Source organism: Ptychodera flava, chromosome 5 (assembly GCF_041260155.1).
Source record: "Ptychodera flava strain L36383 chromosome 5, AS_Pfla_20210202, whole genome shotgun sequence".
NCBI classification, from domain to species: Eukaryota; Metazoa; Hemichordata; class Enteropneusta; family Ptychoderidae; genus Ptychodera; species Ptychodera flava.
In genome coordinates, this window is record NC_091932.1 from 44,922,030 (window position 1) to 45,066,208 (window position 144,179).

Consider the following 144,179-nt stretch of genomic DNA (forward strand, 5'->3'; position numbering starts at 1 on the left):
CAGGAAAACATGCATTGAACATGGGACAAAGCGTGTCGTTGAACCCATCCACCTTGATCATAAAACTATCCCAGACCTTCGCCGTGAGAGCAGTTGCCGCGCATGACCACGGATGATGTCAACAAGATGTCACAATTCTAAGCCGTTTTCCTTCCGTGGAATTGTATATTATTAGCAAGATCTACTTCTATCACCCAGGACGTTTTTATTTAATCAGAATATACATAGTGATCGATCATTAAGTGTCGAGTAGAATTATTTCAATAACTGATAATACAAAGGTTACAAATTCAGCCAAATTTCGCTATCTCAGGATGTTATATGTAAATTTTTGATAAGTGGAGAGAAACGAACACACGCTGTTAACCCGCAGATATGACAGCAGGACCTGTATGATTAGTATGGGTAAAAATTGTGTTTCATATTTCCAAGTTACGGGCAAAGAGGACAAATGTATGGTGTTTCCTCTCTTCCGAGCGATGTTAAAGATGGAGTTACAAAAAGTATAAGGAGATAATGTAACACACATTTTATGGTTGATGTGGGGATGTCGATGGTTGATAGAGTCAATGGCTGACAGTAAATAGGTTAACCACTCCATCCTCAGATAATCGCGCAATAAATGATTAACTACAGAGCTAGACAGACAGAAAAGTAATGGAAATACGATAATAGAAAGCTTTCAATCGATTTTCAGGCTCAGGGGTTAATTCACAGGTATAAAACTAAGTTCCTAAAAACACTCAAACCACACACACACACACACACACACACACACACACACACACACACACACAAACACAAACAAACAAACAAATAATCACAAAGATATTGAATACATACACGCAATAGTATATGAGCGTATTTCCTTTCTATGTGAAATTAAGTGCCTTTATATGTGCACATATATATCATGAAATATGTGCACATATATGCACGTAAATATACATCAATACATGAATGCATATCTATAAACGTTCGTATTTAGTGTACATACGTATGTCCATAAGTATCTAATACATGTAATACAAGTACGCAAAGTTAAAGGACCAGTAGCTGAAACTTTTGATAATTTTACTTGTGTTGCACTATATTAATTTATATGACAATTGCAAGTTCTTGTGTGGAGCAAAGCGTGTTAAACACCAACTATAGTTACCTTGTCAACACAGTATCCATAGCTGGAAAACGCGCTGTACTTTATTGTTTACATTTGAATTCTAGTCCGGACCATAATTCATTTGTCAACAAAGTGGAAGTCTACATGTGTACGGACTGAGTTGACAAGCTCAACACTGTGTATCCCTGCATGCTTTGGAGAGTAGAACAAGAAATGTAGTGAAAAATCATCAAAAGTTAAGTTGGCATAAAAGCCGACTCGATGTACAATATTTTAGAACAAATAATATTACCAAAATAAAATCACATGGAACTCGTTAAATGAAATGGAATTATACATTATTCAGTGAAAAATTAAACTATGATAGTGAGTAAAAAGGTTTACAACCTATCTGACTTTGGACTTTGATGAAATTACCGAATATGTATCAATATTTTATTGCGTAAAGTCGAATTGTAAAACATGGAAGTCATATCATCGTATCAATTAAAAAATGTACACGTTTTCCAACCAGCTGAATTAATTATGTGTGACTAGAATTGAATGCCAGTCCGTCCAGACACTATATTTGTACAGAGCAAATAATCAAGTCACGAATTACCGCCATCATCTAACCTTACAATATTGATTTATTATCAGGCGACACTCATGTCAGAACAAAAATATCGTTTTCATTCATGCATCGGCTTATTTCTGTGTTTTCATTACTCATATCACAGCCACGTCATAGCCATCCGGCGCGTGACGTCATTCGGGGGGGGGGGGGGGGGGTTGAAAGCTTGCACATACTATTCGTGTCACTAAGTATGACTGATTCATTTTGAATTAGTGGATGAAACTGTACATTAATCACCACCATATCGTGGTATGATCTTCTGACATCTTACAAATGATGTAAACTGTTGTCAAAATATTTCCCGACATGAAATTGTTGTAATACATCACTACCCTCTACCACTAAAATAGGAGAAAACATCACACTCTTACACAGTGTTTTATTTAAATGCCATCCATTTTGAATGCTATCAAACAATTTTTATTGCCTGATATTATCAATAGTAGACGTAGTTGTGATGCATGAGGATCTAATCCCCGCTATTAATGGGAGCAAAACACTTGATTATGCTTTAATTTCTTACTTGTCGTTTAACAATTCATCCCCCAAACTGTTATACTGTCTAGCCATCCATTGTCTTGTCGTGCGTATTCTAAGATAAAAAAAAAATTGTTGGTCCCGCCACGTCGCGTCGTTATCTGAAATTCGATATTTTAAATGCGAATATGATACCATTTGTAATTATCAGGGACAGAGAGCTACATGTGACATATTTCCCATGCATAATCAGACAGTTAAAGCGATTGCTAAGAATCATTGTTGACTAGTATCAATTACACCGGTAGCCAAAGTTCGACTCTGGGCCAAGCTTGGACAAATCGACATAACAGATCAGACCGGATGTGAAACGCCGGCTGTGTTCCTCTCGATCAAAAATAACTCCGCATAAATATAGTGAAAAAGTGGTACCAGTACCTGCACATACGCTCAACACAAGCGGGCGCTCATGACTCAACGGCGCGTTGGCAGGTTGCCAACCAAACAGGTGCCGAAATGTCGAACAAAGGAAAATAGAGATTTTTGTGGGCGATCGAAGGCGGAAATGCGGCAACGTAATGGTTCACCCATCAAAGAAATAGACTTGTTGAAATTTTAAATTCTTTTAATGGCAGTTAATGAGCTTAAATGGTTAACAGGGCTGACGATAAAACCGTGGTGAAGTGCAAAGGATAATCTGCCAGTGCTTGTTAAACGAAAAATATACAGGCAGTAACTTCAGTTCTGTAAAATAGTACTGAATGCATGTCAAGTACGATATTATGATTGTTTTTAATCATGAATTAAACAAACACAAATATATTACACTCTCAAATAAGAACCTGGTGCCAAACGCTTCTATAAATTGAAAACAAAATACGTGGGAGGAACATTTTTATGAGATGAATTCAATGAAGTATGGGACATAAGTTAAGTATTTACTGCTGGGAAAGATGTACTGGATGATTGAGTAGATGGAGATATATACTTGTATTTTTTGGTGAATTTTGATCTTTAGAACAAAAAGATTGAACATGTATGCGAGTTTTTCCAGTTAAATGCGATTGTTGATAATGTTTGACAGTGTCATAGTGCTCAGAGACCCTAAATACATGACACCAGTGTAGACACACCTCTATTGCCTTTCTGTATATAATACGTTCCATTGTGAACAGTGGCATCAGTCAAATTTTATAAATAATTTTGAGAATGTACCGGTGGATTTTGAATCATTAAACAGTGACGCTGAATTTTTTTCGACAGTAGACAAATATAGTTTCTATAATCCAGACACAGCACGTTTGTGTGTGCCAGACAAATCTACTTCTGGTCTGAAATACCATGGCAACGGACGCCATGATGAGTCAACTTGAATAATGAATGCTTGTTACTGTCTTGGCACTGAGCCAAGGTTGTATTGTTCACTTCAGAAACCGCGGCAAAACCTTTAACAAAAACACTACGGCAGGTGGGTTGTAGACAACAACGTACTGCTAAGAGGTTTTAAATAGATCAAAGATTCCCTGCCATGTTAACATATACATAAAATCAAATCTGGGGTTAAAGTTCCCAAGGTTTTTGACCAGTGAGCAAAGAACCAGCTGTTCGTCTAACGCAACATTAACATCTCCATTTGGCGCGCGTTTGCCACGCGCGCCGCTATTCATATGGAGATTAGCGTTACTCCTTATGTAATCAAAGTACCTTGACTGGGTTCAGCGTGAAAGGACAATTCGCAATCGAACACATCCAATGTAAAGTCTAAATAGGACAGAACATGCGATCGAACGTCAAACTTTAAATGCGCTAAAGAAAAGACAGAGAGAGTTCGACGAAATAACGGGGGGGGGGATAGAGGGCTGGGTGTTTAGGTTTTGGTGTAGGAGGAGGAGGAGGTTTGATGAAGAGTCTACACGCAACATACACTGGTTTTTTTATTGAAATTCTAGTACATTGACACAAGATGACGCCTCCGCATTGAAATTCAACACGTAACTGTCACGCATTGAATATAACTGACGCTGAAATTTCAAAGATTGTAAGCCTGTTTCAGGCATTGTTGCTATACAATGTCATTGTTTAGTCTATTAACGTTCGAGCCTAAGTCCCTCATTAAAATACCGGCCAAAGCCATAAAGCCTGTTACATTTTTCATGAAGCGAAATCACAAGGGTCCGAACTAGCAGAGAGAGAGAGAGAGAGAGAGAGAGAGAGAGAGAGAGAGAGAGAGAGAGAGAGAGAGAGAGAGAGAGAGAGAGAGAGAGAGAGATGGTCCCACTCAAGCGCTAGCGGTCTAATATATGATATACATCTGTGACAGTGTTCAACACCGTTTTCAAGTGACCTTATTTAGTTTGTCCATAAGAACTTGAATAATTACATACCTTTGATTTTGAGAGACGAAGACTAAGATCATGACGCCGACAACACCAACATTAGAAAAGAACAGATAATAATAATAACAATAATAACAAGGCAGTATTGCTGAAGGCAATGAGTACTTGGGCCGTGATAGAGTAATTTTGAGGACAATATATACTACTATTCAAATATGGTCTTGAATTTCCTCCTGTCAATGAGGCATTTGATTAACTGGTTATTAAACGAAGCAATGGCATGACAACGGCAAAATATGTCTAGCAACTTTTGTGGAGTTTGAGGCAGGGGTTCTTTATTTATAGCGGGAATTGCTTAAACTCCTTAAATATTCAAATTACAGCAAATTTCTTGTGTTCTCGATGGTAGATGTCTAATATTTAGATGGGCATATTTAGATTTCTACCCTATAGTTTCCCTATATACCAAAAATCGGACATCCAGCTCTATTGGCTTGCTCAGAATTAGATATGCGCATAATTAATGAGGTACAATATGTGGTGTCATAAGGTGTCCCATCATACCATTTATGAAGGGTGTAGCACTTGTGGTTACTGAGTTGTGGACAAATATATATATTTGAGGTCAAAGGTCATCGAGGTCACGTGACATTTGTCAAAATAATTGTATTGCTAAGTTATTCCTATATACCAAAAATCAGACCTCTAGCTCTATTGGCGCGCTCAAAATTATATATGCGCATAATTAATGAGGTACAATATGTGGTGTCATAAGGTGTCTTATCATACCAAATATGAAGGATGTAGCACTTGTGGTTACTGAGTTGTGGACAAATATATATATTTGAGGTCAAAGGTCATTGAGGCACGTCACATTTTGTCATAATAATTGTATTGCTAAGTTATTCCTATATACCAAAAATCAGACCTCTAGCTCTATTGGCTCGCTCAAAATAAGATATGCACATAATTAATGAGGTACAATATATGGTGTCATAAGGTGTCCTTTCATACCAAATATGAAGGGTGTAGCACTTGTGGTTACTGAGTTGTGGACAAATATGTATATTTGAGGTCAAAGGTCATTGAGGTCACGTGAAGTTTTGTCAAACAAATTATATTGTTAACTTATCCCTATATACCAGAAATCAGACCTCTTGCTCTATTGGCTCGCTGATAATTAGATATGCACATAATTAATGGAGTACAATATGTGGCGTCATAAGGTGTCCCATCATACCAAATATGAAAGGTTTAGCACTTGTGGTTACTGAGTTATGGACAATAATGTCTATTTGAGGTTAAAGGTCACCAAGGTCACATGATATTTTGTCAAAATGTCTTTGATATCTGCGTGAACCGATGGACTGACTGATGGACTCACGGACGGATATGAGCCAATCTATAAGCCCCCTGGACTTTATCCGTGGGGACAAAAAAAACTGTGTCACTGCATCCTTTAGGCAATATGAATACGATGAGAAACTAAATTTTTATTTTTCTTGGCATCATACATGCGAATCTATGGAGAACTGCCTTATACATGGGAGTCTATGGAGGTGTAAACTAAAAAGTCCTCTAACACGGCCAAATTTGAAAGCATTGTGAAACAAATCGACGTGCATCTGTATGGGGTTGGGTACTAGGCGTGAACGGACGCACGGACATGACCAAACCTATAAGTCCCCTCGGACTTCGTCCGTGGTGATTAAAAACAACGCAACAGTTATTACAGCTACACCGGCAGTAGGTTCATATCCAGAGCCCCGTACGGTCTGCCGCCGTCGCTTGAAAACAATCTCATGCACCCGGCCATATGGGCAGCTGGCCGGATGCTGACTTCCCGGAGAAGGCGAGCTGTCACGTTCAAGCTCAGGATTATTTGTCGATCAAATTTCAGTAAAGTTACCTTACCTAGATGAAATTTTGTCTATAGGCTGAAATTTCGCCGAAGTTTGACAAAATTACATCGATTTTTCAGGTTCATATGCGACATTTTTGAGTTTTGAGTGCAGACAGAAATAAGTTTTGAGGCAACATGGCTGCGACCCCATGTTGACCCCTAGCCCTGCGTACGATGCTATGTGCTACATCTAACACACAGCATCGTACGCAGGGCCAGCGAGAGAGTTGCCGACATCGACGGTTATTTACGAGAAGTGATAAAAGACTGTCATTTTTGGAAGCGATCGAGTAGCTGAGGTAGGCTGGGATACGACTTGGGCCCAAGAACGCTGAATTTCGGCAGTAATTTGGCTTTTTACGTCAAGTCCCAAAATGGATTTGAAGTCACCGACCCAACGTACGGGTCTTTGCAGGGCTGTGGTGAGCGGGGCGGTTAGCTGTAGCGGAACACACAGCATCGTACGCAGGGCTAGTTGACCCCCAAGTGAAAATGTGTTCGCGATCAAATCTTCCTATATTTTTTTCAGATTTTCAACAAAATCATTGCTTCTTACATCTTTTGTAAAATATAAAATACTAAAATAAAACTGCGATGTGCCATGTCTCCAGATTTCTAAAATATCGTTCGTTGACCGTTCGACGCAAACTTGTGACGCAGTTGAAATTCAATACTGACCGCCAAATAATCTTAATGAGACGAGATCAGTCTAGACATCCTCCAAATTATCCAACCATTCGCATTGGAGTTCAGCTCGCTTAGAGTATCATAACATTTTTCGGCCTTCTTTTAGATCGACCCTAATATCTCCCATTTAGGAAATAAATACACAAGCTACCTCGACAAAACTTCGTGCACCATCCAAGACCAAACGCACTACAAATCTGTCTTGACGTCATCATCTCCTTACATGGTAATCGGCATACCGTATTTTTTAGCAAAGGGGACACAGAATACGTCGGAGTATTCAGTTTCAAAACGTATTACATTGTGTGATGTTGTCAAAAAAAAGTCATGTTACTGCAGTGGTATAAATTACAAAACACAAAAGTTCAAATCAGTTTATTTTGGACTGGCTTTACCCAACATTTCATATTGTTTCTTATGCCAGATTTGACCACGTGCTTACTGGCGACCCCTTTTCATGCAAATTTTGTGTCAAATGATGTGTTCCCCTGGAAAAACAAACGTACGATTTCTAAATGAAGGAGGCGAAATTTGCCCTCAAGACGCGAAAACACCCCTTTGGGGTATACCTAGCTATTTTTAACGAGCTTCTCGAATCTGCAGCTCTATTTCGAAATGATGGTCTGGTTTTCTCAGCTCAAGGATAAGTGTTCTCCATCGCTGTGGGCATTACTATTCTAAACCGGGGGTACAGTTTCCAGTCGTAATGTTTTTCATTGTGTCCGGGATGTAAAACCTTTCCTTTTCAAACTTTCTCTTTGATTAACACTAATCCACATCTTGTCAGTGATTAAACATGTTTCAAGTTTAAATGTTAAATTCTGGTCTCGAGCCCTCCTGTTCGACCAAACGGAAATTACCCCTCCCACTTTGGCTCGTCCAGTGGGTGTAGCAAGGGTCGTGCCATCGCCTAGGAAACGGAGGGTGCATTAATTGTTGCATTTCGATGCACATTTTGATTATATTCAGAAGATTTTGTGGCCAAAACTCAGATAGAGAAGCATTTATATTCACATCTCACTTATTCAAGACTGGCTGAGAGTAGCACTTCCATTCAGTTAACATCATTACGCCATTTATTATGCCAAGAAAGATGAAGCCAATACATTTTGCCCTCCCTGGTCTCAGCGAGAAATGGTTATACCTTACAGTTTTTTTCCCACGGAATGAAAACAAATGTACTTGGGCTGAGGCCCAAGTACAATAATAATAATAATAAGATTTGTTCTTCATCATACTTTAGTTGCTGTATTTTTCAGTTTATTTCTCCATTTGGTAACTCTTTAATGGGTCGTGGTTTGTATTTTGATCTCCTCTTCACGACTGAAACGGTTGTGATTAGTGATTTAGTTAGTTAGTCATTAGTTTAATTAACTGTTTCTACTAAAAGTTAACTGTGGCCGATATAAGTTCTGGCAAAAAGAAGCTACACTTGTAAATGCATAAAACATTAAAATATGTTCGTAAAATTTATTTCTAAAACGATGTTCAAGATTTAATCAAACACACGTTCGAATAATTCATCTTATTTACAGTGGTACAATAAAGATTTCCCGTCTCTCGTTATAATTTTTTCGATTCCCGCAAACTTTTTTTTTCGCCCGTTTCCTAAATATATCACCATAGTCTATTTCTACTGTGATCTCCATTGATATGCAAATCATGTGCACGCGTAGATGTTGGTTGGCGCACGTCTGTTGTACGTGGGTCGTTTTACGCCGTTGTTAGAGACGTACGTGCCAGTAATTTGTGAGTACTGGTTTTCAACTGGCTTGTCTGTTAATGAAATGCTATTAACAGTCGCTGAGCGCCCGATAGCACCTCTGTGACCTTTTGAATATGCTATTATGGTAACCCATTGAGATTTTACTACTATCAAAGAGAGGCAAAACACGGTTTAAAAAATAGTAGCTTTAAAAACTAGAGAATTATTGTTGCCACAGAAATTCATCAGTCGAAATTTTCAGAGCGATGTAGTTTCTGATGTCACGTATCGAAACAAAGAACATACAAGCAAGAAACAAGACCAAGTTAATGAAAATCTAGCACTGGTTTTAAAGTCCAGTCCAGAACAACTCGGTTTTAGTTTTTTTCGATGTTAATTTTCAGAAAGGAAAGTTAATTTAAATTATAATCTTGTTGAATTGTCTTGCGATGAAGTGTTTTTTACTTGTGCCATCACAGTTCACCTTAAAATATTCACGCTAATGTTTGGAATGGCCTTCGAGTTGTATCTGATTAGTCTCCCTAGGTCAGACACAAGATATATGACTGTAATAAAACAGTAGTCAAACCGCTCTGCTGGAAGGTCGTATCGGCAATTTGGTATGTGAAACATGTACAAGCGGCAACCACTAGGACGACGGAACACAGGAACACGGAACACCCGTGTTGTAAGTCCATCTCTGCACTTGTATGGTTTCTGAGAGCTTTCATGAAAACAGCCTTGAAGTAAATGATCTCACACTGTAATCAAACACAGCCTCACACACATGGCGCTATAATTCATTCCTACCAAGCCTACAACACAGCAGCGTTGTGGGTCTTCCACGATCCAGCTCACGTAAAAGTCAGAAAAGTACGTTGATTTCACTGTTAGTTCGGAGAAAACGCAGTTGAGAAATCGTACGAGTGTGTGATGCCATTCCGAGGAAATATCCTAAATGGTGTCAAGCAGTGCATGACGGGAACGCTCGAGATGTTCAACAGAGAAAGCCGAGCAGCAGTAGTTGTATTCAGTTTCAAAGGAACATATATTAGACTTGGTCCTGCGTACACGAATTTAAGACAAAATGTACGCATGATTACAAGGCGAGTGATAAGAACACGATAGGATTAATATTGGGGCACACAACGGCAATGTACCGATCAGTAGTAGCCAGTAGAAGCACTTTGCTGTTTGTTGCAGTTGCTATGTGTATTTTCTATATTGCCTTGTAAAGAGTGATGTCCAATAAAATAACTCTGGGGTTAAATGAGTTTGACAGCGTTTATTAGTTTGTGTTCCGCTGTGTATCATGGAGGGCTGTACTCGTGAGTTCAATGGTTGTGCTAAGTTGTTGTCGCTTATAATTGTTAGCATCCCTGGTAACAGAAGATCAGTGTCAAAAAGGCAAAGTTCCCGCGTAAAGAAGATAACGATACGGCTGAGAAACAAAGTTATGGTGACCCATGGTTAGAGGCCTTGCAATGCTGCTGCCGACGTTCACATCAAGAGATGCCAGTTTAACGGCCAACACTGACAGGGTGCAACTGTTTCTTTTTAAAGGAAATCAATCAGGGATGCTTTCGAACATTTTGACATATACTTTTGTCACATGACTGGAGCTCCCGTCACGTTCGTATGACGTCATTCATGAGAGTCACCGTGGACCATAACGTGTCAAAGTTATGTTGCAGGAGCATGGAGTCTAGCAACTTTAATGTGTTCTTTAATGTGTACGTAAGAAGAATATATATATATATATATATATATATATATATATATATATATATATACAAAATGTATACAATGTGCCCTATATATATATATATATATATATATTATATTATATTATATATGTGTATATATATATTATATTATATATGTATGTTTTATATATATATGTATGTGTGTGAGTGTTTGTGATTGTTTGTATGTGTGCGTGTCTGTGTTTGTCTTTGTTTAAAAAAGCTCTATTTATATACATATATACACTCATATACTTATATTTACTGTATTCTTTCAGTACTTGTATTGTTCACAACAAATATTACAATAGTTCTGCATATTTTTATCTCATTTTATGCTTTGATGTGACGAGGAAAGCGAGATACAGGCTGAATTTGGCAGGAAATGTATACGTGCCGTTCATTTTTTATTAATCACAGAAACGTAATATTTGGTGCGCTGGGTGAAATTGACCGAAACAAAGACATAACGGAGCAAGGGAAGCTTACGTTGTTGATCTAAATGATTTAGATGCGAGCTCAAGTTCACGCTACCTATTAAGTAGTCTCGCGAGACTGCAGATCAGACTCGTCTAATGGGCATCAAGTTTTTGACGGATGGTTTCCGAATACTAAGTCTATTATGATTGGACTTTGTAGAGAGTAAATTACCAAGATAATTGATTATATGGAAATTTCTCCAGAGATGTAACAATTACTTTACCATCAATACGATCTCAAAGATGCCGGACACAATATCCGTGCAATCTCTCTCTCGATCAAGCGTTTCGCTTACTTAAATTTACCATTTTTCGATTCAAGAAGGAAAAAAATCGCCATCAAGTGGCATTGATGTCAATATTTTTATCTTTAGTCTGTCATGTTGATGGAGATTTTGAGATATTTCCTAAAGCGTTGTGATACTGAATTATTATGGAGTTTCGCGGATTTCTGGCTATCGAAACAAGAAAGAGTTAAAACTTACATCGACTTCAATATCATGAAAATATTCTTGGGCGGTTATATGTGTCATCGGAGATTGCCGCACCTTCTAAAGTTGAGATAACTACTCAAGGAATAATCAGCAAAACTGAAAAAATTCGCTTATTAGTACTTTTCTCTGTGTCTTTCCATTTGCTGAGATTCCATTGCAAAATGTGGTGAAGATTAAGAATATCTAACTTATTTCGGACTCATAGGACGGTGGTATGACTTGTTCAAACATTTTTTATCACTTTTTAAAAGTGTAAGTGCCAAGTACTTGAAGCAGACGAAATCTGTTGAAATGACTATATCAGTCAAGTTCATGAAACTTTTGTGAGACTAGGATCAATTTTTGACGATAGGCTTCGCGAAAGTAAATACTGCAGGTCTTTTTAACTCATAAGGTCCGAAATTCTAGAGCGTATCTGTTTGCATATGCCTTCTCGCACTTTGCATTCAAAACAGCATTTTAAACCTAATATATCAAGGGTCAATGTTCATTCTTCAGCATTTTTACAAAGAACTGTGAAAAATTTGAATATTATTTTAAACAATGAGAATTTAATATTTTTCATTGTAACTATGGGCAATTTCGCAGATTTTTATTCAATAATGTTTATTCTTTTTAGTTCTGTTTTTTTTTACCAATGATTATTCTTTTTAACTGTGTTATTACTGTCTTTGTTTCTTTGTTGTGCTTTTTGTTAGTTCTTTATGTCTTTTGCTGGAACTGTAATTGCCCGTTTTCCCAGCCAGTAAATAAATAAATAAGATCGAGTGTTGGGCATCTCCAGTGTGAATGAAGTCTTTCAATAAAAACGTATAAAAGCAAAACCTGGGAAACTAAAGCGGTGGATAATGGATAAGCAATATCTCGTAAAATGACATGCAATATCATCAAACACCACCGTAACTACCAATTCAATTACTTTGGCAAACCACAGAAGCTGTATGAAGCTGGTTAAACCCTCTATCAAGTTGATAACGTTTTCGTCTTTTCATTTAGTATTCCAATTGTGTAATGTCATCGATGGACTATCCAAGGATGAGCAGAACACGTGACCGGAGGGCACAGACATTATTGTGATAGAAGTTAAGTGTTGTTTACTGAGATGGCGCGTACACTGCTTGACTTCTCATTGAAATTGAAAAGCTTCGTCTACAGCATCATTAATTATCCCTTCATATTGTTTTTTTAATTACATCTATTCATGAACACAAGCACACTTAAAGCCGTACTCAAAGACATTTTTCATCTAACAATTTAGCTGCTGCTGTCATTAAGGAGAAAAACTATATTGTTTCCCTGGCCCAATGCCGCGAGACCTCTGAATTTTGACAAGAAATCGATCATTATTTTCATAACATTCCTGAAATCGTAACTATGTTTCATCCTGTCTCCGCTTCTACCAAAAGGACTTACCGTTGACCTCGCATTCTCTTAGATTCACCGACACAAATGGACAAATGCGCATACAAATGAACCTGACATCCAGGGTGTTTTGTAAACGTTTTGAAATTTATTGTAAATCAGACAATCGATCTTTTCCTCTCTCTCTCTCTCTCTCTCTCTCTCTCTCTCTCTCTCTCTCTCTCTCTCTCTCTCTCTCTCTCTCTCTCTCTCTCCACCATCCATCCTGTTTGGTTTTGTTGCTGACACTGTTAGTTGTCAGTAATCCAGTATTACAGCCAACAATCCGCGTCAGAGATAATCCCCCTTTTCCTCAGTTGAAAAGTGAAAAGACGGGACTGTGGCGTCGTGCGGTTAAATTGAGATGAGCAAATCCGAAGACAATCGATGCGGGTACACTGCTATCTTTTCCTGACTTTTGTTTCCAAGTGGGTCATCGAACAGCGAGTCCGTTGTTGTTTGAATGGGAGCCAATGGGAAGTCCTACCCTGACATTTTCAATATAATGACTTTACCAGTACAAAGTTCAAGGCTAGTTGACATGGAAACGTGATGGTATCTTTTTGTCAAATCGCTGATTAAAGCTAGATGAACGCAACAAATATAGTCGATAGGTTTGATTTGGTGATGTTACTAGCAATGTCTGGTTCCCTTGCGACTCTGTGAGTGTGTGTGTGGAGAGAGAGAGAGAGAGAGAGAGAGAGAGAGAGAGAGAGAGAGATTTTGTATCATCTGCTCTATGCATAGCCTGTCCGTCTGATAAGTCTACCAGCTCCGTCTGCACATTGTTAAACTGACACAAAACACGACGCTAACACTTTTGAGAAGTACCAGCGCTGGAAGACACTGCAGTCCATGACGAAATCTAAAAACGTGACGTTTAATGCAAATGTCACTATCATCAGCGGTGAGTACGTTGGTTTTGTCGACCGGAAACATCAGCTATGGCTCATCGCAGACCAGTTTGCATCCTTCAACCATGCTCAGTGGACCATGATACCATGATGCGAAAAAAGCCGGGCAATAAATAGCAGGCAAACTGCTTTTTTGTCATTTCATTGCAATTCGAAATTAAGGCCCATTGTTCCTGAGAGTGACGATATTCAGATTTGGACCATTTCCCACACAGTCACATTTTCTTTGATAATGTTTACAAACAGCAAAATGTGTTCTTTGTCCCTTTAAATTCATTTTTCAACAGCCCTTGTTTTTGTGTACTTCGCAATGAAAACAACGATCGCCATGGAAACGAGACGAAGCGCGGACACAATGGAGGGAGACAGAAGGTGTCAGACGATTGCGCGACCCGTAGACACAGATCAATTCCATAAATGTCAAAGAACTTGAGGATTTCCTCCAAAAGTTTTTACTTTTTCTGACAGATGGCTGGCAGTTGGGTCGAGGTGATCGAACCGGATATTGAGTTTATTGTGCCTACACTAAATCAATGCGTGAAGGAGATCAAATGAGTTGGGCTTGTCAGTGAACAAAGCCGCGCCGGGTATTTTAGACCAAACGATACAACCGCTATATAGATCGTAGAAAAGGCGCTCCCAAGCCACTTAATTGTTGTGGTGTTTTTTTGCAAGGCAAGGAGATCAATAAAGCTGATTAACATACAGGTGCAACGCGGCCAGATAAGCCTTTGTTGTTGTTGTTTCCGAATGAGTAGTTTCGTCGCGTGTGGAGTATCGGGGGGACACGCGAACGAGCGCACTCGCGACGTTCAGGTCCGCGGAATTTGGAGATTATCGATAAAATCAGGGCTTGGCGGAAGAAATTGAGCGAACCGTCAGAGAAAACGTATCAGTGCTCAAAGAATCCATTTATAACATAGCTGTCAATTTGCTAGCCGAATTTCCGCTCTTCTTAGAATTCAAAAGACCTTTAGACCTCACAAAGCGCCCATTGTCTCATTGATCGGTTGCAAAGTTCAGACCAGTTAGCGGTATTGCAAAGTTAGGCAAACTTTCATTCAGAAGCCATGAGATGGCGCCATCACGCAACCCCACTTCTAACCACTTTATGCTCAATATTTGCCTAACTTTCATTTCAGTTACGGACATCAACCTCGGATTATTATTTACGATATAAGACGACGATTGTACCATGCCATTGATGGTTAAAAGGGAGGGGGTCGTCGCAGCTGCGCGTGTGCGACTTTCCTGTTTACAAACAATGTATATCATGCATGATATCTAGCTGCATCACATCAACATAGCTGCAACATTTAAATTTTATAATATTCATTGTTGACAAACATATTTTAACTTTCATCAACCGCTCACATACCCCTATTATACAGTGTTTACATCGGTCGAAGGGGTCCCTGACAACCTGTGACCAGAGTTCCGACGACCTTCTCCGTTGAAAGGGGCCAAACATTCAAATTGGTGGACTCAATCAGCAATCTCCTTTGAAGTCCAAAACACCAATTTTAGGATATCATATTCAGCATGTACTTTATTTTTGTAAATCATGATCAACTATTTTGTGGTTTGGGAAATTCAACGGCTTATCAGTTTTCTGGACTTTCTTTCATTTTCAAGCACTTTCTCAGGACGCTTTAAAGTTCACGGACTTTCAATGAGCATACAGCTCTGTGTACGGCCAGTAGCTCAAACCATTGATGACTTTTCCACTATTTTTATTTAAAATAATGTCAACTACAGTTTTTTGTTCTGTTCTGCAAAGCATGTTGAGATACAAATGATTTAGCTTTGTTAACTCAGCCTGTACATGTGTAAATTGTATCAATATTGTTGACATGGAATTCTTGTCTTGACTAGAATTCAAATGTCAAACTTGTGTTTTTAGGTCACCCAAGGGACCAAGGAAATTCTGACCACTATATGGAGGTGAACTTTCTACAGGGTTGGTATATTACTTTCAGTGTAGGCAGTGTGCTGAGTGGTGAATTTAGGAACAGTAACAGTAGTAAATAGAGTTCAATATCATATATCTCATGAAAATCATGATACATGCATGTTATTTCTGAAAGAATAATTTTGCAGCCATAGAATCAGTTTAAATTGACCCATTTCGTGCTTCCCATTCAAAGCATTTTTGGCAGAGGTCACTCAAAGTCAGATATGCTGACCATTAATACATGTACACAGATTTTGTTCCAAATTGGAGCAATTCCATGTGGCCAATGACCACATAAGAGAGGTGGCTGTTCTGTAGAGGATAAAATGTCATAGGAATGCTGCAAGGTGACCATTATAGAGATAAGAATGATTGCTTTGTAAGGGAGACAACTAAGACAGGTCTGACTGTGTGTAGATGCTGCACTAACAAGCTTAATAGTAGATATTGCAACATGCTTTTGGCAGAATCATCCAAAAGTTACAGCCACTGACCCTGTATGGGAAGGTAGAAGGAGCCTAGAGTGCAAAGGTCATCAGTCATCACTAGCCTGCATTGCAAAGGTCATAGGTCGTCACCAGCCCATCTACTTGTATCAGTGTGTTTCAAACAATTTAGAACATAATAATTTAGTGCTTTCTATTCACAATCCATGTTACCAGGTTACAGAAAGTTTTGACTCTTCTCAAAATAATAGTTTCTCTGATTACAATTGATTGGAATGTCTGACATATTCACACTATAACAAAACAGCTTGTATTGGAAGGCAAGGAAGATATGAATGTACATGTATGACAGTCTCCCACTGTAATGTTGTCTGTAATTTCACAAAATGTGAAACTATTTGCAAAAGTTGGCCTTATCAGATGATGAAATTGTGTACTGCATTGTGAATGTACAGGAAAACACCAAGTGCCACATTTATCGACTCTAGTGTCAACTTTAGGATTTACTAAAAGTGATAATAATGAAAGGTTTTGCTAAACTCAAATGATGACCACACACTGACTACAAACTGAGGGACTAGACGTCATGTATTCTTCAGACATACCTAACTAACAGTCATCAAATAAAACTGCTTAAATTCAAGTAGTCGTTGACGTTCATGCGTATTTATTTTCAACTTCAGTTAAAAGCATTTCAAAAAAGTCTCTAAGTAGAGTGAGAGTCATACCTACATTTAGTTTTCAAGTAGTGACCATTCCTGAACATTGAGGGCACTTCACAAGATGTCCTAACCCCGTTTACACATACAACATTGTCTAAAAAACTACACAAGGGAAGCAATATCTGCCTCCTTTCAGCACTTGATGCAAACTAAATCAATGCCAGTACTGAGCAAGACAGATTCTGATTGGCTATTCTATATGTGGATATCATAATTTCTGGTTAGCCAACCAACCTCAGTCTTGCTTTAGTCTGATGATCGGTATTTGCAGGTTTGTTACATGCTTTCTGATTGGCTAGGAAACGCATCCTGCTCACAATGATTCAACACTACATATCAAGTTGTTTGGTTTTTTTACACTAAAAACAAAACAACAACAATTTATGTCAAAATATCCATAGGCACTAACTCAGTGGAAGTCCTAGACACAAGTTTTCATGAAGTTTGAAAGAAAAGCAGAAATATTCATTGAAGTAAGCTATTTACATATCAATTGAAAGTAAGCATAATTTTCAAAATTCACATCGTATTGAGAAAGGAAACTTTACAATGCTGCATCAAAATTTTTCAAGATTAAAAAAAAAGCCTGTCTGCAAAACGTGTAGTGAAGTAACAGTAGTTATTTGAAATTTTACGATACAATTTTTTTGTTTTCAGTTTCCATAAAAACAGCTACAAAATCATTTATCAAAATCAAATACAACGGGCTGTACAGCAAAGTCACCTGATCAGTTGCAATTTAAAGGTCAAAGATCCGATGACCTTTGACCCCCTTTATTTTGGCAAGGTGCAAAGGATAAGCAAGTTTACATGTTGTAATTGTCTAAAAAAACAAAAGGTCAAAAAAACCCTAAAATATTCTTCCACAAGGTCAGGTTTAGCGATCTGCTCAGATTCACAATAAAAAATTACAACAAAATTACTATCAAAGTGCTGTTTGATATTGCAAGATTTTGAATATCTGATTGGTTTATGTCAATAATTAATTTACATAAAACCACCAAAGATCAAAGGTCACATTCAGAGACTGTGGAAAACTTCTTTTTCCCACTTCAGAATTTTATTTTTCAATCTAATCTTAGAGTTACCATTATTGAAAAGGCGAAACATGATTATTTCCCTGGAATATTTCTGTCTACATGTATCCTTCAGATGTATGAGAGCCTCAGATGAGAATACATTTCAATAGTATCCTTTTAATTTTCTAATGCCAAAAATTAATTGACATTTTCACTTTTCCTACGCCTACTGCAGATATCTGTCATTTGACCACAATTGACCAGTCTGCACGGCACCTGGTGAATTTGAATCAAATGCACACATTCACAGAGATAAAAGACACAAGCATTGGCATGATAAAGACAAAAAAAAAACTGGCAATTTCTGTTTATGGATCCAAAGTAATATATTGAAGTCATGCTGTCTCTGTCTGATGATGATAGATTAGTTGAAGGAAGAACAGAATTTGGAAGAACAGATACTTTGGCATTACTCTCTGAATCTGAATCTGAAGCTGTTCCTGTCAAATGCAGTGATCATGTCTCCCTCACACACCCAACTTTCAAGGGTACAGACCACAAAATACCTTGAACACCAAAGTTGGATTGTGATGAGGTTCACAGAAGTAATTTAAGTCAGAAACACAATCAGAGCCCCTTTTACTGCACTCTGTTGGATAAACCAAATTGTTTTAATAGTTTTCAGGGCCCAGACTATCAAGAAATGGGGAGCATAGATTGACGTACGACAAGAAGCAAACAAGACATGGTATTTTCCCATTCCCAGGCATTAAAGACTGTAAGAGACACTGCATATATCTGTACATTGTTGTGTACCTTTGATACTGTGAGCTCAACTCAGATAGTTGTAGTCTTACAGCAAACATAACAATTTCACCAACTAAAGATTCTTATTCGGTTTGCTTAGATTTGACAGTGAGAAGATTTTAAAACTGAAAAAACTGTAAAAAAAATTGTACACATTCAAATTATTCAATTGTGAGAATAAAGTCACTGAAACAAGTTACTTCTTGAATATTTATATGTTGATGAACGTTGTAAGAACATTTCCTATTAAAAACAAAAAAACTCTTCCAAACCAGAAAAAAATGTTATTATAACTTTGGTTTATGTACACAACACACGGAACTGAGTGACCAGGAATTGAGTACAACATCTGTCACTGAGAAGTGGTGAAGAAGTTGTACGACTGGATTTTCAGACAAAACAGATTGCATAAATCCACAATATACTGTTTGTAACACTTGAACATAATCTAGAAAGTATGAAGGCTACATTATTAAGATTGTGTAATTTTACTGAAATATGGAGAAACATCGACTGCAAAAGAAAAAATTCTCCTTATGTGCATTTTTGAGTTCAAGAGTTCACCGACCTAACACCTGAGCATGTCAACCTGAAAAACTTTGAGGGTGAGCCTGTGAACTTGTCCTGCTATGTACAAACAGTGTACAAACAGTGTACAAACAGTGTACAACTGTGTCCATCATACAGAGGTTATCTCCTTACACTACACCAGGGACTTCTATCCAGTATCCAACAATGCATCAATGATTTTGGAAGGGGGAGGGAGTGAGGTAAGGGGGGGGGGGGGAAGTAATTGTGGGTACTGAGAGAGCATTCTGATATCATATTGCAATACAGTGCTGTACTGATCAATGCTTTCTGATTCTGTGTTTCATGTATCAGTGAGTGTGTAGGAGAAAATCAGATGAACTGTCTACTTTCTCAAACTGTTTCCAAGCACTGCTCACTAGCATTTGACATGTTGTAGAGACTGTTGGCAGTCAGGTGTTGAAAGCTTAAACCCCTGCCTGCATTCATGGAAAGTTCACCTCTATAGATGAACACCATGGGGTTGTACCAAAATCTGGACTTACAAGGGTAAAGATGGGCAATGTCATGAGGGGCAATATGATGGTAAAGAGGGCAATACCATTGTGAAGTTCAATATCATAGTAAAGAGGGACAATGTCATGGTAAAGAGGAACAATATCATGGTAATGAGGGACAATAGTATGGTCATTGAAGAGGGACAATGCCATGATAAAGAGGAGCAATATCATGGTACAGAAGGGCAATACTATGGGATATCATGGTAAAGAAGGGCAATACTATGGTATATTATTTTGTTTGTTGTTGATGCTGTAATAAAAAAACTAGCTAAATAAAACTGCTGCTTGACTGGGGTAGTTAGTCTGTAGTAACTTGTGCATCACATTTCAGAGGCAATCCATTATATGGACAGATAAAAACTGTACAAATCTATTTAATAATGTATAGCTTCTTTGCTCTAAACCAATGCCATAGACAGTCATCTAATATTCAATTCACATCTTTTACATCAATTGAAATCACATTATTACAACTTACAATCAGATCCCAAGCCACACTGAGATTTTGTACCGATTGCAATCGGAAACTTTTCAAACAGAAATGACTGTATAATCCTTGCTGTATATATTGACATAGTGTTACATACAACATTCACAAAATTTCAACTTTACTCTGAAACTTAAACAGATTTACAGTCAACACTACTTTCCTTAGTGATGGATAATCATATCTTGAAAGGGGAGTGGTCAGCAGCACGTGCAAACTGTTTTCAAATTCCAGAATTTTGGCATGCTTCTTTTCCCGGAATTGGCATAGCATGGAAGCATTTTCTCTAAAAACACCACACTTTACTTCGTCAATTAACAGTCATGTGGATTTTTATCACAGAACAAACAAGGCTACATGAATAATTTTTCTGCAATTTCGGCTTAGCAGATGTTTGTCAATATTTGACCCCTCCTTCACAAGACATGACGGCTCTCTACAAGATTTCACATCTGAATCACTGGATGAAACAACAGTAATGTATATACAGCATGCACACCTTTCTCCTATTCAAAAAAACACCACATTATGGAACACAATCATTCATGGTTTTAAAAAATTCCGGCCCTGTAAGTTGTTCACACCTAACCTATATAATGGTTTCTCTTACCATTGATATGTGATGGGGTCATTTTGAAACAGACTATAAACACTGACAGCATGATTTTACATTTGTTTTCTCATTATAAAGACTGATCATTTCATCTAATTTTATTTCTCATGATTCATGTTTGGCACATTATTGTTACTTCATTAATTTCCTCTGTGAAAAAAGGAATACTATGATTATCAATTGGTAGACTCTCTTTCAAGACTTTGTACAAAAATACCACAGAATCAGTACAGATACAAAACAATTTAAAGTGCTGGTGTAATGGATAATGCATAGAAAAACAAAAGATAATATTATCAACTGTATGAGGGCGCTAAGCAATGACTGCGACATCACCCATGGAATTATCGTTCAATCACGCTGCAATGAACAGAGACAATCTTGACAATCCTGCCCTCTAAAATCTTTCTTGCAGATGTCAGCGTCACAACTTGATCAATTATTTCACACACTTTGAATCTCTCAAGCATTTGCATGAATCAATTTAGTTTTACCATCTTGCATTGGAAACAAACTTGCAGGTGATCATTGACTAGATATCTAATCATGAAGTGATGCACTGTATCACAGCAAATTACAGGGTTTCCACAATGTCTATGATATCTACAATGATTAGACCACTACTGGATTCTAATCATACCAACATGCTGTTCAGTACTCGCAAGATAATCACGACAGGTAACCTTTCATAATAACAAAATAACCAAGACAAAAATATCAAAATTAAAGCAACCGTTCCTCTGATTACCAGGTTTGTCTGGACATACTGCTTCTCACTGATGCCAATACATGCTTTCATTACTACATGTATCTCATAAGACTACTGTCGGAGTGAAAAATATACAAATGTTCACAACATTTGGTTTGAATAGCATGCTTTCAAATGTGTAAGAAGTTGAAAATGATGACAAAGACATTTAACAAAATTCAGATGATTTTGTCTATCTGTAGACTTCAAAACGGTTTCTTGATTCTGTTGCTATGTGTTGGATTGACCTTGACAGAATCTAGGATCACAAAATTTGATAAAAACTGTGTCTTAGAAAGAAACATGTTAACATCTCTGATTAAATATATATCTAGATGGTAACGGATCTGAAATGACCTTTTGAATGGTCTTTAAACATGTTAGGAATGAAATATTTTGAAAATAGGAAACACAGCAAAAAATTCCAAAATACCAAGACTGGTCTAGTCTGGCCAAGTATTCTTTGCACACAAAATATTCACAGCTAAAAAGTGAACTTGACATTGAAAATGTTTCCTTTTGTTGCCTAACACCTTTCCATTGAAGCAAAAAGGATGAAGTACAAAACAAAAGAAATTTTGTGAACTCTGTTTTATCACATGTCGTTCCTTGCAGCAATGAACTCTGGGAGTTCCCTGATTGAATAAGCCTTCTGGCGTAATAATAACTCTGTGCTTGACCCATGTCATCACCTATAGTCATGTTATAGTCCTTACTAGGTCATTCAATTGGCCATGAAATGACACGTGCACAGTAAAGATCATGCAAAATAAAAAGTGACAATAATTTTGCCCAAATAGCATTACCATCCACCCATCCCATATTGAACATTTCTACAGGTATAAGTTCTCTAATTCTTTAAATGGTTTCCATAGCAATATTAAAACACATTGATAGCCCCCCAAAATTGTTACTATTTACATTAAAATCTATCTCTCCTACTTTGGTACTCTGAAATTTGTCACCATAGTAACACCTCTGGTTTATCTTCAGAATACGTTTCTATGACAACATGGCTTTTATAGCTTTGGGTGTACCCTCATCGTTGAAATGTTTGGATGTGTATCTGAGTGCGTTCAGTAGTCCTTCCACTTTTGTTGGAGGCTGGTCCTTCAACACTTTTATACAACCTTTTATCTGTGAAAATAAAAAATGCAAAATTCAAAATCTTATAAACTTGCAAATATGAATTACTTCAAATGTGACAATACTATAGGCATGACATACATTAAAGGCATACTATCACCTTTTGCCACAGTTAGGGACTGGTCAGTTTCTTCCACTTGGGGGGGGGGGGGGGGGGCGGTGGATTATTTTTTGCCGACGTCAAAAAGTGGCTGACCCCCCCTATTCCAAATTTTGAAAACAGGGTGACCCCCCTATTCCAAAGTTTGAAAACAGGGTGACCCCCCCCCCCCCTGCACGCGACAACTGTAATATGTAATATGTTAAATATACAGGTAATACTGTAATACATATATATATATATATATATATATATATATATATATATATATATATATATATATATATATATATATATATATATATATATATATATATATATATATATATATTTTTACATACATTTATATTTTAACAGTCATTAAGCATTTTAATGAAATTGTTGGCATGTCAGTTGTAAGATAGGAATTTCAAATTGTCAATCTTAAAGTTTGAATACAGTACATTTTGAATGAGCTGTGAATGTATTTCACACTTTCTATGCTTAACCAGATGTCCTGAACTGTTGTACTGAAATGGATGTCAATCATTAATATCAAACAGGAAAAAGCTGTAAATCAAAAATTTTGATGGGTGTTAAGACTTGCCAGCCATCCAATTAAATCTCCTGAGGAGCCATAGACAGGCATTTTAGCCAAACCTGATGTGTGCAGTGTCTGAGATGACCTTTTCTTGTAACATTGATACTTGTGCATGTTACTTTCTCATACTGAATTCTCATAGAGAGAACAGAAAAGTATCAGGAATTTGTCATGCTTTTCATATGAAATGCAGATTTCATAATAGTACACTTTCACTTAACAAACATCAAGATATCTCTGGTATATAGCTCTGATATATTAAAGTATGGCGCCCGAAGGGCGCGGAGAAAAATATGAAACATCCTGATATCTCTGATATAGATGTCTTGTACATTAAAGTAATGCACAGGAAGGGTGTGCTGAAAAATGTCTGATATTATATTAAAGTAATGTGCTCGAGAAGCACGCTGAAAAATATTGAACATACATATACCTCTGATATATGTATGCCTGATATGTTAAAGTTGGGCGTGCTGAAAAATATGTCTTATTATTAAAGTTACGCGCCCGAAGGGCGCGCCGAAAAATGCAACTGGATGAAATTTGTGGCTGACACGATGCAATTTAGGCAATGATTAGTCTGTGTCGAAATTCAAAAACACACTGACCCCCCCTATTGGGCATTTCAAAAACATGGTGACCCCCCCTATCACCAAAGTCAAAAACAGGGTGACCCCCCCATGAATCCACCGCCCCCCCCAGGCCGAAGAAACTGACCAGTCCCTTACCATGGAAAGAGAAAATCTAACCAATCACAGATTTCAAGCGGGTGGCCACTTTTTAAAAGCAGCGCCCTCACATGGGCAGTTTGAATACCAAGGAATGCCCCTTTGACCATATATGGGCATATTAAGATTACAGGTGACTGTATACCTTTAACAATAATACTAAAAATATAATCCAGATACAAAAATGTATGCAAATTTTTTAAAGAAATGCAAATTATAAATATGCAAATAATTCACCAAGAAAATACAGAGTAGTGTATGCAACAGTGATATTTTGAAAAATATGTCATCAGATATGGTACTACACAGTGTGCCATTTTGCAGCTAAGTTAACAGGCTACCTACTCAAAGTTTTTCCTGATGTAGGACAATTTTACACGGTACATGTTGTAGTGAATGGCTGATGTGTAGAGATGTTCAAATATTCTACAATTGATGCACACAGTTTGTGAGTTTGAGGGCACCATGGTTCTATATCTCACTTGTCTCTTGTTTCAATGTTCTCAACAGCTTGGCAAAATCCATGGAGCTGTCAGTTTACATCAGTTTGCACAACAATTAATTGTGACAATTGTATTCTGCTGAATGGTTATCAATGTGTGAATAGATTGCGTGAAAAAATGGAGGGGTGGCCCACCCCTAAAAATTCCCTTGATGAGAACACTATATTTCATTAAAATACATTTCACAACATAATATCTGTAGGAGTAATCTTACATTATGGTCTCAACGCATCAGTGCAAAACATTTCATTAGATTGCAGTAACACTTTAAAAATATCAGAGAAATTTTGAAGAGTGATACTTACATCTATTGAGGATTTTTTATCGAATGCGCCGACAGGATGGACATGGTCGTAGAGAATGATGACGCCCACCATTACTCGAAGGCAGAAAAGAACTGTGTCCTCATTTTCAAATCTTGAATAGTGAACTCTAGAATGAAACACATTCATCAGAAAATCTTTGTGTGTCTCCTGACTTCCAATCTCATTGTGAAAATCTTTGTGTGTCTCCTTGACTTCCAATCTCATTGTGATAATCTTTGTGTGTCTCTTGGCTTCCAATCTCATTGTGATAATTCTTGTGTGTCTCCTTGGCTTCCAATCTCATTGTGATAATTCTTGTTTAATTTACCTTGAAATATTGGCTATGTCATTATGTAGGATCTTGCCTATAATCAGATTTTTCAACAAATCTGTGCAGCACTGTTATTCATATCAATGTATGAGACATGCAGAAAGTAAAATGCATATCATTGGTTTAAAGACAATATTTCAACCAATGAGAGTTCTTGTTACAAATACACACGTCCAAAATGGTGGTAGATGTGTTTACAGTGTATGATTGTAAGACTGTAATAAAAATGTATTTCAAATTTTCCGTTATTTTTCAACATTATATGTTTGATTATCCTAAGAGACATTTGTTGTGGTGACATATAAGACCTCTGGACACTAGGTGTGTGCCTTGCATATGTATGCTGATTAATCATTTCATCCTTTCACCCCTATATCCCTGTATTGAGGTCCTCCCATCCATTAACAACAATGGGAATATTCCAAAGTTTGACAGTGGAAGGGTTAGAAGGGAGACTCAATCCCCGGGATAACATACATTCAAAGCCAATGAACAACTTGTTTCCAACTGTCTAACAACATGAAAGAAGCTCAAATAAACTCCTGGTGTGTATTTGTTTGCACTAACTGATACTGACAACATTTTACATTCACCAGCTGTTATGAGAAGCCATAATTTACACAACATTGTACAAGATAGAGAATTCAATTTGAATTCATGTGGGGTCATCACAGGTTGGCAACAATTCAATATTGCATAAGATAATGAATACATTTTGCTGAGAAAGTCATGTTATATTCAATATTCACTGTGACAAATATTAAATTGTGCTGACTTCTAATATTCTGAAAGAATGGATCAATTTCACAGGAGCTCCACCGTTGATTTTGCTGTTGATGAAGCACATTTCCCTTTAACTTTATTAATGTTTGTTTGATTTCACCATAGCCATCAGAGTGGAAGATCACAATGCTAACATCAGAGATTAGTCACATGTTATTTGAAATTAAAGACACACATTTCATAAAGTACTATAATCTCATCGGTCAGTATGAAATTTTTAATCTTAGTGACACTCTCAAACAAAGACTGGATGTAGAAAGCTGAAAGATATCAGGTACCTCTACCTGAAATATCCAAATATGGTGTGTGACTGTGAACTTGAGAGACTGACTAACACAAATGTGTACATTATAGTGGCTGCATTGCAGACATACACTTTGGTTCAGCAAAAATATAATAAAAAAGACTACTTACTCATGTTCTAACATAGTTTTGCAGACAGCTGCCATGGTACTTAACAGATCCGTTGTGTTCTCTATTGGAAGGTTCTTATTCTGAAATGCCAATAATGAAAAAAATCAGTACTTTTATAAAGAAACAAAGACTATGGTAATAATTTGAGAGTTGGAATATCTGTACTCAAGGTGCATTCCACCTTAATCAAGGTTAGAAATTGAAAGTTTCTTTTTTTTTTTCCCAATGTAAAGTTACTGGTTTGTAGTCTCTTTGCAAAACATATTTATGTTTTGAATGAATTACAGTTCAACTTGAGTTGGTGACAGCTAAAAATGATCGTTCAATAGCAAATTGCCATTAACCACTGTCTATCCGGTTTTTAATAATTCTTATATACTGGTATATGGAGAATTGTATTGAGCTTCATATGTAAATCATATCTGGCCTTAGAGGGCGCTGTTTACTTACCTCTGCAACAAACCGTGTTGTGGCATCACTGAGCATTTTCAACATGGGTGTTGCCTGAGCATAAAACAGTGACATACGATTGGCTACTTCATTGTTGACATCAAAGGGATCCCCGCCAGCATTGTCCTATTGTGAAAAAAAACCCAGTATCAATGGGATTAGTTTTGTCATCATGTAAGTTTCCAATATTTGCAATATGGAATGACATGAAGAATTTGAAATAAAGTTATTTTTCAAAGAGCCACTCAAGATCATAGAGAATTCTGTCAGAGGATTAATGATAGCACATGTAACAACAGGAATCAGGAAAAATATGGAAATAATTTGAATGATAGAGATAACAGAAAGAATTGTGAATTTGAATTGCTTAACAGGCCTGGAATGTTTCCACTATAAAATCAGAAAATTATGTTTAATCTATTTAAGAGATCAGCACAGTGGCATCAGAATCTCTGCAGATTAACATACACAGAGAATCAAACAATCTTATTGTAGAGTGTATTTTTCCCACTTTCTGGAAAGCCACCAAATTTTCTTTTTAGTGAATTTGAAAAATTCCCATGGTTGAGATATTTTGCAGCAAATCGCCATTAAGGTTGGAACAGGAAGTGAGAGTGTAAAGCGCCCTCACCCTAGGCTACAAACGCAATTGATATACACTTTGTGGTTTTCTCTATGCTAGACTAATCCAACTATAGTGAAACTGGGGGGGTCAAAGGTACAAATTTTGCTTGCAAAGTAGTTTCAGCAGAATTGGCAAAGCTGACAACCTTTCAAAGCCAATATGACATTGTTATTGACACACAGTGTACCCTCTAGACTATATTGAAATGTCACTGAATCGTTTAGTTTTCATGACAAAATAAAAGTTGACATATAGTATGTACTGTGCAGGGTTGATTCAAAGAAATTGTCAGATATTTCTAAATTGACTTAAAGAGTTCACAAATGTCATGAGTTAAAACGCATACTTTTGATGCCCTGGATGTATCTTTCATATACAGGAAACTTCCAGTGTATATTTCACAGGTATGGAAAACACTGACATGAGAAATGACCAGATGGCCATATATTGACACAGTCAGTTGAGTAGATCATATCAGTGGTACAGGCCAGAGAAATATTACAACTTTTGGAAATACCGCTATTCACTGAGGTAAATGTTTATTTAAAACCACAGCTTAAAATGCCACAGCTTACCTGATTGGTCATTTTCATTGAGGTAAATGCTACAGCTTACCCAATTTTCATCGAGATAAATGTTACAGTATCTGATTGGCCATTTTCATCAAGATAAATATTACAGCTTACCTGATTGGTCATTCTGATCAAGATAAATGTTACAGCTTACCTGATTGGCCATTTTCATCCTGCTGAGTGTTCTCCTGTAGTAACTGAAATCATTCTGTATTGCAGGGTTGATCATCTATGCAAAAACAAATAAACAAATATACAGATAAACAAACAAGTAAATAGGTAAAAACAAACGGAAAAGCACTCATGTGACACTCTTACACACTACAAATACAAATACAAAGGATGTATGACATGTTTAGATAAACTACAAGCTAAAAATGATATACCGGTATCCTGGGTAATGGTCTATGAAGTCATTCTTAAAGTAGATATGTTCTTATAGTGCAAATACCTCTCTGTTACAAGACTTGACTATTTTGTTATTTCACAAGATATTTACTTCTTTACATTTAATCCTATTTATAAATTATACATTAGCATCTACATTTTATTAATTTTCCAATTTCAAAATGATTCTCTCCATTAGAATCCAATATTGGCAAAGAATGCTCACGAGTTTCAATCTTTACTGAAGCAGCAACTTTTATCAAATTTTGTAGATTTTCACAGCACACCTGTAAAAATTTTACTGTTTTTAATCAAAGTAACATGTGTTGCTTTAAGTTCAGAACATTATGTTTGATGGTTTGTGAAGTAGCACATCAGAATCAAACACAGCATTTGTTAGAACATTTTCATTTGACTGCATGGCTTTCACATAAATGTGTGTACTGCTTAATTTTGAAAATACTCCTTACCAGAAAGTGAAATGTATTTTCCATTTGAAAATAAACAAGTAGTATTTAGTTGAGAGTATACTGTCTTTGTTAAATCTGCCAACTGATTGCACATTGTGAATTGAGTTGAAATGCAGGCATGAACAGTAAGGTGGGTATGTTTCATTTTTGGACTATAGAGGGCGCTCCAAAGATGGCCGCTTTGCTGGCTGCTGTCCTGATTGAGTTGTACGATACATGCAGCACTCACTGAATGGAGTTCAGTATTAAAGGTCATCAAAAAAAAATCTTTGGCTGAGGCAAAATCAAACACCTAAAAGAAAAAGAAATGCTAATAAAGTGGCCAAGAAATCATCGTCTTTGTGATTACTGTTTATGATGATCAGTAAAAAACTTTAAAGATAGACTTTATATGACTTATTACATCTTGGTTACATTTGTACACTTATCTTCATCTAATTTCAAAAAAGAAGAAAATAACAGAGAATTTGTTCATCTTTTCTTACCTTTAGTTCATCAAATTTCAATGTGAAGTGTAGGATTTCTGCAAACTGTTTGGCCAAAGCTTGCTGTGTTTCCAAGTGTTGTGTTGGTGTTAACGGTGGAGCACATAACGCATGAAGTAGCTGTGGTACAACCGCATCTGATCAACAATTGAAAAAAAACAGAATTATCAATCATAAATATGGAATATTTCTTAATTTTTATCATAAAATTCATCATTTGATAGGCGTTCCTTACCACACTAACATGTCCTGTACATATTGATACCTACTTCTGCTGAAAATCTCTTGAAGTTATTTGGTCACGGCAACTTTACTAATTTCCTATACAAGGCATACCAGCTATGCTACACTATACTATACACTATACCCATTTCAGTATGACAGTTTTTTCGTGTGCCCCCTCCCCCCACCCCCATCCCCCCTGTGAAACTTGATGATTAGTTGATATGAAAACCGGTGACCCAATGCCTTCAACTTACATCATTAATCTTTGAGCACTGCAATTTTTCCAACCAAAACTATAGTGTGCAACATTTTACCAATTTTTTGAATTTTTCTGTAATTTTTTTGACAATTTTGGACCAAATGAACATCACATTCTATTGGCTTCAGATTTTTATCAAAATTTTAGCAAAAATTAGAAAAAAATTGACGGGTGTATATTTGATATAGGCGACAAAAATTGACAAAATGGTACTCACAGGGTTAAGAAACCACTGCTGGTAGAATTCTTGTATTGACCAAAAAATTACAATGTACTGAGTATAGTCTTTTCAGAACAGACTCTTTTGCTGTGTATCATTTATTGCAGTGTTAGTCAAAATCCTTAGCTCTCTCTCTCTATTTAAAATTCTACAACACGTCTCCATTGTTTGGAGAGGTCAAGAGGTCAGCAGGTAAAATCTCACAGCAACAGTGACCTCTTAACCTCCGAAACGTTACTGAAAGACGGTGGAAAATTCAATTTTCTCAGAAAATGTACAATGGACTTATGAGAATCCTGAGAGGTAGTTACAAGCAAGTCTGCATCCAAACATGATTTGTATACCTCTGACATCATGCTTGGATGTCTAGTAAAATTACTCACCTAAACTTGAAGAATAATCATAATATTTTTTAAGTCTGGAAACCAGTGGCCCCACCGCATTCCATGCTACTTTTTGTAGTTCACCGTCACTGGGATGTGATATTGCCTGAAATGAAATCATGAGTTGTAAATACGTAAATTGTTTTGAGTGATCTATTAGATAATGATTTTCAATACCTTGAACTGATGCTGGTTGACAGGTTTAATAATTTAAAATTAGACAATTCATTTTATCTCACACTGATGGAAAGTGTTTTTGTTTATCTAGTAATGTTGAAAAAAAAAAGGATTTGTCACGCATACAGGCCTATTTGCTTTTTTACAAATCCAGACTAGTCCCTTTCACAGCGAATTGTTTGTTTTTCAGTCAAACCGAAATGATGAAGTGATTTTCTTCACAAATTAGTGACATTTCAAATTCACTTTCCAAACACTAAGGTAAAGTTTCACAGACAAATTCAAATGATACATACGTGTCTTATTTCCTCACCAGCTCCATGATAACGTTGTAAATCTTCTAGAATTCTGTCTGAGTAGACCAAGACACTGTTTACAACTTGCCAAACATCAAACTCCGGATGTGTTGGCTGTGCATCTGTTCAAAACAAAGTCAAAGAAAACAAATTTTCATTTCATGTGCATGGAATAAGGCCTGGGGCAAAAATAGTTGAAATAGTTGAAATTTTTGTCAGTGTAATTTTGGCAACATCATCTAACATCATCGCAGTTCATAAACAATAGTAACATGTATGCAAATACACAGCCCTGTGTGAACGTGAATGACAATGCTATACCCATCAGAAGATGGTCCCTGCCATATCTCGTGATGAAAGCGTAATGCCTGGTGCTTTTTTCCCATGATTCAAAATACATTCAGTTGATGAAGCCCATTCCTGCAACTTCTGCAACTTTTTATCCGTTTTTGTAAAAAAATTGCATGAGTTACAAATGGCGAAAATGGCTTTTCCGGAAGAAGTGACACCAATGCTAGTACAAACATAAACATCAGTCTTGGTGAACTTCCCGTTTAAGTCTGTCTGCCTTTCAGTTTCACAGCATACCAATAATCATTAAAAGACATTGTCCCTTCCCATCACTACGGAAGACATAATTTTTGTAATAATTACAGATTTTAACCCTTTGAATGCTGTAATTTTTCCCACCAAAATTTAAATGCAACATTTTGCCAATATTTATGAAATTTTGTGAAATTGTTTTGATAATTTTGGACCAAATGAACATCACATTTCATTGGCTATATTTTTGTATCAAAATTTTGGCAAAAACTTGAAAAAATTTGACTAGGGTGTATTTTATAAAGGTGACCAAAAATTGACTTTGGCGTTCACAGGGTTAACAAAGATTCTCTTTATGTGTGTATGTGAATTTGTGTTCAAGATTGACTTCCTGCGGTTTAAAAACAATCTTAGAAAGCAGAACATAAAAGATTATGTATGAATTTATTCATACACCATGCATAGATTACTTTCTGTAACAAAGGTTATGATCAATATTGTATCATGGAATACCAGAAATATTCCATTCTTGCAGTGGACTTCAACATAGTTGAACAAGTAATACTGGTAGCTGTCAGTTGAGATCAAGACATTCATTCAATTGGACATTATGATAGTCAATTCTATGTATTTGAAAAGTCAATAATATTTTTTGGCATCTGGTTTACCCTGAAAGCCTGGCTAACACTGTATTCTGTCATACCAACTTATAGATAACAGAGGTAATGGATATAGTGTAAAGTTTGAAGCGTCCACTGTTTGTACTGTGACGGCTAAGCAGTTGCTTTACTATGCTGCAAGTCTTGGCATTCAATACAGTGAGATTGTATTTGACATTCATTCAATCTAGCATTGACATTTATTTGAGAGGCTGATTATAGTGTTTCACCTTTTTCTATGATGAGGAAAGCTGGCAAGACCAGTTTCTTACTTAGGTGGAAATTACGTGCTATGATGAGAAAACCTGAACATGGAACCACTTGTAACTTAGGGCAGATTTAACCTTTGACCTCAGTGACAGAAACAAGTTGATTGACTTTCAAAAGGTGGAATTTTATAGGGCTGTAAATTTCCCACTTGGTTTGACCTCAACTGACCTCTGTCACAATTCTGCCATTACTTTATCAATAAAGTTACCAACCTTGAAGCAAGTTGGTTGTTTTTTCCCCAGCATTACTGACTCACAAATTAGCTTTTCAGGTCTTGGAAACTAAATTCTGATGCAATTACAAGGACTGGTCATAAGTCTGGTTTCAAAATCAACCATTGTGTTACAGTATCTGTGCAAATTGTTGAGAACTGTTTATTACAGCTACTCAGCACAAAGTTTGTTGATATTGGCCAGTAACTTCCTCAAATATGACTTTATTGGTCCTTATATCACACATAACTACGCTTTCCAGTATTTGCTCAAGAAAGATGGAGCTTTCCTGAATTCAGATAGCTAAGCTATCGAAACTCAATGCTATTGAGGTTTTGAGTTGCAGGTTTTATGCTACAGTGTTTGAATTTATTTGTAGAATTACATTTTCTCAATGCATCTTGATGTAAGATTTTCAGCAGGGATATAGGTTCGCTCGGTAGATTGCATGACTATAAAAAGTTGGTGGTTGAATTGAAGAGCAAGCCACATACTGGAATGGAAAGGATGGGAGCAAGGGTTCTGTTTTGAGAAGAAGAAGTGAGTTGGGAAGGCAAAATAGCCACTTGTTTTCGCTGGGTACAGCTCTTACCTACACTACCTGATAAATGATGTGTTATACATGTAGTATAGTGTATGTGCTTGAATGTCAAGTCACATGTAGTCTGAAAATGTGCCTGACTACATTGAAATTGTACCTGATTTCACTAATAGATGTCTAATACAGCAGAAATTGAAAATTTCAGTGAGCAGGTACAGTTATGGTCACAAAACCTCAATTAACGTACACGACAAATGTGTTGTCCTACATTTCTTCCAATATTATAGATTTGTTGTTCTGATTTTTCAGATTTTCTGATGTAACTTCACTAAACAATCAAATACAAACACGAGAGTACACCCTTCATCTTCAGCCTTTTAAGATTTCCTCACTGTGTCAATTTTGTAAACTTCTTCGAATTTCCTTACTTAATCTTTTGAGCGCCAAAGTCAACTTTTGTTGCCTTATCAGAATATACCTCAGTCAAATTTTTTCAGACTTTTGCCAAAATTTTGAAAAAGAACAGCGGCCAAGGATATGTGATTTCCGTTTGATTAAAATTACAGAAAAATTCACAAAATTTGGTAAAATGTTGCACTAAAGTTTTGGTGGGAAAAATTACAGCACTCAAACTTAAAGTCAACCAAATACCAACATTTCTTGAATCAAAGAGAACACTCTAGAGTCTGTTGCACTTGACATTGGCTTTGTGAAGGTATAATGTTATACCGTACAGAGGGTGTGTTTTTGCTACAGATATGGGAAAATTGGGAAATTTCGGTTCTCGGTACCATTTCTGCTGTCACCTTAACATTACTATGTTGACAATGCATACATGTAGATATACTATCTGGTGATATGACTGGGAAATCAAGGCAGAATTTGTCTATATACTATCTGGTGATATGACTGGGAAATCAAGGCAGAATTTGTCTATATACTATCTGGTGATGTGACTGGGAAATCAAACAGAATTTGTCTATATACTATCTGGTGATGTGACTGGGAAATCAAGGCAGAATTTGTCTATATACTATCTGGTGATATGACTGGGAAATCAAGGCAGAATTTGTCTTTGTACTATCTGGTGATATGACTGTGAAATCAAGGCAGAATTTGTCTATATACTATCTGGTGATGTGACTGGGAAATCAAGGCAGAATTTGTCTATATACTATCTGGTGATGTGACTGGGAAATCAAGGCAGAATTTGTCTATGTACTATCTGGTGATGTGACTGGGAAATCAAGGCAGAATTTGTCTTTGTACTATCTGGTGATGTGACTGGGAAATCAAGGCAGAATTTGTCTATATACTATCTGGTGATATGACTGGGAAATCAAGGCAGAATTTGTCTACATACTATCTGGTGATATGACTGGGAAATCAAGGCAGAATTTGTCTATATACTATCTGGTGATGTGACTGGGAAATCAAGGCAGAATTTGTCTATATACTATCTGGTGATGTGACTGGGAAATCAAGGCAGAATTTGTCTACATACTATCTGGTGATATGACTGGGAAATCAAGGCAGAATTTGTCTAATATACTATCTGGTGATGTGACTGGGAAATCAAGGCAGAATTTGTCTTTCTACTATCTGGTGATGTGACTGTGAAATCAAGGCAGAATTTGTCTATATACTATCTGGTGATGTGACTGGGAAATCAAGGCAGAATTTGTCTATATACTATCTGGTGATGTGACTGGGAAATCAAGGCAGAATTTGTCTTTGTACTATCTGGTGATGTGACTGGGAAATCAAGGCAGAATTTGTCTATATACTATCTGGTGATGTGACTGGGAAATCAAGGCAGAATTTGTCTATATACTATCTGGTGATATGACTGGGAAATCAAGGCAGAATTTGTCTATATACTATCTGGTGATGTGACTGGGAAATCAAGGCAGAATTTGTCTTTGTACTATCTGGTGATGTGACTGTGAAATCAAGGCAGAATTTGTCTATATACTATCTGGTGATGTGACTGGGAAATCAAGGCAGAATTTGTCTATATACTATCTGGTGATGTGACTGGGAAATCAAGGCAGAATTTGTCTATATACTATCTGGTGATGTGACTGGGAAATCAAGGCAGAATTTGTCTATATACTATCTGGTGATATGGCTGGGAAATCAAGGCAGAATTTGTCTATATACTATCTGGTGATGTGACTGGGAAATCAAGGCAGAATTTGTCTATATACTATCTGGTGATGTGACTGGGAAATCAAGGCAGAATTTGTCTATATACTATCTGGTGATGTGACTGGGAAATCAAGGCAGAATTTGTCTATATACTATCTGGTGATGTGACTGGGAAATCAAGGCAGAATTTGTCTAATATACTATCTGGTGATATGGCTGGGAAATCAAGGCAGAATTTGTCTATATACTATCTGGTGATGTGACTGGGAAATCAAGGCAGAATTTGTCTATATACTATCTGGTGATATGGCTGGGAAATCAAGGCAGAAGTTGTCTATATACTATCTGGTGATGTGACTGGGAAATCAAGGCAGAATTCGCTATGTACTTGTCCATGACAAAATACACTGACAGAAGGTTATATTCTAGCACAGAGGTGGTACAGCAGGGAGAAATACGCCTGTGGTATTCCATTCAATCTTGATAGCAGTGTCTTAATGAAACTGTCAATACAGCCAACCCAGTGAGGGCAATATGTCAAGCTGTCTGTTGATATCCTTTCCTTCTTAAATAAATAAACCCCTCTCTCAATCCAGACTGTATAACAAATATCTGACCTTTCCAGTAACTTATTCTGTAAAAAGTAACACTGAACTCTGTTTATAGTTTCATCTACCAGGTTATTCTCTCAATACAGTATTTTATCGATTGTTATTTACCAATATTTTACCTACCCGGTATATTATTCCAATGAAGTAAATCCAATTAGTGCATGTGTTTTGATGTCATATATCATAATATATGCTATAATTTAGAGAACTGAAGTATACATTTAGATATCTTTATGACTGTGAACAAAATGTTATGATTAAAAAAATTTTTGATGGATGAAATAATGATTTTTGAACATTTCAGACATTCATGTACATATAGGGATCCACATTAATTTGAAATTTTTATATTTATTTTCACTACTCATACTTTATACAAATCTCTGAGTGGTTTGCTCATCAAATATATGAAAATCTTGCCAATATCTTGTTTCAAAAAGCTGAGAAATTTGATAGTATGATGTAGCCTGCATTAACAAAACACTTTTCCTACTTGGTACAATCCTGGATTTAAATTTCAAGAACTGTTGACAGTTAGGTTGAAGGACTCATCATATGATAGCATATTTTCATAAAAGTTGTATCTTCCCATCAGCAATGGCTATTTTCCACTCACTGTGTCTTCCCATCAGCAATGGCTATTTTCCACTCATTGTGTCTTCACATCAGCAATGGCTATTTTCCACTCACTGTGTCTTCCCATCAGCAATAGCTATTTTCCACTCACTCTGTCTTCCCATCAGCAATGGCTATTTTCCACTCACTGTGTCTTCCCATCAGCAATGGCTATTTTCCACTCATTGTGTCTTCACATCAGCAATGGCTATTTTCCACTCACTGTGTCTTCCCATCAGCAATGGCTATTTTCCACTCACTGTGTCTTCCCATCAGCAATGGCTATTTTCCACTCATTGTGTCTTCCCATCAGCAATGGCTATTTTCCACTCATTGTGTCTTCCCATCAGCAATGGCTATTTTCCACTCACTGTGTCTTCCCATCAGCAATGGCTATTTTCCACTCATTGTGTCTTCACATCAGCAATGGCTATTTTCCACTCACTGTGTCTTCCCATCAGCAATGGCTATTTTCCACTCACTGTGTCTTCCCATCAGCAATGGCTATTTTCCACTCACTGTGTCTTCCCATCAGCAATGGCTATTTTCCACTCATTGTGTCTTCACATCAGCAATGGCTATTTTCCACTCACTGTGTCTTCCCATCAGCAATGGCTATTTTCCACTCACTCTGTCTTCCCATCAGCAATGACTATTTTCCACTCATTGTGTCTTCCCATCAGCAATGGCTATTTTCCACTCACTGTGTCTTCCCATCAGCAATGGCTATTTTCCACTCACTGTGTCTTCACATCAGCAATGGCTATTTTCCATTCACTGTGTCTTCCCATCAGCAATGGCTATTTTCCACTCATTGTGTCTTCACATCAGCAATGGCTATTTTCCACTCACTGTGTCTTCCCATCAGCAATGGCTATTTTCCACTCACTGTGTCTTCCCATCAGCAATGGCTATTTTCCATTCACTGTGTCTTCCCATCAGCAATGGCTATTTTCCACTCACTGTGTCTTCCCATCAGCAATGGCTATTTTCCACTCATTGTGTCTTCCCATCAGCAATGGCTATTTTCCACTCACTGTGTCTTCACATCAGCAATGGCTATTTTCCACTCACTGTGTCTTCCCATCAGCAATGGCTATTTTCCATTCACTGTGTCTTCCCATCAGCAATGGCTATTTTCCACTCATTGTGTCTTCCCATCAGCAATGACTATTTTCCACTCATTGTGTCTTCCCATCAGCAATGGCTATTTTCCACTCATTGTGTCTTCCCATCAGCAATGGCTATTTTCCACTCACTCTGTCTTCCCATCAGCAATGGCTATATTCCACTCACTGTATCTTCCTATCAGCAATGGCTATTTTCCACTCATTGTGTCTTCCCATCAGCAATGACTATTTTCCACTCATTGTGTCTTCCCATCAGCAATGGCTATTTTCCACTCATTGTGTCTTCCCATCAGCAATGGCTATTTTCCACTCACTCTGTCTTCCGATCAGCAATGGCTTTTTTCCATTCACTGTGTCTTCCCATCAGCAATGGCTATTTTCCACTCATTGTGTCTTCACATCAGCAATGGCTATTTTCCACTCACTGTGTCTTCCCATCAGCAATGGCTATTTTCCACTCACTCTGTCTTCCCATCAGCAATGGCTATTTTCCACTCACTGTGTCTTCCCATCAGCAATGGCTATTTTCCACTCACTGTGTCTTCCCATCAGCAATGGCTATTTTCCACCCACTGTGTCTTCCCATCAGCAATGGCTATTTTCCACTCATTGTGTCTTCACATCAGCAATGGCTATATTCCACTCATTGTGTCTTCCCATCAGCAAATGGCTATTTTCCACTCATCGTGTCTTCCCATCAGCAATGGCTATTTTCCACTCACTCTGTCTTCCCATCAGCAATGGCTATATTCCACTCACTGTGTCTTCCCATCAGCAATGGCTATATTCCACTCACTGTGTCTTCCCATCAGCAATGGCTATTTTCCACCCACTGTGTCTTCCCATCAGCAATGGCTATTTTCCACTCACTCTGTCTTTCCATCAGCAATGGCTATTTTCCACTCACTGTGTCTTCACATCAGCAATGGCTATTTTCCACTCACTGTGTCTTCCCATCAGCAATGGCTATTTTCCAGTCACTGTGTCTTTCCATCAGCAATGGCTATTTTCCACTCACTGTGTCTTCCCATCAGCAATGGCTATTTTCCGCTCATTGTGTCTTTCCATCAGCAATGGCTATTTTCCACTCACTGTGTCTTCACATCAGCAATGGCTATTTTCCACTCACTCTGTCTTCCCATCAGCAATGGCTATTTTCCAGTCACTGTGTCTTTCCATCAGCAATGGCTATTTTCCACTCACTGTGTCTTCCCATCAGCAATGGCTATTTTCCGCTCATTGTGTCTTCCCATCAGCAATGGCTATTTTCCACTCACTGCGTCTTCCCATCAGCAATGGCTATTTTCCACTCATTGTGTCTTCCTTTCAGCAATGGCTATTTTCCACTCACTTTAATCCCATCAGCAATGGCTATTTTCCACTCACTGTGTCTTCCCATCAGCAATGGCTATTTTCCATTCACTGTGTCTTCCCATCAGCAATGGATATTTTCCACTCACTGTGTCTTCCCATCAGCAATGGCTATTTTCCACTCATTGTGTCTTCACATCAGCAATGGCTATATTCCACTCACTGTGTCTTCCCATCAGCAATGGCTATTTTCCACTCACTGTGTCTTCCCATCAGCAATGGCTATATTCCACTCACTGTGTCTTCCCATCAGCAATGGCTATATTCCACTCACTGTGTCTTCCCATCAGCAATGGCTATTTTCCACTCACTCTGTCTTCCCATCAGCAATGGCTATTTTCCACTCACTGTGTCTTCCCATCAGCAATGGCTATTTTCCACTCACTGTGTCTTCCCATCAGCAATGGCTATTTTCCACTCACTGTGTCTTCCCATCAGCAATGGCTATTTTCCACTCATTGTGTCTTCACATCAGCAATGGCTATATTCCACTCACTGTGTCTTCCCATCAGCAATGGCTATTTTCCACTCACTCTGTCTTCCCATCAGCGATGGCTATTTTCCACTCATTGTGTCTTCACATCAGCAATGGCTATTTTCCACTCACTGTGTCTTCACATCAGCAATGGCTATTTTCCACTCACTCTGACTTCCCATCAGCAATGGCTATTTTCCACCCACTGTGTCTTCCCATCAGCAATGGCTATTTTCCACCCACTGTGTCTTCCCATCAGCAATGGCTATTTTCCACTCACTGTGTCTTCCCATCAACAATGGCTATTTTCCACTTTTGAGGGTAACTTTTTTAATTAATAATTAATGGAGTGCAAGCATTGAAGTTTGCAGCAATAATTTACTTTACTTTTAGTATCTTTGTCGTTTATCAAATGCTTTTTTTTAGTGACTTGACTCTTTACTTGTGTAATCTATTTGTTTTGCAAGAGATTCACGGAAAATTTCCCAGTTTATATGATATACTATAGACGATAAATTTTTCTTGATAATTGTTCTCAATTTCTGTATGTTACTATTGGCATGACTGTTACAAATGACAGTTGTCTGAAAGCATTTTTTCATCACATTTGATGAAACTTGATAACAAGTACAAATGTATAACAGGAATGGATACCATGAATGAAATCCTAAAACACTCTTTTGATGTAATGCCATGTCTGTATTTTGGAGAAGGGACACCACATTACTTGAAAGATGTCACAGCTGACAGATTGACTCTGAATAGAAAGATATATTTCATGACTCAAGAAGAAATAACCAGATTACAGACAATGTAATGGGAACTGAGATGCGGTGACTCAAAATGCTACATACGTTGTGTACCTTCAATTTGATTCATGTGTCATTGGATATCAGTGTCTATATTGGACCTGAGTGAAAACATGCAATGTGACACCTGGATGTCAATATGCAAATAGTTACTGATAATGTCCATGTAACCTAATACTATTCCTTCAACATGACTTGTTTCAAGTCAATTTTACTCACAAATTTCTGCCCTCACAATGACCTTAAAATCTTGTTACCTGAATTGCTAATGCAAGAGGTCTGTCTATGTCACATACATGTGCCAGAGAGGACCAAAGTCTTTGATAAGCTGTCATGATACATGCAAGTCTCTGATTGGTCAAGGGAATATTCTTGATTAACCTATTGGTTAAAATTAATTACCCAAACCTCTCCATGTATCCTGATGTATCCACTATGCCATACAGTCTATGCAAGTGCAAATGTTATGACATACACGGTTTTGTGAACATCAGAAACATTAGATGCATAATTTGGGAACCCTGGGAACATTGATGTGATTGGCTTGATACACCAGGTGCAACAAGACTACAGTGATAATGGAACAGCAGTAAAATTTCCTGCTGATGTGCAGCAGCTCAGAAGGTCATATCTGATTGGTAGATCATCATTATTTACATGAACTGTTGTGTAACTGATTGGCTGCTTGGAAATAATTCAATAGAATAGTGATGGTGAGTTGCAGCCAACCAATTGGCAAAAAGCTTACAAGATGCTGCACATTAGCCCTAAAATCTACCAGCTTTACTTTCCATATAAAAAACACTGTACATAGAGTACATGGTAAACTGGACAATCTGTTACTCATGGTTGTTCTTTGTACTAGGGAGTGCTGTTGAGCTACAGACCTTCCAGTAAACATGTATGGAAAACCAAAATGTTACTTACTTTCAAAATCTAAAAATATGTCAATTTTGGAAGCACTGTCATCCTTGGAAAGAATCTTCAAGAGGTTGCCCATGGCAACAGGCTAGTCTGCAAATAAAAATATAGAAAATATTAGATCACTATTTTTAAGAGGGACAATCTTGTGTTATTTAGAATCATAAAATTGTTAATAGCATACTAACAATGGACTTAATTTACGTTAATTATGAGCATTACCAAGTCACTGTATACCATTTATTGACATTGTGATTGGTAATAGAGGCTTCTTGCCTTATATTGTATCTTGACAAGTTTATACATGTACATGTATGTCACCGTCAGGTCAAGTTGGTTAAATCCAGTGAGACATGACATGTCCCTGTGTGTTTTAGTGCCCTAAAAACATAAATAATATTAACATTATTTTTACAGACCAAACCTGTTATGGTATGCCAAGCAGATAAAAATACACGTTGGTGTTGGCTCAATACTACATTTGACTGACTCTACACATGGGAAAGTGACACTCCTGGCTTGACAAGGGTTATAGCAAATTTCTAAGTAGAATTCAAACAGTTCATGTTGTATTGCCAGACATCAGTGACTGTACCTTTCTGCAGAATTTTAAATGATATGAATATTCATAATTTTACCCTATGCTGTGTAAAACATTTATCAAGTGCATAGATTAAAATACAAATAAAGCTGATATAATTCAAGGACATGTATAGATAAGACGCAACTGTACGACATGTTGCATCTACGTTGCAAGGTGACTCCCTGATCGTATGTGCAAATTTTTAATGAAATGGCTTCAAACATAATGGAGCAGTTTTACTCTGTTTCTGACTAGTTTCTGACTAGATTGACTAGATTCTGACCAGTGTCAGTATGTTGTCAAACGATTTCATAGCAAAATTGACAATTACTGGGACACAGAGACAAATTACGTACTCCATTTACAAAGTTGACATATGGTTAGTGACGCACCTCCTTCTGTATATATTTATCAGATTTCAATGAAAATTTCAGTGGCTGCAAAACTGCTGCAAAGTAACTTTTTATGTAATCTCACTAAAGTTGTTCATTTTATTCTGTGGATATATTACACATCAGGACAAAACCTATGATTTGCTTCCTGCCAAGACTATATTCCTACAGACTGAGTATTGATTGAGTTGTTGTTATTTGATGATGATGCAGCATGAAGTTTGTGTATTAAAGCATTGATATTATGACTATCTGGGTATTACATGTATGTATATGTGTAAGTATATGTGTATGTGTAAGTGTATATGTGTATATGTGTAAGTATATATGTGTATGTGTGAGTACATGTATGTGTATATGTGTGAGTACATGTTTAAATGTGTGAGTAAATGTGTGTATGTCAGTATGTGTGCATACACCTTTACAGTGAAATTGTTAGACAGCTGATAATGATTTGACACAGGTCAAGAGAAGTAGAGTAATTTTGAATTGTAAACTGCGACATGCTAAATAGTGCTTCCTTGTTCCTCAAAACAGGACTGGATCATGGCTGAATCCAGCTCTTCATGGCAGGGCTGTGTGTTCCCAGCGTTATACGGCCTCCACCAGGAACACACCACCCTGCAATGCCTGTTCCAAGTATCACATTAGCCAGGTTTAAATCCTGCATCTATCTATCTTGCCAAACCATACTTATTTTGTGTACATGTTTATCTCTGAAACTTATCTGCACTCCTGGGTCTGCACTCAAAGACAGAGTGTAAATCTGACAGTTCATCCCATTCAACATTGCTCTTCTGTACATGTATTACCAGTAAGATAATTGCAGACATTAAAATTTGACGATTTAATGCAGTATTTACATCATTTCATGCAGTACATGTATTATAACATAACATGTTTACCACAGAATATACAGTTGCAGCTGTTATGAAATTTCTTCCAGGAAAAACCTGCATCAAATCAAGCAATATTGATTATGAGAATGAGAATGAGAATTACAAATAAATTCTTGTTGTATTGACTTCTGCGGAGAATGCATTTTGTTTGAACGAGCATTGGTAATGTGTTTTTATTGCTTCTTTTCCATCAGCATAGATGCAAATATATTTTGATGATCTTTCCTTAGTTTATGTGACAGCGATAGATGTCTCAAATACCACAAAACAGGCCAAAATAATACCTACAGGCAATAAATTTATCCCTCCAATGTCACCATACCAGTATGTATAGTGAAGGTTTTACAACTTGTACAAAGACATTCTGAACTGCATGCAATACACACAATCCCAAGCTACCGGTATACCATAGTCTACAAATTCACTGCAAACATAACAGTCTACAACAGTGCACAGTATTAGAATTTGGATTTATTATTCAAAACACATTAAGTATTTCACGGCATATGACAGAAACTTTACATACAAACAATCCTGGTGAACCTAATCAAATACACATGCCACAGCTTAGGAAAGTTCATTGCGTCTTAACTCATGCAGCGATTAAAAATTAAACAAAATGTCACAACAGAGCGTACCAATTCATATCCAGTCACCTGGTTGTCTAAGAAGGGTGCTATGAGACTGCAGGAAATGGATGAATGTCAAATCAAATTTCAAAACAGATGTAAGTAGTTGTTACGGTACCTGGAAAACTATCAATCCAATGTTTTAGTATTACATGTATAACAACACCAAAGCCTTTCTAAACCAACCATCAGTGCCTCACAATGAACACCTACGTCCTTTACACATCACAGATGTGTTGTTTTGAAAGCAGAAGTAATGACGTCACTCTTCAGATGACAACATAATGACCACGATACTCTGGTCATGTTCATGTTTTCCATGACTGACTCATACCATCAAAAGATCCATGGACAAGGAATGGTGGGTAATTTTTTCAAGGATTTCTTGGAAGGAAAACCCCTGTGCTTATCCATTTAGACTGAGTCAGACGTGTAAATAGAATCATGTATAAACCACTTCACTTTTCTTAATATCGGTTTGTCCTGTTTCAAGATAAAACTTTTTTTAGCTTTGACAGATTACAAATGACAATAAATATTAATAAACAATTGGTGAATTTTCTCCATTGAACTCATAAAGGATCATTTATAACTTATGCATGTTATTTATTTAATATTTATAATTGAGACACAGCAACAAAAGTTTGTAAAGTTTTAATAATACCAGACATTTTCCATGCCACTAACAATATTGACTTAGAGAATACAACTAGCAACTTGTACATTACTTCAGAGCACAACTGGTGTCTTTCAGCTGTTCTTCAAAAATACACATATAGGCAGATGATTTAGGAAGTACAGAAGTGTCCTTCATGTCAGAGTGCCGTAATACAGTAGTGTTGATCTAGTATGGAGAATCCTAGCGAAATGAATTGGAAATTCCCAGTAACATTCACCATAACAAACCCCATGCTATGTACATACGGTATGCATGTATGATATAGCCAAGCAAAGCTACCCCGGTACATACACAGTTAATTAAAGAGGCACTTCCACTTGGTAACATTTTTAAAACACATTTTTAGCTCCGCTGTCAGCGACGCGGAGCTTATCAAATAGGTTGATTTTCCGTCGTCGTCCGTCGTCGTCCGTCGTCGTCGTCGTCCGTCGTCGTCGTCGTCGTCCGTCGTCGTCCGTCAACAATTGCCTTCTCCCCTGAAACCGCAAGTCCGATTGCTTTGAAATTTTATATGCAGCTCACTTGGGGTGACCTCACTTAAGTTTGTTCAAATCGTAGTGAAATTTGCATATTTGTATTTTTGGGGCATTTTTTGGTGTTTTTGGTAAAAAAATCTTCTTCTCTGAAACCGCTTGTCTGATTGCTTTGAAATTTGATATGCAGTTTACTTAGGGTGACTTCAGACAGATTTGTTCAAATTGTGGTGAAATTTGCATATTGTATTTTTAAGGCAATTTTTGTCATTTTTGGTAAAAAAATCTTTAAAAATCTTCTCCTTCAAAACTACCAGTCAGATAGCTTTGATATTTGGTACATAGGTCCCTAGGGATGATCTATTTCAGATTTGTTCAAATTGTGCAGAAATATGCAAATTTGCACTTTTAAGGCAATTTTTGCGATTTTTGGTCAAAAAATGTATTTCTCAAAAAGTGCTGGTCTGATAGTTTTGAAATTTTGCATACAGGTTTCTATAGATGAACTAAGTAATATATATTGAATTTCTGATGAAATCTGTAATTTTGTATTTTTGGGGCAATTTTTGCCATTTTGGTCAAAAAATGTGTATTTCCAAAAGTACTCATCTGATAGCTTTGAAACTTGGTATACAGGTTCCTACAGATGAACTAAATGATATTTATTGAAATTATGATGAATCTGCAATTTTGTATTTTTGGGCAATTTTTGCCATTTTGGTCAAAAAATGTGTATTTCCAAAACTACTCATCTGATAGCTTTGCAATTTGGTATACAGGTTCCTACAGATCACCTTAATGATATTTATTGAAATTATGATGAAATCTGCAATTTTGTAATTTTGGGGCAATTTTTGCCATTTTTGGTCAAAAATGTGTTTCTCAAAAAGTACTGGTCTGATAGCTTTGAAATTTGGTATACAGGTTTCTACAGATGAGCTAAGTAATATATATTGAATTTCTGATGAAATCTGTAATTTTGTATTTTTGGGGCAATTTTTGCCAATTTTGGTCAAAATGTGTATTTCCAAAACTACTCATCTGATAGCTTTGAAATTTGGTATAGAGGTTTCTATAGATGAACTAAATTAGATTTATTGAAATAATGATGAAATCTGCAATTTTGAATTTTTGGGTCAATTTTTTCCATTTTTGGTTAAAAAATGTGTTTCTCAAAAAGTACTGTTCAATAGCTTTGAAATTTGGTATACAGGTTTCTATAGATGAACTAAATTTGATCTTTTGAAATTATGATGAAATCTGCAAATTTTATTTTTTGGGGCATTTGTTGCCATTTTTGGTCAGAAAATTTTATTCTCCAAAAAACTACTCATCAGATAGCTTTGGTTGACATGTTCTTAGGGATGATCCAATGTGATATATTCAAAGTACAATGAAATCTTCTATTGTGTATTTTTGCAGCTATTTTAGCCACTTTTTTCTGGCCACTACATTGAGCTATCAAAGATTTCCACCTTCTTCATCAACATGTGTCAAAAATAGTTATTTTCTACATAAACACAGCGGAGCTATATCGGCCGCTAGGTCGCTCGTTTTAATGCCAACGGTCGATATTTGACGTGGCGACTCCGCGCGGATCGCGAGATATCGATAAAAACATGTCATTTCCCGAGCGTATTTTTCACATCCGATCGTTTCTGGTTATGACCCGAAATCCCCTGAAAGTGTGTTCTTGTGCTGATTGACGATATTCTAAGGAGTCCAAAAACGTTCGAATGACGCAATTAATTTACCTCATACTGTGATGACTTTATATACATCATTATCAATGCCTTTACCTCTGGTAATTCTTTTTAAAACTTCTCCTTAGTTTTTGTCGTTTTCATTATTCTCAATCAGTTGTATTAAATTTTTAAACAATACCACATAGATATCAGTTTTTACGTGTAAAATATTAGTTGCCTCTGATGACTACATTTTGTCGTCTGCCACACAGTTACGCGTGGTTCGATACATAGCGGCCGCCGCGTGTGGTATGCACGCATACCACACGGTGGCTGCAAACTATGTATCAACTGAACCTATCTGTGCTACTCACCTATGCGAATTCTGGTGGAATCAGCAAACTTTGTTTTTTGTTTTTTTGCCGAGTCAGTAGGACTCGGCTTTCTCCCATGGGACATGACCGCTCACCGATGCGAGTGGTACTGCTGTGGCGTACAGCAGCGTCAGCGTAGACTCGTACTCCATAGCTTAATTTACAATGGCCCCAGTGCCGAACATTCTATGTTCGGAAGCTGAATTCAGGTGGGCCACCGGAATTCAAACTTTAACTTTTTTGAGGACATGTTTTTATCGATATCTCGCGATCCGCGCGCAGTCGTCATGTCAAATATCGACCGTTGGCAGTAAAAAAATGTGTTTTAAAAATGTTACCAAATGGGAGTGCCTCTTTGAACTTTAACATTCTTCCAGCAATTATTACTGATGATCAGCTAATTTCTTTTCTGTACTGATACTGGGATAATGCCCAGAAATGTCTATCTATGAATTCCTAAAATGACTAACAAGCTAAAACACATGGTGTGTTGCAGGATATACTTGAGACATCAAAATGACTTAGAGTGCCAAGACCAAGTATAATCAACATAGTAACATTTACAACTGAATGGCTGATTTGGGAGAAAACGTAGACAAACTAAATCATATCCTACCGGTATGTCTTGACACACCTATGGTACATTCACTGTACTGACTTTGCCTACCTTCCAGGAACACACAAATCAATGCCTAGCTGAAATCTAATTTGAATAGAATGTACTTTGAGAGCACTTTATGTGAGAGCTATTAAGTTAATGTTCTTGACACTCAAGGAAATGGTGGTACTGGGAACTGTTACTGGTGCTGTTACGGAATGTGAGATTTACATTGAAACAATCTGATGACACTGTATCCTGGATAGAAAATAGATACTTTGTAATTTCCATGGAATCCTCCGCTGGAATTCAGGAAAACTTGAACAACAAACACAATTTAATTTCTGAGTCATACCTTACAAGATGCTGACCCGAGCTGAATCATCAGAGAGGTCAGAGGTCAACAGAGAATACAAATGCACCTGAGGGGCATAGCAAAGTTCAACTTCAGGTCACTACAAGCTGGGAAACAAGGATTGTACATATGCTTCAATGAACAAATCAGTTTTCATCACACCTTGCCATTTACATGTTGATTGCCAAGAGATTTTCCTGAGGTCATAGGTCAAAACTGCCAGGTTTTAAAATACTCCTGGGTCTGTACAGACAATTTGGAGACTAGAGTAGTAAGTTTTATGACATGCCTAATATCCTGATGGCAGACTTTCTAAAATTTGATGTGATAATTGGGAATACTCTACTCTTTTTTGATATTTCAAACACATGCTTCTTCTTTTGCGATTTGACTGTGCAGAACTCAATTTTTATAAACCCCAAAACAAGTTTTTGGTTGGAGAAATACAGTGTATGACATCCCAAACAAATGTCCATCAACTAGTTAGTAATTTCAAAATGGATGATTTTTTGGATGTGGCTGGGAACAGTTTACATTTTGTTACAAATACTTTGATTTTGACAAAACAGTTCAATATTGTCAGTAAATAATTGATGAGTCTAAATTACACATAACTATGGACAAAGACAGAACTAAAGGAAAATACACTAATCAGAGGAAGTTGTCATAATAATATGGCTGACATTAATGGATTCATGAACTGACTTGTTGTTTGTTGTTTAATCATTCATGTACACTCCTTATTTCACAGTTTTGATAACATTACTGTATCAGTAGACAGATAATATATTTACACAGATCACATTCTAGATATCTGCAAAGATGATGATACACTTCAAGATTGAATTGGCCTTCCCTATCACCTGAAATACAATTTCAATAAATTTGTCAAGGTCATGATGCAAATACTGAAAATTGCTATATTAACATATTTGTATAGATTTCATCTATAGATTCTAAACTGTTGTAACACTAACATAACTTTGTAGAGGTATTTTTTCAATATTTGACTCTATTTGCATGGAGATGAATTCTTGAAGGACATGTCACTGCTTTGCCAGTTCATCAATGGCTGATTATCTCAACACTAACACCTTCACAGAGTGTCCCATGGTGCATTGCATCAGTGCAGTCCCTCGGAGACACATTGAACATGACTGAGACTATTGGAGATAATTGCACGGTGACAAAGGGTGAAAAAAATTAACACATCTGTTCATTCATTGTTTTTTCTTTAATCATGTCTTTCATTTGCACTTAGTCACGACTCAAAGATTTTTCATCCCATGCTATTATCCTAAAATAATTCCAATCATGATACAGTTAAGAGACTGTTAATTAGCCATTTACTATGCAATTCATTTCTGTCTGGTCCGACAGTCGGACACGTCTGTCTTGTGAAATGTTCAAGAATGTGGAAAATATTGATCTGCCATTAATCATCCATGGTGACAACTAATGCAGCGGTAGTTATCATAGTATACCATTACACTGAAGAATGTACATTTGTAAAATGTCTCAACAAATACTGAACAAATACTGATTCTCATTTCAACAATCATACTTCAAAATATGACATTATCTTTGGATGAGATAACATTACATTCAGTGTGGGTGGCATACAGGCTGTATTGTCACATACAAACATGACTATATCTTAGCCAGCAGTTATTTTCTGCTCATCTGTGATAGACAGAAGCAGAATTAATTTTGATTACAAAGTTCCCCTAACATCTATTGGTATATTATAAGTAATTATACGTCTCACTTCATACACTGATTACAGAATGAGCAATCAAATCAAATTCTATTTCTAGATGTCAATATTTGTAACGTAATACAGCTATGAAAATTATCGGTCATGTCAGGAAATCGTGAACACCCTTCTGTGTTGGTTACTTTGGCATCATCAAAACGTGATTTGCAATGGAATAATCTATCTGATGCCATGAGATGGATTAGCTTCAAAACATCCTGTAGTGTAGTGCACAACATGGGTGATATTTGATGTTACTATTGGTCTTTTCTTTTGCTTTCACTGTCTGGTTCAGATTTCTGATAGAAAAAATAGCTTTGAATTAATAGTTCTGATATTCACTTTCAATTACTATACATTATTACTTTCAAGATTACATTCTTTAAATCATATTTTACTGATTGTTCATTTTATTTCTGGCAACATTTCTCTCCTGTGAAAGTACATGTAGTGTGGCTATTGATAGCTGGCCATCTTATTTTTGCTGTGGCGCCCTCTAGAGGGAGAAACTTTCCAGGCATCTGAATACCCCATCACACTCAATGTATATATCACATTGAGGAACAGAGCTATTCAAGTATTTTATAGGCTTTTGAACTTTGTGTTAGACTAGGCTACAATAAATACAAATTATAACATTTCTGCAATTTCTGCATGTAAAATTCCTTGACTTTCCTGTCTTTGAGACAGAACACAAATCATGTCAGCCAGTCATTTATTCTCACCATGAAATGTAATTTTGATCCTTCCTTGAAATACACTTAGCAAACAGTGAGAGACCTGGAAGGGTCACCGTTAGGTGTAAACTGCTATTATAAATTTTATTATTACATTTCCTGCTGTAAGAACACGTGCTCTACACAGTTGTGGCGGATTGCAAAAAAACCTGTCAATCTCTTATCAGTGATTGGAAAGTCTTAGAAACCTATTACCAACCCCTAACTACAATGCATTAACAAATACCGGTACAATTAATTAATACAACAGTTGGATGGCTACACATCAACTTTTATGTGTGCACATAGTACAAGTCATTTACTTCCTACTCCTGGAAAATGGACACAGTGACATGATACGTATCTGTATTCCATTTATGTATCACTTTTCTTTTCTAAATTATTGGGTATTTCAAAGGTGATAGGTACTATCATAGAACCAGCTGACTGCGGTGATAACTGTTAGCCCTTGCCCTACAGTCATTTCCCTGTGTGGAAATCTAATCATCCTACTGCTCTGATGTTGTATCCGGGACTTGGTGGTCAAAGCTGTGATTGTTAGACAGGAAGTGAGCTCTAGGAAAGCGTCACTGTTCATTCAGTGACTGAAGCTAACAAGGGATCAATTTGTATACACACTTGTATATTTAGAATGAAAAAAAGAAAGGATAGCACACATGTTCCTGGTGATAAATATTGCTGGAAAAATATCACGGAAATGCAATTTTCAATCCTTGCTGTGGGGAGTAAAACGACATATCTTTGTGTTTGTGAAAACCAAAGACAATTTCAAGCTGTGGCCAGCTAAATTTCACAGCTTGGCATGTTCAAAATACATAACAGTTTATGCAGTGCAAGAAAGGCAAGAGATATTGCCTTCATTTTGTCAAAAACAGTTTACTTGTCACCCTTGGATGTGACACCTTGGTCTCCATGACACACTTGTAGGTTTGTATTTATTGAATTCCAAAATCATAATCTGTATTTCTATCTCAGGTATTTCCTTTCTAACGATACAGAAAAACACTGAATCACCACAACAATTTCAAAATTATGCACGAGATATAAAAGGTGGCCTTTCAGCATGTTGATTTCTTTTAATTGGAAATCATAAATGTACCTTTGAAAATCTTTTTCTTCATTGGAAATTGTGAAGTTTTATTGTCGCAGTGGTTCCGTCTTTAGAATCATATTATTAATTAATTAACAATATGTACTGCTGGTGTAGAGCAAAGCAGCAACTCTACTTCCCTGAGGTTTCTATGTCATGACCTCATTCAGAAGAAGGATGTACATTGGATTATGTTGTTCTTGAATTGAATTTTATCCCTTAGAAGGCCAATCAGAACTTTCCTTACAAGGCATAAACCAAAAGATGCCACGGTTATTTGCATATTACTGTGATGGTCTACAACCCTAATATTTTCAATAGCTGGTACATGTATGGCTAGCTTTCTATTGGATTTATTTTGGTTGATCTTACTACATACATGTATGATAGCTTTTTAGTCTGTGAACAGAAATACGAAATGTCAGCTGTGATGTTAGTATCGATCACAATTTCTGCCTGTACAGTGTATGCATAGAATAATTTCTCTGATAACAGAACTACATGTACGGATCACTATCAGAAAGTAGGTCAGTGAAGGATTTTTAGATTCCACATGGAAACAAGATGAAAGGAGAATCAAATGGCTGGTGACAAATTAGCAACATGAAAAATCACTTCTCACCTGAACCAAATTGATATAATGGTAAATGAGGAATACTTTGTCCCTTTCAAAATGTAGAATTTTGTTGAATATGGATTATCTGTGAGTCTTAAATCTGGATTTAAAGATTGATAAATATATATCCTGTTAACTCCTACTGACTCAGTTACACAAACAGAAAATATGAGTCGTAATTGCTTAACAGTGAGCCAGGATTTGAATGTTACCGATAACGGACACAGCAGCATTCCAATTTGACCCAATACATGTACATCTAAGTCCCCATTATTATACAGGCTGCATCTGTAATCTACGGAGTTTCGTGGTACAGTAAATTTCGGTATCAGAGAATGCGGAGTCTAGTAACTTTGACGCACAGTACAATAACTTTAGAAGCTATTGGATGCTATTTGATCTTTGACCTCATAACACCTTCACATCAACATGAGGAAAAAGAAGAGAAGATTTTACATTTTTTACCAAAAAAAAATCACTTTTTAACATTCAGAACTACACGAAGTGAATAATGGTCAGTCCAAAATCTGTGAATTTGAGTGAAATTATGCACACGCACAGTGCTGCAAGGGTGGAATTTCATTCTGTGCTTAGCGGACACGCTGATCTTGTTCCCAATCTGCTTGCAATCATTCAGTGCAGAGCACGACCTGCATAAAAAAACGCCTTAATTTTGACTCCTTTTCTGGTAAAACTGGACTAAAAAGGTGTACCGGTATAATGATATGATGTTTCACATAATACCAGAAGTTATGTCCTCCTACACCATACGCTTCGGTATTGTCTACACATCTCGGACAATACATGTACCTCCACTACACGATGAACTCTGACATATATCACAGTATTTTGTGAATAACCTTATTATTATAAAGATAAACTGCTTGTATGGTACATTACGATCACAGAGATTGAACTGCCTGGAATTCTCTGAGAATGATACTACACTCCTGAGCCAAAGTCAAATACTGGACAGTGTTGATTAGTGTTTAGACAGCTCTTCTTCACTGAAATGACAGCTTGAACAGAGAATCTGCAACACCATTGTACTCTTGCTTAGAAATACATGGAAAAGCCAAATAGCCACCATGTAACTTAATTTACAAGAAACCTTAAACAGTAATCAAATCAAAATAAAATAGACCTCATGTACGATGACACTGTCTCCAAGTCACAAAACCGGTGTTTTTTTAAACAAGGCTAATATTGACAAGACATCTACAGACTTAGAATATTCACTCTCAATATACTGAACACTACAAATTAAATTTGGATAGTCACTCTGAAAATTTCAGCTCTGTAAATACGATGTGATTGACCAGGAGTGACATTTAATGTAAATGACAGGAACGTACAGGTCTCATGGGTGAAAATGAAATGTGTGTACCACAACCACCCTAAGGACACTTTTTACATAAATACAGCTAGGACTGAATGATGTAACATTTCACTGAGTAGAAAATGGTGATTTTCCACATTACCAGTACAGTAGCAAAACACACATTCCCTGTAGGTAGGCACTGCCAAGTATTTGCGCAACATTTGAATTTATCCAATATCTAAACTGAAGCAGATCTGAAAGCAATTTGGGGAAAACTGATCTCTGATTTACAGAGTTTGAACTGACTTGATGGAGATAGACATATAAAAGAGACCTGCAACTTTCACTGTAAAAACGAAAAAAAAAAATGGAAGTAGAAGAACATATAAACCTGACAGAAATGGAAAAGCAATTCATTACAAGAGAGCACCCCTTTAACTACATGCTTTTCCCATTAGGAAACGTCTAATAATATTAGCTACTGAGGTCAGCATGATATTGCACCGATACCTGCATGAATTATTCAATTTGTCGTATATCAAGAGTGTGTCGCCAACTTTTCTCCAATTATTTCTCCTGGGAGTTTGTATTCTCTGGGCTCAAGGCCCACGCCTGAGATTGTCAATTATACAGCTACTTGGGCTGGACATACTGCAGAGATAGAGTGACTATCATTGGTTTGGCTGTTCTGATCATAGTGTCTCCTCTATCACAGTGAAAGGACTGAACATCAGCAAGGGGTCTGACTTAAGAGATTTTGCCACAAGCAACTCATCTCTCAGTCTTGCCTCTTTTCAGTTTAATGCGTCTTTTTCTCTCTGGGTGGGTACTTCAACGATGAGCTGTGATAGCTTCTTCAACAGATATACTGATACACTGAACATTTGATAGCTTGTGATAAATACTGCTTCAATCTTCAACTTTCCAAATCATACTATCCGATCACCACATGATCAGATTGCTTACTGATGATAGCGCCTTTGAAGCAGACCTGAAAGCTTACTCACAAATACGATACTTAACCTCACAATACTGTTTTTGTTGGCATAGAATATAATCAAAGTGATCCTTTCGAAAGGCCAGCAGCAGTAACTTTGGATGATATTTTTTCACTATTTTTTTTTTGCTTCATATCTCAATCACAGGTTCTTGTTCTACTCCCTACAGCATATTGAAACATACGCCCTGGTACTATTTAGCTTGTCAAAACAATGTTGATACAGTAACATGTAAAATACAGTTATTGTTTACTTTTGAATTGTAGTCCAGACCAGAATTCAGTTGTCAACAATAACAATGCAGTCTACACATGTACAGGCCCAGTTGACACGCTGAATATTGTGTATGTCAACATACTTCAGGGAGTAGAACAAGAAACTTATGTTGACAGTAAAATTGAAAAATAGTGAAAAACATTGTCAACAGTAACAGTTGTCCCTTTAAAGCCAAACAACATTATCTGCTTGTATATCAGACAAAATTGGAATTTCTTACTCACACAATTCTCATAATTTTAACAGAATCTTGAACAAGAATGAAAGCCATTTTCTGAAAAACTTGATAAACACTCTACTTACTGGAAAGATGAAACTAAGAATCAGTGTATTCTATGGGCCTTTTTCAAATCAGAAATTCTTGATCAGAGTGTTAGTGACGAAGTTCATATGCATTTATCTACACTGTGAAAACTAACACCATTTCTCATTTTTGTAAAAGATATATATATATATATATATATATATATATATATATATATATATATATATATATATATATATATTTATATATATATATATATATATTTATATCAGTATATACCGTGTGTGTGTGTATATGTTTTTTTTGACAAAAATGATAAATGGCTAAGATTTTGGTGTTTATTTTCATTGACACATTGACACCTTTTTCAAATCAGAAATTCTTGATCAGAGTGTTAGTGACGAAGTTCATATGCATTTATCTACACTGTGAAAACTAACACCATTTCTCATTTTTGTAAAAGATATAATATATATATATATATATATATATATATATATATATATATATATATATATATATATATATATATATATATATATCAGTATATACCGTGTGTGTGTATATATATGGTTTTTTTTGACAAAAATGATAAATGGCTAAGATTTCGGTGTTAATTTTTATTGACACATTTTTAATCAATATGACCAAAAACATTCTACAGTGCTACAGTACATTCAGGGTAACATAATTGATTGACATTTTTATACTTGCTTGATGTGTTAAAACATGACAAGATTCAAGTGGAAAGACAAAAACAACCAGAAGAAGTCATACAAGTTCAAAGACAGATGAGGTCAAAGACATAAAAGGTCAGAGACAACTTGGCAATATGAGCAGACTGAACACACTTGTGTGAACACAGCACGGCTTTATCAAAACAAACACACCAACATTTCAAAAAAGATACAAGTAAGAGCAAGGTCATCTGAATGGAGGGTTTATTTTTGGATGCTGAAGATGAGTCCCTGGGTGACTAATCCCAGAGTGGCAATGCCTATTCCAGACTATATCCCACTGGTTTGTCCTCATTTGACCTTTTGTCTCCTTGTTCACAGCCACAACACTGTCAGAAGATGGAAGACTTTGACATGTCATTCTTAGAGTAAATGAGTGATAGCTTAGAGCAGAGTTAGAGATCCATTGATGAGGTTACACATCTATTATACATCATCTAACACTGACTGCAGTCATTGAAATCACACGTTTTCCCTCAGTGGACAATGCATTACTTGTTTACATGCACATCTCCAGTCCACTTTACAAGCTATCTCCACACTTTTATGGCAAATTTTCCCATCAGAGACTAGATTTGTACTGTTCAACATCAGATGTCAACTGTTAGAATACTAAAACATAGACATTGATTGACACATTTTCAAGACTGTCTATTTTACCTCTCTGTATCATTTACCACAACACCAACAGAATTGTAAATATTGTGGTACATACAGAATATGTAAAAAGTCTTCTGTTTGCTTTGCTCAAACTACATCGATCCTTGTGCTAACAATTTCCAAATACAAAAATTAACATTAAAAATCAAACACAATTATTACTGGCCATCCTTTCATTTTGATTCATCAATTTTTCCATATTTTGGTTCATGAACGTGTCCATATGCTAAAGAAGGCAGTGAGATTGTACCTGAGAATATCTGTGTAAAGGTTAAACAACTTGAGAGATTGGGTGTATTATATTTAACGATGCCCAGAGGGATACACGCACCAGCACATCTATATTTTCATTTTTTCAAATTGCCCAAGTGTGTCATAAAACAAATGTGTATTTTACTATAGAACAGCTACTTAGTGTCACAGAACTACTACATGTACGTAGCGTTAAATGACACCTGAAAATAACAGAAAGGCTTCATAAAAAACTTGACAATTTTAAAATCACTTAGTCAGATGTGAAAATATTCTGAAAAGCCATATACACACTCTGTTTAATTTACTCCACAATACCAATATTGCAAGAAGAAATTGCTGTGTCTCATAACTATCAGGTCTAAACTGTCTGGAATTTCCATTTGTGCCTATTTTAGAGAGACACGGCACAAAAACCATTACCCTCCGGCAAGAGTGCGTCGGCATGATGCCAAGAAGAGGGATTAATCCTGGAATTCATTCCAAAGGAAAATTGCATTTTCTAAACAAGTAATTGACTTCAATAATGCAACTCTGTATTATTGGTTCCTTATCTAGCCATCAAATTGACATTACTGTGCGATCACGTACAATACCAACATAATAGATCACACAGACTACCAACATAATCCACTTGTTAGGAAAATATCACACAAGATACATTGCAATGTCTGTAAATGGCAAAGTCTAATATTTTTATCTTTTGAAGAAAGAAGATCTTAAGATAATTACACCTTCAACATTTCTTATGTTTACTAGTACATTCTATGCATGCTATAATTACACTGTCAAATTTCTGAATCACTCTGTTTAATCATGAGAGTATAATCTCTTTCATTCCACTATGTCTACCGGTACAAAATCAGCTTAAGACTCATGCCACTAATCCAACTTTCTCATCTATTCAGAGTCTGAAAGCAAACAAAAATGTCATTTTACTAAATTGAGAATTATTCTTTGTTTTTATCTTCATGATAAAATAGTTCTTATGGTTCTTATGCTGCACAATCTCTTACAAGACTCATTGCAAAGCTTGGCATCATGGCTATGGAGTGTCCTATATACATTGTGGTCCATCAAAAAATTTTAATGAAGTTTTTGCTACTTATGTAATACCACATTGTTTTATGTCTTTAGAAACTAGTCTACTCTACTTCATCTGTTCAGAACATGAGTTGGTTTCTTACATGCTGCATGTGTCTACAGTTGAATGAATAGCAAGTAGAAATCATTGCACAGTTCAAAATATGGCAGCCATATTGGTCACATGACAATATGCAAATCAGCATGAACTTTCATTCCTCCTTTGGGTTTGGTTGAGTTAATTATATCAGGTGAAAGCTGTCCTTATGGACACATATCCCATCAGGACATTCTCCGTAAAGAATAGATATCTCTAATTATAGGCTATTACAGACATTTCTAAGACTCCAACTGGGGACACTTGCCATTACCAAAGCTATCCCTAAAAAGGTTTCAAATATACCAAAACAGGAAAAAGATGAAGTAAAATAAATATAATCCCAGTTTAAGGTTGTTTCTGCTACGGTTCTGTATAACATCATTCTGGTGAAAATTCTCAAGTATGTTCCACGATGGCTTAATCAATTTTACAAGAGAAGGGTCACTTTTTCAGATGAAATTCAGCAAGGTAATAAAACAGAAATTTTCCTCTCCTTATATATTGCAACATTTTTTTTCAAATCTTTAGTAAGAAAATTTAATTTCAATTGAGAAGAAACCCATGCACTGGTTCCAAGAAACGGTATTACATGAAGTAACAAATGGTTGATTTGTTTACTGTCATGTCAGCTAATACAAGTATATTTACTTTATTTACCTTAGTTACAAGTAATGTAATCTCAAGCAAAGAGGCATTGAACAATTTTTTTCCTTTTATTTATTTATTTATTCATTTTTTTGGGGGGAGAGACGGATAAAAGGCAAGTTCTTGAGACAGGCAACAATTTTATCCTTCAAAAGAACTGAACTTTATTATACTCAGTACCCAAAATTTAGTTTTGCACCACTATTTAGTGAAGCCGCACTAATTCTTAAACAGACTTGACTTATCATACTATGCATGTATTGTGGCATAATCAGTGAAAATACACTTGATTCTCCGGTGTGGAACAACTCTAAATATTCACATGTGAATTGCTATTATTTGTCTTTCTGGAATGACACACACATATAGTGCATGAATTTCAGTTGTTATATAAGCTATGTGTGCATATCAATGTGGTTCAATTGATATGTGTATCAATAGGATTAATTCATTTTTTGCACCCTTCATTGTACATTGGTATTATCTTTATAGAAACAGAATACAGCCTGGGGATTGATATGCACAGGATCTGAAAATATTATGATTTCTCACTGATCTACAGCTTGTGCGGCGAATTCTTGTAACTTTCTGAGAAAACTAAGTTTTGAAATGGAAATTACTCTTATAGGAACGGTGAAAATGATTCTCTATTAACACCAACTGTATAAATGAAACAATAACATCCACATGTCAAAGGATTCAACAAGTTGTAGGAATAAAAAGGTACATGAGGGCAAAATTTGCTGAAATTACTGTCCACAGCAGCACATGTAGCAGTCACATTGCTGAACAATGCTATAATTGTGATCAATGCTACAGTGCACAGAGACTGGAAGATGGCTTGCAATTCTATTTCATATATCAGTAAAAATGAAGTAATTTACTTCTCACACTAAAAAATTAGATGTACAATAATGCCCAACTCTTATTCTTGACTTCGGTTGTCTTTGACCACAGTCTACCCAAGAAAATTGAAAACTTTAATTTTTGAGGTGTGGAATATTGGATGAAAATGGTGATAATTCATACTGTGTGAATTATGATGAATTGTCAAGGGTTTGATTGGGACACATGCTGTCTCTCAAGGAGACTTCAGAGAGACATTGGAAATCCCAACCGGAATAGCTCACTTCAGTTTTTTTGCCAAGCAGTATCTGTATATTGTAAATCAAAGACACAAGAGAATTATAGAGTAAGCTGAATGTGTAATGGATATTACAAAGAGACAGTGTAAATGGGACTTGTTCTTATTCTCTGTTAAAATTTCAAAGGTATGCACGTACATTCACCACCAGAACTTCACAAAAGTACAATTTTTCAGTGATTTTTCCACTGAAATACTGCAATATTTGTTACACATTGTTAATGAAATGTACTTTTTCTATCAGGTTTTCATCTGCCTATGGTTAAGAATAAATTGTAGTTTTTCTGTAAAATGAGAGTGACTTTAAATTAAGAGAGAAATTTAGCTTGTATAAAAGGGCCAGTAGCTGTAACTTTTGATAATTTTTTTCACTATTTTTGTTTTGTATGTCAATTGGAAGTTCTTGTTCTTCTCCTCAAAGGATGTTGAAACACACATTATATATAGCAGCTGTCAACACAGCCTCCTTATGTATAAAATGCACTGTTATTGTTTATAATTGAATTTTAGTCTGGACTGAATTTTAGTCTGGACTAAAATTCACTTCTCAATGATAACAATGACATCAATAAATGTACTTTCTGAGTTGACAAAGCTGAATACAACATACTTTAGGCAGTAGAACAATAAACTGTATTTGAAATTTAAAAATGTAGTGAAAAAATCATAAACAGTTACTGCTACTATTAAAGCTAAAGCGTTTATGGATTTCAATTTGCAATGAATAAATTGATATACCAAATGAGGATACAATCATGAAGGTGTATGGTTGATCCATCTTTTTGTTGCTGTACTGTAAAATGTAAATATAAAAATGTGTAACTACAGCCTGTGACTGCAATACATGCCTTAATCTGTACAGAAACAGGTAGACTGGAAAATTCACTAGAATTATATACTGACATTCAGTGACCTCTGACCCTAGAAATATCCACAGAATCTGTGTTTAATTGTAAGATGCATGTAAATGTGAAATTATTCTCAGCTACTGTACATGTACTGTTGACATAGCGGTACATGTAGTAGAGTGTGGTTGTCTGAGGTATAATAGGGAAATGACAAGAAGTAATGTGACAGAATTGATTTTAAAAAGACAAACAAGCTGAGAGTATCTGACACATAATATCCTCAAATGGTAAAACAAGACCACAATGCTAAACAAAGATAACCTTCCCATCAAGTACTTCACAATTACAAACAGTTAGATCTGGCAAACTTCCACCCTCATTGATACTGGTAATAGCTGATAATTCACAAGGTTAAAGGCCTAACCCTGGTTAAGATATTTCCTTTCATTACAGTTGTTATCTCATTTGGCCAGAATTTCACAAGTATAAAAGGTCACAGAGACATAGTAACTGTGGGAACATGACACTGCTCTTGCAAATCAACAAAATAAATTAGATGCACAATCTCATATTGCAAATAGTACTACTTTCAAAATATCCTTTTTTCCGACTTATGACTTAAAAAGTAAAGGCAGATCATTTTGTTTTGTTGTTTTTGTTTTTAGAATTATGGAAATTGTCTAAATTCACTGCAATGCATAACCAGTGTTGAGTGGGACTGTGGCACAACAACAGTCAATTGTTGGCCCAAAATGACCTTTGACCTTCTTATTCCAAAGGTTCCTCTACAGAGATACCCCTTAACCACTCAAAACAATAGCACCAAAAGTTTGAAGTGAATTTCTTGTAACTGCATCTAGCTTTGATAAAGTTGTATACTTGGCTTTTGTGACAAGCACTATTTCTTCTAACATGTCACCATTTCAATGTTCTTCTTAAAAAACTTTGCCCACCTCATGAACCAACCTTGTACTGTATTTATATGATAGTTCTCTTCCTAAATAGTGATATGAGAGTTGACTCAAGCGATATCATATGAGAGTTTCAGTCAACAAGTACCAGTTCACATTTACATGTACTGCAATACCAAGATCTCAGCAAACTTGCTGTTACAATTATTTCTAATAAATGTGAGTACCATGCCAAAAGATAGGCCATCCATCCATTCATTGATTCAATGACAATTGACCAATAGTCTCCATCTGAATAATCATTTTTGAAATATCAAAATTAAACTCAACATAGTTTCATTCTTTCTTCTTCAACAAAGTTGACCTATGTTGCATAATTTAACAGGTATTCAAGAGATATCAAATCAAATCACCCAGACAGTTTGGTCTCAAAAATTGAGCATAATTTCAATGAAACTTGGGGAGAGAAAGAATTATGTAATTTTGGATTGAGGGGCTATTTTGACTTTGGATCAATAAAATATTTGAAGCGGCAGGGGAAGTCCATACCTACATGCACACATCAATGCCTTGGAACACAACAAGAATTGTTGGTTTCGTATTTGAACACCTGTGATTGGTTGATAAGAGTAGCGATACATGCAGAAGTGTATTGTCACAGTGAAGGCTGTCAGATCCACAGAGTTAGATGTAGACTTTTTGAAACCTACCACTGCTAGTTTTCCACAATACATGTATATACATTTACACTATATATATATATATATATATATATATATATATATATATATATATATATATATATATATATATATATATATATATATATATATATATATATAGATACACACACATATATATTTACATGTGTATGGACAGACAGATGGATAGATACACAGATGAACACACAGACAGACATGACAGACTAAAAATACAATGTACATGTGACTGTATGGAATCTAGTTATGGTAATTTTCTATCATTGTATCCAAGACTGCATTGCTGTGAACGTAAATCAGGAAGTTGTGTGTAATTTCTGCAGGATAATGGTTTTGTTTACTGCATTACATGGCAGTACATGCAATGGTTGTCAAGACACTTATATGTATCATGTATTGCCTGGACTTTGATTTGCAGAACTACAAACGTCCCTAAGTGGCAATGCTCAGATATTATCTGATATTGTCTGTCTAATTCTGGTAGTAATACAGCGCTGTTGAAGGTAGAATACAGTTACTGATAATCTTGTAGTATTTATTTGGTATTTGTTCAATTACTTGTATGGTTACCTCAAGATAAGAGTGTGACTGAAAGTCACGATATATTACCTGTATAGCTAATGCAGTAAATAGCAAGGAACCAAAATCCACAAATCTAAATTGTTTTTATCTTTGTTCCTCATTTGTTTTGTTTGTTTCTCTGTTCTCGGTGGCAAGGAGTGAGATATATGACCTATTCTTCTGATGCTTGTGTTCAACTGCATCTTGTAAGTTACAATTAATTTCTGCTGGCAACAAGACTAGGAAAGCCCAGTAAAATTTACTGGGTTCTGCTTGTAACAAAACACTGTATTAGGACTGAGTCAAGGCAGCATGGAGAGCTTACGGTATAATATTGTTTTACATACCACTGTAAGTTGTCATGTCAAAAAATTCACAGCAATTAATATTCATTCATTTCACTCTATGTTATTTCATGCGTAAATGCAAATGTGTTCATATTTATCAGGACGATAGAAAACATTGACTAGCCCATCCAAATTTTACCTGACTAGTTGGTTTTTTTTGTCAAAAATTTTCTTAGCTATTGAAGGAGATGTACTCTATATCAAATCCTTCCCTTTCTAAGAAGTAAAAAAAGTGAAAATTTTTTTGTGTCTTGCAAATCAATGGCAGCAGTCATAATGAGGGGGAGGACACAATACTTTGTTTATAAAACAAGTGTGAGCTGAAGTCATTACTGCATGGGTTAACAAACAACCCTGATAACACCCATCCTGCATCAAATACTCTCAGACATTCACTCTTAGTCTTAGTGTGCTACAATAACCAGAGTCAAAATTCAACTATAGATGTCAATAATATGAAAACAAAACATTTCAGCACTCTGACAAAATTAATCTCACAAATTTTGTTGAAATTCACAGACATGAATTGACATTTCATTGATGAGACTATGTCTGTCTAGATTAATTCACACTCATATTCCTATGTGCATGCCCTACCTCATCAAAATGACAAAGGATTGAACCATTACACAGGGTTGATGGGGTTGGTAGCTCACTGAAAAGCCACATAAAAACATAGATATATCATATCAGCTGTGAAAGTTACAATGTGTGCAATTTAAGCATTAACCCTTTTCCTGCCGAGCGCCCCTGTCCGTTATCCTGCCAAGTCGGTCAAAACCGGCCCCCTTTTCCGTGTCTACAGAAGATAGGCTCTCCTGCACGCTTTCCTGCCAGGCATTTGGCGGGAAAATACCGCATTTTCGGGGTACGATTACCGACCATATACGTGTTAGACTTCAAAAATTTTTGCATGCCCGTATAGAGGGGCAACCGCTGATGAGGTTGTGTCCAGAAAATGACGAGGTCACGGGCGTTGTTTGCCCCGGGGGACGTGCACTTTTATGCCCTTTTCTAGCTTACTTTCGCGGAAGTAAAGCTCGTTCGCCGGCACGCACGGCCACACCGGGGAAACGTCACCTCTCTCGTGGGTTAGTAGAAGACCCAGGGGTTAGTGCTATGGGTGCGGAGCACCCTCAAACCTGTCCTGTTTCCCCTGGGTTGTGTCACTTGGCCACGTACTTTGAACGACTTGGAAGAGTCGCACATTGCAGTCTGCTTTGACGTAGTGTCAACGACATAGTTCCGCCATTGAAGGAAGGCGTGTACGTAGTTTGGCCAGTTCAGTGAACACTTAGCTCGTTAGTGTTACCGTTTCCTAACACGTTAGTTGTGCAGTTGTTACTAAGGTGCAGTTTTGTACCACCTTAGCTCTGGACAGTGCAACTGCTCTATGCACTAACCCCAACGACAGATGGTTGGTACAACGTCTACGTCGCACGAGCACAGCCTCCGTTGGGCTGTGCCCCTCCCACGTGATACAACGCACGTTCATCCATTACTATAGCGTCCTTACGGATCTGCCAAAAACGAAAGTGGGGGTAAAAACAAAACAAACGAAAATATGCGATCCATAGATAGTATTTTATTCGGGAATAATTTACATTATGCCGAACAATAAATCTCGGAGTCTGTCTCGACGTCCGAGTGCATGGTCCGTGTTTCAAAAATTACAATCGGGGTGGCAGATCCGTGTTTCAAAAATTATAATAGGGGGAATTGTACAAAATAATCCGTCTAAACAAAACAAAACAAAACGAAAATATGCGATCCATAGATAGTATTTTATTCGGGAATAATTTACATTATGCCGAATAATAAATCTCAGAGTCTGTCTCGACGTCCGAGTGCATGGTCCGTGTTACAAAGATTACAATCGGGGGATTGTACAAAATAATCCGTGTTTCAATTTACAATCAGCGGGATCGTAAAGCACAAACAAACGGCACAACCGTGCTCAAAATGTGATCATGGTCCGTGTTCAGAATACAGTCAAGCCACTGTTAGGCGAAGCTGTCCCCTGTCCGTTATTTACGTCGGGTTTTCTTGCTGATGGGTGTCGTCGGGGCTGTGTGAGTAGAGGTCTGCACGCCAATGCTCCTCTTACCTCGTAGCATCATGCGATGATGAAAAGCCGCAAAACACTCGCCCTCGTGAAGATGAACCCCGCACAGACTACATCCTTTGGACGTCTCAGACAGTCGTCCGCTCGCAGTGGTCTTACCCTCTCTGCTACATACTTTACAGCATTTCTGCCGCCCCTCCAAACGGCTGACAACGTGCATCGGCTGATTTTGTGGATTGATGTACGAGGCAAGAGAAACAGTGGCCTCGACCTCTCTCACACTGGGCTGCGATCGCCCACAATAACCGCCAATGAGTTGTTTCCCGACACGCAGATGAAACATCTTATGGGTCAGCTTACTATCAGGGTGTACATGCTTGAAGCATATATATGCATTTACCAGGGCAACATCAATCAGGTAACATGCCAGATATGTCCACCATCTGTGGTTCTTGCGCCCAGTGTGAAAGTACTTGCGCTTCTGGTTGGCTCGGTCGACGCCTCCCATGTACCGGCGATAATTATACAGCGACAGAGGCACTTGTCGCCGCTCGTCTCCCTCCCCCACTGGCCACGCACTCCCAAGGGGTGAGGGTGGATAGACCGTATTCAAGATCAGCACCTGAGCGTTACTATCCTGATAAGCAGTGATGTTAAGACGAGAGTCCGTTCTGGTCGTGGCTTTCATATCCCCAACAGACAGAGGAAGGCGCTTCCTCTTACCCGGCGGAATTAATTGAGGGGGCATGGTGCGACGATTACGGCGGTTGAAACTCCCGACCATGTAGATCCCGGTCTCCATCAGCTCTCTAGCAGTAACGACCGTGCTAAACAGGCTATCACAGAATAGGCTGTGATTATATCCACAGAATGGCTGGACCAGCTCCATCGTAATTCTTTTCACCACACCTCGCTCCTGCCGTCTCCCATCAGTCCGATCCCGATATTTCACACCTAGGTACGGTGCAAAGTTAGCTATGTATGCAGTGGTGGAGTCGCACAGCTGCCATATCTTGAAACCGTCTCGATCAGGCTTATGCGGTAATCTCTGCTTAAATTTAGAACGGCCCTTAAATCGCACCATGCCCTCGTCGATGGAGATCTCTCTACCCATCTTATAATTATTTACGCACCGGTCAACTATGGGCTCCATCCATGGATTGATTTTATACAGGGGATCCTCCTGACACCGACGTCGGCGGCGTGCCTCATCAGGATCACGACGTGGATCGTTCTCTGGGTCTGCCAGATGAAAGTATCGCATAAGCTGCTGAAAGCGACTGCGGGTAATCACAGTAGAAATACCCTGGTTTCTCAGAAAGGGATCGCTAGACCAATAATCCTCCACTGATGATTTACGGTCGATACCCATACAGACTAAGACGCCAATGAACGCCTGCACCTCTCGGTAGTCAGCGTTACGCCAGTATTTATCTATTTTCCTAGCGATATGTCGCTGGTGGAATTTGGCGTATTTATTAGTCTCGTCCTTGGCCAATCTGATCAGTGTAGCTGGAATAAACTTGAAAAAGTAATCGATGAGCTCACGGGCGTGGCTGGGCAAGGTGAAAGTCGGTCCTCTCTCATGGTCAAAATCGGTCTCCTCAAATATATTAGCATCGGTAGTCTCCGACATACGCCAGACAGGAGGTGTGTCGTCCTCCGCCAACACAGCAGCAACGTCATCATCGTCGTCAGAGCTTGCCTCACCTACGTACTGCCTGTCATAAAAGTCATCGTCCTCTGCCGCATCCTCGTCAACCTCCGAGTCGGACTCAGCGGTGATATCACCGTCGTCTGGGCGTCTGGGCCTGAACTCGCCCGTAGCGGCATCAAGGATCATATCTGGCTCAAAATCAGGTGGGCTATCCTGATAACGAACCCTCCGCACTATCTTTTTCGGCGGGGACATCGCAGCACACGAAACTATGGCAGGAGCGGGCTCGGCAGCCTCTGCTGATGACGAGGACTCAAGCTCTTTCGCACTGGGCACAGGAACCTCTCCTGACGCAGGATGAGGGCTCATAGTAGCAACAGGTGGTGTCTCTCCCGGAGCAGCCGGGGGAGAACCAATGGCATCAGCCGTCTCATTACTCACTGTCTCACTAGCAGCAGCAGACGTAGTCTGTGCAGGTGAAGTATCTCCCACAAGAGCAGATGTAGTCTCTGCAGGTGAAGTAGTCTCTCCCGGAGCAGCCGGGTGAGAACCACTGGCAACCGGTGACCCGTCATCATCCTCATCGGCAGAACGATCGGTCTTACGTTTACGCTTACCACTGGGTTTTTCAGCCGGAGATGGCTTCGCCTTACGGGAGCGTTTCTTGCCCGACTTCTTAGAACGTTTACTAGGGACATCACAACGATCGCTACCACTACCGCCCGGAGACTCTGCATCTTTGAGCTTCAGTCGTCTGCTCGCCTTCAGAAAACTTTTGCGGTCCGTCAAGCTCATGTCTGGAACAGTGTCGACAGACTAGCAGGTCCCTCCCTTTTAAAGCCACAGGGAAACAAAGCCCTGGACATGATTGGACGCAGGGGTGTTAATATATGCAAACCACCTGTTATTATAATGGACCTACGGCAATCAGTCACCAACCGGCGCTGACATTCCTACCCGTCATGTAAATTGCCTGTCCGCACCATTTGATATGCTAATAATACTCATTTGCGATGCAAATCCCTCGAGCACTTAGCATAACATAGTCAATGTCATTAGCATCTCAACTTGACATTCCGTCCAGCTGGGTACGTGGCATGCGCACCTGCCACCCAAGGACGTTGGCCCAAGCCCATGTTTAGTACGGGTGGGAAACCCGTATCTTTAACCTCATGTCCCTTCTAAGTACGCCTGCGCAGGGCGTATTGTCATCCAAGTCGGTGACAAGCCAACCCGACAGATTGCCCATTAAGCAGTAATGGACTGGCCGTCTCGTTCTTCTACGGCAACGAACAGTGCTTCAGCGGCTTGTTTAGGTCATAACCGTCGCCTGCCGAGCGGCTTACCCAACTAAGGCGGTCAAAGATGAAGGATGCCAAAATTGTCAACGGCTGTCTCGGCCTCGTGCGTTGGGCAAACATGGCTCCTTCAAATAACGTGGCCAGCACGTCTACGTCATCAGCGGTGATGACGACCCGTCATTGACGCCCGAGTGCGTAAAACTCGGAATATACCGACAGGTACCTCTACCTGAGTCGGTCATACTACGGTATAAACCAAACACAGGTCTGCCAACTCCCGTTAGACTCGGCCGTTAGCCGAACTTCACAGGGACAACATAGGCGTAACAAGTCGGTGAACAACGGTTCACGCACCTAACCGCAGCCGCCAAGTCGGTGAACAATGGTATCAAATTTTGAGGCCATGTTCCTGAATGGCAAGGCTGAGGCGGTGTGTTTCGTTGCACGGCTTGAACGTCTAGAGCCAAGTGCAGCCGACAACGTCCGACATCTGAGTGGGTAGTCTTTTCGAGAAGGTAACAAGTCGGTTAAAAGCGGTGGTTACCCTTCACAAGTGTCGCTCAAGTCCGTTCGGATCAGTTCCATGTCAGGGACTAATCAAGCCGAGTCCGTCAAATCCGTCCGCACTTCCCGTCAATCAGGACCAAGTCCGTGATTTTCGTCTCGCACCATTGGCAAAAAATTGCACCGCCAGCTGAGGCGGTCTTAGGCGGTTGCCTTCGAGAAAGCCGAGTCCGTCAAATCCGTCCGCACTTCCCGTCAATCAGGACCAAGTCCGTGATTTTCGTCTCGCACCATTGGCAAAAAATTGCACCGCCAGCTGAGGCGGTCTTAGGCGGTTGCCTTACAGATTAGCGTTGCCGAGACGGTCAATTTCGGCCGCAATCTATGTAGTGCCTCAGAGCCAAGTTACCCCAAACTCCGCTAGAATACGTCAACGTGCTAACCTGCCAAGTACGCTACTCGTCCCCCCCAAAAAAAACCAGTCCCCCACCGGGGTGGGGGACTGGCTGGGTAGCTTCCGCACCTTTCCCTGTCGTTGGACTCTCTGTGAACCCATTTCGAGAGCAAACGCCGTTCCTCGCCCAAAACCTGTCCTCGAACGACCCCTAGCGCGAGCAAGGGTTTGCTACACGTAGTTCCGTCGACTAGGCAGGAAAGGGGGTACCAAAAAGTAGCCCGATTTCCACCGCCTTGGCAGGATAACGGCCGTGGCTGCTCAGATTCTAGCTACACCGAATTTCAAGCGGATTTTCACCGACTTGGCAGGAAAAGGGTTAAAATGAAGAATTATTCTCAGGCGTCAGTATCGTACCGGTGTAAAATAGGGTCACACTGTAGGTCAATTAGAAATAGACAGCTATCATTACTACAGGCCTGTCATTCAATTCCCTGTGGAAATTATTCATATGATACATAATATGACACTCAGAACATTCAGGCATAGTCGGTATTACTAGAGGGCTTGGGTTAAGTTTCCTCTATTACGACAGATGTGAGAGGGTTTTTGAAGAAAGGGATAATGTTGAAATTTCACCATTGATAGATGTCGATTGCTCAATAAAGCTGACTGCTGTGTATGGGCTGTTGAGTCGTTGGATTTCATTCAGTAAAGGTAATGGCCCATGACTGAATATCTGCTATGGCAAACTGCAGCGCTGGTTTTCCCTGCCTGTGTGCTGTGTAAATACTCCTGCGTAAAATTACCCTGACAAAAGTAAGAGTGTTAAATACATTGCTTGACCTCTTTATTTCATTGTTCCATAGTTATGACTTTTATTGAAGGTCACAAGTTCATTCAAGGGTCACCTAAGGTAATAATCTTTTTCAGGCTGTTTCTGAAAAACACACACGCCCAATGTTTACCATTATGTACTTGTACCTACATGTAATCTTGTGATCTTCATACCGGAATAAACATGGTTGCTGGATGTAATATTGCAATTAAGGCTGACTAACAAACATTGCTAATTAGTAAATGCTGCAAGTATGTACTGTAGGTTTTGCAATAATCTATAGTGCGTGGACTTCAGCTGGCAAATATCTTGAAATTCAATGTGCAACAGTACATTCATGATCAGTGTACACATATACATGTACATCAGCATAGATTCCAGGCACAGAATTCCTCTCATTTTGGCAACTGTAATCTAATTACAGATCTTAATGGATGTCTACAAAACATGATGATTGTATCAAAGCAGTGATTAGGACGGTGCATGATAAAGTCTGCAAAAGATAAGACTAATAATTATACTTGGCATTCACAATGCATCTGTTAAAATTTAAAATTCATAAGTTCTTTGATGATATCTTATTTTCAATTGGGTCATTTGGCAAGTATCTGAACATTGCTTTGAAATGAATCAACAGCGTTCTTAGCTTTGTGTTCAGTTGGACATTTCACACTGATAATGAGAGTGTTTTATTAAGGAAATATTATAATTTACATTGATATTTTCCATCAGGTATTATTAGAGAGTGTTTTGTTAGAAAATATTATAATTTACAATGATTTTTTTCTGTCAGGTATTATTTAAATCAGTTATGGTCCCTTGGTATTACAGATTTACGTACACATGGTGCAGAAAAATATAATTTGAACACAAGCCATGGTAGGTCACCACTGAAGCTGCTGGTTTCGTTTCCACTGTGTGTGTTAATAGGTTTTTTTATTGAATCATTGAAATAAATATAAAAACAAATTTCTTTACAAGATTTCAGTGGTATGTTTCCTTACCAACACCTACAGCTTACAGACACCAGATAAATAGTCCTTTTGTATTGCGTACAATCACTGCTGACTTTTAGACTTTGAACCAGGAAGTGCAGATCGGATTTAAAGAAAAATATTGTACATTAATTGGGTGTGTCCGTCTACATGTAATTTGAAACACCTGAAATTCAAGATGAACATGTCACCGTCAATATTTGGAACACTCTTTAAACATATAATTGGTAAAATGCATCATAGAAATCTTTTTGGGATCGTAGTTGCAATATTTTTAAGAGCTTGTTTTCCAAAATGTTATCCATGTTTAACAGAGGGAATACAAATGTGATTGTGACAGATTTTCATATTTTCATGTATTTCACCTCAAGTTTATGAAAAGAGGTCAGAAATACAATGATAAGAAATCATTGCTTTGCATATGACTCAGCAAATATTGACAAAACACTCTATGGTGTCAGAATGTTTGCACTTGCAGTGTGTTACTTTTAGTGTGATGCATATGAAAGTCAATCTGAAATGGTGAGTGTTGAATTAGGTCAGGTCAGTGAAGTCACAGCGGGATGAATGGTTTTCTTAACCCTTTCACCCCCAGTTCCCTGTATACAGGTCCAACTTTACCATAGAAAACAATGGATTTGGGACAAACCATGGTGGTGAAAGGGTTAAAGACATCAAAAACCTGATTTCTGATCTTGTGAACATCACATTAGCTGAAATCAAAGCTACAGGAATTGTAACAGTTGTTGTTTTACAGTAAAGGAACCTTACAATGGTCAAAATGTAACTGACAAAGTGTTTAGACTTCCCTGAAGCTAAATATTACACAGGGTACCTTGATACGGCAGTTTTAAAACACCTCAAATAGGTTCAGATGATGTGAAAATAAGATTTATTGTGAATGGATTTGATAAATGTTCAATAATTCATTCTAGTAGTCCTTGGAGAATGGACATACATGGAGACTGTAGAAACATATGTTGCAGTGTGATGATATATTCATATATTTCTGAATGTCCTTGGCCATGTTCCAGTAAAGTTCACTTTACAACAGATAATGAGGCTAGTCACTGGCCTGGCTGCTGTTCATTAATCACAATACATGTATCAATGTGTGTACTTGAATCATAACCTACATGGGTTTCAATGCACATTGGGAATTATTTATCCTGCTAGACGTACATTTCGAATACATACATGTACTGACCATGAATACTTTGAAATAAATTACACAGCTTTTGCCCAAAGTATCATTTAAACTTTAATTGTATATGGTTTTCAGAAAAATCTAAAGCTTAGTTAGAGATATGTGTAGCAAATTTAGGGCTTCAGTATGTAAATTATTTCCAGCAACTCTTTACACCTATAGTACCATATATGTCCAAAAATTTTGGTGCTGTCACCAAACATGTAAGTGGTGTGAAGTCTGTCTGTCTGTCTGTCTGTCTCTCTGACCTATTGTCACAGCTGTACACTGCATGCATTACATATATCATATACACATAGTAACATACTCAACCAGCTACTGTATGTGTTCCAGTCCATATGAATGTAAACTGTAATATACACATATAAGATACAATACAGTTTTGATTAACATTAGTTTGGTTAACAGCAAATCAAATCCCATCACTTAATAGCATGGGTGTCAGTTATGTTTGATGTCTGTGATTATTCAGCTATCTAAGACAATACACTGCCAATGATAGTAATCTCAAAAATAAAATTGCCATCTTCAAAAGTGACCAGTTATTCAAAAGCAGAAGATCACACAAAGTGACCTCAAATTTATCTCAAATCTGCATTCTGTTTTGGAATGATTGAACAGATTGGTGGCTATTTACTGCAAAAATTTCACTGTTAATTCATCAAAAAGTACAAGGAAATATTCAATTAGGAAACGGATTGAATGGTGTATCCTCTGCATTTCAGAGAAATGTTGGAGTCTTAGTTTATATTATACAGATGGAGTTCTTTGTTTGAACAGAAGACCTGACAAAAGTACACATGAGTTTAGTTACAATAAGGTCAAATTAAAAAATAGATGTTTCCAGTAACCTGACCTACCCTAGGAAACACTCCAACCCTACACAATTTTTTTTGTCTAAAATGCTGTCTTTCATCTAAGCCAACAAAAAAAAACACTTAAAAAATTTCTACAACCTACTGGTACCTACATGTACCTTAATTTTCAGAGCCATGTTACCGGAAACACATTTTTTAAAATTTGGTCTAATGTAAAGATACTTTTATTAAACAGCCTAGCAAAGTGTTGTGTTATACTGGTGGTTCAAAAGATTCCTTCTGTTCACAAATGGCTCATAATTTGTTAGATTTGTTTCTTGCTGGTCTAAGGATTGGTTATTGAGACCACTGATAAATAAACTCCTAATCAGTGTTTACACGTTGTGCTGTGATTAATGTCTCTCAGAAATAGTTTCACTTCCAGCAAACAGATTTTAAAATCACCAATGAATTTCAATTCAGATTAAAGACAAACACAAAGGTTAACTCTGAACTGATATTATGATTTTCAACAGACAAACTCTGCAAATGTTTGTCCAAATATCACAAGTTCTGATGGTAATAACAGTTGTTTCCTGTGACATCAAAATTTATAAAGACAACCACTAATTCACAAAAATTATGAGCTTTTTACAGAAAATATTCACAAACACATGCATAATTCTCAATCGTAAGTTCATGCTAGAGATCACTGTATGGGTTTGTTATATGGCCAGTACATCTGGTATACTTCCCTAAAATTATGTGTCAGGAACTATGGCACAAAAGCCATCAATATTTTGTTTGAAAATTTCTGTTACAATGTCCTATTAATACTTGGAGGTTTCCTAGTCAGGAAACTGTGATCACTGACAAACTGTTAATAAAACGATTCTATGCCCAAGGGCAGGAAAAGCTACAGAAACTGAAAGGCTTTGAAGATCTGATAAAGTGATGAGGTGCTAGTTATCAAATGAAAATATCACATTTTATCTGCAGGGCAGAGTAAGCAATGCCTGAAATAAGTCAATTCCCAAGTTGAAAAAAATTCATCACTGGCTGGCCATACAAATCTTTATCTTCTTGTTTTAGTAGAAAAGAGGGTTTGCAAATTTATTTGGAATGAATATTCTACATTTGATGTGAACCACCTTGAAAGTTCACAGACCTGAACACAAGGGTTAGCTCTACAAGGGGACTGCGATTGGTTGGCCATTCCTCCGTCTTTTGGCAATCTATTCATATGTTAATAATGATATTTTCATAACAAAAGAATATGTAAATTATGTTTTGTTATGTAAATTGTTGCCTTGCTGTTTTTTTCTAAGCAATGGAGAACACAGGAATACTATATGCAAATCTAAAAGCAGTTCACTATCTATTTTCAAGTGGGATGCTACAAATCACAAGATATACAGATTTCAGGTTATGATTCTTGTACTGATTTGATCATGATGGGGAAGGGGGAAATTTATCAATGCTATTTTCACTACATATTACTGCAAAGACTATGATAATTTTCAATGACATACATGCAGCTTCGCAGATGAAATACAATCCTAAATCTATTCAAACCTGCCCTTCCCTTGTGTATCGTGGGTGAAATGACCCTGAGTTGAAAAATACTACAGCATTCACCATAGAGGTAATCAGTGGAGGGGTGGGGAGGTAGACTTACTGAGGGTGATAAAGAACAAGCTATCGTGAAGTCACCCTTGGGATTTGATTAGCAATGGAATTTCACAACTTCAGCCGTCTATCACTACATACATGAGTGGCTTTTCAACACAAGAGAGCTGGTTAAAATTCTGTCTGTGTAGACCTAAATGCCTTATCAATTGCAGATGAAAGCCTGTGCTCTGCAGGCAGAATTTCACACCACACACATATTAATGACATAATTGGGCACAAATTAATATTAATAACATGTGAGGATAATCAAAAACTGACACTATGTTCATGATTTAGAAATTACACAGAATACTTTACACACACAACATCACTTCTCCTGTTATAGACTTATCCATGATTTACAGTTCAAAGGTCAATCATTATGCAATCACAGATTCTATGCCTTTCCTTTTAGGTAGTTTGCAGAGAAATTACTTTTCATCTGGAGTGCTTTTTCCACACAGACACCTGACTGTAAGTGTACCCCACTGAGGTCACATTAACCCTTTGAGTGCTGTAAATTTCTCCGCCAATTTTTGTGCAAAATTTTACCAATAGGCCAAACCCGGAATTCGAATCGACCACGGTACAAACAAAGCCATGTGCGAAAACGCGCACAGACGTACGTGTATTTTCATACGCGTTCAGTACACATGTGGGTTTGTTTGTACCGGCATCACGTGATTATTTGGGCGTACTGAGTATGTAGAACGGCGTACGCATCGCGTCCTTTTTATTCCGGAGTAGAACCATTTCTTATGAATTTTTTGTAATTTTTTTGGCAATTTTGGACCAAATGGCCATTACATTTCATTGGCTACAGTTTTTGATCAAAATTTTGAAAAAAAATTTTTTTGAAAAAATCTGAAAAAAATGTCTGGGTTACATTTTATAAAGGCTGCAAGAAATGACTTTGCCACTCAAAAGGTTATGGAGTTAAGGAACACAGTCACCACAGAGTGCAAACCCACTGAGGTCACATTACAGGAACACAGTCGACATATTTTGACATACATTTTTGTTTAGTTGCTCTGTCATAAGAAAGGAACCACTTGTTATATTCAAAGATTTGACCCTGTCTGTCTGTCTGCTGTCTGTTTATCAAAGGGAATTGCAAGTTTTCAAAGCTTTCCTTGAGCAAAGAACAAATTGTAGCAAATGTTCAAAACTTTCATTTTCATGGTAATTAGTAACAACATTTGACAATGAACTACTTGCATTCAGTTAAATGAAGTGTTCATCAAAAACACAATCCATACGTCACTGTTTCCTGTTACAGAGAGTGAAATGTACTAAATTTACATCTTCTGAAACAATACATTATAGTGCAATCAACAGTCCTGTACATTATCTTTTAAAAAGAGATCAATTTATTGAAACTGTAACTTCAATACAATGGTGTTTACCTTTCCTTGATTGATATATTAAAACAATCAGATCCAAATGAAATAAATGAACATGGAAAATACTAAGAAGCTGCCTTGATCAGTTTACAGCAACTGTGTCTGTATAAAAAAGCAATAAATATTTTAATAATAGTGTTGTATTAAATCTAATTACATAGTCACTCTTTCATTAATTAATTATGGTCAGAAAGAATGGAAATACTTTTAAAATTGTCCGTTACCATGTTTAGAGCTGTTAACAGACTACATTTTCCCATTACAATGATAATTACATTATTTGACACTGTGTGCACATTAAACATGTATAAACAATCTGCGCCAATCATCACCTACTTAGTAAAATCCCGTAAAAATATTTACACCTATTGTCAAAATCTCACAAGTTTGATGTGAATGACAAATTGCACTTGACATACTGAACAAATGTCAGTGTGCACCCTCATCACGCAATACGGAGAGAAGTCTGGACATGGTTCGGCTAATCATAGAATGAGCATATAGCTACCTTGATCATGTGACCAATCTTACATGAATCATTTGGCCAATCACAGAATTGGGATATAGCTACCTTGATCATGTGACCAATTTTACCTGAATCACGTCAACGTTGGAATTCTTCGGTGAGACAGACAATCTCCTCCCAAATGTAATTAAATAAGTGTAGGAAGTGAAGAACACTTTTAATTATACCTCAAATATAGTGATAGATGTGTTGAAAAAGGTGGATACAAATAAGTACTGCAAAAGTGGTCAGCAACAGTCAGTTACAAATTGCCTAGCAAATGTGAAGGCAAAAACATTTGGCAATATGTGTTTCAACATTTGTAAAACACAAATTTACTTCCTTTAGATTTAGCAACTGAAGAAAGTTACTTGAATTTTGGTAATTTCAGATTCTCGGTGATTTCACCAAAATTATCAGTTATGATCTTTGTCCACTGATGAGACACATTACAAACATACAGCCATGTACATTAACATTGAACAAATATAACTAAAGTGAATCCTTTTTGTTTACAAGAAATATTTAGCAGACTCCTAAGATTCCAGTTCTCTGGCATTGCACAATTTCAAAGCAATTTGTTACACTCAAAAAGTATTGCATCATGAAATAAATTCCCAACTCAGCAAGATTTGAACATTTCACACTATGACTGTATCAGTATCATCCCCATTTACATATGAACATATCAAAACAGATAATTGAAAACATTGGGATTAGACCAATTGATGTTAATGACAGGGTTTGAGGTAGTCAGCGTACATACACAGTGGTGCCATGGCTGTCAGATAACAGACACTAATGACAGCTGAGAAATGCTAAGCCTTCACAGTGATTTTCTCAATCAGCCATGGTTAATTTAAATACTCATTTCATCAGGACTTAGCAGATGTCAGCTAGAAAACTCACATCATCAGTTACACTTGACCTATATCACAGCACAGTAATCTCCAAGACTGTCCATTACTATGTCTCCATTAGGAAAATGGTATTACATTGACACTGTACACTTCCTGTCTGCTCATTTCCCTGTGAGTAGATCAAATCAATGGGAAAAGAGCTGGAACTTCTACAGCATGTATTTTCATGGTTTTTTTTCCTGCCGCTTACTTCTCCCAAAATACAGAGAATTAGCCTTCCAACATTACTTTATTGTTGACAAATGAATTATAGTCTAGATTGAAACTGAATTTCTTCAATGACACCAATCAGACATACCACACACATAAAGCATGTGTTAACAAATGATACATCAGGTATTTCAGTGTGATTTAGTTTTCCAATATAATTTTTGTACTTTGTCAACTCTCAAAATAACATGTGTTCTTTTATTGGTGGTTATAAGATTGTACAAGAATTAATATCAAATTACCAGTTTTTTTTTTCAAGATTGTTTTTTCATACTGAGAGTATGTGCACACATTGGTTTCATTTCATTTTCAATAAATTTACAATTTTTCATGCAGCTATAAGTACAACCTAAATATTTTATTTCTTACATAGTTACATTAAATTTCCTGTAATTGTACATCGTAAATGGACAAAAGATATGGAAGAAATAACTTGACAGGTATGGCTTCTGGAGGCAGTAAAAGATATCTCATAACATACAGTTTGTAATCAGTGCATTGTACAGCGTAAATTGTATGCATGTGATCTGGAAATGCACTGACTAAGTGCAATATGTCATGTGATAGAATTAAACACTGCATTGTGGGAATGATTGAGTTGTAATTGCATGGGTATACAGTCTGTGAGCATAAATTGGACTCAGCTATCAACAGAATGTATGTCTTGTACAGTAAGACGGAAAATCAATAATGTAGCGATAATAATGAATGCCAGAGATATGCCATCAAAAGGTACATCAAACTGGTACTTTTTTTATGGAATATTATTTGGAAAATATATAATTTCCAATAGTTTGCTGAATTTAATATCGAACCATCTTCACTCAAAACATGATTTTATTTTTACTGGTTCTGATGAATTGATGAGGATGACTCTCGGTGACATGGTAAGCAAACATCAAGGCAGTATGCGGTCTGTATTGTATCAGATACAATTATGTTGAAACGGCTAACGGCAAACCCTACAAAGGAACTGTGTTGAGCAGACTGCTCTATTGATCAAATGAAACACACACTGCAGGCAAACTGAATTTACTAAGTACATTTCCATTCTTGTCAAGCCTTGTCAATGATAGAAGAAATGAACAGTTTTCAAAGAAACTCCACCAGATGGTCTTCATTGACAGTTTTATTCACTACCTCACCCTAAATATAACACGGCTTGCAATAACATTATTAAATTATCTGCTTTACTCCCAGACACATTGGGATTGGAAAGATAAGATCACCATGGCAACAACATCCCTTTCAATCCATAGTCTCTTTGCTCTCTGTCTCAAACGGGTCTAGCATTACCTTATATGGTCATTAAACAAGAGTGGTAAATTGGAATAGGGTGTTCACATTATATTGCTTTATCATAAAATACAATTTTACTTAATCATAAAATGCAATTTTATTGATAGGCCATGTGTACTTGTGGTTTACAGCGTATAAAACTCCTGAGTAAAACACACTGCTGACTTGAGGCACATACTAAATCAAGAAGATATACATGTACCTCCCTGGCTGTAACGCGATAAAATACATACAATTAGAAAGTATCACGTAGGAAATCTGCCAAAAGATAGCTTTGTTCACCTGGACATTTTACGGGCCATGTAATGCATCCGTAGCTATTATCAAAATGCATAGAGTTACATTGGGAGGTTTAGTAAAAGACCAGAAGCTGTAATTTTGATGAATTTCTGCTTTTTTTTGGATGCCACTGCACATTCTTGTTCTACTTCCCACAGCATGTTGAAAAACCAACTACCTAGTCTGTCAACACAGCGTCTATATGTGTAGGATGCACTGTTTTTGTAGTTTACATTTGAATTCTAGCTGGACCAGAATTCATTTGTCAACAATAACAAAACAGTTTACACATGTACACGCACGCTGGTGTTGACAACCTGAATCATACTGTGTATTTCAATTTGCTTTGGGGGGTACAACAAGATTACAGACAAAAATATTGAAACAATCAAAAAGAGTTACAACCACTGGCCCTTTACGTCTATTTACCAGCACAGATTGACTTTTTCAACAAATAAGTCTTTTATCACTGCTATAAATTATAACACTAGATTACTACACAGTGTCAGATGTATTTATCATTCATAAATTTGTCTGTCTTTTTTCAGAAATAGATTTTACATTTCATTCTCATCATTAATTGATCATAAAAATATTGCAATATCACATATTTCCTGGTTCAAGTGTATCATAGCTGTCAGTTTTATATTGCATTGCAGTTTACGTAAATATGAAAACTGATTATATTCAAAGATCACGTCCATAATGTGAAACGTTCCTCATACTATTAAATTTCAAATCAGTAAAGCAAATTGTTTGAAATACATACCAGTATGCAAGTACAAAACTACACAATGAATCAAAATGTCCATATACTGTCAAATTTGAATTCAGAAGAGAGCGTAGATCTTCACAATCTTTGGTCACCTGAATTTATCACTGTTTGCAAAGTAATGTTAGATGTGTGTGGTACGATGGGAATTAAGGTCACTGAACTTTCCTTTTCCTACATGAATATTTGTTACATACACTGGTGATGACAGATAGCAAAGATTCATCATTAGCTCACCTGATCATACCAAATATGGATATGATACCAAATATGGAATATCCTAATAAGGAAGTCGTAATTCTTAATATGGCAGGAACTTTGACCCTTGAACATTTAACAATATATCAGGTGAATAATGATGACAGAACATGTATTCCATGCGTAAAATTATTTGAAAGACTTTGTTTCAGTGGTCCACTGAGGTGAAATTTCAAATGCAGAAGTTCTTGGTACATTGGTACATTGAAACGTCTGTGTTTTGTCTGGACAATCCACTGCTGCCATTGGTTGTCTTTTTGACAAGATATGGGAGATGTTGGATGGTCTGACAAGAAGTGATTGAAGAAATCAGCGGACACCAGGATATCATGTCTAACACTGGCAGCACTTTCACTTCATAAACCTGAGGCACTTGTCTGTTTTGGATCAGGTCCAAGCAAAGGACTTTCACTACACAGTTGCCATGTCTATGGACATGCACATTACAGACATATCCAGGAATTTTGTATCAAGAATTTACAGGAAAAGAACTGCTCTCAAAGCATAGTATAAACTGTTTTCACAAATTGTTGGATAGTTACATTTGCATATTAAAGATACATGTAATGACAGAGCACCATAAAATACACACAAGATGAGAACTTAAAAATGTGGAAATACTGGATGAATCTGGGCATGTCTCCCACATACAGAGAAAGTCCAAGACTTGTTGGTTAGGTATTTCTACACCATTTCTGCTTTCCTGTGTACTTTCTCGGTGAACCCAAGTAACTTTTATTGGACTGAAACATGTTATACATGTGTGGCAGTCTGATTGAAATCAGATGTGACGATGGATAAGAGTTTAGAAGAACAGCATAGTACAATAAAAGTTGAAAATGTCACCATCTGTACATCTGATTTGAATCAGAGTAACATGAATGGATACTGCTAATGCAGGGTCCCAGAATCATCATGATCCACACAGATTCAGAGAAAATATCTCACAAATTTTGAATTGAAGTATGAGAGTATCAAAGTAGAGTAACACCATCACCATTGGGGTGGTATATATGTACACATGTCAACATGTGAATGTACTCAATGGTAACGAGGAAAACTGATGACAAAGGCAAATCTAGGTCACACAACTTGCAAGTTGCAACGCAAAAAAGATAACTTTACACCGATAACCTTATCAGATGATCTGCTTTCTACTTTACATGTATTTGACTCAACTTTGTACCACTGTGACATATCACATTTTCTTCTTTTACACATATTTGATACAATTTTATACCGCAGTGACATATCAGATATTCTTCTTTAACTGAACTTGATACAATTTTATACTAGACGTATCAGATTTTCTATAAATATATTTTCCACATAAATTATGATTCTGCAAGGCAGGCTGTGCTTTTTTGTAGGTACACAGACACAATGCATTGCTGCAATAAATGTTCAACTGAAAAACCATTTTCTGCAGGTTCTAAAGTTTTTGTATCCGTACATGTAAATGTACACATAAATTCATTGTTACCTAACCCTCATCTTGCCAAGTTCATATTGCACTATCAGGTGAAGTTGGTTAACCCTTTTCCTGCCAGACAGTATCACTTCCCCATCAGCCAAGTCAGAGTAAAAAGCGGTATTGAGCCAAAACATGACGTATTTTCACCCACTTGGCTTGGTATGTTATAGCATCTTTAGTCCATAAATATCAAGTTTACAGTATTTGTTTTCAATGGCCATCAAATGTTCAATATGTTAACATACACCATATAGAATATGTTGTATTTCAGTAATTTTTACCATCTTGACCTGATGATGAAATATGAACTTGGCAGGAAAACGTTTAACACAAGATGTCTCATATGGTGTGTTTTAACAAAATATTGAACATTTGAGGGCCCTGAAACCATAGATACTGTAAACATGATTAAAGCTGCTATATATAGTACGTGTACCAACAAGCCAAGACGGTGAAAATAGTCTAGCTTGTAACTCAACAATACCACTTTTACTAACTTGGCAGATGGAAAAGTGATACATGTACTGTCTGGCAGAAAATCAGAGCAACATGCATGTAGAACCATGCAATACATATTCTTTCTTTCATTCATTCATTCATACAGGGAGCTAAAGAGCAAGGTGTAAACTATGACACTTCATGCTGTTTTGTCTGCATTTGAATTGCTTTTGTTGTTGTACAAATCAAGCCTTGAAAAGTGAAGAGTCTGATTGGCTAAGGTAGAAGTGTGAGTGAACATGAACTACATGTATCAGCAAACATACACCTTAATGTCAGTGAAGGCCACACTAGTAATCCAATTGTGTAGATGTATAGAAGCAATGCCTATGAACTCAGAGCAAATACAGTGAAAGTAGCAGGACCATTTCACACTCTGTACCATGCACAAGGCAATACATAGGAATGACCTCTATCAGGCAAAAAAAAAAAATAAATTGTGCTGTTCCGATAACATGGCTTTCAAAAATAGGGTAGGTAGGTCGGCAGGGATTTTTTTCAAAATATTTTTATTTTTAAATACGCATTTTTCAGGGGTTCAGGGCGGTCAAACACTGGCCACATTTCCAGAAAAACTTATCATACAAAATAAAAGGGGAAAAACATAAAAGACATCCTCGTTCAAACAAAAATCAAATGCCAAGTAATGAACGTGTGATTTTACGGAGTTTTTCTTTCTTTTTTTTACTTCCGTGTTTACGTAGCTCTAAAAAGTTTAGGGTCGGCAGGTAAAAAATAGGGTAGGTCGGGTTATCAGAACAGTACCATATTTTTTGTTCGGCCTCACTACATTGTGAAGTTACTCACCAGAGATGATTTGTAAATTATAATGAGTTATACACCATTTTAGTTCAATCTGCTGACTGTTTTTGAGTGGTGTTCAATGCTCGTATTCTGACTTCTCATACTGTAGTCGCTTGGCTGATTGTCAGTTCTAACCAACAGTGTGTTCTGCATTGTGCTGGCTATACAACCCTATGCAATAAGGTCATGACCTTTGCTGTACATTGGTGTACATCATTATCTAGCTGCTGCACCCTGAACTATTTCTATTAATGTCAAAACAGACTGTATTTGTGAAGCAAAGTACAATGTAAGGAGTGTACAAGTTTGACAGAAAAAGCAGAACCATACTACAATACAGCATAGATCTACAAATTTCAGTGAAAAACACGCTTCAAAGATACCACAACATCACAAAGCAAATTTACATTAGCAGCAATGTGGTACAATACACTATGTATGGTAGATGGTCATGTACCGGTATGTACTGATATGTGTCTTCTGTTGAAAAAGAAACCCCTGGTCATGGCACGGTCATTGTGAATGAAATGAAACAACTACTGGGAACACTGGGTCTCAAGGTTGGAACAATGCAACACTACATTTCCTAGATAAGTCACTAGTGAAGAGCTAGTTATGGCTGTTTTTATTTATTTATTCATTAATTTATTTATTTAAAATTATCATTCATCCATTGACTGCATCATGACCGCATAAGTGACCTCTGAGACAGTAATTATGAAAGTACTGGCCAATCACATGGGGTGAAATAGTAATGATACAGCAGTAACAAGTCATCGTTGATGACACAGTCCCCACTTGTTAATGGGTACTTTGATTACATGTCCTAAGAGGATAGAGTCCTCTTCATTAATTGAGACATGCCCAAGTTTTGGCTAAGGACACGAAAAAATTGTAACAAAATGGCTGCCATGCAGCCATATTGGATCATATCAAGAAACAAATTGACATACATATGTATGACACAGGTTAATGTCCTTGTACCAACTTTGAATAAAATCGGTTAAGATATGCCTTAGAGTATTATGGCCCTCGACAGGAAAAAATCGTAATAAAATGGCCGCAAGGCAGCCATATTGGATCGTATCACATAACAAATTGACATGCATATGTATGACATTAGTCAATCTCCTTGTACCAACTTTGAATAAAATCCGTTGAAACATGTCTGAGTTATTGCTCTGTACATGAAAATATCGTAATAAAATGGCCGCCTGGCGGCCATATTGGATCGTATCACAAAACAAAATGACGTGCATATCTATGACATTGGTCAATGTCCTTGTACCAACTTTGAATAAAATCGGTTGAAACATGTCTGAGTTATGGCTCTGTACATGAAAAAATCGTAATAAAATGGCCGCCTGGCGGCCATATTGGATCGTATCACAAAACAAATCGACGTGCATCTGTATGACATATGAAGTAATCCTTGCACCAAGTTTGAATGAAATCGCTTCTTGCATCTCTGAGATATCTGCGTGAACGGACGGACGCACACACGCACGCACGCACGCACGGACGCACACACGCACGGACATGGCCAAACCTATAAGTCCCCCCGGACGGTGTCCGTGGGGACTAACAAAGGTGATACAACGCCCTCTCTGATTGGTCAATACTTAGTAAAGTTTCAATTTTGGTGTCACTGAAGGTCATACAAGGTCATATTGACCGATGTCTAAATCAAAATAAAAGCAAAACCAAAAACGAAAATGTTAATAGCAATGATGAAGGAAGGTGATATAGGATTCATATGTTTGGCTGATGTTTTTGATGTCAGTATACAATGCTATAATGTAGGCAGTGACAGCTAAGTGAACAGCCATCAACCATGTTGCCTGGAAGAAATCCACAACCCTGTAATGATTGAACTTTCTCTAAAAATGTGTCCCCTTGAGTCAAAGTACACCTGAATATCATTTGAAATCAGAATACACTGCCTAGTATGCTTGAAGCTACTTTATGTATTTTGCAGCTTACAGCAGTCACATTCAGCCGAGATGTTGATAATTATGAAAAGATCCCTCAATGAGATTCTGTAGTACACACAGTTCTTGAAAATTCACCTGACCCGTTTCCATGGTTATCAGTTTCACAATTATCACCACTTCAGCTGTCAGCTTTTCATCCCTGATGTTTAACAATAATCCATTTTTCTGTCAGTCAGGGTACAGTGCCGTGCATCTTCAGTTGATCCTAATTGGCCAATTTACCAGTAACTGGCATGACCTAGTTTTGACTTGCTAAAATGCGATATCAATTTCCTTTTCACATGAGTACAATGCATCTATTTTCATATTCAATACTGACGTATTTCAAGTTACATTGTATGCTGCATGTATCTAAGCCATTCATTCTTTACTTGGGCAAAATTTCCATGAAATTGATTTTTCCACACAATTTTGCAGACAAATCACACAAGAAATTGCAATCAATTTTGTAATTTAAAATAATGCAGACACCTGAACTCTGTAATTTGAACATTTATACAATTAAATGCATAGTACTGAATACATGTATCTATGTAATCATTCTTTATTAATTTTTATTCTACATTATGATTATTTCATCTTCCACAAGACTGAAAGTAAGATCACTGCACAGCAGTACAGTCAGTGCACTGAACACGTTTGGGTCATGTCATTCAAAAATCAACTGAGTACTGCAGTGTACCGTAGTACACAGCAGATCACTGTGACCTGACTGATCTGAGGTCAAATTAGTAATCACCATACCCATGTTGTAGCAAGTCAAGTCAGTTCAAATCATGACATGCATATCTCTGTGGCTTTCCAGGCTGTATCAAGCTTTTAAATTCAGTCATATCCAGGTCAAAATGTGTTACATGGGATATGTTAAGCTTCACTGGTTCCATTCAACTTGACTTGATAGCAAGAGATATACATGTACATATACCTAGCAAATAGAGGATAAATGATGCCGTTAACAGCATTTCAGAATACACACACTATGGCCATAGCAGACATTGTGGCTGTAAGTAAGGTTTATCATAAACTGGTACCGTATCACTGGGATTGAAATACTGAATCAGTTTGAAATTGAAATGTAGAATTTTTAAGTCCACTTCATGATTTTTCAAAGAATGCGTACATTATTATTTTAGTGTAGTAGCTCCTGTGTACTGGAACAGTCTTCAATTAAATATTGGGCATTCTATCATTAGTATCTTCTTGTTCTGCATTTACACTGTATGGCTTTTGTAAAGCTTTTTTGTTTCATTACTTTTCCTGATGAGTCAATTTTAATGAACGTCCTTGATCACCTTATCATGCGGATATTGATGCTTTATAAATAAATAAATAAATAAATAAATTATTATTACTTTTATCATCATTATTATTATTCACAATTTTTGGAAGTGTATAGTATGTACGATACAGTGAATGTAAAAAGACCATTTCTGAATGCATGAAATTGAGTCTTTTCATTACACAACTCTCTGACAGGCTACAAACAATTACAGATATTTTTTCACTATCAGTCTCTTACAAAGATGACGCAGTGATTTTGTTTTCACTTTGGAGGGTTTTCTAGATGCAAAAGATCCAACCAACGATATGAAAAGGACAAAACAGGAATGTTTACATGACACAGTAATTCTGGAATGCAGCAAGACGATGACTTTAACTTCACTGTTCAGAACTGTACAGGGTATACATGTGATATCCTACAGATAATACGTGTTATATTTTCAGTCGCATGTCACACACAGCAATTTTTGTTTTATCCATATTGAAGATAACAATATGCCGATGCTGCTGATCTAGAATGATGCACTTTGGCATAAGAACACAGCTTTTCTATTTTGGGGTATTCACTTTTTCCCACTGTGTGTGTACATGTACAGTGTTTTGATACATTGATTTGTGTTGTATTAAGGGGCCGTGGATAATTAAAACACGCGCAAGGTAAATGCAACTTCTGTGTTTAGGGGGGGAGAGGGGGTTTGGCTGTATTTTGATTACCGGGTGCAAAAATCGCACTACAAGTTTTCCAATCGCAACATCTCACTAGCACTACACGTTTTTTCTGTATTGCAAAACGTCGCACTACATTGTTTGGCATGTACCAGGCCAGTACGGCACCAGCGCTACACCAGCTTCTTTCCACATACATGTGAATCAGTGCACAAGTAAAATAACGTAACAATCATTTTGGATACACTGTTTCATTTCTTTCTATTGGTTGCGTCATTGTTGATGTGGCACTGAACAGAGATTGATTTAGAGGGAGTATGCGAGGGGGGGTCATAGCGACGTAATCACTGATTGTTGCATGTAGATATAGAATGACGCTTGGTTGGATTTTCGCACTTCCAAACTTTCGTTTTGGGGAGGGGGGAGGGGGTTTGGGACAAACGCACTTAGTTTTGTTTACCGTGCGCATGTTTTAATTATCCAAGGCCCCTAAAACGTTTGGTTGTATTGAGTGTGAGACTTGAGGCATATGATATATACAAACATAGACACTGTACCGAAAAGTTCACAAAGGATTTTGCCTGTTCACTTCAAATCTACCGGTATACTTTGGGTTGATATTGTTCGGAGGTGATGATGAACATGTTCATGCAATAAATACACTCATCATAAATTTCTAACAAAATTTCACAACACACATGTCAATCTCCTAGGACACTGTATGCTCAGCATTAATGGCAGACAAACACATATTTTAAAATTAATATTTGTTAAGCTATCAAAACGTGATTGCCTTTAAAAACTTCTGCTTGATCAATTTTGAAAGACTCTTAAATAGAATGAAATTATTTCCCACTCAGATGCAATTAACACATCATAAAATTGTCATGCATCAGGGGTGGGAACATTAACACGTTTTGTTATGTACATGCTGTGTACCATCATGGATGTGTCTCTTATCACATCTATGGTACCATAAAGACGTGACATGATGTGTGAGGTATGGCCACTTCTTTACATTTGACCAAGGGGTAGTACCATCAAGGCAGCAATTTCTCTCTTGGTACAATGCACTCTAACCATACTCACTGAACAATTGTTGCATGCATAATTAGTCAATACAAACAGTGTGAGTCGTCAGAAAGACAATGCACTCACCCATGGCGGCTCTTCTATCTCAACAATAAACAGAAACTATTCTCTTCATAAAAGGTACAGGAAATCACCCAGAGTATTTGAAACATACATCAACCCATTGTGTTGAAATATACAGAAATTCTTGCCCTTGTTGGGAAAGTCACTGTCCTACATCATCAGATTGTACATGAATTTTACTTTTCAAATATTAAATTTTTTGTGTGTGCAAAACTGAACACTATTCAGGGACCATACTGGCTCCATAGTATATCTCCTGCACTCCTTATTTATATGTAAGGAAGTCGGATAACTAAAAAGGTCCATCGTTCAATGTAATAAAAACATTGGGAATTTTATGGTGAATTGCTGCTTACAGAAACTCCCCATTGACAAATGCTAGCGCAATCTCTCTGCTATTATTCAAATACTTGCATGGCTGCATTAGCAGAACCTGGACACACCTGATGACCTGATCTGCTAATATCTTGTGATATTCCAGTGATTCTAGTGAAATGTATTCAATATTAGTCAAATTAGATTTCTGGGTGATTACACATGTACAATGCATACTTTCTGAATGGGCCAACAGTGCAAAGTGCATTTGCTTTGTTCATTGTACACTGTACTGTAGATTGTAATTTACACTTTTATCATTTCTTTCAAAGCAAGCCATATCGTATCATCAAATGATTTGATTTGGACTACCGTAATATTCTCAGTCTTTCAGCTATTCAGTCAGTAGCTTTCTTTTTTAGACAGAATTATACTAAAACTTTTTGCCCAACCGACAGGCATTCGACTCGATATAGAAGCAAACCGTCACTGATGCAACCAGTAAGAATATCTTATTGTTACTGGTTGCATCAGTGATGGTTTGCTTGCATTGAGTCTAATGCCTGTGAACCAATGGATAATAGGAAGCATGGGTGTTCCCAAGTTGACTGGTGAGTTGGATACGGTTAAAGCTTGTAGGATGTCGAAAATGGAAATACAGAAGTAAAGGCACAATCAATAAAATGCTTGTAAACATACTGTAGGCATAACTATATTGCTAAAGAACATCAAATTCAAAAATTATGTTCAATTTCATGTGGGTAAAGTGACTTCAAAATTAACCGTGCTTCCGGGTTTAATTGGAAAGACCAAGTTTGACCTCCCTTGCTAAATACATCATAGTCTGCTCAAAGGCTTGTTGAAACAGTGAATTCATTCTAAACAACAACAATAAACACCTTGGTAACAATTTTGAACATCTGCCAAGATTTACCTGTGCATCAGAATAATAAAAGGCAAATGTTAACAGATGCAGAGTGAACTGAGCAGTTAATAATTGACATTGTCAATAGCAATATACACAATTTTTGTTTGATAATTACAAAAATTTCTCAAAACAATGATTTACATTGCTATGCAGTGTCTGTCAAAATAGTTGATACTTTAGTACTCATTCTGAACATTGAAAATATGCCAACACTTGTCATTATGAGTTAAGCAACGATATTATTACTTAGCTTACTAAACATAATATAGATTCCTAGTCTCTATAGTGGTGTAAACACTGTCATAGTTTTGTGATATGTGATTGAATTACTAACTGTAACAGTATTACTTCAGTAAAATTTGTCACAACGAAATAGCTTACATACTGTGCATACATGCATAGATACATGTACATACATACATGTACATACCAAGACTCTTCTTACCAAAATATTAAAAACTTTTGGGTCTATCACAAACATTATTAAAAAATATGGAGACTGCTTTGCTACAGATGTGAACCACTGCTTTGCTACAGATGTGAACCAGTCTTCAGGGGTGTAATAAAACTTAAATGCTAAGAAAATTGCCATGCTGGTGTTAAATAGGGTCAATATTGGAAAAATTAACATATATTGGTATTGGACAAGGAGACACAGCCTTATTAAATGTTTCTAGGTCATGACATTATTCATGGAATAAGAACAGAATTTGATTCCACATCAGACCAACAGCCTGTGACTCACAGCTCAACTCTGACCTTTGACCTCATTATCCGTGACCTCCACTACAAGGAAGTGGCTGGAAAAATGAGCAAAAAAAGAGGAAGAAATTGACCTATATCCACCATCAGCTCACAGCAGTAGACAGACTGCCTGAGCTGCTATTAAACCATTAACTAACTCAGCCATACAATTATGCAAAGGCCCCTGGCGATTTCACAATGTGTCAGGAAATTAAAGATATATGCAATATTGAAACAGTAAAGGGTAGATGGATACAGCCGCTATTCTCATTGTTGCTGGGTTTTTTGACAGAATTTGAATATTGTAAAAATATGAACTGAAAATATCCTTGGCTCATACATACATGTATACACAAATGTTGGTGTTCAGTCAATCCACAATAACCAGTATGAAGTGCATGAGGAACACATATAATGTTGATGTCGCATTTGTCCAACTTTCATTTACTGTTTTCAAGTTCGTGAGTCTCAACACAATGGGAATACAACACAACAGAATATCATGTGCTACACCATGGATATGATTCAGGGGAGTAAGTCTTTACTTTCATGGAGCCAAGTGATGATTTTAGGGAGAGTACATGTATCAATAAGACCTGTACATACACACACATGTATGGCTTCCTCTGGGAGTTCATGATTTTACTCTCTCTCTGCAAGTCATAATGAACATTTTCAGTTAATCAAGTATTAGAAAAGCACACATGCACTGTCAATATTTAAACTGTGTTGTTAGTATTTACCTGTATAAAACTGCATGTACTGTTTTAAAACCCAAAGCTAATCAAGCCCATGTTGAATGTATCGGACACACCTACGTATTTTACTGACATTATTTAAAAACAAGGTAGGTGTCTATTATTTCACAGCTGTCCTTATTGCAGAGGTTATCTGCTGTTGAATTTGCAGTTTTGCTTGATATGTGATTTATAGATCTGTACTTGGTGGCTTGCTGTGCTCATTTAATTTTCTAATTTTCCCACCAAAATTTTAGTGTGATATTTTACCAATTTTTGAGAAATTTCTGGTTTTTTTGATAATTTTGGACCAAAAAGACATCATATTTTATTGGCTACAGGTTTTAATCAAAATTTTGGTTAAAATGTGAAAAATTTCTGGGATATGTTTTATGAGGTGACAGAAATTGACTTTGGCACTCAAACTGTTAAAGAGGTGCCTTGTCTGTAATCATAGCTCATGTCACAATACATATATACCGGTAGTAGTTCTTTTTTGTCAATTTTTAAACATACAGGTAGTTTCTTGGCTAATAAGTATTTGAATCAATAAGGCCACTACAGAAAGTTCTGTTTTCACAATTTTAGAAAAGTTTGTCATTAACCCTCCTAATCTACACTAAACTGCAACCCTGAAAGATGGCATTCCTTCAGTATGATCATTATTGCAATTTTGCAAAGCATTATGAAAATACTTGACAGCTAATCATAGACCTAACTATGCATTGATTAAAACTCTCTAGTTATATTTAATCAGCCCTGTCAGCTTCTTATTTCCTGCAGAAAATGCTAATTATGGCCTTGAGAGCAATAAGCTTGATATCTAAACATAAGATGTTCATAAACACCTAGCAAAGATGATTTTGTGCAAGTATGCATTAAAACTACAACAATTCCCATAAAATAAACACTGTCTGCAATGCAACATTTCCTTGTCACTGCAAACACAAAGTTTTTAACAATATTACTGGTGAGCCAACAATGTTGCTTTGAATTCAGCATTGTGTCTTGTGGTTTGTGTAATGAATGAAAGTAATTTGAGTTTCAAATGCTAGATGAGCTAAGCGGCTTTGGCATCAATCCAGCTAGGAGTCCTATCTATTCACTGAAGTCACAGTGATGCTGTGTGCAGTCAGATCACAAATACACCATAAATATCTTGAAAATGTCACACACTGACTAGTGGCATTTGAACCTTAACTTTTTTGAAGAGAAATTGTTGAAATAACCTTTTAACTTTCATAATGATGGGTTACATCTAAGATTTTTATGGCTTCTCCAGCTCAGAAAGTGGGGATAGCCCGTTTCTATTTATATAATCACAATTCTGTTTGGTCCTTCCATTTGAGTGACTGGTGTGTGGTTAGGAATGGACACAGTCTGTCATGTGATGTCTTTCCAACACTAGGCAGGAACTGTTAACTGTAACCCAGCTATTACTGCACTGCGTGGACAGCGATGGCCTTCTATGGTCAAATAACGGGAAACCAGGAAGTGACAATCTCCAGGAAAGCTGGCGATGTGAAACAACCACACTGACCGTTATCACACTGAAATCATTGCATTATTTTCAGGCCAGGCAAGCAAATTATGTGTACACAGACACAAACACACACTTTGTGGTTGACCACCTGTTTTACATATCATCATGATTGACATGTCTGGAACTGTTATTGAAATTATTCTTGAAGTTGAATAGTCTGTTCTATTTGTAGGAAGAGGTTATGTCATAAAAACTAAGAATATCCTGTTGAATGGTTCAGATGTCTGATAGGGGACTCCACGCAAGCAGAGAACTTGGCTACAAAAATATTTTTAGCTTTCCACGCCAGCAGAGAACTTGGCTGCAAAAATATTGTTTAGCATTCCACTAACTGTGCACTGCACTTGAGAAATTTCTCTGAGACCACAGGCACTGATGCAGGGGAATTCCTATGTAAATATTTAGGAGACAATTATATCAAGTGTAAATCATAGAGGCTATGCCACAAATGGTGTGTTTCAGGAGTAGACAGATACAGTACATGTACCGAACACTAGAAGAACTTTAATAATGTTACCAGTTAATTTACTGCCTCCCCTTGCTTGAATATTTGCTGATAATTGGGTTTGCAAATTGATCTGTATTTTACAAAAAATGTGAACATATTGAATAGTTATTGTAATCTAGGAGACAGTGTGTATTTATGTTGCTTTCTCATCCATACAAAGGTGACTGATAATGAACTTATCCAATGCAGAGCCTTAATTAATACTGAAAGAATTTGACGACCAAGTTGACCTTGTCTCTAGGTCTCTGTAGATATGCACACCTGCAAAGCATAGTTATTTAAGTGAAGGTTTCAGTTCCAGATACCAATGAACATGTAAAGTGTTGTATGGAAGGGATGCCATGGCTTGCTATCATGATGCATTCTGGTTAGGAGTATACCGTCCCACAAATGGTGAGAAATTTCTCTGAGACCACAGGTACTGATGCAGGGAATGAAACTCCCTTAACCCTTTTCCTGCCAGACAGTAATAACTGTATTACTTCCCCATCAGCCAAGTCAGTAAAAAGCGGTATTGAGCCAAAACATGACGTATTTTCACCCGCTTGGCTTGGTATGTTATAGCATCTTTTGTCCAAAAAAAATTAAGTTTACAGTATTATGTTTTCAACAGCCTTCAAATGTACAGTATTATGTTAAAATACATCATATGGAATACGTTGTGTTTCATTAATTTTAATCATCTTGTCCTGGTGGTGAAATATGGACTTGGCAGGAAAAGGGTTAATTAATACACCAGTGTTTTAAACATTTTCAATCAGCTCGTTACCATCCAGAGATACAAAAACACTACTTAAACATACAAACCTTGTCAAAAACAGCAAATATCTGATCAACTTATACACCTGACATCACTACTCACATCTTGGCTCAACATGGGACCAAATACAATGCGACTACACATTGTACTCTTTACGTCTTTGAATGTGGCATTGTCAACGTCATTGGATTCATGAACAGGAAATAGTAGACAAAAAATGTTCACTACGTTTGAATGAAAGAACTAACTTGGATTTTTAATTACCGGTAAACATCTGTCAGAAAGCACCTAGATGAGTTAATTTGCCAATTTGCACAGTCCATGTTAAACTTCTCATACAAACAATATTGGATAAAACACTTGTGTTTTTGTGACTCGCTTTCCTAGTTTATTGCATATATCTGGAAAAATTCAGCAAAAGTATTAGTTCACTGTGAGACAAATTTAAACACCATTGCAAGAGATTTGCATCAGTGTGACCTGGTTAGAGTGAAGCACTGTTTGCCAGATATATATATATATATATATATATATATATATATATATATATATATATATATATAATCACTGGTGAGCAGTCAGTCGTTCAGTTTAAAAGACATCACTATACCATGATTATGGTGCATATAGGTCAAAATATCGCTAACAGCTTTTATGTTTAAAATCTGGGTTTTAATCTTTTGTGATACATCTAGTAAGAGATCGGGGCAGTTTGGTGTTGAGTAATCTTGCCATCATGTTGGTGGCTCTGTTCAAAGTTACGTTTATTTAAAATATATGACATATGGAGTTGGGGGCCAGATGGTTTCATAATGGTTGGATCAATACTGCATTATTAGTAAGGTCACCCATCACCACTGTTTGAGAACAAGATTAGTGTTAAAATCTCCTGTTTATTTTGAAGGATAACTGTGAAACCATTGACAAGTTCTAAATCACCGTATTTTCTAAGGAAGACGGACAACATATTCCCAAGATAGCGTTTGGGAGACGGAAACGGAGATGTCGATCTGTTTCGATAGACGTGAAACGATGCTTTGGGTGGGCGAACATAATCATTTTGTAGAGTTGTACTTCCTTGCAACTTCCGCCAAGCATATTATTCTGTGCTATAGCTAGAGTTCCTGTCTTTTATTTCCTTCGAGTGAAGACTTTAAAAACCTATTGGAGCTTGATTATTTTCTCTCGTCTCTACTCCTAAATGCACTTTTACTCAAAGTGGTTACCATTAACACGTAAAGAGCTCCGACTTTGACAGGACAGTTTTTTGACAATCGTTCAGTCGCCATTTTGTGTTGTGCACGTGACAAAACATAATAGGGAAACGTCCCTTGGCCACTTTGGTCTGAGGCGTGCACGGTCACTTCAAAACTGGACGATAACGTCCCAGCTATCTCTGAGAGCTACGGAACACAATATTCTGCGTTGCCGAAAATGAGAGGTTGATCGTAACCAAACAAGATCTTGTCTGGCTATGTTCCACCACAATGCTTGCGTTGCTAGATGTCATTCGCCGACACAAAATGACAAGTTTGCGAGTCGTTTCGACACACACTTAGCACGGCTGTAAACTCACCTGAAAAACGGAATGGCAAAGTCCTTCACCCAATCCCTTCACGCAAACGGTTTGTGAACTGCGAAAATGAACGGAGCAGCAGCTTATATCCTTCTCAAATGCAGTAGTTCAGAAGAAAAACGCTTTTTGGTGGTGTTTGTCAGCGTATTTCCGGGTTGTGAAGCTATGAAGTAGCTTTCCTGAAGTGATCCGTTCTGCAGAACTACAGCCCATAATACTATGGTTTGATTTGATGTGAACGTTGCAGGGCGCCACCCTGACCCTTTGCGCACAACCGTTTGTTTTCGTATAACAGTTCAGCTCCAGAACAGATACAAAACGGATGCAAAAATAAGAGATGCTTCTGATCACGATGAAAATAAGTAGAAAACGAAATGCTCATCGGGTCTAATGACTCGGTTATAAGACGATCACGCGCCGAAAACTTCCGCGCCGCGAAGTTTCATCGTGATCCGACGCATCTCTGTTCACCACGCAAAAAAATGGGGGTGGGGGGGGGGTGGGGGGGTTCCGACTGAGTGTAACAAACCTAAGATTGAAGATAGACACTGTTTATGAACAAAAACGTAATTTTCCACAAATCGAAGATTAATACACACAATTAATTGACACAGAAAATGTACTAGCGAACCATCGAGAAGGGTATTGCAACCCCTCCGAGCTCAGACATTTAATATCTCCGCTCCGTCCTAAGGCGGCATATCTCAGATATTATTTTATTTCTACCAATAAAGTGATATTTACCTTACACTGTCATGAAAACATTAATTTGTTACAAAACAGCCGGGAATTTTACATAGTTTAGTTAATCTTAAATTTCCTGCAATTTTTCCAAGCTGCACATATTACAATGAAAATAGCAAGAGAATACAATGTCTCAGTAAAGTATATTCAGTCCCATGACATCTATTGGATGGAATCATGTTTGTCTGTAAACATTCTTATAGTTTTATGCACTGGTTTCACTGTCTGTTTGAAAATTCATATGGGGTGGCCACATTTGGGTGTGGCACCACTTTATTATTTATCTGGTTAAAACTTACATATGTGCTCACATTCAGAGGTTCATGTAACTTATACTCTGATATTTCAGTGTGTACTTCTGCATGGAGTAATATTAGTTTGAAAGTAAATTTATGAAAATGACAGGTCATTCCAATTTACTTTCAGGGGAAGTTTTCTTTTTATCGATAAAAGCGGTTTTGTTCGTCCATTCGGCTGAGGAGGTCAAACTGGGTTTTTCCTCAGCTTCCTAAATGGTTTGTAATGTAAAACAAGGTTCTTTTACAAGTTCCATGTAGAGCTAAAAAAAGTTTTGTGGATTATATGGGTAATGTCTACTTCGCATGCGCAATAGACTATGCAAATTTTCCGACCTACTCCGCAACAGGTCGGAGATAATGTTTGAGCTCGGAGTGACACAAATCGTCGTCTGCTGCATGCACATGCTGCGTGGGTACTGCAGCCTGTCTGCATTCTACGCCGACTTTCCAAAGGCGTTGGAAATTCTGTGCATTATCCACGGTGTCTAAATCGCCAGTTTTGTTTGGTTTGCGTGACGTGAAGTTTTGAACATGAAATAAGGGTAAGTGGATTTATGTGTGTAGTTTACTCCATTTTCAAGTTTTCCGTTTATGATGAAGGGCACAACTCCACAAGCTACATTATGACTCGACGACTCTCAAACAGTTCACAAGGTTCGAGGGCACGAAATTTGTGGCAGCATCATAAATACAATTATGATGATTAAGTTTTCCCATTGATATGACGGATGTGCAGCCTTTGCATCTATTCAAATTCCAGCGATGTGTGTCTTGACGCTTTCCGGTGACTTGATGATATGAGTAGAGAGATGAGCAGAGCTGTAGTATTAAACGACAACAGCGTCATGAAAAAGTGATATTGCTGACATTTATTTATCAATCGAATGGTCTAGTTGACCTGTGAAGCTGTATAACCTATCACGGTCCCTCTACAAAGGGACCGTGAACCTGTGTTTGTCGTAAACATTTGTGACTTGTACTTTTCCGTAAACATTGCTGTAGATCAGGGGTTTCATTAAGTTTTGAAGTAGGGGCCAGAACGGAAAAGTAGGCGGCTTGCAGCTGCCATGACCAAAAAGTGGTCGTCGTTGGGGGAGGGTTCGGGAGGGGGTGTTCCTCCTCCCGGCCGAAGGCCGGAAACCCTGAAAAATGAGCTAAAATTCACTTTTTACAGCTCGCAGTCACTTGAATTTCTAGTATTTTCAGGAGAATCGTCAGCAGTGTTCCAGGCAGGGCAATTTTTGTTCATATCATAAAAGCCGTTTTCCTGGGAGATTAGGCCTAAATATGGCTATTCATAATTAAAAATGATAAAATGTGGTAATGTTGACGATATTTTGAACAAAGAAAACTGAAGTCTTTAATGCCTCTTTGCTTTTAGGAGGTAAACTATAATAATTAACTATTATTAATGATATAAATTTGATATGTAGATGATATTATACCATGTTACATATAGACATGGCGATAGGGGAATCCCCCTCTGTTGAAATGTTGGCACCCTCAATTTATTTGTCAAGGGGGACCACTCCCCCAATGAAATGGTGCCAGTCACACCATAGAGGTACAAGTAGAACACATGAACCAGTGAAATGCTGCCGAAATTTTCTGGTAAAGGGGGAAAATCCCTCTTGTTGATGCCATCCTGGATGAAACACTCACATTTTAAGCACAGTAAATGATAAACGTTTCATTAATGTATAATGTTATGCTTAAAATTAAGAACCATGATGTTTGGTATGAAAATCTGGAGATGAAGAACTTTTATACCACTGGGGAGGTAAAAAGGATAATTTATATAAGAATAATGATAAAAACTGTCAATCATTGCCATATTTTGCAAATAGAATCAAAGACCCTAAAGGTTATTTGACTAAATGGGTATGCAAAGAACCTTGATATAGGATATGAAAATTTGTACGTTCAGAAACTCACATTTTGATTTAAGCTGACGACCGTTTTTGAAGTGAATTTAGAGGTTTGATCGTATTTTAACCACTCTGTGCGACATTCTTATTGGCTTCGATAGACCGAAAAGCAGTACATATCATACGTCCAGCTGGTCATATACCTTCACATTTTTAAGCCTACCGCAGTGCAACGCACGTCGGCTTACTAAAATTCGAACTATAATCGGGAAGTTTTTTTGTGAGAAAAAAAATCAGGTCATTGCCTTCGAAAACAGTTTAAATCCACGTAATTATCCTTCTCTTGTTTCTTGGTCCACTTCAAAACCAAGGATCGTACAGCAAAGCCTGGCCTTGCGATCGCTTCCGTCTTCATTTGTTCATACCATTTTGAGTCAAGCTAACGACGGCCGACAGGTGTAGTATGCCCGTTTTCATTGGCGTATATAAAGGTCACCACATAGGAATCAGCAATTCAGGTAGCCAATAGAATCGTCCGTTGCGATTACCGATATTTATTGCGGCAGTATACGCAAGACCATGCTCCATCATAGTACTGGGCGATCATAGTAGTCGCTCGTCTTCTAAATTTTGTTTCACATAAAAGCCGTTGAAAAGTTTGATTACACAGCTTTTGATACCTGTGCGTATCATTTCAGAAGGCAAACAATATTTTAGCTATGAAAGAGTTCAAACTTCCGAAAAAGTAGCCGGCGAAATCGTGAGAGTAACCGGTCAATTTCGCCGGCTGCCGGCTCTTAATGAAACCCCTGCTGTAGATTGTCTAAATTTTGCAGATACCATTGGTCTGAGACAAAAAGCTATGTCATTGAAACCAGACCAGCAAGTCCCACTTGATGAATATGAAGGTAACACCAGTCAAACTTCAGCCAGTGAACAAGGTAAGTCCAGACATATTGGTAATATCAAATATGACAAACGTCAAGACGTCTTCAAGCTTTTACAAGTTCTCTCTGTGAATCAAGCTTGATCTTTAATTAAACTGAGTGAACTTTCCTTGAGATTCATTTCAAATTGTTGCTTAAATTGTCACAATCTAGCAGTGCATGAAAATCATTTTTTATTCATAGCAGGGAAAGGAAAAACTGTATACAGCGTAGTGACCTAGAAAACTGTGAAAACTGAAATGAGATGATATTATCATAATAATTTGCAAATTCCACTTGGGTCAATACCCTGGTAAATTTTACCTGGTTCCCAAGTTATGCTACCAGCGTTCCCTTTGCTATTATCAATGCAAATGTAAGACATAAGGTGGTGATTTTGTCCCAGGGGTTTCCAAACTGTTTTCATAACTCCCCAAATCAAAGCAACAACACTACAAGATTTACCAAATCATGGCATCCTATGAATGTTTGACAGGTAGTAGCAGTGGTATGCATATTCATTATTCCTTCTGGTGTGGTTTTTGACAAATGATAAAACACATCAATGTAATTTTTTTATGTATCCTCATAGGCCTCTTTGCTTGGTAGTCATGGAGTAAACTTTCAAAATAATTTTATCATATGTTATGTAATGGTATGCACATATTGACCTTATAAGGGTAGCAGTATGCATTTGTTTCTCCTATTATTGATGAAATGGTACATTATACCATGTATATGACTGTAAATTTATGAATCAAGACAGAGTTTGGATGAGGTGCGTTACAAAGCTACTCTTTAAAGTTTATTTGGTTACATGAACCTATGCACAATTGTTCTTAGAAATGTTCATTAAACCAATATTTTGAATAGTTTATGCAAATGTTATTATCTATTTATTTATTTACTTGCATCATCATCGTGCACCAGCTACTTTCAAATGAGAAATGTTTTGTTTAAACACTATTATTATGGAGATTTTCACTTAAAATATGTAAAAGCAATAGTCAAAGTAGAGATGAGTAGGTCATGAGTTAGCCAACTGATATAATCCGATGTGAATAAAGCTTAATCTTTCATTGTTTTTCATTTCAGAATCTTGTTTATATAGTGATCACAATGGATGTCTATCCCCTGGACAGCAGTCAGGGGATACGAAATGTTCTGATGCTATGCCAACCCAACAATGTCAAACTCTTACAACAAACTTTGGGATTGAAATGTCGGCTATCCTCAAATCTGGGACAACATCGGAGAGGATTTGTAGGTCACAAAAGGTTGATCCGGATGATAGCAAAACGGATACTGGTGACTTCAACGCAGAGGTAAGTTAGTGTATGTTGTCAAAAACTTGGTTTCAATATCTTTGTGGTAAATGAAAATGTTAGGTTTTCATGATAATGCTCATCATATAACGCTCATTCTTAGGAATAAAAGTAACACTTCTTTTGTTGCCTTACTTGAAGAGGTTGGTAGAACTCCAATCTTTATTTTTACATAAGTTTCAATACATAAAGTGGTGTGAATTATTCTGGTAAATGGAAAAAGCTTTTTTATAGTTCATTAAATATAGATGTGGATAGATGTTGATTTACTAAACTACTTTAGAACAGAGCAGATAAAGTCTGTTTCAGCAGATAACTTTACTACAGATACCCTCCAGAGCAATGTTTCAATTGCTCGGCAAGTCTAACAATGGCTCTAAATAACCCTACTGATTATTATATTATCAAGTTGTCTGGATCATCCTGCCATTACAATGGCCAAAACTACAGTGTTTATAAAAGCTTTGTGTGAACAACAGGTCATTTTTACTCACAATTTTATTAATCGCGTTACCAGTATTTTTTTAGTCATGAGGAATAAGACAATATCATGTACCTATAGACAGTATTACTACAGTGATTCCTAGACATTTGAAAAGAACAATAAGGGATAATATAGAAGTACTGCAAGTTTGTATATTATGCTTTTTACCAGAGTGAGGAGCAGTGATTTGCAAATCATATAAAAATTACTTCTTCAAAAATTTTTCAGGAAAAATAAGAATCTTACACTTACAGCAGTAAGAAAATGGTGTGAAAAGATTTGAATAAGGAGAAACAGACACATTCAATATATATTCTTGAAATTTCATATTTTAAGTTGCCAACGATTTTTCCCTCAGAAATTAAAAGATTTAAATTTTTACATAGGATTATTCTGACAAAGGTTTCTTTTTTTCTCAGAAACCTTCCTGATTCTGAACTTTCTACTTTTTGTTAAGGAGAAACAGAACAATAGTCTAAGAACATTTATTTTATGAGTGTTCAGTTACTCCACTGTGATATAATTTACTTGATAACAAATGCGATGTGGAATCTTCAGTGACTTAGATGAAGTTGACATCTTGCTTGGTAACACAGAGCTCAAAGATAGTGAAAATTATTCACTTATATTTACAAAAAGATAAAGTTTTCAATGCAAAAGATAAAGTTTTCAATGCAAATGCCACAAAAGTTTACAGAGACAAATTTTAGTGATGTATCATAAGTTGAAATATAAATGTGAGTGTGAATGTAAAATTGCAATGATGACAAATTTCAGAGGAGTTTGGACTGTCTTGTTGCTATTTTGTAACTTTTCTTTGTCTGTTTTTTTTTTTTTCAATAAAAAGCTTGCTTATAAAAAAAAACAACAACAAGGTATCCATAGACTATAGGTAAAATACATGACAGTTTCATTTTGCAATATTTTAAACAACATGATCCTTGCTGTCATCTTCCACCTTCAGCAGTCAGTGTGTTATTATATCATTTCTATAGGATAATAATTCAGTACACAGTGTACTTGCTGGTGTGAAAGATACTGAAACACAGGCAGATAAGGAAATGCAGACACTGACGGAAAGGACTATCATTCGAGACAAAGAAGAAGCCATTGTTAAGACTGAAAAGTTAGGTGAAAATGTCCAAGGTAAAATCTCACAGTTGTTTTTTAATTCATTAACAACACTACTATGTAAAATTTTTATCTCTCTCAGAAATTTTTAATATATTTTCTTCTCACTTTACATCAATATTTTACATGAAAAAATAAGTACATTGTAAATCATTGTTAATATCCCATGTGTTATTTTTTCTTGAAACAAAAGAAAAATGATTGAAGATTTTACTGATGTGCTAAATTTTTTAACCTTACACTAACCTGCTGTATTTCCATTAGCAATGACTATGTGTCAGAACTTCTCATATGATGCCATATCTAAATCTTAGTTCTAACGTACTATGTTTGAAGATGACTTTTTGTTTTATGGTTTGATTGAACTTTCTATTTTGTTCGAACAGAGAATGGGAAGATTGGTGTGAACCTCCATGAAGATGAGAAAAACTATGGTTCAAATGTGACCTGTTGGCCACCTCTTGGTGTCAAAGATGATTCGCTCTTTGAAAAGATTCACCATGATCCCAAAGGTAAACATCCAATCTTTGAAATATCATTATTATAAACAAATATACACACAGTGTGAATGTATTTCACACAGAATGTATACTTGTTAAAAATATCGCAGAGAAGAAATTAAAATATTTCAAAATGAAAAGTTACTGGAAGGTACAAAAACGTAATTTCTGTATTCAATTTACAGATATGGATGATGCAGTTTGTGTCCTTTTTTTCTGTACACAACAGAATTAAATTGTTTTGAGCAGCTAAAATATCAAAAGATAATAAAAGTTGATATTTTAGCATTTATTCATTGACTCCCAAGCATGTTATTTTCAGTACAGTAATGAACAAGATGTTTTGCATAAGAGCTTTCAAGTGATGTACAAGTACAAAATAACACAGCAGCTACCGCACTGATATGTTTTCACAGGTTTTCATCTTTGGTGTTTTTCTTATTCATGCATATAAAGGAATTTCCGTAAAGACCCTATCAAATTAACCACTCTATTAATTCAACCACCCAATTTTTTTCTCAAAACGTAATTTTATTTTACCCTATCAGTTTGACCACTGATGGAAATTGGGACTTTCTCAATCTCTAATAATTCAACCAACCAATCATTACAAGCTGTTTTGAACATTTTATTTTCAATACACAGAACAATACAATGTACATAACAGAATGTCTAAGTTTGGACTTCAGGAAAGTACCCTTGATATGTGTCAAGCATCCAAGATGGTATGCATATCACTTATGAACTGTCAAAAAAATGAAATCCCTAATAATTCAACCACTAAAATTATTTTGGCTTTGTTAATTTTCTAATAATTGGACAATTTAAAGTTGTAATTATTGTTATGTAGGTCATTTACCCCACACTCATCATGACCTGAGTTCAATTAGTCTAGAACATTCTCAAGGTCACTGCCCTTAATGACCTCACAACCTTGAATTCAATTAGTCATGTTTGGAATGTTCTGGAAAGTTGATTAGTTGTGTAAGGGAGATAATTTTAGAACAGTAATTAGCATGTCAATAAAAGTTCTAGATTGTTCTTATATGCCTTTATAAAAGGGACGTGCACAGCTTCCAGTCAGACTTTTGGGATCGTGTCTCTTGTGTGTTACTAAACTCCAGCAGTAGTCATTCTCAAGACTTTTCAAGACCTTCACTGTCAACGCTGGATTTATACTGTGGTCTTTGTGCAGCTTCAAGCCTGCAAGCCAAAGGACTGTTCATTCATCCGACTGACTGTTACAACTCTGAGACTGGAGCTTTGCCGTCCCAGCTGAGATAAGTAGTCTGTACACTTTTAAAGCTTGTACTCTGTCCCTAACTTAGCAATTAGTTTTGTTTTCGTAATAAATTTTGTTTAAACGTAAACTGCTGAGTTCACCCTTTTGTTCGTTTTCTCTGCACGTAAACAAATTGGGGGCTCGTCCGGATACGAATATTTTGAGCCGTTTGACAACATTTTGACAGCCTTTTCAAAACTACTGTATACTGTGAACTCAGCGAAATTCAATCATGGCGGAATTCAAGCCAGACGAATTTATGGATGACGAATTTGGATGACCTTGATCAGGACACATTTAATTCCCTCAGAAAAGACAACCTCATAGCACTGGCCAATTTCCTTAAAGTAGATGTCAAAAGATCTATGCGCAAGCGAGAAATACAGTTCAAGATTGCAAAACATTTAGTTAATTCTGGCCATTTTGAGGAGTCTGCCTTAAAAGATTATGAGCCTGAGTCTTCCTTCGAACTCAAAAAATTGGAATTAGAAATACAGGCAGATTTCGAGCTAAAAAAATTGGCATTAGAAAAAGAAAAAGAATTACAAATGAAAGAAAAGAATTACAAATGGAAAAGGAGAGACAGGCATTAGAAAAAGAAAAAATACAAATGCAGTTAGAAATGGAAGAAAGACAGAAAGAGAGGGATTGGAAATGAAAGAAAAAGAATTGCAAATGGAAGAAAGACAAAGGGAGAAAGAAAGAGAGGAAAAAGAAAAGGAAAGAGAATTAGCAGAACACCGACTGCAGTTAGAAATGAGACGTTTAGAGCTTGGACAGTCAGGAAAATTCTTCCCTTCAGACAAGTTTGACATCACTAAGCATTTCAGGTTAGTTCCCCCTTTCCAAGAAAAGGATGTTGATAAATATTTCCTTCATTTTGAGAAAATTGCTCAGAGTCTGAATTGGCCTAAGGAGTCCTGGTCTATGCTTTTGCAGAGTGCTTTGGTGGGTAAAGCCAGAGAAATTTACATTCAGTTGTCAGTAGAGCAGGCTTCAAATTATGATTCTGTGAAGGAATTAATTCTCAAGGGCTATGAGTTGGTGCCTGAAGCTTACCGTCAGAAATTTAGGGATTGTGAGAAGGCGAAAGATCAAACTTATGTGAATTTGCTCGAACAAAAGAACAACTGTTTGATCGTTGGTGTTCTTCTGAAAAGGTCAGTCAGAATTATGACAAATTACGACAGCTTGTTTTGATTGAGGAATTTAAGAGGTGCATTCGGAGTGACATCAAGACGTTTATCAATGAACAAAAGGCAGATACATTGGAGGTTGCTGCACGTTGGCCGATGATTATTCATTGACCACAAATCTTCATTTCTCAGCAAACCATCCCAGTCCTTTTCATACAGAAACAATGCAGGTAAATTTAACTCGTCCTTTTCATCCAAGAATTTTTCAAAGGAGAGTAGAAAATCAAATGACAGCAGTTCACAGAGTTCAAGTAACACTCCCACATCATCAGATCCCAAGTCTCAATCTCCTTCTGACAAACAGTTCGGTACACTTTCTTGTAATTATTGTAAGAAAGACGGCCATTTAATGTCAGAGTGTTTCAAATTGAAAAGAAAACGTGAAGGTCAAAGTGGTCAAAGTGGATCTAAGCCCACCGGCTTTATTTCTTCATCAACTCAATTAGAGTCTAATAATGTGTGCAACACATTTTCTGAGGTTAAACCCCTCTTATCCCCAATTAATGAGGTCAAGGTCAATTCTTCTCAAGATAGCATTATGGGTATTTTCGAACCATTTATTCACGATGGTTTTATATCACTTTCTAGTGATTTTCTTCCGCTACCCCTGTCAAAATTTTAAGAGATACCGGGGCTTCCCAGTCTCTTTTGTTGGCAGATACCCTGCCGTTTTCTGAAAAGTCATTTTCAGGTTCTAAAGTTCTTATTAAGGGGGTAGATTGTAATGACTACATTCCTGTTCCTCTCCATAATGTCTATTTGTCTTCGGACTTTGTTTCTGGACCTGTGACTTTAGGTATTAGGCCTTTTTTGCCTTTTGAAGGGATTCACCTTCTTCTTGGAAACGACCTTGCTGGGGACAAGGTCATTACTAATCCACTGTGACTGATAATCCTAGTTTAGATCAGGATCCAGAGCCAATTGAACAAGAGATACCCGATTTATTTCCTTCGTGTGCAATTACTCGAGCCATGTCAAAGAAAACTTCGAGAATCAAAATACTCTCAAGAATAATGTCACAGATGTTGACTTAAATGACACCTTTCTCAGTCAGGTGTTTGACACGGATCATTCCGTTATCCCTCGTGGATTTGAAACTTCCAGTAAAACTTCTGCTGACCAAAGTCAGACATTTTCTAGATCAAATCTCATTGCAGAACAACACAAAGACCCAGATATTTTGTCTTTGTTTGACAGGGTAGATGATGAAGATAAAACTTCAGATAGCTCTGTTTCCTATTATACAAAATCTGGTATTCTCATGCGTAAATGGAGACCTCCAGACGTTTTGGTTGATGACGATTGGGCTATAAAACATCAAATTGTGGTTCCAAAACCCTACCGTGCTGAAATATTGCGCCTGGCCCATGAAACGCCCTGGGCTGGTCACTTAGGAGTCAGGAAAACTTATCATAAAATTCTCAGTCACTTTTATTGGCCTAATCTCAGGCAGGATGTAGCACATTTCTGTAAAACTTGTCACACATGTCAAATGGTAGGAAAGCCAAATCAGACCATTCCAAAGGCCCTTTACAGCCAATTCCTGCATTTCAAGAACCATTTAGTAGGATTCTAATAGACTGTGTTGGGCCCCTACCAAAAACAAGATCAGGAAATGAGTACATGCTGACAATAATGTGTACATCAACTCGGTTCCCAGAAGCCATACCACTGAGAAATATAAAGACAAAGACTATAGTGAGAGCTTTAGTCAAATTTTTCACTTTATTTGGCCTCCCTAAATGTGTCCAGTCCGATCAAGGCTCCAACTTTATGTCTGGTATTTTTCAACAAGTAATGGATCAGCTAGGCATTAAACAGTATAGGTCATCCGCCTATCATCCAGAAAGTCAGGGTGCTCTTGAGCGATTTCATCAAACTTTGAAAAACATGATTAGGACCTACTGTTTTGACACAGAGAAGCAGTGGGATGAAGGAATTCATTTTCTGCTCTTTGCTGTTAGAGAGTCAATTCAGGAGTCTCTTGGTTTTAGCCCATTTGAGCTTGTATTTGGACATACAGTCCGTGGCCCACTTAAGCTCGTTTAAAGAGAAATTCCTATCAGACGATGATGATTGTCTGAATATTTGCAATATGTGTCAGATTTTCGTACAAAACTCTCTAAAGCATGTGAATTAGCCAGAGAAAATCTTGAGTCATCTCAGCAGTCAATGAAAACCAAATATGATAAAAGCACCTCAAAACGGAAGTTTGAACCAGGTCAAAAGGTTCTTGTTCTACTTCAATTCTTGGCAAACCACTCCATGCTCGTTACTTTGGGCCATACCTAATTGATAAGAAATTGAGTGATTTAAATTACATCATAATAACACCTGACAGGCGAAAACAAAAACAGCTATGTCACATAAATATGCTTAAGCCATATTTGGATAGGGATAATCCTACTATAACTCAGCCTGTCAGTGCAGTCAGTTCAAACCATTATGAAGATAGTGATACTGAAACTGACTTGAGTGAAAATACTCTAAACTCAAAGCTGGGCTCGGTCAAGCTTCAGAACTCAGAAATCCTGGAGAAGCTGGAGTCTACAAAGTTGGCACACCTCCAGCCAGAACAACAACAACAGGTGAAAGAACTGCTCCACGAATATAAAACACTGTTTCAAGATGTTCCAACGAGGACAAACGTCATCTATCACGACGTTGATGTTGGGGACAGTAAGCCTGTAAAACAACATCCATACAGACTGAATCCAACAAAGCAAAATATCTCCAGGAAGAAGTCAAATACCTGCTGGACAATGACTTTATTGAACCCAGTAAAAGTAACTGGAGTTCGCCGTGCATACTTGTTCCCAAATCAGATCACAGTTATCGTATGTGCACGGACTTTAGGAAGGTCAACACTTTAACAAAGACAGACACTTTCCCAATCCCGAGGATTGATGACTGCATCGACCGAGTGGGAAAAGCCAAGTATGTGACAAAATTTGACCTACTGAAGGGATTTTGGCAAGTCCCTCTGACGGATCGTGCTCGTGAAATATCCGCCTTTGTTACACCAGACGGATTGTTCCAGTACAAGGTGATGCCATTCGGAATGAAGAACTCTCCGGCAACGTTCCAACGGATGATCAACGACGTCATATCCGGGCTAGACGGATGTGCAGCTTACGTTGACGACGTCGTCCTGTATAGTGACACCTGGGAGGAACACATCAAGCTCATGCGGAAGTTCTTTGAGAGACTGAGTAAAGCAATGTTGACTGTCAACCTTGCCAAATCTGAGTTTGGTTGGGCAAGGGTAACTTACCTCGGACATACTGTAGGACAGGGTGAGGTAAAACCTGTTGATGCCAAAATCAGTGCCATTTCAAGTTTTCCCATACCAAACTGCAAACGACAACTGATGCGCTTTCTCGGTATGGCTGGTTACTACAGAAAATTCTGTCCAAATTTCTCCACAATTACTGAGCCTTTGACTAACTTACTTAAAAAGAAAGTAAAGTTTGTTTGGTCAGAGCAATGCCAACAGGCATTTGATACACTTAAAGCCATACTGCAAAGTGCCCCAGTGTTGTCTGCACCAGATTTCACTTTGCCATTCAAATTAGCTGTAGATGCTAGTGATACGGCTGCTGGTGCTGTTTTATTGCAAGAGGATAGTCATGGTATAGATCATCCTGTTTGCTATTTTTCACGCAAATTTAACAAATCCCAGAGAAACTACTCTACAATTGAAAAAGAGTGTTTATCTGATATTAGCTTTACAGCATTTTGAAGTTTATGTTACTTCTTCAAATCAGCCAATAGTGGTTCATATTGATCACAACCCTCTTGTTTTTCTGCAGAAATTAAAGGCAAAAATCAGAGATTGCTAAGATGGAGTTTAATGTTACAGGAGTTTAATCTTGACATTAGACATATCAAAGGCAGAGACAATTTAATTGCCAGACTGTCTCTCTCGTATTTAGAGTTATTGTTGTTCACTTTCAAGAAATTTTACTTTAGAGTACAACAAAATTTGAGTACTTAAATCCTTTTCAAGATTACATTTCTAAAAGAAAGATTTTTCTTTGAAAAATTTTCTTTTTTGAAGAGGGGGTGTGTTATGTAGGTCATTTACCCCACACTCATCATGACCTGAGTTCAATTAGTCTAGAACATTCTCAAGGTCACTGCCCTTGATGACCTCACAACCTTGAATTCAATTAGTCATGTTTGGAATGTTCTGGAAAGTTGATTAGTTGTGTAAGGGAGATAATTTTAGAACAGTAATTAGCATGTCAATAAAAGTTCTAGATTGTTCTTATATGCCTTTATAAAAGGGACGTGCACAGCTTCCAGTCAGACTTTGGGATCGTGTCTCTTGTGTGTTACTAAACTCCAGCAGTAGTCATTCTCAAGACTTTTCAAGACCTTCACTGTCAACGCTGGATTTATACTGTGGTCTTTGTGCAGCTTCAAGCCTGCAAGCCAAAGGACTGTTCATTCATCCGACTGACTGTTACAACTCTGAGACTGGAGCTTTGCCGTCCCAGCTGAGATAAGTAGTCTGTACACTTTTAAAGCTTGTACTCTGTCCCTAACTTAGCAATTAGTTTTGTTTTCGTAATAAATTTTGTTTAAACGGAAACTGCTGAGTTCACCTTTTGTTCGTTTCTCTGCACGTAACATTATATTTTTTTTGTTGAATTGATATGATTTTTATGGTACTTGCATGCACAGTAATGTCTTGTTATTTAATAGAAAGGGTAGGTACTTTACCAAGCTTGCAAGAGATGGCTGCAGTTGTATGCATGCAGAATGATGTGTTGCTCATTGATGAGGTGAAGTCAGACAGCAAGGACTACAACAAACTGCAAGAAACAAACACTGAATTTCAAAGCACTGATGGTCTTCAACTCAAAAGTTGCCTGAAGAAGTTGGAAGGAGATGGCATTGTTCCAGACAAGAGAAGTGTTTTTGACAATTCCCCTCACATTCACTTTGGATCTCCACTGGCTGAGACCATACAATATGAAGTTAGTCAGTCCACTTTGGATGACACTGAAGAAATCCTGAGCCAAGACTTCAATGATTTCATGGAACATTCAATATATGAAAACGATGAATATAAAACTTATAGTTACAATATTGATGGTATTAGAGTTAGACAACAGGAAATTGAAATAAAAGATGGTGAGGTTGCTCCAGTCCCAAATTTGTTTGAAGAGGATGACCATGGTTACTTGCTAAGTGACAGTGATGACTGTAAAAGCATGAATGGTAATCTTACCAGCTACTTGTCAAATGTTATGATAACATCTGCCATGAAACTGCTCTCGGAAAGGGAATCTGCAATGTACAGAGGTTGCTTCCGGAATGTTATTGATGGAAGTAACACTCGTGATGTTTCAGAGAAAAAGGAACATTCAATTGAGCAAACAGAAGGAGACAGGGATGTTATGAGTGTTGTAGAGGCAGTCATGGATACATTACTAGCGGATGTTGTGAAAAATGTCAGTAAGCAACAGTTTCCTACCACTGAGATGCCAATAGAATGCTGTAGAAATCAACCTGAAGATGAAAAAGTGTGCACTGAAGGTACAGTGGTAAATGGTACAACTGAGAAAAGAGTTGTCGTGGAACAGATACCATCCGTAGTGTACTCTCCTAATGATGACAGAGAAAACAATTTCTCAATGGAAGAACTGTTTTTCAGAATGGCTGGGGCTAAGCTTTTTCCACAAAAGACAGTCAACAGCAATGAGGATATCGACAAGGTTAGCCAATCAAAGACTGACATGGTAATCCTGGATGAAAATGGCTCAGAAATGAAGGCATGTAAAGATGACCAAGAAGATCAACCATCTCCAGAGAAGTCTGATTCAGTCAATACAGAAGCTTTGTGTTGCATCAAGAAAATGGATGACATTACTCCAGGAAAACTAGTCGAGCCAGATAATGTGATAGCTACCATTACTGAGATTTTTTCACCACCCAAGACTGACATAAATGTTGGAGAAATCAGTCCTGTCCTGTTAAATGACATCAAAGAGGATGAAAATACATCGTTTGAAATGTATAATGATCGTGACATTTCAGAAGAGGCAATGCATCGTGTGTGCAAGCTGTCACCACTCAATATAAATACCACTGATGTACACAAAGACTTGGATACGATTGATGGAGAAGAAGGGTTGACAGAAAAAAATATTACTGAAGTTTCCCATTCTGACCAGGATGGTACAAAGGAGAATGACTATTCAGTTGTGGACTTCCTGGGGCATCATGATTTTGTTGATTATAAACTATCCCTCCAAGCTGAAATCTTATATGCAACAGAAGAAATTGTGTTGTCCCTATTCCAGGAGTCACTCAACCACAATGAAAACACTAAACCAGAAGAGAATGAAATGTCTACCTCATGTGGCAGTGAAAACCACAGCAATCAATTCAGTAGCTCACAAGATGGATGCAAGGTTGATGCAAACTGTCAGCATGGCATAAATGAAGACAATTTCATTCACCAAGAAAAAAGTGAATCCACAGATATGCGCCATGACAACATCGACATCTGTAAAAGTCATGAAACTTTCTCAAATGATCAAGCTGAAATGTTGGATGCATTGCACCTGGAAATTTCTTGCAGTTCTGTGATAAATCAAGGAGTTGGAAGTTCAGAGCTCAAAGATACCACCATGGAAGAAACTATTGACAATCATAGGCAATCATATGACAACAATGCAGGAAAAGATGAACATTATAAGTCTATTTTATACCAACTAGAAGACAAAGAAGCTGATTTACCGGTAGAGAAATATGCTGATGCTGAGCGACCAGCATGTGTCCCTGATTCCATTCTCACGGACTTTGAAATACTATGTGAAGATGGTGAAGTTCATCAAGACAGATGTAATCATCCCCAGACAAGGAAAAGGAAAGCCTGTGAAAGTAACCAAGGAGTAAGAAATGACATCGGAATGCTGAGTCCTACACCTATCAAAGAAAGAAGTACTGTGCCTTGTGATGATCACGATGGTGTATTTGAAAAGAAACACAAATTTGATACCACTGAAAGATTGCAACAACAAAGATATCCAACTCAGGATTTTGATGATGAAGAACATATCATGTCAAAGGGAATGGGCAAAACAGTAGAGTCAATTAGGCTGAGTGAAAGTACCATAGTATCAAGGAATGAGAATGTGCAAGACCAGATCAGCCAAACTGATTTTCACTGTAAAATACCCTCTGTAACACAACAAGAGGTACATTTGACTGATACAACTAATTCAGATCAAGAAGTTCCAGAAGAAGAAACTGATAGTGAACTGGGTATTGGTGATGGAGAATCTCTCTATCAAGGCAGTTGTCTAGGTAAGTTAAGACAGTTGTCACTTGTAACAGAAGCAAACCCCATTCATTACTTGAGATAATTATAAATACACCTCTCTACTTAAAAGAGTCATGAAAGATTCCAATTTTTATATTAATTTTAGATTTTACTCTGCTGATTGCCAATTAATTACAATAACAATTTTGAACTTTCTGGGTGCTTGTTATAATTATGATGACATCATAACTGAGGATAAAGTGCATTTCTTGTCTATTTCATTGCTTTTCAAGTAATAGTCATTGTCCTTGGCCTCAACATGTAACATTTATAACAGTTGCTTTTTTCCAGTAACCATGCATTTATCCTGTGATAAATTAGTCTGATGAATAGACCGCACACTGTATAGTCAACAGTTTCTAATGAGGACATTTTCTCATTAAATACAGTTGATAAAGTCATTGGTGATTCAGATAGAGGAGAAGCAGTGACCACATGTAGTGATAGTGATTGCAGCAGTAGTGTACCCGAATTAGTGGAATCCCAACAGGAAAGAACAGGTAACAAAATCAGACAATTTGATGTTTTTTTCAGAAGAAGCCATACTTTCACTTTTGCATGTCATTATACTTTCTCTCTATTTGCTACTTTAAGATTTATTTTTGCTAAGTTATAATCAGCATAACCTGACAGCTCAAGTGGTGATTGACTTTGGCTGGCAACACTCAAACTGCCATTCGTGGTTGTTCTCCATGTACGCCCTCTAGTGGCCAATTTTATCGTGCATTTCCATGAACTTTAGTTTTTCTGTTCAGGCTGCTGTTCTTGTTATACCCTGATTACACATCACAAGGATCTGTCAAAAAGTTTTAATTTACAGAAATACCATCTCATGTGTCAACAAAATGGAAAAATACTCAAATATTTTACTGAAATGTTACAGTGAGGAAAGATCATTTGCTGTTAGCTCATCTAGGAGCCTATAAGCTGGCATGAGAGAACCCAATGTTAATGGTATCATTTCCTACACTGTTAACATAAGCATACTTGTAAAAAGTAGAATGAAGTAAAATTAGAAGTAGAATTCAGCAAGGGTTGAGTTTTGTACAGTTAATGAGCCTCCCTTTACTCTGCTGAAAGTTAATTTAAAATTTTCTGTGTATGATTATTTTTGTTCCTCATAGTGAGCCAGTGTGCTATGGCATCATCATGGTTGAAGTTGAATCAATTCTTATTCTTGTCTTTTCCTTTTGTAATGACATTAAACATTTTGATTAGTAAATCTATAGAGAAAATCTCAAAAGTATTTAGCAAGGTAAAATCCATAAGTAAAAGTGACATTTTATGTAAATTAAACTGACCATTGTCTAAAAACAGATGTTGTGTATCCCTGTTAGGTTATCTGAGCCATAAATTATTAAATGGTGTAGTTGCAATACATTCCTTAAAGAGACTTTAACCCTTTGAACCCAGCTCGGACAAAAATGTCCGCATGATATCATAGGGTACCTGGGGGTCAGGGTGCAAAGGGTTAAAGCATTGCATTTTGAATATTTAAAGGTTAACTTTTTTGATGCACCAAGCAGATTTTTATCAAAGTAAATTTTACTTCAAAATGGCACCCATAAATCTTTGCATGAAATTTTTGTGTTGAATGAAAAAGCGTGATAGTGAACTTCCTATTCTGTTGGAAAGTGAGAAGTCTATCTTCCTCACATATGTATCTAAGATAGATTAAATCCTATCAACTTGATTCTGTTGGTAACATTTATTATTTTTACAACATTTCAATATCAGGAATAGATGGCAGTAATTTACCGAAGACTTATTCATCCAATGTTTTCCCATGGAGAACTGGTCAGTGTAGTCTTTGGCAAAATTCAATATTTCCAAGTACACAAAGCAGTCACACATACTATACAAATCCTGGTAAGTTGTTTTTCTTTCCTACCAAACCCTTCTTACCAATGCTTATGAAGAAGAAGAGGAAATATTTTGTTTTGATTGTACTGACGTTTCACCGCCTTGTGTTTCTCAGTGTGAATTTTCTAGAAACATAACATTTTTTAACATTTTACTTTTAAAATGACAAGTGTTGGACAAAAACATGTACATTCTAGTTTTGAACCAAAAAAAAATCATTACAACACCAGATTGAATATATGAATAAATAAATAAATGTAAAAGAGAAAGAAAGATTGTTTCTAAGTTGATACTCTTAACTCTCCTCCAAAAAGGTTTGTGGAAAAACTTACAATTAGCAGGTGATATACTGTCTTTATCATAGGCAGCAAAACAGCCTCCTTTCTCTAAAACCATGATCTTATATCCCATGAAGAAATTTATAAAGCACATGCATGTATAATGATTTATCTTTGCAATTCTGTAATACAGTGTCTTTTTTTTGAAAAAGATAAATTTATTCCAACAAAGTGGCAAACAAAACAAATCTGCATAACTGTGAATGTGTTAAGCAAATGAACAAATAGATATTCCAGTCATATTCTCTCAATATAAATAGCGCCATCTAGTGTCCATCATTAAAATTCTTTCTGTATCAAGGTTTGACAAAATCATAAAGTTGGTGAAAAAACTTGCATTTTTCTTCCTTCTTTTCGATTGGGAACCGTAAACGTATAAATTTAGGAAGTTCATGTTCACATTCAAAGCATTTTTTAGCACTGGATGCTAGCGATGTGAAGATAGCTGAGTGACAAGATTTGTAACACATATACTTTCCTCAGAAAGCTTTTGCCAACTTACTTTTGAAGCTCTGAAGTTCATTTTTGAGTTGCACAGTTTCCATTTACAAATGAATAAGTCAGCAAAGCTCTTGTACATGAAAGAAATCTCGCCATTGTAAATACAGTGCCAGAGAAAATAATAAAAAACAATAAAGAGTACATCTTTGCACATATTTTCACAGATCCTAATGACGCTATACAGAGGGTTCGACCTCTGCCGAATCTAGGTGCCCAGAGGAGAGTTGGTTTATCCAGAAAGCAGAGAGTGAAATCCCTCCATCCATACATTAACAAGACATCTTAAAAGTTGGTCGAGTTGTATTCCTTGAAAGTAAATGTGAAAGCTCAGCACGTTAAAGACATCAAGAGACATCAGTATTGAGAAAACAAAGAGAAACCAAATAGTATATTCCAAGTTTAAGAAACAACATATTGCACTCACATTATTGATAAACTTTTTACGATATAAGTGACTGCAAAATTTGTTGAAACATTTGTCATAAATAATGTCAAACATGTTACCATATATAATTTTTCTATGTCGAAGGAATGTCAGACGACTTTGATATCCTTTCCTTCCTCAAGCTCAGTGCTCACTGACTCTTAGAAATGTTGGTATGTACAAATAAACATACACAACCTCGATAGATATATGTAAAAATGAAAATGATAATTATTTTTAGGTTTAACCAGAGATGGATCTGAACAATTTAAACATGTTCTGAATGGTCCTGAGTTCCTTTCACATGCAGATTAACCATAGACAGTTGAGTCTATGGTTTAACCAGTGCCATTTGAAAAGGAAAACTTGAACCACTTTAGTGTCCTAAGTGATTGTCCAGGCTGTCTTGGTCAATGCAAGGCTTTCTTGAAATTTCATGACACCAGCATTATGTGAGCATGCATGTTTAATGGGGAATACTTTCTTATGCTCAAGTAATACATTGTATCGGCTCAGAAATTATGGCACACCTGTTGTTTTAGAACAAGATTGAAGGTTGCAAGAGTTCATTGGATAGACAACCATTGTGTTGCAGAGGAATGTTGTTATTTCATGTAATTTTTATCATTCTGCAAATCAAATAAATAAAACATTTGATTTATGAAAAGTGCAATGGCAATATGTCATAAAGACAACTGTAAGTGGCTTTGGTTCTGTAAGAATTCATGTCAGGTTATTCTGATGTTTTGATGCAATATCCAGTATTTGTTAACATTTGTTCAAACTTCCTTGTCAAATTCATACCAAATGTAAAATGTTAGCTTCTAGTCAAGGTTCTGTGTATTTACAAGTACATGGCACTTAATGGAAAGTTGGAAACTAGCAAGACTTCGTGGCAACACATTTTGTACATTGTGTTAGCTCACAGATACATTTGGTCCTTTCAAAACCATATATGCCACCACACTTTATAAACACTTAGTTGAGTGTTGGTATTTCGTTGTTAAATTTAAATGAGAGAAAGTCTTTTTTTTTCATGAAGAATACACTGTAGTACTTAACTAATCTTAGAGGACAAATAGCACTTGAATTTTATAATTTGCAGTTTATTTGGTCATGTTGTCAAAGCTTACCCATTTTGTTTTAGTCAGCAAGTTGGTGTCATAGATATAGAAATAATGGACGACGCGCTGACCATTAACATTTATTTATGGGCAAGGGCAAAAGGAAAGCCAAAAATTAAAGCCTCGCCCATTAAAAATTTTTTGCTTTCCGGAGTCTGTTATTCCCATTATATTATCGACAAACCACAGAAAACCATCAAAATTTACGAAAATTTCCCTTGCGAACGACAACGTGGCCCCAGAACCTGTCAGTGAGTAGGTCGCATGCTGAAAACGTTTTGCAAATTCGGAATTTTTTTTGAAAAAAGTGTCTAAACTTGGCTCACAAGTGCTCCATTTTATTTTGTTATTGATTATTATGATCTTTGTACAAATCACAATTTTTGATTTAGCTGTAAAGTTACTATGTTTACGATATTATTCATATTTACAGGCATGCAAACAAACCAATTATACTGCGTATTTGTGGGCAGTCACGTGGTTCAGTTCAACCAATTAAAATGCAATGGACAGGGCATGGTAATATAATGTGCAATATACTTAGTTTGACCTTTGAAAACCACTCAACTTTATGAATATCTTGTTTTCTCTCATTCCCACATCATGTTATCATTATAGTATCTGAATAGGGCAATCCACCAACATTACAATGCTGGGCACGGCACTTTCCATGCTGCCAGTACCCTCCGCCATTTGAATGACAGTGTTCAGACAGATGAATGCATAAAAACAACATAAAGGTCATACAGCAGCCTTTATAATCAAACCAGTAATACAGAAATGTTCTGTTCATTCATAGCGCAAGTCATCTTTTTCCAGTATTTTCTTCTTGATACATGTATCTTTGTTGGTCAGAAAAGTTGCAGTGTGACTGTGAAGAGTACGGATACAGAATCAATTATTTATTTTCAAAGCTGTATAAAAAATATTACACTCCTTAAACGTTTTTCTGAATAGAAAATATTGAAAGTATTTAATAGAAGAAGAAAAAAGAGTATTTAAAAAATTTCTATCAATACAGTTTATAGGTTAAATTTTTAAGGCAATACGACCCAAAACACAAAATCTCTATTATTTATTTGAAAAGAAAGATATATTGTTGTCACGAGATTTTTAAAATTGATGTTTTACTGTTTTAAGATGTTCAAAAGTGTTGTTTTTTACTGAGCTTATTGATTGTCTTTATAGATTTTATACCTTTGAAATTAGATTGTTGTCACCAATGTTTTGACATATGCTCCAGAGTTATACACTGTCATATTTCATGGGCAGTTTTCCAAAAACTCACTGAAAAGCAGTGAAGTTAGTTATTTATTTAGGAGTTAATACTTTTTCTGATTCGACACGTCATTTTGACTGTCTCTCTGCAGAGGTGTCATATCATTGCACACATAACTAGCTTCACAGGATAAAGAATGAGTGATAGTAATTATATAAAGTTCAATGTATTCAAACTCTATTAACATTCCAAGTGCATTCTGTTGTTTTTCTCAGTTCATTTTTTGTAGTGTTTTCAGAATGGTGAGATATTGACAATAAAATCAGCTGTTAGAAGATAAACATACAGTACATGCTTTGTTTGTTTTGAGGGAGTCGGAGTCAGCTCTGATATGACAGTCATTTAATATGAAGGCCAAGGTCAAGGGTGACTCATATTTCCTGAGAGGAAACAATATGATGCTGATGACTAAATGTTTCCAGCTGACAGTATATCTACAGTTGAGAAGTATCATTTGGCACAGCAACAGAGACAACAAACACACATCTATTTTTTAGTTTTCAAGTACAATTGCCAGCATAGGCATTACTTAGACTTTCTTCTTCATCATATACAAAGTACAGTACATTGGCATAATTCAACTGTAAATTCATAAGTACCTGGATGAGGGTTATAAAACAGGCAGGCATAGTAACAGTCCCAAAAACCATAGATATACGTGTACAGTATGATTGTTTCATTGAAACCTCTGCCAATAACTTACGTAATTATTCATGATGAAGTCCCTTCAGAAGACATGTATCTGTATAGTCACTGTCAATGATGTAGTACCTACAGATGTTTCTCCATGATTTTAGTGAAGTTTTGTGTAGCAATCTGTACATGGCATTTTAATAAGCTGGAAAAGTATCTCAAAATCGTGCAGGGGTGTCTTTATGTTTTCTCTTCCCTTGATTAGATCTTTTCATTGGGTAAATTTCTATATTTTCAAGCTTTTGAAAGTGCTTACCCAGTAATACTATACTTGGAATGCCAATAAACTGGCAACATAACTTTTACAGCATACACATTAACTGTCATTGTCATATGAATTCTTTTATTATGTAATATGATATCACCAAAATACCCAAAGACTGTCCTCAATCTAGAAGTCGGTTTTTCTTGTCTTTATAGAATGTGACGCCAACATATTTTTTCAGATCTAGACATTTTTTCGGGTTTTTCACAAAATTTTGGTCAAAACTGTAGCCTATGGAAAGATATGTCAATTTGGTCCAAAACTTTCAAAAAAATTACAGAAAGATTCATAAAAATTGGTATGATGTTGCACTGAAATTTTGGTGGGAAAAATTACAGCTGTGAAAGGGGTTAATCATGACACAAGTCCATACCAAATGAGCAAATTGAAAATCTTATCCCACCATGACAACTGTATTGTTTTGCATTCTATTCATCAAATCAAAATTACTTTTAAGCTAGTACACATCTCGAAATTGAAAGACTTAGACTTTTCAGTAATCTCTTTGTGAGGAAACTTTGAACCAGTCCCTTTCCAAAGTCAAGAATAAAGTTCAAAGTTACCGTGCAAAATTTGGTACTGTAGATGCTTTAAATTCAAAATGGCTACAATTCCTCTCTTAATTCTATAGGTAAAAATTAAGTTTTTGATTTTTCATAAAAATAAGCACATGAAAACTTCCTTTACTCTATGAACTTCAAAATGAGTGCCCACAAATGGCAGACCTAAAAAGGTATTTTAAAAGCTTGAGAGTCCAAATATCTGTCCCTAAGGGGGATTGTAGAAAACATCTAAATTTCCTATGATGGAAGTCACTTTTCTAACAATCTAAACAAAAACTGAAAATCCCCATCTGAAATTTAGTTTTACTTGTGCTTTTGCTAAGTATGTTTGCATATTTATATTTACCACATAGTTTATGTAAGCTCACCAGAAATATAGTGTCATTGAACTTAAAGAGGTGCTATTGATTTCTGTGGTGTTTTCAACCTGTATATCAGATCTGTTGTGAGCAAAGTGAATTATGATCTATGTGATTCCAATCACAGATTGCATTTTTCTTGTGAAGAGTTAGTTTGTTTAATTTTTTGTTTTCTAAACATTCTAAAAGATGCCTTTCATACAATAACTCTTGACTAATGTCACTTATTTACAAACGTATTGTGCTGTGATTTAATCTTTACATTGTATAAAGTATGGAAAGATGCACTTGTACAGATTGCAAATATGTCACTGAGGTCTGTACGTCTCAACTGTATGAATGAGTTTTAATGAATAATTGTTTTCTAGGTTTCAATTGTCTAGTTCCTTGATTCAATAAAAACAGTTGAGTTCAACATATCTGGAAGATCTCATCAAATTGTTGTCTTGAAGAGTCTATGGAACAGCAACTTGGAATCCAGACACACAGTATTACCTCACTGTGCAATTACTTTTTAAACTTCCAGACTTTGGTAGATTCCCCTTGCTTTCAATATGGTTGGTAGACCAATGTACAGGGATATTGGACAAGACTGAGGAGCAGAATTATGAAATATTACAAATATTGTCATTTTATAATTACACAGATTGTATGTATCAGTGAGCAGGCAAGAAATACAATGAGAAAATTTGGTGTTCCCAACTTACTTTTTGAGATACATTGCATTAAAGGTATAGTCACCTGTAATCTAAATATGGTCAAAGGGGCATCCGTGGTATTCAAATGCCTATTGGAGGGTGCTGTTTTTAAAAAGCGGCCACCTGGTTAAAATCTGTGATTGGTTAGATTTTCTCTTTCCATGGTAACTGTGGCAAAATTGGAACAGGTGACAGTATACCTTTAAGTTACACTTTAAACTTGATTTTATGCAGTTTTAATATTGCATTATGACAAATTTCAGCCTTCAAATAAGTAGGGAACTGATGAAGATCACAAAAATTTATCATTTCAGATCAATTGTAGCTTCCTCAAACTCACTTCTACAAATGACTTTCAAATAATTGAAGACATGGCATGGTTACTGGCCAAGTCATGAGCAAAGACCGTTATTCTTTGCTCAAAACTTTGAAGAAAAAACTGCTGAGTCTGCAAAATTTTGGCAGGTGTTTGTACAAAAAGAAGTGATTACAGTATTCTAGCTTGTACTCTAGGATTGTCACCCTGTTACTTTGATAAATTTTTTCAAAATGACTTTTTAATCATGTCTTGTGAGAGTTATGAGAAAATAACAACAGCACAATATAGCATATTCTGATATTTTTACATGTATGCAGTCATGCAGTTGCTAACACTGTACTGATCATGGGTAGTACTCTATCTTTAGTATTCTGAATAATCTCTTTTGATTTGTAGTTAATAATGCTGATATCGATAACTTAATCCTCGATATCTTCACACCAGCTGTAGTTGACTCTACAACCCATCCAAAACAAAAATAGCTTCTATACTCTACATGCATGTAGTACTATGGAAGCTTCTGTGTTGTGGGAGAGTGGTTATCGCCGACTTCAAGATGACGTTTGCTTGGCTTATTGTGAAATCTCAAACTGACCCTTGAAATTCACCGTTTAGTTTACTCATGAAGCAATAAAAGTCAGAGAATGAGTTCAGATATGCAGAGCATACACTCAGAGAGATAGTGTACAGACTATGCATGTTTAATTATTCACAGGCAATACCACTGTGTATGGTTAATTATTTAAACTCAATACCTCCAGCTCATGAATAATAAAATAGGTCATTGTCTGGACTATGGATATTTCATGTCGGTTTCATTCAATATCTTTAAACATTTACTCAAAGCTAAGAGGATTTTTACCAGAACACAATAACATCGCATAATTACAGATTTATGTATTCATGCAGAAATTTCAGATGTGCGTATGTTTAAGGTTTACTGTAAGAATTGTCATGTTTTATTTAAAAACGTTGCTTTAAAGGCCCTTTAAAGTCACATTATCTTGGTCCCTAGATGTAGAACTGTTGTCACAGCAAGCCTTGTCATTGCCTCTGCTATTTGGAATTGTCAGATACTTCAAACAAAATATTTCAATTTTAATAAGAAATGTTAAAGCCCCACTAGCTGTATCTTTTAGCATTATTTTTGTGATTTTACTTTCTAGCTACAATAAGTTTGTGAGAATGTATTAATTTAAGTGTGTGTATACAATTATTATTTACTACCTGCTGGGTCTGTATATGCAATTTTGAACCAGATAAGATTACACTGCGACTAAATATTTGCCCAAACATTAAATAGCAACCCATGCTAACAAGCAAACACCTTGGATACTCTACACATCTGCAATGAAAACTGCACAGAGTAGTTCAATGTAGGGGTGAAAAAATTGTATGCTGTGTTTCCTTTGTAATATTACCAATTTTTGAAAATTGCAGGAAATCAAAATGATCGTTAAGCTTTGAATTTACTGATCAAATGTTTCGAAAAGAAATGGTTTCCTAATGCAGTAAAAGTCCATATCACTTCAGAGGGTAGAATTCAGAGAAAACCAGGACAGAATAGGAAGATAGTTTAAGGTCAACAAAGTTCAAGAGTTGTAGCTAGTGGGGCTTTAATGTACCTACTACCAGCGAATTGTATGTGTTTGTAGATATCAACATTTCATTGAAGAATGAAGGTAGAATGCTGCCTGCCTCAGAGACAGTTATTCAGACTCTAATTTTTACAATATTTCACTGTACACTGTTTGTCTGGAATCATTTTGAACCTTGTGAAGTAAGTAACATATTCACTGTCTTGTGAAAATCAAAAATTTAATTTTTATCTCACAGAGCATTGGGCATAGCAGCCTTTTTGAGTTTTAAATATCAGTAAAATATTGGTCATTTGTTTTTTCTAGTATTATGGTGACCCCTTATTTCCAATTTTGACGTTGAATAAGGATGCTTTGAAGTTTTTTAGAGCTGAGGAAAGTTTGAGCAAAATTTGAAATCTGATAGTTTTGCCATGCATTATAAAGGCAACAGATTTTGTGATGCCACTCCTTATAATACCATTGTAATAATAATAATAATAATAATATTTTATTGCTTGCTTGTAAATATAGGATTTACATCACATTTGTGGCAATAAAAGTGTGATACAAAAATAAGTTAAAATTTTCTTCAATAAAGATAAAGTATTACAGTATAATAATAGTAGCTAATAATAAATATAACTAGGTATTTCTTTGTTTGTATAAAGTAAAAATATAATCTGCAAGTTGTTTATTAAAAGAGAACTCTTGTTTTGTTAGTAGAGAAATAAGCTGAGAGTATGATCTGCCACCAATGCGACAACTCTCTCTGTTTCTGGCCTTTGTGTCGTGAGTCGGGTTCGTACAGGGCTTAACACAGTGAGTATATCTTAACAGGAAAGTGGTAGCTGGCCTGAGTAATACTACACTGCTTAGAGGCCCTGTAAGGGATTCTGACTTAATGGTACCTGCCGGCGAAGTTCTGCTGGGGTTAACGGCCCAACCCAGGCCAATAAAACACTGGGAGTCGTGTATTACAGCTCTCTGCCATTCGGTTATATTTCTTTAATGGTTAAATACAGCATTCAACAGGAACTACACAGCAACAGCTTACTGGAACTAAAGCAACAGCTTTACTGCTAAACTCTCTGCTCTCTAAACTCTCTGCTTACTTTACTCAGGATCGTACGTAGCTCCACTCAGCAGGGAATGAATGTCTGGAATGCCAAGTATGCCCACTGGAACTATTGACAGCTACGGAGTACTGGAACGAACTGTCTGTTAAGACAGTCTGGCAAGGCTACAGCAGCAACACCAGAGTTACGGTGATACTCTGGGAACAGGAACGAGCAGCACACAGCCATTAACCAAGTCCTTAACTGGACTTACCCCTCTGCTCTGCTTAACAGGAACCGGGTCTCAGTGGGGTTGGCTGTCGGCACACTGGCCGCTGGATCAATGCTGAAGCCCCTCGAGGCTAAGTCAGCAGCTGCTCAGGATATCTGCAAGCCTTGCCGCCGAGACGTCTGAGATGTCTCGTACTCATACAGCAACTCCGTTCTATCAGCAACTCCGTCTATCTGCTTACAAAACTCTAAGTCCAGAGCTTAGAGATCTCTGCTACTACTGCTGGGCATAACAGCATCCTTCCCCTGTGCGTGGAGTAGCGCCCGATGCTAACTCAACAAAATCACACAAAACACTGGCTTAAGTATGACTTCTCGCCAATCAGAAGCTACTTTTGCACACGATCATAGCCTTAAGCAATGACATACAATATTTTGCTCATTATGATTGCCTAATCTGTATATTAATATCCCTACTTATATCATCTTAATACTAATACTGCCACGTTGGCAAAAACAACTGTCAGAAGAAGTGATAAATGACTACACACTCTAAGACAAAGAGACGCATTGGAATGCAGTCCAGTCATGTCATCGGATATGTCTACTGACCTCTTAAGTGCATGTACCAAGGACAGTACTCTACTCGCTACTATAATTAAACGTAAACACAACAATTAAAAGACACTTAACTAATTAAGAAACCATTACAAAGACGTTTACACATCCAGAAACGTCACATTACCCCCTCCTTGGAGTTCCATAACTCCCGTTGGAACTTTCACTCGTTGGGCAATACATCAATGAAACATATGTCCGCTAAAATTTAAAAGCCAGTCTACTCAGTATCAAATACTTTCACTACATAAAGTATCAAAGTTAAACGTAATACAAAAACAAACTCAAACACACAAAAGTCTTAAAAGTCCACTAAATATGGTCCAATAAAAGTTCAAAATAAAACAAAACAAAACAATTGTCCGAAAACATAATGTTCAACGCGGAATACACGATCGTGACTCTTCCAGGCTCACACACAAAAGCCCATCACGATAAATATCGACGAATCCCTCTCAGCTGGGAAAGTTCACGCGAGGTCAAAATGTTCAACGTACAACTGTTCACGGCAAAAAGTCTCTAAATGAAGTCAAACGGCGATTACCTACTTCTATGCCAGGGTTGAAAATCTAATACTTTACTTGGTAGAAGGAGCCGGTGAATCCCTCGAGTTATGGTTTGGTCGACGCAGATGAAAAGTGCGTTGTACAATTACTTCTTGTACTTCAGTCACTCTTTCTACCAGGTCCGGAGTCAGCTGCAGTAGACTCTCTTCGGGGAAGTGAATCTACTACCGGCAACTGAGGCCGCCTCAGGCATTTCTGTATCGCCATTACATGTCCTCGGATCGGGGCCACTCGTCTCCATGGAGATCAGCTTATACTCTCGCCTCTGCTCTGCACTGCCAAACACTGCCTTGTCCTCAGATGACCTCTCTCCGCAACAAGTTGTCGAGCACACTGTATCAGACTCACCCCACACCCAGGTCTCTCAACTTCAGCCTGGGATTTTCCTGGGGTGACTTTTACACCGTTGGTCTGTCCACTGGAGTGTATCTCAGCCTCCATAGCTTTGCTGTCCCTCATCACTGCCGTCTTTGATTCACAGCTCTGCTATCTACGTCAGACTGCTCAACACTCCACTCCGCCCTGCATTACCCACAGTGTGCCTCGGCTGCCTGTTGCCATGGGCACGCCTATGATGCACATCCAGGCCTCTCCGACTCGCCCATTGAGTCCCCTGGTCACACTCAGTGCATCTCTTATGGCGTCCACCCTCTCTCCGGTCTCGTTTACAGATCGACTCATGCTTTCTCAGTTTTTCTCCAGTCACGAAAACACAGGCCACATTGCCTACATGAGAACCGAGGTTTGGGCATGTTGTCAGCTCAGCAACATCAACTTGAATAAAAACTGTCGTCCACAGGCTCGTTCAACCATGACTTCAGTTGGCAGGAAGTCAAGTATCAGATGAAAAATCCCTGTCGTTGCCATGGCGACATCTACCAGAATCAGAATTCTGGCCAGCTGGTTCTTTTTGTCACACATGACAACATTGTCATAGGTCTACTTTAAGAGCACTATCTATCATCAAACAATTAAAGTCTACTCACAGAAGTTTCAAAGTCTGTTTTGTCATTTTCTATTTTGTCATCGCTGGTTGGGACCGGTTGTCTGTTGTCGACCGAGCGTCGGCCCCCACACTCGGTCCTTGCGTTTTTCCTGAGGTTTCAGCCTTTGGGCAGTTGCGCTTTATATGGCCTACTTCCCCACATCCGAAACACTTTATCGGTCCTTTCTTCTTTTGTCGCTCAGCTCTATCTCTTTTCATCTCCTCTTTGATCGCATTGACAGCTGCCATGAGTTCAGTGAACTCTGACTGGGTTGGCAAGCTGGTGTGTTGATCATAGGAGTCTGCAATCTCTACTGCATCATCGTACAGGTCATCATCGATGCCAACCTGTCCGATATGTTGGCGTCGTTTCATTCGTCCAGCTTCAGAATGCAGGAACGACTCAGTATGAATAGCAATTCGTATTGCTGCATCGAGTGTTCTGGGCCGCTGTCTGAATAAGTCTGCACGAATTTCTGCATCAGGGATTGCATCGGAAAAGTACTGCCTAGCCAACTTGTCAATGGCTATTGGGTCAAGTTCAGGATAAGCTTGCTCAGTCAAATCTAGGATAGCTTGTCCTAGATCTGCAAGCGTCTCATCTTTCATCCGCTTTCTGCATCTCAGCTGGGTTAAACGTAACTCAGCTTTGCCCAAAGAACCAAAGCGTGCTTCCAATATGGCCACTAATTCATCATACTGCATCTCCTCAGGTAAGCCATAAATACGGGGAAGCATGTTCTGGGCACGGCCTCTCAGGGAAGCTGCCAGGAAATGACCCTTTTCCACTGCATTCCATCTGTTAATTGCTGCACAGTGGGTAAAGTGACAATAGTAGTCACGCCAGGAACTGCGGCCATCATATTTGTCAGGCATCACAGCCGGCTTCTCCAGCCTGGCTCCCCTTACTGGATTCTGGGAATCCTATCTTGTCGACTTCCCCTTCCCCCAGGCAGGTAAGGTCCTCTATATTGACTGCTCTCTCCCTGACCTGGGCTATTTTGTCGCCCCATCACTGAATCAAGACGGGCATTCAGTCTGGCAAAGGAGGACATGTAGCTATCTGCATTTCCAGCAGGAAAAGTGCAGGAAAAGCGCCCTCTGTGTAGCTACCTTCATAGGCTCAATTGCTTTCATACAGCTGAGCCAGGGGCCTCCCTGGTGACCCCCTCCTAAGATTCAGTAATCTTAGATAGTCACTGCTTTCCTTTGGTCTAGCTCAAGACATATAGTATTTCTGCCCTCAAGTGAGCCCTCTCTGTTATGCCTCAGGAAACTGCTTTCTGGTCGGTATGGAGACTGCATTCCATACTCATTCTCACTTTGCAGCCGGTTTCCTACATTTAACCATGGCCGCACATTAGGGGTGCTTGTGCCTAGAGCACTGCCTGAAAAACTGCTGCCAGGGAAACGATAGTCAGGGCCTTTTATTTCTCCCCTTTCTGTAGTTTCTCTGCTCATTCTGCCCCCAGTCGCACCAAAAGCTAACGTGTCATATCCACTTTCGCCTACTACAGCCTTCCACTGTGCTGTAGTTTCCCCTGTGATCTGACGTTCTGCAATTGGACTGTTGACCTTGCCTTGGGGCCGGTCCTGTTCACCTCCAGTAAACGTAATGACCTCCTCAGTTTTATCAGACTGCTCGATTTCAACTGCGTAGCCATCACTCATATGTCTGCATGTGACCTCAGTTAACCCTTTCTTTTGTCTGCATCAATTTCTTTTTCACCCAGTGTTACTCTGTACTCGATAACAAAATAAAATGACAAAACAGACTTTGAAACTTCTGTGAGTAGACTTTAATTGTTTTGATGATAGATAGTGCTCTTAAAGTAGACCTATGACAATGTTGTCATGTGTGACAAAAAGAACCAGCTGGCCAGAATTCTGATTCTGGTAGATGTCGCCATGGCAACGACAGGGATTTTTCATCTGATACTTGACTTCCTGCCATCTGAAGTCATGGTTGAACGAGCCTGTGGACGACAGTTTTTATTCAAGTTGATGTTGCTGAGCTGACAACATGCCCAAACCTCGGTTCTCATGTAGGCAATGTGGCCTGTGTTTTCGTGACTGGAGAAAACTGAGAAAGCATGAGTCGATCTGTAAACAAGACCGGAGAGAGGGTGGACGCCATAAGAGATGCACTGAGTGTGACCAGGGGACTCAATGGGCGAGTCGGAGAGGCCTGGATGTGCATCATAGGCGTGCCCATGGCAACAGGCAGCCGAGGCACACTGTGGGTAATGCTGGGCGGAGTGGAGTGTTGAGCAGTCTGACGTAGATAGCAGAGCTGTGAAATCAAAGACGGCAGTGGTGAGGGACAGCAAAGCTATGGAGGCTGAGATACACTCCAGTGGACAGACCAACGGTGTAAAAGTCACCCCAGGGAAATCCCAGGCTGAAGTTGAGAGACCTGGGTGTGGGGGTGAGTCTGATACAGTGTGCTCGACAACTTGTTGCGGAGAGAGGTCATCTGAGGACAAGGCAGTGTTTGGCAGTGCAGAGCAGAGACGAGAGTATAAGCTGATCTCCATGGAGACGAGTGGCCCCGATCCGAGGACATGTAATGGCGATACAGAAATGCCTGAGACGGCCTCAGTTGCTGGTAGTAGATTCACTTCCCTAAAAGATAGTCTACTGCAGCTGACCCCGGACCTGCTAGAAAGAGTGACTGAAGTACAAGAAGTAATTGTACAACGCACTTTTCATCTGCGTCGACCAAACCATAACTCGAGGGATTCACCGGCTCCTTCTACCAAGTAAAGTATTAGATTTTCAACCCTGGCATAGAAGTAGGTAATCGTCGTTTGACTTCATTTAGAGACTTTTTGCCGTGAACAGTTGTACGTTGAACATTTTGACCTCGCGTGAACTTTCCCAGCTGAGAGGGATTCGTCGATATTTATCGTGATGGGCTTTTGTGTGTGAGCCTGGAAGAGTCACGATCGTGTATTCCGCGTTGAACATTATGTTTTCGGACAATTGTTTTGTTTTGTTTTATTTTGAACTTTTATTGGACCATATTTAGTGGACTTTTAAGACTTTTGTGTGTTTGAGTTTTGTTTTTGTATTACGTTTAACTTTGATACTTTATGTAGTGAAAGTATTTGATACTGAGTAGACTGGCTTTTAAATTTTAGCGGACATATGTTTCATTGATGTATTGCCCAACGAGTGAAAGTTCCAACGGGAGTTATGGAACTCAAAGGAGGGGGTAATGTGACGTTTCTGGATGTGTAAACGTCTTTGTAATGGTTTCTTAATTAGTTAAGTGTCTTTTAATTGTTGTGTTTACGTTTAATTATAGTAGCGAGTAGCGTACTGTCCTTGGTACATGCACTTAAGAGGTCAGTAGACATATCCGATGACATGACTGGACTGCATTCCAATGCGTCTCTTTGTCTTAGAGTGTGTAGTCATTTATCACTTCTTCCTTTGTATGTGAAATACAACAAAGAAACCTTTACCATTAGCTATTTGTTAACAGATCAAATTCATGGGAGAGGCTCTATTTTGAAAATATCATTGAGTTGATATAAAACACTGCAGTCCATGATACATGTGATATCTCCCATCTGTATGACCAGAGAGCCCCCTTTAGCCTAACAAAGTCATCAGTGTTCATTGAACCGTTGTTTTTAACAGGGTAAAGGACCTCTATGTGCATGAGGGGCAACATAAGGATTGGGAACCTTTTTCAGGGATTGAGGTTACAATAGTCGAACATGATTCCCCCCTCTCCATCCCAGAGAAGGAATGTGATGTCACAAAGTTACAATTGTATGGAAGCCAAATTAATGTGTGTGTCAATGAACTTTCATAAACTGGCATCAGATTTATGAAATGAGAATGACATATTTCTATAGTGCTAGTCTCATTCTAGTTGTCATCTAGCCAGCAGTTACAGACTAATTAAACCCATACAACTTTGCAGTGTTGTAGTTTCTCAAGTTAATGATTATAGATCACCATTTGTTCGCCCCCCCCCCCCCCGGGGGTTCTGCCATTACCATTTCAGACGTCATTGAGTCCCAACAGATACCAGCTTTGTTGTCTAAAATGCTTCATTACCCTGCATGTGACATGTTCAACAAAGTTGTCTCCAATTCTGACAGAGGCAGTGTGTTTGTACAAGTCCTGTTTGTTCTAGTTCCTTGTCAACTCAATAATGGCTGAGTTTGTCCTTGAGAATAATTGTACAAGTCCTGTTTGTTCTAGTTCCTTGTCAACTCAATAATGGCAGAGTTTGTCCTTGAGAATAATTGGGCTACAGTGTCAGCAATGTGTTTGTTATATGTACAACCTATTCAAACACTTCATTTGTATAAAGGTCTGTCCTATATATACATCTAGTTTTACTGTCAATGAATCTGTTGTAGGACTATTGTCCTTTTATTAGTTATTCATGTTTAATATCTTAATTGAAGTATTTTTATCAATCGTTTGATGCGGAATGGATTTTGTAATTGACTGTTCGATCACATTTGGTATCTGCACAAATTTGCCGATTACCTACCTATGTCCTGCAGACCACGTATCAATACCAAATGAGGGATAGACCATGAAGTCCTAGGAGGAACAGGTCAGAAATAAAAAATATAGTGCGCAAATTGATGAAAACAGCGTTGCAACCATGCTGATGTTGTTCTTCGGGTTTTTTGTTTTCTTTTGGGGGAGATTGACTTGGTTTTTTGATGGGGAGGATATTCACATAGGTCGGTCTCTTTGGGGGGCATTCAAATTCAAGTTAGCCAATAAATTTTGAAAAAAAATGTATGCATGCCTCACAAAATTGAAAATATAATTCGTCAAATTTTAGACGCAAAAACATTGCATATCGTCCTGACCACCCCTCCAAAGATGTAATGGTCCATCCCTAAGTGGTTTGATGAAGTAGAATTCGCCCTGGGAACAGGTTTTCGGACTCGGCTCAAATTTTTAAAATACTTTTCTGGTCTGCTGCTCGTGTGGAGCCGATGAAATTTTCACCGTCTTGGTTGTGTGCAAATCAAAAATTTAATGTTTCTCACAGAGTTAACACAGGGTTAATGGCCAATTGACTCTGGGTTGTTATTCTTGATCGCGTGAAAGTCAAAAATTTAAATATTTCTCACATAGTTAACACAAGGATAATGGTCAGTTGATTTCGCATTGTTATTATTGATTGTTGGAAAGAATAGTCGAGTTTTTTGTTGAGCAAAGTAGGAGTTGAAAGTTGAAAACTCAGTTTGAAGATGCGTACTACTTGTCCAGGTGTGTATAATTGGTACTCTCGTACAGTGAGGGCTGGTTCTCTACAATTGATATTGACTATATCCTATTTAAAATTTCCTCTGCGAAAGAGTACCGCCAAATCTCTCTGTTTCTTGTGGTTGTCTTTTTATCATTATATTTCATGTACCAATAATAAATGATGGTATATTAGATGCATGCTTTTAAATCGACACTGCTGTCGTTGGTAAAATTTTGACTAGGATCAGTTGAACACATTATGCCAATGCACATGCCATTTCAAAAACCGACGATTGTGTGGGTTCAACATAACGACACGGCGACAAATTCACTAATTCTGTTGATAACCATCCGATACTAGTATTAATCAAGCCGTATAATAATCATATGTGTTGGATATTGATACTTTTTGGCGGCACAAATATACACTATTTTAAAGGATGTCATCAAACTACCACTCCCGCTGTAACTGGCCAGTTGTTTATCTGTTTTCAAAATAATGTGTTTTTCGGTATCAATAATCTTATAATTGATTGATAGATCAGTCGATTGATTGATTGATTGATTGATGAAGTGAATTATAATCTGGCTGATCGGCTTTCTAGGAGGCCAGTCGTTTCTATATCAGTTATTAAAAAACTTCAAATTAATAATTCAACACTGTTAACTACATCACTTTTTGGGGGGAAACACCTGCCTCTACATCCTGTAGGAATGTTGAACTCATTCAACCTCAATCTGTAATATGAATTTATTCATCTTTAGCGATTTTAATTTCCTGGACTAAACTAAAGTTTTGTAAAATCACTCAATGTTATTCATCAGCATAGACTGTGTCAAGCGTTTATCACGCTCTGCTCTTGTACTTTTATTAAATGGCCTTCACACTTCAACTTGAACTTCAGAATGAGCTTTACACTCCTTCATATTTGAGAGAGAGAGAGAGAGAGAGAGAGAGAGAGAGAGAGAGAGAGAGAGAGAGAGAGAGAGAGAGAGAGAGGATGTGTCTATACGTGAGTACTGGAGTGGAGATTACAAATGCAGACGGAGTCGAGAGTCAACAACGGTTAGAGTACGAAAAAATGAAAAAAGAAGTGGACAAAGTGTGTCAGGAAATGTTATATAAGAATAATCGATGTTTCGGTGTGCATCGTTAGTTCATGCAAAGCTTAAATTGCTACATTACAGAAATCACACAATGTTGTTTATGATGTGTAAATATAATCCTTTTATTTACAAACCGTGATTCGATGACGGTGATCTGTACATGGCAAGACAAATAGTCAAGTGAATCAGTGTATTTATACCAAAGCATTTCAATCTGTGTCACGTGATTCAAAGTCAACCCTCCATGATGTCAGTTTAAAATAATTATGATTCACCGGTATGTTTGAACAAAGATTGAATGGCAAGCAATCATGCCTGCCAAAGTCATTGTCCCAATTGACAGTAGCGATAACTTTGATGGTTTGCAGCAACTTTTTAAATTTGTGTCAGTTCAACAAACAATGACAAACCGAACTGTTTCTGAAGAACACATGGCTTGATCTGATCTGTGTGCACTATTAAGTATTGACACGATTTTAAAAATAGTATAAGCCTAGGCTGTAGTCAAATTTTCAATGACACTAAACAACCCGTAGCAGGATTTTGGGCCTCTCAGTACTTCTCCAGCCAGTAGTGCAGGTAAAATTTCGTTTAGAAAGTGACTAAAAATTAAATATTATGAAATACAAAATGTCAAATATTACGACTACTGTCGTGTAACTTTGTGTCTGTATCGATAACGATACCTGTCAGAAAATGGCCCGGGAAAGCATATTTTATGATCAGATTGAGCGATTTAAAAGAATTGCTTCAGTTTGCAAAATAACGGTCACATTTCACAGGACGGGAAAACGAAGATGTATTACTAAAACTGCGACACCTCGTTTATTGTCAAAATATTCACCTGTTTGAAGGAATAGATATATTTCCTTACTCTGACCAAGGACCAACCAATGAGTGTTACATGGTGGAGACCCTTAGTTCTGTGGGAATTCTATACTCGTTCAATCAAGGTATAATGCGTCTAGGGGCAGATATCCAGACTCGCAGACTTTTACAATACTTTTACTGACTATGTCGCTGGAGTTCATTCATTTGGAAGATTTTGGAATAAATGATGTTTTTACCGTTTATTTTTGTGAAATCGAAGATTCAATTTCCCCACAGTGTTGTCATTTTGATAGCAGCCATTTTTAATTTCAAATATTGGTCAATTTTAGGCCAATTGTTTCTCTGATACAAAGATTTTGCAAAGTGACCCCTGATTTGTATTCTTGATGTTGAGAGAGAATGGTTTAAAGTTTCCTTCAATAAAGTTTGGTAAAAGTTAAATCTCTAACTTTTAACGGGTGTAAGTAGAGGGTGTGCTTTATCGGTACAACCTTAAACCGGCAACATTGACTGTCATTGGTATGTTTGGTTTCTTTGCATTGTTCAGTTAACCACATTTCTTTCGAGTCAAGATGAATCACCCAGCATTTTACTGTAGAGTTGACAAGACGTTAATCCAGTCGCTATTACAAACATATGCTACCAAAGAAAGGGCCCCTATACTTACTAAAATACATATTTGGGCTCTTTGTTTATGTACCCAAGCCGATGGAATTTGCATTTGTCAAAATTCCTTTGCTATTAAAGAAACATCTGACAAATTTCAGTTTCCAAAGTGTTGGCTTGACTGCGGTCTACAACGTCTTCAACGAGAGGCTCTGTTAGATTTTTCATACGTGCATTCATCTACTTCAGGTTAAAAACACACGGAATGAGAGTTACCTGATCAATATTCGTTAAATTGAACCCTGAATGAAATCCCGGTGGTAGAGATGAAAGCTGAACAGCGGGAACAATCTGCATACATTTCACTGAAAATTTCAATGAAATTTTACTAATTCATGTGAATAGTCCGTGAGCTTGATGGAAAAAAAAGTTTGATTAATTTAATAGCTGCAGTAGATATGCATCTGTCAGATTAATACTTGGTCCACGTTATCCTTTGGTCGTAAGATTTAAAAGACAGCGACATTGTAGATACAAGACATTGTCATTCATTATGAAGTCAATCGTTGGACAGTGTTCGTACAGACAATGCATGAACAATTGGTATTATCAGCACTGAACCAAATGCAATATAGACAACAGACCGACGCCAAAAACATCACTGGTACGTTGACAAGATGTTTTGCTTCAGTCGTTGGCTACGAAACGATAGCATAAGGTGGTTTTGTTTGCTAGTGAAGCCGTTTTTATTGAGTGTTTAACCCTTTTTATCCACAGCGATTTTTGCTCAATGATTCAAACACTATTATATGAACTTTGACTGGAATATAAAGGAGTAGGTGTTCAAATGTGTTTGGAATGTGTTCCAAAATTTATGACAAGCTTAACTCAGAAGTACCTTGCCACCGAAACTATTGCGTCATTTGGACGCCGGGAGCGCTTCTGTCTCCAGGGAGACATGCGACTGTGATGTAATTTAACAATCACACTAGCAAGCCTTTCAGCTACTAGTTTTTGTCTAAGTTTCTCAACATCCAAGACAAACAATATTGCAGATCATAACTTGATGGGAGTATATGATGTCACAGATATCATTTTTGAATTCGAAAATTAAAGTTCTCAACTTTACTCAAACTTTGTCCTGGGGAACTTTAACTGTTCTCTTTCATAGTGGCGAAATAATACAACAGGTCACCGTGCAATTTTTATAAGACAAAGAATTTACCTCAAAACATCGAAATGGCTGCTATTCTCAGTACTACAAAGTATCTGTGTGGCGGAAGATGCGACGTTACCGCACTGCAAAGCTATAAGACCGTAAAAATATTTATCCTCGATGCGCACTCAGTCTTCGATAGCATTGAATGTGATCATACTTTGACTTTAGAGTCAGCATTGTCGGTTGTGTTGTAGTGAAAACGCACAGCATAAATACCTGTACGTGTTGTCAAGACTAGGGCTGGGTCACACTTTGTGGTTAAAATTACCAACTTTTTGTTCAGAAGAGTGTTGGGTTTTTTCCCAATTAATCCAACTGCATTCGTGTAAAGGCTTTAAAGGAATGTACAACATAATACCCTGTGGTCATACCGGTGAATCTATGAACACTCATTGAGGGCACGCTGATGCAATATAAGATAATGACAATTTCAAAATCTGTGGAATAAAAAAAATATGGACCTGCTGTTGGTGTTTCATGTGCATGAAAAACGGAGTGAAAAAACAACTGTGACACATTGTAGCAGTGTGTGTAATCTGTTTTGCTCAACGAAACAAGTCTTGCCGTCAAAAGTCCACTCCTATCTATATTGCATGCTCCGAAAGCTTACATTGTGAAAATGAAATGAAAATTAAGTTAGGCCTTGATTTGGGATTCAATCACACCGCCTTGCTGTGTTCAAGACTCATTCCTCAATTTATCATTATAGTTTAAAACTTATTAAAACAACAATATTAAAATATTTTGAGTTTATAAACCTCTCTTCTGATGGTAACAAATAACATTGAGACCATTTCCATGTAATTGGGATGGATATATATATATATATATATATATATATATATATATATATATATATATATATATATATATATATATATATATGCACCCCTTTTTCATTATAGAGACCATACTGTCATCTTGTTCAATTACCGAGCACAACGCACATGACTTGATCGTCTACAAACGACTTGCCGCTTTAGGCCGTCGTAAAATTTAACAACTCGACAAAAAGTAGGTTTTCTCTGATCAGGACGTGTTTTTTATGTACGGACAATTCCTTCTTTATGCGCACAAAAGTGAAAATCAATAACACATGCCTGTGACACTTGGAAAAACATGGTTCATATCGTCATAGGCTCGACCTTTGCTCGTATACTCACGCCCATGTTTACAACACAGAGTAGGGTAGCAACATCACCGCGCGTTTATTTTTTACATTCCATAGTTCTCATAGGTCTGTGGTTCTCACATCCAGGAGATTTATGGGTTCGAATATGCTCCAAGTAAACAACAGTCCTTGTTTAATAGTATTAAGTGACTCAAGGCCGGATTTGATTCTTATTTATTCCTCGACTTTTTCCCCCAAGATATTTCAAAGCAGTGAGCGTACCTGCTGCAGTTTGAAGGCAAGCCTTACGGGCAGTGAGAATTCTGACATCATACAATAGAATTAATAATTCCCAAACTCGAACAATACACGCGTTGTGTAAGAGCCTTGGAGAATCGATCAACCACAGGTAGATGAATTCTAGATGTAAACCACTGGTAGATGAATTCTAGATGATGCTATGAAAACGTTTAAAACGTTCGAAAAGGAACACGAGGTAGTCTGGAAATTCTTCCGTTTTTAACGAGTGACGATTCTGAGAAGCATTGACGATGACGACGCCTTACGAGCCACAAAGCTCCAAACGTATGACATTGTTTATCGTCGTATATAAAAAGGCGTATCACAGTAAAGTGTCGTTCCGTCGTGCACTGTAGCTGCAGTCACAGTTTACCGGCAGCCCGTCACACAGAATATTACGATATTTTGTTATTAATTCTGAGCGGCGACGGCAGGTGTTCGTCATCAACAAATGGCGAATTAAACACAATTTTGTTGGAGTGCATCATTTCCCTAGATCGAGACCTTGAGCTCCGCCCATCATTGCCATCGTAGTATGGGCTCTTGTTAAAGTCTGCGGTCAGCCATTTCATGATATACCCCTTCTTGGTGCTCGGTGTCGGTGATTGCACATTAGGTAGTCTGAAACCCACCGATTCTTTGGTTTGATTAAGATTTTCTCCGTTTTTATCCGTTGCCGGTTTCACGTCTGGAGTGTTCTTGGCTTGCTGGTAGCAAGTTGTCAAGTTCGTGTTTGGCCTGCCAGCTGCAGTGTACAATGGATCTTGCTCCTTGCTCCATTTAGAGAAAAATTTACACTGGTTTGTGGATAGTTCTGGCAAAACGCCCTGTATGACTTTACTGTGTTTAGCTGCGTCCCGCTTTTTCGAGCTCAAGTAAGATTCTCTTGAGTTTTTTGGCGTTTTAAAGTATCTTTTTGTCTGTCGATAAAGTAGTGGAACCGCTGTTACCTGTGATCGATGGAAGAAGTCTGGTCTGTCTTTGCTAGAAGCCAAGTTGGTCTTGAAACCAGTCAGATTTGTCTGTGGTCGGTCAGCTAACTGCCACACTTGCAGTTCTGGTAGAGCTGTCCTTTCCACGTAGAAAGTGTTGGCCCGAGCCAGGTCAGGAAACTTCACCGACTTCGTCTTGTGTTCTACCGTGGCCATGTTAAGTCATGCCGGACCCTTGCAACAGGTAGTCGACTGAGGAACAACAAAACCTGAGCGTGTTTCGCCCTCTCTGCAAAAAGACCAAACAAACCGAATCAATAAGCACGGCCAATATTGATTCGGGTCTCAGAAGCGACGGTAAGCTTGCTGCAAATCCCGCCAGGACTAAACTCACAATGGAGACCAAAGAATGCCTTTTCTTCTTGAGTGTATTCCAGAGCTACGCGAACAGCCTCTAAGCTGCCAAGTTATGATTAGACTATGGTCTTGGCACTCAATTAAAATCCATGCCATACCCCGGTAACTAAGAGTGGTCCAGATACACTTAAATAATGTAACGGTTGTTGAGATTCAAATGGCCAATACCAGCCTACATTCGATCCACTCACATAAGTAATGCATGTCAACATTTCATGTCACGGGGTTTTGATTTACTTATTTAGCTTGGCACGTCGTTTTTATTTGTATTCATGTTACAGGCAATCAAGACTGGGAGAACAGACCCCGCCATATCAGCGCCATCCAGAACTACATAAATCAGTCAGCGTGGCCCTTTAGACCAAAGTTCAACAATCGCGGTCAAAATAACCATTTTTCACGAAAAGGTATAGATACGCTTTGAGTACGCACCTGTTGTATGAATATCGCCCAACCTCGTCACTTTATTGAAGGCAACACAGTCTGTAGTTCATCCACGACGAGCAGAACACGAGTTTAACTCTGTACCAGATAGAAATCCAATATGTTTGGTTGACACGTTCGACATCCCGTGACGGTTAATGGTACAATGTAAATATTTCTATACAAACCTAATTTGGCTAGGTTTACAAGTGAAAGTTCCGTCGCTCTCTAGCGATGGGGTGGATTTTGGTCAACCGGTCATGTGATTTCCCTGGAATAAAAAAACTTCGCGCGTTGAAATTGTCTGGCGTACCACAGATCAAATGATGACAATAATATGTTCTGCTAAAACGTAAAGCGACTTTGATGTTTCAGTTGTGGGGGCATTCCTCACCAAATTTGGCAGCATAGGAAAGTTCAAGTGTAGTGTAGTTTGGCAACTATTAAGTACGTAGTGGTTACTTGCGGTCGGAATGAGTCTAATTCTTAATGAGATCATACGGATTTGGTAAATCTATCGGCTACTTTGCATTGAGGATCGCTGTCTTTGTATTTGATGTAAACTCCATACCGACAAAATACTGTAATCCACTGCAGTCCATTTCGTTGTTCCCCGACATCGACTCAGCAAATAATATTGAGGATTACAAAATGTTCCCACGCTAGCTATTCTTGATCTTTATATACTGCACATGTGCAATGATTTAATATCAGGCGTGAAATAGAGTTTTCACCTTGGCTATCCCCAGAGACATACCTTGTATTCTCAGTGACAATCCATTAAAGTAATTAAATTTTCGTACAACATCGATTCAGGCCATTGACATGCAAATGTTCCAATGAAGGTTGGCGATGCGTCCCTCAAGCATGCACATGACAAAAGGATTTCGTGTTATTATCCCGTCTGCGATCATGCGTAATGCGGTTCCTTAGTAACCATTGTCATAAAATGGATTTGGTGTTACGTGGTCTTTAACCTTCTGTAAAGTCGTCTCCTCTGGTCTCGCGACATTAGTTTTTATGTTACAAACCCTACCCTGTTAGCTTGTGTTTTTCAATGACTTTTGAAAGCATGTACTTCATGTAGTTGCAGCCTCTCGTTACTACGGCTCTTTTATAAACTAGATCCCATCTTAAAAACGACAGCGTGCCCTCTTAGAGAGTTTGAGAAGCTCGATGAAAAATTCGTGAGGCAGTTACAATAACATGTATAATAACAACATGTACAAGAAATTGTAAATTACAGCATAATGCAGTAATGTTATTCATTACTATCATATAGCTACAATGATCATATCTACGCAAAAGCTTGACAACGGCATACCCGGCAAACACACCGTAATATTGGCCACGACCCAACTAAGATCAAACAGATCACTACATTAACAGACGACAATGGTTAAATAATGTCAAATAAAACGGCAGAATAAAACGTCATATGTACATATAAACCATACCCACCGGAAGTCTAGCTGGCAATATCATCTACAGGCTGTATCAGAGAGAGATTAGGGCTACGGGTGATAGATTATTTCAAACGTTTGTTTGAAAGACGATAATTTTTGACCGTGTTGCTATCACTCCTGCGCACATTTGTGACGTCACATTGTAGTTTATCTGAGGTTCGTGTATTTGAACAGTACAATCACACACGGAGAAGTACGTGTAAACGCTTCTAGTCATCTGATATCAGACAATAGATTACATAGCCTTGTTGCTAAGCATTGGAGGAGAGCAGTTGAAATTTGTAAAACATACAAATTACGTTCAAATTAGTCTGATATTACTGCCCAGTTCTGTTATTATGAAACTAAACTCACGAGACATACTGACAGTTTGTCAAGGTTTGTTTAAACTCTGTATATGACATTGGTAATATGTACGCTTCAGACGTAACATTACTCGACCCAACGCAATATTATGTATGTTGAAAATGTGCAACCGATTGCTACTGACATCGGTCGTCCATACCGAGAACGCCCCGGCAACTTCAGGAACTGACTTGCGGTAAACGACGACGCGTACCAGCTGTACAGCACGTAGACAGCGAGTGATGAACGATCTTAGCAAGGCTAGTGCTGGTATTTAGGAGGAAAATTGAACTTCACGAAAGATTCATTGCCCTGCAATAAATATACAGAAGATGAGTTCCCATCTACCGTCCATGTATAAACTCTGTATCTTCAAGGGTCAGGCGTTAACAAGGACATGGGATCACGTCGTCATATTTCCAACTTTGGCTAGTACACGTAAATCTAAAATACCCGTCACAGATTTCATTGCTATCGACGGCACTGCATTAATTCTACTCTCTAACCTCGCAATGAAAGATGACCTGTAAACATACAATGCTTCTAATATCTGTGTTCACTATTGACTTTAAAGCAAACATGGTCATATATGTGAGGTGTTGTACTCGATAAGTTTTTTCTTCCAATCTTCAATAAACCGATCGATCCACCAAGCAATAGATCATTCTCAGCTAAGTAGAGGCGAAAGTATAGTCTACAGTCAGTACAAAATTGTAAAGATTAAGAGGAAAATCGTATCAGATAAACGAGTTTTATTATCTGTTGGGATTTAAACTGTTCAAAGTGGCATGCAACGAAGGAAAACCATTCTGCTTGATAATATTACAGGAAACAACTCATACTTGAAGAAGTTGATATCTATTGACGTTTGTAGCGGTAGCTGTCAGACAAAGTTGCATCTGATTGGTCAGTTTCTTCAACTCGACACTTTCAGAAGTCAGTATGTAGGTCGCTGCACGCGTATACCCTAGGGTGATGCCTTCAGAGACGCCACTTGTTGTCATGGTGACTGCGAAATCCTTGACCTGAGGAGATATCAAATATAAGGTTGTCTGGGCGTCACTGGTCTAAGCAGTATATTTTTCAGAGAACTCGAGCATTCATGTCATAATTTACTTGGAGTGAACTACTTAAGAGAAAAAAGATCTCAAACTGGTCATCGACCGTGCAATCCACTGTTTCTGTTAAAGGTGTCATGCTCGAAAACTGACTACAGCAAGGGGTTATTTTATGCTATGTAACATTGTAGTTGACTGATGAGACAATTTCTCTAAAACAAAGATACTGTACAAGTAGGTTCACATCTTATGACAGTATAGTTACGATGATGCAGGCAAAACCAATAATCCAATATACTACCAGCAGAAACCCCTGTCCGTTGCAAAATGATTCAAGGTCAGTTTTCGCTGTTCAAGGTCAGTTTTCGCAGTTGATATGACCTTGCAAGTCGGAAATACACTTCAAACACGAAGCATCATACACTCTCTGGATCTAGATGTTGAAACTAAAGATGGATAATCCGAGCAAAGACTGAATTCTGTAATGAAGTGAGTGTAAAACGTTTACACAGCACACCGTTCTGTCAACAGAAAATAAACAGACAAAATAAAACAAAACAAAAATGGTTCCATCATACGATACAACATTTCTCAGGATAAATTGAATGATGGTTTAATTTGAATACAGGGAAATTCTGTTGTTAGGTATGCTGCAAGTGAGAACTGGAACTTGATAAACAATTCTGATAGTAGATCAATGTATGCAATTAAAGCTCCAAGAAGTTCACTTCTTCATGTCACTGAACCTTCCGACCATTAAACCCTTGCTCTCTTTGAAAGTACGATGAACCGGACACTTTAACTTAGTTTGTATATCACGTGACTATGAAATCAACAGCGTTCGTCGTTTAAGGTGACCTTGGAACGAACAGAGCTTGCAACGGAGAAACGTGAAGAGAAAGTGAACAGTGCAGAACACCACAGATGAACTGAACTGGTTTGAAATAGACAAGACAAAACGAGGAAATAGATCAGGTTGCCAAGATGGCTAAGCATCCTTCAGAAGGGTTTTCACTTTTCATATCCAGTCGGCTAAATTTACCCACATTTTGCTCATTATTTGTTTACACAAAATATGCAGAGTTTGCAATCGTCTCAGCTCTACCTCACTCCGTCAATATACCTTATAAGTCAGATAATGAGGCGACGTTTTGGCTAACAACTCCGTGCACCATAACGTCATTGTGATTTGTAATCACAAGGATCGACAGTTCCCGGCGACTGTGTGCTCATACACCCTAGACCCTCAGTAAACCGGCTGTACTTTTATGGTTCAAAAAACAAGCAGTAACTATTAGGCAATAATCTCTGACTTTCATCTTTAGAGAATGAGCTAGCCTAGATTTGATTGCAAGTGTTTTTGGAGTTGTGATATAACGTCTAAGAAAGTCTGACGGAGATTTAATTAATTCGGGGAATGATTTTGTTGGATTCATCATATAACCAAGGAGAGTGGGGAAGGAGACTACGTAACAACAGGTTGAACGAGGTACAATACAGCCGGTTCACTTGAGATAGCTTTTTAATAACGAACAACGAACATTAATACTTTGTACACTGGTATTGCAATTTCAACCTACACTGAACTCCTATCCCTATAATACCAGTTTTTTTCGATTAGCAAAGTTTCCTCTCCGGTAATGTTGTGTCGAAGTCGCTCGCCATGCGGTCGGTCCTCAGTTGAGCACAGCGCAGCCAACGACAGAGAAGTAATTTGAACCTGACCAACATGCCTAACAGGGAGGTTAAGTTGACTCTAGAGGGCGCACTTCACTGAGTGCTGGTGGCAAGCCCGCGGACCACCGTGAACCCGTGATTGTACTACAGGGAAATTGCATTTCCTGTTTGCGGCATATGTCCAGTGCGACATTAACATGAACAAATTAGTTACTTGCTTTATTTCATGTCTTCCTTTACGGCCCCGCTCTAGATTCGATAATAAGAGATGAATTGTAACTCAAAAATGCTGTTCGGTTCATCTGTTTTTCACGGTTAAACAACTAAATCGAAACTCAATGAAAGATGAACAATTCAAGAAAACGATTTACAGAAGTATTAGTATTGTCATATTTGTCTGAAAACCAAAAATTAGGGTTTTTTTCATACGTCTCATTAACACTTATGAAAGGCGATCAAGCCTTGCAATAATGTTAATGATTAAACGTTTATGAGATTTCAAAGACATCTGACAGAATTTGAAATTTTCTGCTCGGTACGCGACGAAAAATGTAGGTTGTTTGTTGATGCTGACAACAATTTGACAGAGTGTTAAACTAAGTAACTTCTGTGTCACAAATATACCTGTTTTCCATATTTTTTCAGTTTACAGCCAGGTCACGTGATGTCTTGCTTTATTTCGTGTCTTCCTTTACGGCCCCGCTCTAGATTCGATAATAAGAGATGAATTATTGATAATTCATATTATTTCGCTGTTTGCATTCCACCGCTGTTGTCATAAAAGGTTTTTTGAAGAGACGGCTGCCAAGCCGACACTTCCTATTTTGTGGTCAAAACACAAACAGGTGACACAGAAAACACTGCGTCTCGGTTTTACAACCATTCCCGCCTTGCGTTCAGGACTTTCAAGATGTTAGCAGAATCGCTATAAACGTTTACGTGGCGAGATAGCAATGAGCTTGAAAACACGACATTCAAGTTGGAATACAACTTCTATGGTTATTGTGAATTCCTAGAAGACGTCTTTCTTCACAATCCTGTTGAAAATGATGTCGTTATTAAGTTGTGTACGTTGAAAATAATGAAGCTTTCTATAATCAGTTAAGACATCAAAGGGAAACGTTTTCTTGGAGCTGCGAGTGAAATTTTCCGAAAAAGGATATACTCGACCTTAGAAGATATCTCCCTTGGAACATCTTTTAAAAGAAGTTACTGACATGTTCAGCTGTGACGGTGAGATTGTTTGCCTAATCACGGAATTTAGAACGACTTTGAAGAAGCTGACGCGGTACACAGACAAAATTTAAAGTCACAAATTCTTCAACTTCAACTTTTGCTGTTTAGCGTTGCGGAATCGTGATTTTCGCATACTACTTCTGAAGATTGAGATATCGATGCAGAGAGAACGTGTGGCGCCACACGTGTATTACCCGCAACAACGAACTTCGGACAATTAAAACGTGATTGTCATTTGAGTGTAGCATTTTAAGTATTCGCCTGATACATCTTTCTTCGTAGATCTAAACAAGATGGCCAGTTTGATGGGAATAGACCGTTTTCGACATGAGAGGAAAAATAGAACCAAACGAGAACGAGAG

The 144,179-nt window shown here is 37.4% G+C and overlaps 2 protein-coding genes and 1 long non-coding RNA gene across 6 annotated transcripts; 1 reads left to right on the forward strand and 2 right to left on the reverse strand.

Moving 5' to 3' along the window:
- Window positions 1-16,924: 16,924 nt before the first annotated feature.
- Window positions 16,925-95,531, reverse strand: LOC139134080 (CYFIP-related Rac1 interactor B-like). Its single transcript, XM_070700983.1, has 10 exons — window positions 95,300-95,531; window positions 41,515-41,601; window positions 31,201-31,322; window positions 30,728-30,833; window positions 29,641-29,777; window positions 28,453-28,527; window positions 27,102-27,227; window positions 26,652-26,731; window positions 25,124-25,250; window positions 16,925-22,898 (listed from the first exon to the last, which is right to left on the reverse strand). The coding sequence occupies exons 2-10, from the start codon at window positions 41,585-41,587 to the stop codon at window positions 22,764-22,766; spliced, it is 981 nt and encodes a 326-aa protein (XP_070557084.1). The 5' UTR covers window positions 41,588-41,601; window positions 95,300-95,531; the 3' UTR covers window positions 16,925-22,763.
- A 3,501-nt stretch (window positions 95,532-99,032) lies between these two features.
- LOC139134082 (uncharacterized) lies at window positions 99,033-118,031 on the forward strand. Its single transcript, XM_070700984.1, has 8 exons — window positions 99,033-99,151; window positions 100,232-100,461; window positions 101,941-102,091; window positions 102,463-102,588; window positions 109,765-112,377; window positions 112,783-112,893; window positions 114,131-114,262; window positions 115,260-118,031. The coding sequence occupies exons 1-8, from the start codon at window positions 99,073-99,075 to the stop codon at window positions 115,379-115,381; spliced, it is 3,564 nt and encodes a 1,187-aa protein (XP_070557085.1). The 5' UTR covers window positions 99,033-99,072; the 3' UTR covers window positions 115,382-118,031.
- A 17,836-nt stretch (window positions 118,032-135,867) lies between these two features.
- On the reverse strand, window positions 135,868-139,654 carry LOC139134083 (uncharacterized). 4 transcript variants are annotated; one of them, XR_011552713.1, is made up of 3 exons: window positions 139,497-139,654; window positions 138,045-138,306; window positions 135,868-137,484 (listed from the first exon to the last, which is right to left on the reverse strand). It is a non-coding gene; the product is annotated as an uncharacterized lncRNA (long non-coding RNA). The 4 variants fall into 4 exon arrangements; XR_011552714.1 differs by lacking the exon at window positions 139,497-139,654 and adding an exon at window positions 138,793-139,280; XR_011552715.1 differs by lacking the exon at window positions 139,497-139,654 and adding an exon at window positions 138,607-138,786.
- Window positions 139,655-144,179: the final 4,525 nt, after the last annotated feature.

Bases quoted from the DNA above. Each gene is read 5' to 3' on its own strand.
- LOC139134082 (XM_070700984.1), top strand. From the start codon at position 99,073: ATGTCATTGAAACCAGACCAGCAAGTCCCACTTGATGAATATGAAGGT. The intron at 100,462-101,940 runs GTAAGTTAGTGT...TCATTTCTATAG, and splicing joins CTGGTGACTTCAACGCAGAG to GATAATAATTCAGTACACAG. The intron at 112,894-114,130 runs GTAACAAAATCA...TTTCAATATCAG, and splicing joins ATCCCAACAGGAAAGAACAG to GAATAGATGGCAGTAATTTA.
- LOC139134080 (XM_070700983.1), bottom strand. From the start codon at position 41,587: ATGGGCAACCTCTTGAAGATTCTTTCCAAGGATGACAGTGCTTCCAAA. The intron at 28,528-29,640 runs GTAAGAAAAGAT...GTTTTTGCATAG, and splicing joins TGAAATTTGATGAACTAAAG to ATGATCAACCCTGCAATACA. The intron at 26,732-27,101 runs GTAAGTAAACAG...TTGGCATTTCAG, and splicing joins CAACACGGTTTGTTGCAGAG to AATAAGAACCTTCCAATAGA.